Here is a 144,179-nt window from a genome sequence, read left to right on the forward strand (position 1 = left end):
TGGCCCGTTTGTCATGATAATGTTCACACGTGTCTTTCTTTGGTGTTCACTTTTCACAGTTTTTCGCGCGGATTTACGCATTTGCACATTATAACACAGTTTATTGACACTATTATTCTCATCTAAAATGGCAAGAAAATGTTTAGTCACAATCGTAAGGTGCTGTTACTTCATATTGTTCAAAATGCACTGTTTCTTGTCGCGATTTGAAAGTTTATGCTGTCTCGATCCAACATTGGAAAATTTTTTCTCACGTTAAATAAGATAATATTACCTATTGTTCTTTATGATTCGTCCGAAAATTGCACTTGTCCTTTCACGGTAAGCCAAGGGTGTAACACTCCGGTTTAATCTACTTACTTAACCCGCTCGATCGCGATCTGATAGCAGCCCAAATAGATAATAATTAATGTGACTGTGTACCTAATGGGGCTGGCAATCGGATTGGACTGCTACGGAGATGTTACATTCCATTTTGTCCTTCTCAAATGCTGTAATAAAGAAATGTCTGGTGCCAAGAAGAACGACAACACAGCTTCATTAATCAATGAACTATATTCATCACAAAAACACAAAGTAAGGAGACAGCCACTGCCTTCATCGTACAGAATTAATAACGGCTAATCTCAGCACAGGCCCTTTCGTTATTCATTATCGTCACACGCAATTTCAATCATTGTAATTCACCACTACAATCCAACACTGCAATCCAACACTGCAATCCAAATGATGCCGGCGCGGTAGATGCGTAATTACAATATCGGCACAAAAATGTCACTGAATCACACTAGTAATTATACTTTTTCACTTTCCCGTACATTTTTAACACAAAGGGGTTAAACCACTGCGATGGCCACTCCCTTTGTCGGTACGGGCTTGCATTCCAGCAACAGAACTCCATCCGGCTCCGCCCGCAGCGCGTACCACACTACTGTCTCAACACTCGCTCTCGCTCTCGCAACCCGACACACACTATCGATTGTTTGTCCTGTCGACCTGTGCTGTCGCAAAACTTATAGTAAGGGCCTATGGACCCCTTACAAGCTCAGCACAGACTAAGTCTTTTCCTAACAATTCCCAAGTGGGGAAGGGGAGGGGTTGGTGAGGTTAGAGTCGAAGTGATGGAAGGGAAGGGAAGGGGGTGGAGGGGTTGTGACGTTGCCACATCTACCCCCATGAAGAGGAGGTGGGGGGACCATCCAGGGAAAGCCGCCATTTTGAATAAAATTGTCACCAATGCAGACTGGTGTCACTTTATCTTTCTACCGCTACTCATGTGATATAAAACAATCTCCTTTGCAGACTCACAGTACTTTCTCAGTATCCTGTCAATGAACAAAAATCGGCCACATGCTATACCCGTGAATTAATCCACATGACTGTTGTGCTGATATCCTTGTAAATTGTTACCATCAGTTGTACAGGCTGATAGTACATTTTTACATATTTTGAAATGCATAGTTTTTGTTATTGATTATTTATAGCAATATGGTAATATTTGCACAACTATTAAATCTTGTCCAGATCTGAAAATCTGTGCAGTTCTTGTGTCATATAGAACTTCATTCTGGATACCTGTATCTGCAACATTTGAGGTTATGAATATTGTGATACCATGTCATTAATGTACAACATACACAGCAACGGGTACAAGACACTTCGGTGGGGGACACCAGAAGTTACCTGAAATTCTGTCGATGACTCATCATTCAGCAGTGTCAGTCCCAAATTTCGTTTTGTATCCCACATGATAGTACTTTAGTTAACAACAGTATGTATGAAGCCTAGAAAACGTTAAGATAAACTACTATACCTAGCAGTCTTGTTCTGTTGCTTTTTGGGTGTCATGTGAGACAATCGTGAGATGTACCTTGCTGGCTTGCCTTTTTTGATAACTGTGCTGGTTGGTTCGGGTGAGGTCACAGTCTTGGACATTTTCATTCAATGAATATATTAAACCATGAGAAATATATATTTGCTGATCTAGTGATGTATCAGCTGTACATTATGCATACAAAGTCTAGGTCATTTACACTAAAACAACTCTCATATATGTATTAAATACAGATTTAAACCTGTGGCTGATGATGCCCCAATGTAAGTACATAATACAAGGTGTCCATAAAGTCCATTTACAACTTCAAAATTTTATTTCAACGGCAGTTGTTGAAGTATTTTAACAAAATTCCTTTTATTGTAATCACTGTTTACTAAAGTTTCTATATATAGTAACATTTTGTGTTTCAGATACTCTGTTGATGGAAGGAACTGAACCTCTACAAAATGGCAACTCCTCAAGAGGAGGCACAATGTGTGCCCTGGTTTATTGAGACAAAATCGAATGTTCAGACTCAACGAAACTTCAGAACGAAGTATGGAAGAGATGCACCATCGTGCCCTTTCATCCGTGCATAGCACAAAAAATTTATGGAGACAGGATAAAGTTGGATAAAGTGAGGAGCGGGTGAACAAGAAAATCCGAGGAAAACAACAATTGCGTTTTAAACGTCTTCACTCGTTCACTTACCAAGTCCATTCGCACTGCTGCCAGACAGCTGCAACTACGACGTTCAGCTGTGCATAAGGTCCTCCACAAGAACTTACGGTTGTATACTTACAAAGTGCAACTGTTACAGACACTTGAGACAAATGACTAGCCGAAACGGACAGAGTTCTCACTCAACATGCTGGAGGATGAAGCGTTCCACAAGCGAGTTTGTTTCAGTGAGGAGACAACTTTTCATGTTTCTGGGATAGTAAACAGACACAATGTGAGAATGTGGGGTTCTGAACGCCCCCATGTGACTAGGGAGCTTCACCGCGATAGTCCAAAAGTGAACGTGAGGTGTGGAATCATGTACAACCGAATAATTTGTGCATTTTTCTTCAACGAGTCAACAGTTACTGCAAATGTTTACCTCGACCTTCTGACCGAACATGAAAAGCCACAGATGATTGACTTACAACGAACTACCATTTTCCAGCAAGATGGTGCACCATCACATTGAGGACTGCATATTCGTCGGTTCCTCAATGAAACATTTCCAGGCAGATTGATTGGCAGGGATGGGCCAATTCCTTGGCCACCGCGTTCGCCAGATATCACTCCCTTGGACTTCTTTTGATGGGGGTACGTAAAAGATATCGTGTATCAAACACAGATGCTGGACATTGCTGACTTGAAGCAAAGGATTCGTAATGCCACTGCCCACATTGATCGCGCTGTGCTACAGTGAACATGGCAAGAAATCGAGTATTGTCTTGATGTGTTTCGTGCAACTAAAGGTGCCCATACAGAGGTCTATTAAACACTGTCGAAAAAACCTTTATAAACACTGATTACAATAAAAGAAATGTTGTTAAAATATTTCATCAACTGCCGTTGTAATAAAATTTTGAAGTTGTAAAGGGACTTTTTTGACACCCTGTACTATTGCTGCATCGACGTATTGGAGTATGGAAGGCTCACTGCCTGTTCCTATTGTTACTTGCATAGACGCACTAGAGCTTAATACATACAAAAATCCTGAAAAAATATTCCACTATAAGGTTAAAAAGGAAGTCAGAGAATTCGTATAATTACATCAATAAGGATATCAACAATTCAATCAATTAACGTAAATTTACTTGATTTATGGAGCAAAATATAGAACTTTGGTCCTGTACTTATGTTATTTTAATTACTACGCCAGGTGCGCCATTCTGCTTGACATGTGTTTCATTTCATGTGTAGCATTGTGTAATATGTATGACTGTGTTCTATTCATAGTTGACAATCGGTTTCCTAACTAAGTCCAACTCTTTTTCTTTTGATAGTTGTAGTTTGATGACAAAGAAGATGCAACGCTATCAAGGTGATACTGGTATTATCCTTACTTTTCGCATTTACTATTTTTCATTTATGACTCCGTTACTGCATCTGGTTACTGGTTCAGTCTTTCTTACTGCAAAAAAATGGACCTTTGATACTTATGTAACTGAAAAATCACTTTTTTGTTGAGAATCTGTCACAAACAAGGTTGTATTACATTGCCATCACATAACAACTTAAAGGATAGGCCGCATGTACTGCCCCGTAGACAGCTGCTAATGATAATATTTTATCGCTCATTTTAGCGAACTGCAAACTTCTTTTCAGCTTGCCATTTTAAAAATAATATTAATACTACTGGGTTCCATACCTTCGAAGTGGAGTAGCGTTCCAGTGTCGTGTACTACGCTCAGTTTTCTGATCGGATTGCCCAGACAAATTGTCAGTTCCGTTTTACATTTCCCATGTGCCGTATTTTCTGTGGACTGCAGCCTGGGGCGGCTGTTGTGCCTGTCCGACAACGGTTCCTGTGCGGCGTGTACAGACACCCTGATTACGTGACATGGAGCTGACAGAAATGTACTGAAAGTGGACAGAAAAAAAATGTGGAAAGAAGGAAGGTCGTCTGTAACATCCTTTAACGTGGGACTCAATATCTGTGTAGCTTGACACATGGTAATAAATCCTAACAGCAGCATTAAAGTTGTGTGGAGACTGAATTAATTAGGATAAGCACAACCGCATGATACAGGTCCTGTACAGGCCTTTCTGGATACAGAAAATGTTCGAATGCTGCCCTGGCCAGCATATTCTCCAGATCTCTCACCAACTGAAAACGTCTGGTCAATGGTGGCCGAGCAACTGGCTTGTCACAATGCACCAGTCACTACTCTTGATGAACTGTGGTATTGTGTTGAAGCTGCATGGGCAGCTGTACCTGTAGACGCCATCCAAGCTCTGTTTGACTCAATGCCCAGGCGTATCAAGGCCGTTATTACGGCCAGAGGTGGTTGTTCTGGGTACTGATTTCTCAGGCTATATGCACCCAAATTGCGAGAAACTGTAATAACATGTCACTTCTAGTATAATATGTTTGTCCAACGAATACCCATTTATCATCTGCATTTGTTCTTAGTGTAGCAATTTTAATGGCCAGTAGTGTACAAATAAACTGATAATACCATTTTAGATGATAAGCACATAACACTGTGATAATATTAAACCCAATGTCACATTCTAATTGAATACATTACATACTGGACCGCCTGTATTGCGGACCCATGAGTAAATTTAGTCTGAAATCAGTACTTACGTGGTGTGAATATTGAGAATAATATCACACTGTAATTGCAGGCACAAGTTATTGCACTATCTTCATGCCAGAGAAAGAAGTAAATTCAGTCTTACATATATACTGAAGATACATCATAACTATAGAACTTATGTGGCAGTAATGTGTGTAAAGTGAAATTACAGTAGTTTCACATAGCAGCAGTCACGTTCCTATGAAGTACTTTTCACTAGTTAAATATTGCCAAAAACTTATGTTTATTAGTAATAGTACAGTTTTCGATTTTTGTTAGTATTTTTATGAAATAAAGTGTGCCTTTTGTTATTTACAATAGTTTATAGATAAGTAATTTATCACTCTTGTGTGGTGCTACTAGTGCTGTTATATGTACTAAGTTGACACAGGTACAACGAATAACTGCAGAATTAACGTTTCTTGTATTCTGTAAATCAAAAATAACCAAACATTGTGCAGCGATGTTCTTTTAATTTTACTGCAGACTTATTTGTTCTGCTGCTAGCTTCATCTTAGAATGTCTATCAGCTGCTGATGGTTCTTCTCCCTGGCGAGGTCGAGTGCCGTCTTGCCTTCATTATTTCTGGCTCTCCGGTCGGCCCCTGCCTGCAGCAGTGCAGTCGCTGCCTGCGCGTGGCCATTGAACGCCGCATCGTGCAGTGGAGTCCACCCACCCTCACTCCAAGCGTTGGGGTCGGCAGAGGACGCCGTCAGCAGCCGCACCACTGCTGCGTGGCCGTTCCAGGCAGCCCTGTGCAGAGGCGTGTTCCCACGGGACGTCCTGGCACTCATTTCTGCGCCAGCCTCTACCAAACACCTCGCAGCCTCGACGTGTCCCTCTGCTGCTGCATAATGCAGGGCGGTTCTCCTGGTGCCTTCCTCTTCTCTCGCCCCCACATCGGCCCCTGCTGCGAGCAGCGTCCGCACATCATCCACGGTCCCCTGCTTAGCTGCCTTGATTAGTCTCCTGTCCTTCTCTTTTGCAGAAAGGCTCCTGCACAAAAAAACGAGGTTATCACTCATCTGTCCAAACACACTGAAGAAAACATACAACTACAGGGTAAAAACTCTGGGAGGTTGTAGGGGACATCAAAGTAAATATTTTTACCTAATGCCATTTTTTCCTACGAGGATTATTTAAAATGGTGGGGGCCATATTACGCTCTTCAGTTGTTAGAAGCCGTATTACTATCTTCAGTTGTAGGTAACTGTTGTCCACCAGTGTAGTAGTGCATTGTCTCTGTTTACTAATGGAGCTATACACCTGGAGCGAGTACACTGATATGGTTGGTGCGTACCACAATGACGAGCTGCACGGCAGGTTAATCAACAACCATATCCTAATTGCCATATCCTGCATCATACGACCTGTGCTGCTGTGTACCAACGTCTGCGTGAGACCAGGTCATTTAGCAGATTACCTGGATGGGCAAGCAGTGAAGGAAACAAAAGAAAAGTTCGGAGTAGGTATTAAAATCCATGGAGAAGAAATAAAAACTTCGAGGTTCACCGATGACATTGTAGTTCTGTCAGAGACAGCAAAGGACTTGGAAGGGCAGTTGAACGGAGTGGATAGGGTTTTGAAAGGAGGATATAAGATGAACATCAACAAAAGCAAAACGAGGATAATGGAATGTAGTCGAATTAAGTTGGGTGATGCTGAGAGAATTAGATCAGGAAATGAGACAAAGTAGTAAAGGAGTTTGCTATTTGGGGAGAAAAATAACTGATGATGGTCGAAGTACAGAGGATATAAAATGTAGACTGGCAATGGCAAGGAAAGCGTTTCTGAAGAAGAGAAATTTGTTAACATCGAATATAGATTTAAGTGTCAGGAAGACATTTCTGAAAGTATTTGTATGGAGTGTGGCCATGTATGGAAGTGAAACATGGACGATAAATAGTTTGGACAAGAAGAGAATAGAAGCTTTCGAAATGTGATGCTACAGGAGGATGCTGAAGATTAGGTGAGTAGATCACATAACTAATGAGGAGGTATTGAATAGCATTGGGGAGAAGTGAAGTTTGTGGCACAACTTGACTAGAAGAAGGGATCGGTTGGTAGGACATGTTCTGAGGCATCAAGGGATCACCAATTTAGTATTGGAGGGCAGCGTGGACGGTAAAAATCGTAGAGGGAGACCAAGAGATGAATACACTAAGCAGATTCAAAAGGATGTAGGTTGCAGTAGGTACTGGGAGATGAAGAAGCTGGCACATGATAGAGTAGCATGGAGAGCTGCATCACACCAGTCTCAGGACTGAAGACCACAACAACAACAACAACAACAACCTGGACAGGGTCGCCTTCGCACGGTAGGAACGCTGCAATTTGAGGAAGCTGTCTTGCAGCACATGCAGCAGGATCCTTCAATCAACACTCGTGCAATTGCACGTAACATGGGGACAAATCAGACGAATGTAAGAACAGTCCTTCGAGAGCAATTGTTACATCCATTTCATTTACAGCGTGTCCACAAGCTGGAACCAGTTGACTATCCACCCAGAGCACAGTTTTCGCAGTGGTACCTGGAACAGTGTGAAATGCATCCTAAATTTCCATCCTCTGTGTTGTTTACCGATGAAGCAACGTTCGGGCGTGATGGAGTCTTCAACATGCACAATTCGCATGTTTGGAATGAGGATAACCCACATACCACAGTTACTAGCGCTCATCAAGTGCGGTTCATCGTTAATGTGTGGGTCGGTGTTCTTGGGGACTGTTTAATTGGGTCGTAACTGATACCTAGGCCATTAAATGAGAGGCACTATTACAATTTTCTAGCCAGAGTATTGCCAGAATTGCTGGAAGACGTCCCGCTCCCTACAGGACAACGCATGTGGTTCCAACCATGACGGAGCGCCAGCACGTTTCAGTCGTCGTGTGCGTCGGTTCCTGGACCGACGGTTCCCAGCAACGTGGATTGGCTGAGGTGGTCCTGTACCACGGCCTGCTCGATCCCCAGATATGTCCCCTCTGGACTTTGTTTTGTGGGGAGAGATGCGCAACTTTTTTTACGCAACCCCTGTTGCATCAGAAGACGATCTGGTTGCCCGGATAGTAGCAGCAGCAGGAAAAATTCAGAATACTATAGGGTTTTTGCCCATGTCAGACAGAACATGATCCGACGGTGTAGCCTTTGTTTACGTGTCAATGGAGGCATTTTTGAAAATCTACTGTAGTTGAAATTGGGTTGTGTTAATGTGTTGTCTCTTGGTCCCAAAAAAATGGAAAAGTGTTTGTTGGTTTAATTAATTTGCCGCCAGAGAAATCTTCCTCTACCGGTTTAAATACTCCTCATATGAAAAATGACATTAGGGAAAAATATTTGTTTTGATGTCCCCTACAACCTCCCAGAGTTTGTTGGTTTAAATACTTTACACCCAGTGACAACCAACCAATCTATTGTAAATTTTCTTCCTTCTATGGCACAAAATGTTGGATGTTCTCTGTATATTAAGGGACATATGCACAGCTGTACCATCCTCACAAAAGTTTTCACCCAGTATCCTTTAAAGATTCCTATACTCTATCTCTGAATGAACTCAGTTAACCCAAGATACCACATAAAATATGCTTCATGCAACCAGTACCAGTTCTCTGTGTGGAGTAAACCCTTCTCAACAGCAAAACTCACGGGTTAAGTGAGTAATATAATGTTTTATTCACTCTTCCAGTCGCAGGTTCGAATCCTGCCTCGGGCATGGGTGTGTGTGGTGTCCTTAGGTTAGTTAGCTTTAAGTAGTTCTAAGTTCTAGGGGACTTATGACCTAAGATGTTGAGTCCCATAGTGCTCAGAGCCATTTGAACCATTTGATAAAACACAGTCATTGTATTAATCTGCCAAGTGATTTATTACTGTTGGTAAATACAATATCCATCAATCGATTAAGTACTCATCTTTGTCTGTGGCTATTATGCATACATAGAGTTGATAAATTCGCTGTCTGTAGTCGAAGTCCCATAGTTTATTTATTCAAAATAGATCTCAGTTTAGTAGCAAGTATGTGAAACGCTTCTTGATGTTTCCTGTCGAATGGCAACACAGAAAACGTTAATTCTCAACTACTCGTCGTCAGCCAATGGCCTGAATATCACTTTGACCCCACAATGCTTTCCTAAGGCCGGTGCTGGTGAAGGCATGCGCCTTTGAGTGCCTCTAATCTGTATACCGATTCATACATATCCACAGTCTTAAATGGAGTACTAGCAATGGTGCTACTTAGTTTTAAGCCACATGGTTTCTCGTCTAGCGCAGTCTGTTCCCTGATTGTGAGTAGCAAGATGTAAAATCTGTTTTCTTTGGGATCTTTAACTACTGATTATTTCCTTACTTAAGGATAAGGTAAAGTTTCAACTTCATACCTTATTTACTTTATGTTTCTGCATCTGGCACTCATTATTGCGTCTCGTGACTACATTAGTTTCCCTACATACGTATCGATTCAGTTACTGCACCTCCTGAAGTTATCTTGTTGTTAAGATTTTCTGACATAAGTCCTTGAAGAGTGCCACTTCTATGAGCGTGAGCAATTTAACTCATTTCCACTGAATTGCTCGCCTATTTTCATTCTCTTTTAGGTCTTGGTGTTCTGATCTGTATACTGACGTCCATTGAAATGCAGAGGTGCTGCGACTAATGGGTTGTTGCCTCTTAGAATATAGCTGAGTCACTCTGTTTATGATGAGCTTTTATGTAGACTTATATTTTTCTGTTTATACTTATATGCACACAATTTGCTTTTAGACATAATAATCCTGAGAAATATTTAACCCATAGTAATGAAATTTTGGTAATAGGTGAAAGGCTTATTTCAGTAGTGGTACAAGTGCATTTTTTTTCATTCTGAGAGACAGAGTCTTAAAGTTAAAAGAGCGCTGAAATATCTGCAGTTGAGATACCAGAAATATCAAGTATATGTCTCAACTGCAGATTTTTCAGCGCTCTTATAACTTTAGGACTCTGTATCTCAGAATGAACAAAAATGGACTTGTACCACTATTGAAATAAGCCCTTCACATGTGTCACGGTAGTATATTTAGTGTGAAGTGATTGTCATCGTAAGATCACAGGTTAATGTTAGTGCCAGGTAAGCCATTGCAAATGGGAAAAGCAGGTACATTAATAACCTGTGCAGCAGCCAGAACGTTCAATGGAAGCATGCAAACGTGCTTGCATTGTGTTGTAGAGGTGCCGGATCTTGGTTTGTGGGATGGAGTTCCTGGTTGGCCAATACAGGAACGGTTAATGCTGGCTGTGGATGACGCTGGAGCTGTTCTCCGATAATGTCCCCGTGATCAAGGGGTACGGTCTTTGTCCTTGGGGTGAGAAGCTGCCCCTAAAGGTGGAAGAATCAGTAATGGTCAACGGCATGACGAAGAAGGCAATGGAAACCACAGCATTAAAGACACATAACGTGTATCCACAGGACATGCGGCCTTTAACTGAAAAAGTGTCATCATGATCTCTCCAGTGGCAAAAGATTCCGGAATAGTCCCTCCTCGGATCTTCGGGAGGTGACTGCCAAGGGAGGAGGTGACTATAAGACAAAGATTGAATAACCAGCGAAAGGATAACGTTCTACGAGTTGAGACGTGGGATGTCAGAAGATTGAACATGGTAGCGAAGCTCGAAAATTTGAAAAGGGAAATGAAAAGGCTCAGTCTAGATATAGTAGGGGTCAGTGAAGTGAAATGGAAAGAATACAAGGATTTCTAGTCAGATGAATGTAGGATAATATGAACAGCAGCAGAGAATGGTGTAACGAGAGTAGGATTCGTTATGAGTAAGAAGATAGGGCAGAGAGAGTGTTACTGTGAACAGTTCAGTGGTAGGGCTGTTCTTATCAGAATCGACAGCAAACCAACATCGACAATGACAGTTCACGTATACATGGCGACGTCGCAACCTGAAGATGAAGAGATAGAGAAAGTATGTGAGGATACTGAAAGGGAAATACAGTACATAAAGGGAGATGAAAATCTAATAGCCATAGGGGACTGGAAGGCAACTGTAGGGAAGGTACAGAACAAATGGTTACAGGAGAATATGGGCTTGGGACAAGAAGTGAAAGGGGAACAAGTGAGAGAGGATAAAGACTAATTGAGTTCTGTGACAAATTTCAGCTAGTAATTATGAATACTCTGTTCAAGAATCACAAGCGGAGGTACACCTGGAAAGCCCAGGTGTATCGGAAAGATTTCAGTTAAATTACATCATGGTCAGACAGAGATCAGGAAATCAGATACTGGATCGTAAGGCGTTTCCAGGAGCTGATATAAACTCAGATCACAATGTAGTAGTGATGATGAGTAGGCTGAAGTTTAGGAAATACGCAAATGAGTGGGAAACAGAAGTACTAATAAATGACGAGATACGCTTTAAATTCTCTAAGGCTATAGATACAGCAACAAGGAATAACTCAGTAGGCAGTACAGTTTAAGAGGAATGGACATTCCTAAAAATGGCAATAACAGGAATTGCAAAGAAAAACATAGGTACAAAAAAGATAACTATGAAGAAACCATGTGTAACAGAAGAAATGCTTCAGTAGATCGATGAAACAAGGAAGTACAAAAATGTTCATGGAAATTCAGGAATACAGAAATAAAGGTCACTGAGGAATGAAATAAATAGGAAGTCCAGCAAAGTTAAGACGAAATGTCTGCATCAAAAATGTGAAGAAATCTAAAAAGAAAAGATTGTCGGAAAGACTGACTCAGAAAACAGGAAAGTCAAAACAACCTTCGGTGAAAATAAAAGCAAGGATGGTAACATTAAGAGTGCAACGGGAATTCCACTGTTAATGCATAGGAGAGCGTGTAGGTGGAAACAGTACATTGAAGGCCTCTTTGAGGGGAGATTTGTCTGATGTGATAGTAGAAGAAACAGAAGTGATAGGGGATCAGAATTTAAAAGAGGTTTGGAGGACTTACGATCAAATAAGGCAGAAGGAATAGACAATCCATGAGAATTTCTAAAATCATTGGTAGAAGTGGTAACAAAACGGCCGATCAAATAAGGCAGAAGGAATAGACAATCCATGAGAATTTCTAAAATTATTGGTGGAAGTGGTAACAAAACGGCCGTGTGTAGGATGCATGAGTCTGGCGACATACCATCTGACTTCCGGAAAAGCATCATCCACACAGTTCAGAAGACTGCTAGAGCTGAAGCAAGACTAAAGAAAAATCGAGATCCGTTCATAGGATTTGTCGGCCTGGAAAAAGCATTCGACAATGCAAAATGGTACAAGATGTTCGGAATTCTGAGAAAAAGAGGCGTAAGCTGTGGGGAGAGACAGGTAATATACAATACATACAACAGCCAAGAGGGAATAATAAGAGTGGACAACCAAGAACGAAGTGCTCGGATTAAAAAGGGTGTAAGACAGGGATGTAGTGTTTCGCCTCTACTGTTCAATCTGCACATCGAAGAAGCAGTGATAGAAATAAAAGAAAGGTTCAGGAGTGGAATAAAAATACCAGGTGAAATGTTGTCAGTGATACGATTCGCTGATGACATTGCTACCCCAAGTGGAAGTGAAGAAGAATTACAAAATGTGCTGAATGGAATAAGCAACCTAATGAGTACAGAATATGGATTGAGAATAAATCGAAGAAAGACAAAAGTAATGAGAAGTAGCAGAAATGAGAACAGTGAGAAACTTAATGTCAGAATTGATGATTACAAAGTGGATGAAGTTAAGGAATTCTGCTACCTAGGCAGCAAAATAACTCTGACGGACGAATCAAGGAGGACATCAAAAGCAGACTAGCACTGGCAAAAAGCGCATTCCTGGCCAAGACAAATTTGCTAGTTTCAAACAAAGGTCTTGATTTGAGGAGGCATTGTGTGGTGGTGAAACATGGACTGTAGGAAAGCTGGATAGAAGAGAATCGAAGCATTTGAGATATGGTGGTAAAGAAGAATGTTGAAAATTATGTGGGCTGATAAGGAAAGGAATGAGGAGATTCGGCGCAGAATCGGAGAGGAAAGGAATATGTGGAAAACACTGACATAGAGAAGGGACAGGATGATAGATCATCTGTTAAGACATCAGGGAATTACTTCGAAGGTACTAAAGGAAGGTGTAGCGAGGAAGAACTGTAGAGAAAGACAAAGACTGGAATACATCCAGCAAATAATTGAGGACGTATGTTGCGAGTGCTACTCTGAGATGAAGAGGTTGGCACAGCAGAGGAACTCATGGCAGGCCACATCAAATCAGACGGCTGATGACTCAAAAAAAAGTCCGATATGTTCTGGACTGGACACCGATCTGGTGATCGAGCAGGCCAAGGCCTATGTCGGCGCTCTGTAGAGCATGTTGGGTTGTGTGCGCGAGCGTTATCCTGTTGGAAAGCACCCGCTGGAATACTGTTCGTGAACGGCTGCACAACAGGTAGGATCACCAGATTGACGTACAAATTTGCAGTCAGGTTCGTGGGATAACCATGAGAGTGCTCCTGTTGTCATACGAAATCGCACCCCAGACCATAACTCCAGGTACAGGTCCAGTGTGTCTAGCACGCAGACAGGTTGGCTGCAGGCCCTCAGCTGTTTTAACCAACATACGGCCATAGCTGGTACCGAGACAGAGCTTTCGTCAGGAAGCACAAGAAATGGCTCTGAGCACTACGGGACTTAACATCTATGGTCATCAGTCCCCTAGAACTTAGAACTACTTAAACCTAACTAACCTAAGGACATCACACAACACCCAGTCATCACGAGGCAGAGAAAATCCCTGACCCCGCCGGGAATCGAACCCGGGAACCCGGGCGCGGGAAGCGAGAACGCTACCGCACGACCACGAGCTGCTGACTCAGGAAGCACAGGAAACCTCCAGCCCGCCCTCCAGAAGGCTCTCACTTGACACCACTGAAGTTGGTGGTTTTGACTTTACAGGTCAGTGGAATGCACAGGGCGTCTCACTTGGACCTGTCCTTGAAGTAGCTGATTTGTGACAGTTGGTTGTGCCACTGTAGTGGTGCTCAGATTGCTGCTGCCGCTGCGCCAGAGCCCTAAGTCGAACCCGATGGTCTTCGCTACCTGTGGTGCCATGTTGCTTGCGACCGTACATTCTGGAGACCACCGCTGCCAGCAGTCACGTACAGTGGCTACATTCCTGCCACGTCTTTCTACAGTGCGGCAGAAGGAACATCCAGCTTTTCATAGCTCTATTACATGATCTTGTTCAAATTAAGTGAGGTGTTGATACTGGCATTCTTGTCGCCTTATTGGCATTCTTCATTAACATTAACCCACTACGTCTAATCTCAAAGTTAACCAAGGCTCACGACCGTTACAGCGTTTATTTAAAGCAAACCTGATTTTCATCCTTATAGTGGCGCTTGTTCCGCGACTCTTACGCGACTGACACGAAATCTGAATAGAGATCATCTTTCAGACGTAGAAAGACTCCTACCAACTTTCGCTTATGTTGGGCAACTCCTTTTTGGTGTTGCGGTAGTTTTCCGCCACATTTTTTAAATTTTAATTTCTTATACACCACATAACGGTGATGCAAACATCAGATGTTCTTGCGTTGCAGTCCTTTGTTTAACCAATTACTCATTGACGTTGTGTAACAAATGGTCATTTCCTCTTGTATCGAACCTAATAGTAGAAATGTAAAACAGTCAGGTTTGAGTGGTCAAGACACAACTGAAATTATCCAGTTTAGTTAATTTAATTTTCCACAATTTCAATGAGAATACCGTTTTTGTAACTGCTTTTATTCACTTTTTGTGAAAACACTACAGTGCCTTTTCTTGGTTGGATGCAATTTGTTCATATTCGCTTCTGTAATCAGTTTTTGTTTCATGTATGTGGTGTTGGTGCACCTGTGCATAATCTTTGGCATTTGTTCTTTTATCATGCAGGAACGCAGAAAATTCAGCGCAACTCACTTTTCTAGACCTAACCAGATGCTATTTTTACTTTTTTTATATGTTCAATGGAAACACATTATTTGACGTATGCCAAAAGCTCATTTCATTTCATTTGATGTAATCGCTTTTATGCTGTAGTCATGATCATTTTAAATGACCAGAATTACTGGTTCTGTTACAGCGTGCATTGTTACTCGACGATCGATTGGTGAATGCGTTGTATGCCTCTATGAACGTAGCATTTGTTCTCTTCTGTTGTCAATAATTGTAGTTAGTTCAACGAGGCTCGCTTGCTATATCTTCAGCAATACACAATAAGCACCAGGGTAGTTGTTTTAGGCCTTTCACATTTTCGGTCACAATGCCTTTCTGTGACTATGTCATTCATTACTTACGATCGTTCCACGAGTTTTTATTACGTTCCCAGATTATTTTCACAGTTACTTCATAACTGTATTTTATAGCTAGTTACTTACTGTCACATGTGCGAACTCAACTGACGATGCAGTTTGGTGTAAGCACTCACCCGTTCCTTGTTATAGTTCATAGTTGTACAGTAAACATTTGTTAATATCTGTTTTTCATTGTTGAATTATTTGTGGAGCGGTTTTTATTCTTTGTCTGTTCTGTACTTTTACATAACGGTAGCAAGCTTAACACAGAGTTTCATTGTAAATACACCACTGAAACTACGCAGTTTAGTTATTTCAGTATTCTACATATTCAGTGACAAGTTCTTGTAATTGGTTTTATATCGTTGCTCACGGTCACTTTCTGTGAGCACGTTTATTGTTTTTTGCTATATTGTGTGTGTGAAAGTAGTTTCTGTTTTATCTGTCTACGCCATCTTGTGTAATATTTGGCATCTGTTCCGTTATTGGATAGACATGTATCAAATTCAACATAGCTCGCATGTAGTCTGTTACGACCGTACAAGAACTAACCAGCTCAGTACTTTTCAGTCTTTTTGTATGTTCAATGGCAAGACGTTTTTTGTTGTAACTGCTTTCTATTGTATAGAATTGATCACTTTGTACGAGCATAACTATGGGCTCAGTTGTATTATATACAATTACTTCAATATCGTGATTCTTGAGGTTTTCCGGCGTACCGAATTCGTGATTTGCAGCCGGATCATGTTGACTTCTTGCCACAATACTTCGGCTGGCAAACGACCAGAGCCGCACTACGAAAATTACGACAAAATCCTCGCACGATGGCCTTACCAGCCGATGAGGGAAACGCCACCGTGCTGTTGCCACGGATGTGGCGGGGGGGGGGGGGGGGGTTGTAGACCGAAGATAACTTGCTGAGTGAACCATTGTATCGAAAGACTGACACCAAAAGATTAAGGTCTCATAGTTCCGTGCCACCCAGGTTATATGGGCTTCCGAAAATTCATAAAAAAGAGGTTCTGTTACGGCCGACCGTCAGTAATATCGACGCCCGTACGTATGATGTGGCGATACATCTTGCCTGTACTGAGACCTTTTGTGGGGAAGTGCGCGCATCATGTTCGCAACTCTGCTGACGTCATCAATAGACAGAAGTCACTTCAACTCAGTGAAACTGACTTACTAGTGAGCTTCGATGACATCTGACTTTTCAGTAAGGTTGCTCTTATAGACTCTCCAGGAAGAAGTTCACGGACGACATAACAGCACTTTTGCATCATGTCCTTTCGTCGACTTACTTTTTATTTAACAACGAATATTTTGAGCAGAAAGACGGTATTGCCATGGACAGTCCTCTCTCCGCTCTGGTAGCAAACTTTTTTATGGAAGACATTCAGGAAAGGGCACTTGTTCGACAGAACTTAAACCGGGAGTCCCCAGGCGATATGTAGCTGGCACTTTTGTAGAATGGCCCCATCCAGTTTACGATGGAGTAGAGAAGGATCGTTACTTACCGTTTTTTGACGTCTTGGTTACTAGGAGAGTGGATGGGTCATTAGGACATTCTGTCTACCATAAGCCCACACATACGGACCTTTACCTGCAAGCGTCGAGTTGCCATCACCCTTCACGAACTACCGGCGTCCTTAGAACGTTGGTGCACCGGGCCCATGTTGTTTCTGATGGAGACAGCCTTAGAAAGGAGCTAGAACACCTATAGTCGGTGTTCAGAGACAATGGTTATTCTCTACATCACATCAGTACAACGCTAAGAAGAAAGAAACGTGACCACCCACAACATGAAGAAGGCAAGCAGCTGTTCAAGTCCAGGGCGTTCCTTCCATACGTCGGCAACCTTTCGTCTAAAGTAGGCAGGATCCAAAGGAAATATCGTGTAAAATTAATTTTCCGGCCACTGGCGAAGATAGGTGTCCTTCTCGGTTCGGTCAAGGATGATCTGGGTCTGCGGAAGGCCGGGTTTTTTGCAAAATTTCTTGCCAGTATGGCAAAGCGTACATAGGTCAGACGATTTGTACAATACATGAACATGAGCCTGTCGCAGCCCAGTAAGTCGGCCATAGCTGAGCATTGTATTTTTTTCCTTTATTGAATTTTGAATTTCGATTCGATTTATTGAATTTCTATTAATACGCCGCTCTACAACCGATAAAAGAGTAAAAAAAACATAATAGGAAGATAACAAACAATATAATACAGGGGATAAAACAATAACTTCCAGTAAGTACACAGGCACAAGTTAGAAAAACAGGGCGACAGTACCGTTCAATGGTCCCAACAACTTCTTCAGAATCACCTTGACCTTTTTGCCACATGGTGTAACCAGTGGCAGCTCAAAATCAATCCTTCCATGACCCAGGCAACCAACATAGGTCGTACCACTCGCTCCTTCCGGCTCCTTGATTTTTCTCCCGTCATGTCCACCTCTCCTCCACCCTCACCTACCTTGGACTCACCATTGACTGTCACCTCGACTGGATCCCTCATCTCCGCTCTCCAATCCAAAGCAAACAACCGCCTCCACCTCCTTAGACTCCTCTCTGGCCAGACATGGGGGTTGAACCCCTCTACCATCCTCCACACCTACAAATCCTTAATCCGTCCCACCCTATGTTATGCCACTTCCACCTGGATATCCACCCCCCCCCCCAAGTCTATAGGTCCCTCTAGATCCTCGAGCACCACTCTACCTCACCTTCCATATACACCTCCCAGCCCATATCTGAGTCCTCTACACCTCCTGCCGACTTGATCCCCCCTCCCCATCCCCTGGTTGCTCAACTCTTCTCCAACCCCAGCCCAATGCCACGCCTTCACCATTGTGTCCCCCCTCCCTCCACCTCTACACCATCTCCTTTCCTGGATGATGCTCTCTCTCTCTCTCTCTCTCTCTCTCTCTCTCTCTCTCTCTCTATTTATCCCTCTTATCAACTCTGATACTCACCTTCCCCTCTGTCCTTTCCCCAGGCTCCCTGTCCCTCCCTCCATCCTGTTTCTTCCCTGCCTACCTTCTCTTTGACTCCATTCTCTCTCCCAAGTCCTTTTTTTCCCTCCACTGCGTTTCCCACTCCTTCTTTCATCTGCCCTGCCCCCCCCCTTTTCTGTGTCCTCTCCCTCCATTGGCATCTGTCCAGGCCCCCCACTCGCCCCTATGCCATCGTACTCTATAGTGCAGTTTTCCATGAGCGTCCCCTTGAGGATTCAACGAGTGTTGCAAACAGCCATCATACTGTCGCTAAGTGTGTTTTTAACTGTTGTTAACAGCAACCAGACTGTCCCGTGTTGTTTAATTGTGCCTATCTATTTATGTTTTAATCAGCATCGCCGGCCGGAGTGGCCAAGCGGTTCTAGGCGCTTCAATCTGGAACCGTGCGACCACTACAGTCGCAGGTTCGAATCCTGCGTCGGGCATGGATGTGTGTGAAGTCCTTAGGTTAGTTAGGTTTAAGTGGTTCTAAGTTCTAGGGGCTGATGACCACAGCAGTTAAGTCCTATAGCGCTCAGAGCCATTTGAACCATTAATCAACATCACTGACCCTTTGTTTTTATATTTTCTTCGCACCTCTTCTGCCATGTTTCAGTTTTAACAGTCGCCATTTTATTGTCTGCTTTTATTTTTATGATATCTCCTAATTCTGCTTTCTAACTTTTCTGTAGGCTGCAGAGGGGCGTATTGTGCTGCTGCCAGCCCCCCCTCCCCGCCACCCCTCTGGAAGAGAATCGAAATCCAATAAAGAAGAAAAGCAGCCTCCCAGGTCATTCAGGTTGGAGCCCTGACAGTGTTTACTTGTGAGTACATGCGTGTTGTTCATTACAGTCAGGAGTGTTGCTCAGCATTGTCTAGTTGTAGTGTGAGTCGTCATCGATTTGTCGTTCACCGAGTAAGGCAGCTTCATTATTTTGAATTCATTATTTTCTATTCATCCCGTTGTACCGGGTATAGACAGGCGACAGGCATTCATGCCGATAGCCTGCCACCAGCAACCTGACTACATCAGTCGGACCGGGGCTAAACATGAATAGGGCCAAGGACAGGAATCCATGGTTAGGCAACTCTTCCATTTCCCCTTCGCATGGCAATGTGACACCAGCCACTCAACAGCCATCGTGGCAAGCTGCCGGCTGTGCTGATACTGACACCCCCCAACGGGCTAAGGACCGAGCGCATCTGCTTCCCACCACAAGTCACTGATAACCACTAAGAGTGATACTGATTCACATGAACCCTGTACACAGTATCGTGTCAGAGACCGATCGTCCTCTTCGTCGTCTATTCCCGTGGCCGCCTGGTGATAGACCTCTCACCTGTGGATAGTCAAGCCATGTCGGCCCCCAGCATTATTACAACCAACCGACATGCAGACGCCTTGCCGGGTGATGCTTCATCTCCACCATCTCGTCACCCCTACGGTGCTATCTGGGGATTCTGACCCTGGTGGTCCCCTCCACAGTTGACAATCTAAATGGTCTTCCACTCACGCCCATCACTGCGGCCATGATTCAGATTCCAATGCCTCCGCACCTGCAGCAGCGACACCTGTTGCTGCCATGGAGCAGGACATGGGTCCCCATCCAGACCCCACTTCTCAGAATCCGCCTCCACCACCAAGAAAGAAGGAGAAGATAGATCATATCATTGTTTACAATCCCACAAACTACATGAAACTGAACACTGAACTGTGACTTATTGCAGCCCAACTGCGTGCGGTATACCAGAAAGACCACGTCAAGTACCTGCTTGACACCGTGGATGATTATCTCCAAGTCCTCAAATTTGTGAAGTCCAGGGCTTTGGACTACTACACTCAGGCTTCTGGTGACAAAGGAACAAAAATCGTCATCAAAGACCTTCCTTGCGGAGTTACAGAGGCAGATGTCAGGGTGGATTATTTCGTCTCAATTTCCTGGACCCTTTAGTCCACCAATACAACAAGAGGGACCCTGAGACCCGGAAATTTATCCCTACGCCCACCTATGTTTATTCGGAGGAAGGGCTTCGAAAGCATTTTCCAAATCAGGTATCTCCTGTCCACCAAGGTGCGTATTGAATTATATGAAGGCTGCAAAGGCCCATCTGCCGTAGCTGTCAACATTTAGTCCACACCAGCAACTACTGTTCACTGCCTTTTCCTTAGTGTGCTGGCTTGTCTCCATCAGAGGACTGCAGCCTCCCGGTCTCAGAAAAACCCGCGTGTCCCCGCTGTTTGGGCACTTCTCAGGATCTCCACCACCTGGCTCCCTGGAAGGTTTGTGCTATATACCAGAAGGCTGTGAAGTCTTTCCGCTCTCCACAAAGGAAACAAAGGACGAATCGACCACCCCCACCATCATGCACCACACCTATTTCCCCATCTCCAGCGTGAATTCTGCCACTGGCTCGCCAACTGGAAAACACAATGGGAGGACAAGATGTCTGCATTCCTCCTCCATCATAAATCCAAATGGGCTTTTGTCCGAGTCCTGCAGAGCTCCACAGTAAAGAACAACCATCCCATCCGCAGTGTTGATGGCTTAACTTATGATGCCCTCCATGTGGTAGAAACTCTGGCTGATGAATTTGAGGCCCAAACCCAGTCGCTCGTCCAACCTCATGCCTGATAACCTACAAGATGAACACGAAATGCTAGCGGCCATTGCCGCCTTAAGACAAAGACCACCTCAATCTGTCCCTCAGCTTACGTCCACAGGGAAAATCCAGCGGATCCTCTGGTGGAAGCAGGGACAGTTGGCTCCAGGTTTAGATGGTATTTTAAAGGAACACTTCCACCGGCTCCCTCACAAGCCACTGGTCTTATTTACCAGTATGAAGAACCGCTGTCTCACAACTGGCGTCTTTCCCCCACAGTGGAAGTGGGCCAAAATCTTTGCCATCCCCAAGCCCACAAATGATCCCGCAGTCCCTTACTAACAATAGGCCCATTAGCCTTCAGAATTCCATGGCCAAGGTTCTCAAATCTTTGGTCCTCCATCACATTTCCAAGTCTCTGGTGGCAGATGGGACAATCCATTCACAACAAATGGTTCAAATGGCTCTGAGCACTATGGGACTTAACATCTATGGTCATCAGTCCCCTAGAACTTAGAACTACTTAAACCTAACTAACCTAAGGACATCACAAACATCCATGCCTGAGGCAAGATTCGACCATAGCGGTCACGCAGTTCCAGACTGAAGCGCCTACAACCGCACGGCCACACTGGCCGGCTCCCATCCACAACAATTTGGATTCGCTTCCCACCTGTCGGCCGAACTCTAAGTCCTTTGGATCACAGAAGATGTCAGCAAGGGCTTCAACTCCACCATGTCGACGTCAGATATTTTTCTGTGCCTGAAAAACGCATATAAGATCTGACAGGACAATCTTGTGTACAAAATGCTGACATAGACGACCATCCCCGATATCTATGTGAAGATAGTGGATAATTTCCTCCATGATAAGACTTTCTTGTTTACTCAGTAAGGTCGATGCCCCATCTTACATCACATGTCGATGAGTACCCCTCAGGGCTCTGAGTTGTCTCCCACCCTTTTTAGCATTTGTTCTAAAGATATGCCAGTCCTCCCATACTGCCACCTGGCACAATACGCCAATGATACAGCTCTCTATACCACCGGCGCAACACAGACCAGCTTATTGCTCGCCTCCAGAGGGAGGTGGACCTGGTGTCGTTCCAACAAGACTGCACTCAATGCCGCCAGAACTACAGCCATCTACACCACTAAACAGCACCCCATCCTCTGCCACAACATCACTGTTGCATGCGTCCAGGTCGTATGGTTCCATGATACTAAATACCTAGGTGTCTGGATGGATAAGAAACTGTTCTCCCATCGCCATGCTGAATATGTAACGCAAAAGGAACTCAAGCTGATAAAAGCGTTGTACCAATGTTCACCAGCAGGAAACTGAACCTCGACACAAAGCTCTGCCTGTACCAGATGGTCGTCCACCCTTCCCTCACCTATGGCTCCACTGCATCGGCTATGATTAGTGCCTCCTGGATGCAGACCCTCCAGCACCTGCAGAATAAGGTGCTTTGGTGGAGTCTGCATGCTCTTACCCTCACAAGGGTGGTTACCCTCCATGAGGAAATGGGCACGGCCACTCTCAAGATGTCCATGCAAGAGAAGGCAAGGCGTCTCTATACCAAAGTAGAAGCCATATGTGACACAGTTGCTGGCTTACAAAACTTTGGCACAACGCCTCCCCGGCACTGGCACAGACACCTTGTTCCTCTCACCATCCTTGAGGACTCCGATTCCAACCATGGTTAACATTAGTCTTCTTACAGCCACTCATGCAGCGTTAGTATTGACTTGACCACTCGATGGGTGTCGATCATCATAAACCGCCGATGTTGATACCTAATGTGGTTCGTCGTTATGTTACCTCTCAACTGCACCTGAACTACCACCGTCAAAGGGTGATATGGGACTTCAAGTCCCACCGCCACACCTTCAACATGCACTCCAGTGATGTCTTTAGAATGGCATCACAGTCGAGTGGAACAGTTTACCATCCATCAACATAGAAAGACCGTGGGCAACCAGTGAAACTGTATTCCAAACTCGCAGAAAAAAAGCAGCCTCCAGTATCAGACACTCACCTGAAAATGGCTGTACGGTTGCCAGCCGAACTATTGTGTCAAGAAGTCATCATGATCTGGCTGCAATTCCGAAACTTCACAGAATATTTCAATATCAGTTGTGTAATAAGTCGTATGGCGTTTGAAAATAATAATGATGCTGATCTGTGCAAACACTGGTGCATGTTCTCCTCCATAGTGAATAACTGTAGTTAATTTAACAGCATATGATAACCTTCAATTTGGTCTTTTTTATTCCCATTATTAATGGCTTAAGATCATTCCGTGAAAGCAAAATTACCGTTCGTGACATATTTTACAGAAATATTTGGGAACTCTATTTTATAATTATTCACTTATTGTCATAGCTGTCAATTGACGATGCAATTTGGTGTAAGCATCGTTACCTGTCCTCTTGTTATTGTGAATAACTGCATTGTTAACTTTTGTTCGGATCTATTTTTCAGTTGCTTCGATTAACTGTGCTCTCTTCAGTGTCAGTCTCCTATGTAAGGTTATGTCATTGTAACGACTATGATCGGACAATCGACTACCGCACTCGAAAAAGGCTAATCATTACTTTTACATGTATACCTCTGTTGTGGATCGGGCCTGTCTACACAGCTTGTAGTGTCTGTTCGCCATACTTGAGCCAGGCGGTCGGCAAAACATTTTGTGACGAGTTTTTGGATTTGATCTTTGACATTTGTGCCGACCACTTGTGTCGTGACTGCAGCACAACTCGGTGAGGATTTAGTTATCTATTCCTTAAGATTCTGTAGCTTTAGCGCAATTTTCTGGTCTGTTCAACTGCTGAAGACCTGAAGATGTTCACTGAACGAAATTAGCGGTAAAACGATAAATACAGCTGAGGTGGTTGTGATTAAGCATCATCATTAGTGTCAGCTTTGGTGCTCAACATCCTCAAGATTATTTTGTTCAGCGGCATTGGTTCAATGGCTCTGAGCACTATGGTACTTAACATCTGAAGTCATCAGTCCCCTAGAACTACTTAAACCTAACTAACCTAAGGACATCACACACATGCATGCCCGAGGCAGGATTCGAACCTGCGACCGTAGTGGTCGCGCGGTTCCAGACTTTAGCGCCTAGAACCGCTCGGCCACTATTCAGCGGCATTATGCCAGACCCTAATTAATAGCGACTTGTACACATACCATTTGACAGCACGGATACATGTAAGGGAACTCAATGGCAAACATCAGACAGTAGTTGCGGATATATACACGCACACACACATACACACAAATGGCGAACATCGGTGAATGGCTGCTAACGCGCTTACCTGGTTTCTGCTGGTAGCTCTGAGAGCAGCCGACTGACTTGGACCACGTCTTCTGGCTGGGAGCGGACTGCGTCAGCCCAGCCCTGCGTCGCCATCACTGGAACCAGGTGGGCCTTCATGAAGTTAACGGCGGCCTTTGTGAGGCTGGCCCCGGAGTGCCTGACTGCGAGAACGGCTGTGGTCGCCGCATTCTCGACTGACAGCTGCGCGGCCACCTGGCGCTCGCAGTGAGCCTTCAGCAGCAGCAAGCCGTACTTCTCTGCGGCTGCCAGCAGCTGGGCGGCCATGCCGGGCAGCTGGGGGGCCTGCAGGGTGTAGAGGTAGGCGACCAGCTGGCGCAGCACCGGGCCCTCCACGTCTGGTATCGTGACCAGGCCGCTGCTGGCCTCCAGCGTCTCGTGCCGGAACATCGCGGCGAACACGGGACTCCTATCGGCCAGCACGGCCCTGTGCACCACGAGACGTGTGTCGCCCGCCGCCAGAATCACCACGGCTCCGTCCCCCGCGTCTAGGAGGGCGCCCAGGTTCACAGCTGTGGTCTCCTTAAATTCCTGAGTGGACTCCATTCCTGATGATTCTGAAACACCGCGTCATTGAGCAGTCCTTTGTCTTTAGACAGTATCCCCTACAATTGTACGATTTACTGGCAGATCTGTATCGAGGACAGCTCTAAATGTTATCAGTTGTACGTCAATAGCAGCAATGTAGTTTCCTTGCTGTGTCAGAAGGATGCCATAGGTGAACAGCTGCAAATAATTAATAATACCATATAAAGCAGTCCCTATTTGTTTCAGCACATATCATTCTCAGGACAAACTCAAAAAGCGAAGGAGACTTCGTTTCCTTAATATCTTTCTACAGTTATTTCCTTGAGATGTCAGTGAAATGGGCATCTGGCATACTATTAACAAGGCCAGAATGCTCTATGATAGTACCTTATTCTGTGAGCCATGTTCCTGACTTCTCCAGTTGCTTAAGCAAACAAGGATGTTTTGAGAATGGAATCTGCAATACTCTGCTCTTACAAAGGTGGTTTGAAAAGTTCTCGGAACGGAATAGAAAAAAAGTACTTACATCACTGAAACGTTTATTTTTTTTTATTTTTTGATGTAGTCTCCTTGTAGATTAATGCACTTGGTCCAACGGTGTTCCAGTTCCTTGATCCCAACTCGAAAATGACTTTCCTCCAGGCCTACAAAGTAGTTGTTAACTCCGGCTACCAGTTCTTCATTTGAAGTGAGTCTTCGTCCACCAAGAAAAATTGTAAGTTTTGGGAACAGGTGGAAGTCTGACTGTGCCATGCCAGGTGAATAAGGTGGGTGTGGCAACAATTCATACCTCAGTTTGTGTAATTTTGCTATGCTGGTGGCACATGTCTGCTGGCGCGCGTCAAGAGTCGCGGCACCCATCTTACAGATCGTTTTTTCATTTCTAATTCTTCAGTTAAGCATGCGTTAGAAATTTCATGCACTTTCAATAGGTGTCCTCCATGACCATTTTGTGCACTTTTGCATGGAGTAGTGACACATCTTGGCCGACCACTTTCCGAACCATCATCTAGGCACTCCGGACCAAATTTAAATTCATTTGTTCACTTGGCAACAGTTAAATATGAAGAAGCAGAGTCCCCCAGTGTATTCTATAAATCGGCATCAACGTCCTTTGCTTTCATACCTTTCTTTACGAAGTACTTAATCACTGCTCGAATTTTGATTTTTTCCATCTTCGAAAATCACTAAGCGGGAACAACAACAGAGCCACGTCACCGCCACAGCTCTCTTCCAAGAGCACTGACGTGGCACGCGTTCACAGGCAACAGTCCAATGAGTATCATGTGAACAACTCGTTGCGCTACCACTGACCTCTAGTGGTGATTCCGAGAACTTTTCAAACCACCCTCTTAAAAGTTAGTCTTTCATGTTGTCATGAAGGTGTTAGTTAACACAGAGAATCAACCATAACCTACCAAAGACTGTGGTGCCTTTCCATCAAGCAAAATCTCCATGGAACAGGGGTAACCAGACTGCAACTCATTCTCAACATTCGTCACATAGTCCAACAGGACAATACGCAACCATACATAGGGCGATACATAAGAGCCAATCATAGAGAATATGCCCTTTTTTCGACTTATATATGTGATACGGTCTTCTAACTGATGTCACGCTACAACAGGTTTGGAAGTGGTACTGATAGGCGAGTACATAATTCGTATTAATATAAGTTCTCAATTAGAAGCTCTGGTTCTCTTTCTCATACTCACTATCTAGAATATCTACATTAGACGGTCAGGGTTAAATCACCTTCAGTTTATTACAGTTCTCTTCTATCAACCAACCTCAGTCATTGAGGGATTCATTTTAGAAGAGGAATCTCATCTACCTCTGCAACACCCAAGAAACCAAGCCCAGGAGTAAACAATTTTCCTCCAAACTTCTTAAAGTTGGAGGAATGGAAATCAAAGTCAAGTTATACACTGTGCTGTGTAACTCATCTTTATCGGAAAGTTACCAACAGATTTTGAGGTGAATCTCTTAAAGAACTGGTAGGCTCCATCGTTTCAAAGAGTTGACCCAATTTCTCAAAAAATCAGTTTGGTTTTGGAAGAAGTCAAATAATCTGAGAAGGAATATTGGCCTTAAAGTAATTATAGAGAAATGTAAGCAAAGGAACTTAACAACATACGTGAATGGTGACGAAGTTTGACAAACCAGTGTTCGAGTACATGTATGTAATGAGCTTCTGTATAACTTTGACTAATTTAGGAAGCAATATCACAGGAAGTGGAAGAGTCAAGGAAGAGATACGAAGAATAACTCCCCAATAAAAAGAAGATATTAACATCTCAAGTGGTTGATTTGGAGGAGGGGGTGAAGTAGCGAGGTCATCGGTCCCATCTGATTAGGAAAGGATGGGGAAGGAAGTTGGTCGTGCCCTTTCAAAGGAACCATCCCGGCATTTGCCTGAAGCGATTTAGGGAAAACACAGAAAATCAGGATGGCCAGACGCTGGTTTGGACCGTCGTCCTCCCGAATGTGAGTCCAGTGTGCTAACATCTGCGTCACCACGCTCGGTGAAGCTTAATGTAACGACCAATAAATCGGGAAAAGCGTTCCAAAAGCATATGTTTGGAGTGTGACGGTGTATGGCTGTAAGAACTTGACTCTGGAGACAGAGGAAAGAAAAATAACTGAATTTATTGGGGTGTTGTGTTACAGGTGTATACTGTTGGATGAAACATGGCAATCTTTTAAAGAGTGAGGACAAGAGGAGTTTATAGAATTCCGTTGTAAACTATTTTGAGGGGTATCTAATGAGATGTGAGGAGTTCCTAAACGCAGGAACAGACAATAAATCTCACTTGTAGCATTCCGAGCGTATACGGGCGGTGTATTGAGTCAGCGCTGGCAGCAGGTGAGTGCGGGATGTTGTCAGTGTAAGGTCGACGCAGTTTCGCGAGACAGGTTCGTTTGTTGAAACAGCGACTCAGTAGTACTGCACAGATTAGTGCAGCAAGGGTAAGCCAGATATCCACACTGACAGCGGCCATGGCATTTTAGACTACAATAAGTTGGTGTCGTATAAGCACATCAGACGCGTTGCTGCTGGCTATAAGCATGGGACATTTTTGTAACAAATTTGTTCCCAATGTTGCAGCCCCACCGGGTTTACTGGGCTGTGTCAAACGAGATCACGATACGGGGCTGCTAATGGAAGTCACCGGTTCGAGGCCATGGCAGGGCAACAGTTGTAAGCACTAGGTCCCCCCCTCCCCCCAATAGTGCCAATGCACATGTGGCCATGCCAGACCAACACCAGCAGCACGGCTCATAGCCACTGCTCCCTGTATTGTGGGTGCCATATCTCAGAATTTGCATCAGCATCTTCAACCGACAAGGAGTCGGAATCACGAGCTACTGTTATCAACGAGGTGCAGTTGGCGAAGAACTGATTGGTTTGTGTTTTGGAGAGTGTAATAGACATGGACATGAGGCGTGACTGTCATCGTAATGTAAAGGCTACCTTGTTTAGGCCAGAGGAGCCGACTGACTTATCTGAGTTTGGGGGTAACTGTAGAGAGCAGTATTTGGTGTCTGTACGGTGCACGCAACTTGACTTACCTGCGCATACTGCGCAATGCTTGTAGTCTGTGCCTCTACTCCGTTGTACATGTCGTTAATGGTGTCATATTGCAAGGCGCTGTAGAGAGTCTAGGTGGCTCATGATACAACGTAAAGATTGAGTCTGTGATCAATTTATTGGAGTTGCGACTTCTTGTTGTACTAGTGTACGAGATTAGAGTACTAATATTGTTACGAAAGGTTGCACAGCTAACAGCTGATAACAGGCAGCTACATGGGCCGATGACAGCCAGGGACGAACAGTTAGCATTGCTTCAGGTACCACAGTATGAGGTGGATCCAACTATGCAGGGTTTCCCCTACTGTGGAAAACCATCTGAGGATATGCTGTTGTTCGTAGAGGAACTTCAAACCTCGGCGGAGATGGGTGGTTGGACTGCAACTAGAGTGAGAAGCAAAAAGGTACGTGAGGTGTACAGAAGCATTAAATAATGCAGCAAGCCTCGAGCAGTTGGTGAAAGGACTTCTGCAAAGCCACAAAAGAACAGAACAGTGCACGGTATTTTCTGGACCAGTTGAGTGCTATCGTGAAGAGTCATGGAGAAACTGCGGAGGATTTTGCTGATAGGACACGTATGACTAGAGGCAGAGTAATGAAGCACGCACAGTTTTGTTGCAAGAAGATGGGCAGATGATAGTCGAAATTGATACATCAAGAGGTTTATGAGATATACATGTTGTATTTTCTGCAAACACTGTTCCAGGGGCCGGCCGGAGTGGCCGAGCGCTAGAGTCTGGAACCGCATGACCGCTACGGTCGCAGGTTCGAATCCTGCCTCGGGCATGGGTGTGTGTGATGTCCTTAGGTTAGTTAGGTTTAAGTAGTTCTAAGTTCTAGGGGACTGATGACCACAGAAGTTCAGTCCCATAGTGCTCAGAGCCATTTGAACCATTTTGAACTGTTACAGGTGTAGACAGAAGTGGAATTTACAGAGGCAGTTCCCCCAACCACAGGAAAGCAGAGGATATGGAAGGTATCAGTAGTCGAATTTTGGTAATGGACGTAGTGGTTGATGAGGAGGTGGTAAGAGGCCGTTAAATGCAAGGGGGAACGCAAAGTCCAGCTAAATGCATTCCTGTTCAAATTAAATGCAACAAATACGTATGCAGAGAGGGAGTGTGGAGTAATGGGTGTTGTGAAAAATGGGAAGTACTTTTGTTTAACACTGGGCAGCAGATGTGATGGTGGTGGTGGTTAGTGTTTAACGTCCCGTCGACAACGAGGTCATTAGAGACGCAACGCAAGCTCGGGGCTACTCGATTTAAAAAGTATGTAGAGACAGTGCTACACCTAAGAAAGGGCTACAGCCTGATCCTGGGGTTTGACTTTTTTGGACCGAAATTGTGCTAAAATTGATCTTAGGCAATGTGTAGTAGAATGACATTTACATCTACATCAGTACTCCGCTATCCACTGTGCAATGCGTGGCGGAGGGTACCTTGTCCTTTCCTGTTGCACTCGCAAATAGGGGGAGGGAAAAACGACATATATGCCTCCGTTCAAATGGTTCAAATGGCTCTGAGCACTATGGGACTTAACATCTATGGTCATCAGTCCCCTAGAACTTAGAACTACTTAAACCTAACTAACCTAAGGACAGCACACAACACCCAGCCATCACGAGGCAGAGAAAATGCCTGACCCCGCCGGGAATCGAACCCGGGAACCCGGGCGTGGGAAGTGAGAACGCTACCGCATATATAGAATCCGCCTGTTGCTCTTCATCCATAGTTCGCCGTATGTCATGTGAGATAAGTGCAAGCTGTGCTTCGCATGAGCGATGCTTTCTAAAACCGTGCTGATTCGTGGACATACGCTTCTCGATCTTAAGAAAATTATTATATTCGAACTGAGAATATGTTCAAGAGATCTGCGGCAAACCGGTGTTTGGGATATTGGTTGTAACTCTGCAGGTTCGTTCTTTTGCCCTTCTTGTATACAGGAGTCTCCTGCGCGTTTCCCCAGTGGCTTGGACCCTTGTACCAGGTGAGAGATTTGCAATAAATGCAAGTTAGGTAAGGCGCCAATGCCGTAGAGTACTCTTCGGAAAACGGGATTGGGATTCCATTCGGTCCTGATGACTTATTTGTTTTCATCTCTCTCTGTTGTTTGTCTACGCCAGGAATGCTTATTACTATGTCGCCTGTTCGATGTTCAAAGGACAGCACGTCTGTACAATTATCCTGCGTGAACGATTTCTTGAACGTAAAATTTAAAACTTCGGCTTTCGTTTTGTTATATTCAAGCACCACATCAGACTGGTCGACAGTTAAATGGAAATGAGCGTTTGGCATCATTGGTCGGAAGGCCCCTTACGGGGCAGGTCCGGCCACCTTGGTGCCAGGTCTTATTACATTCGACGTCACATTGGGCGACCTGCGCGCCGGATGGCGATGAAATAATGATGAAGACAACACAACACCTAGTACCTGAGCGGAGAAAATCCCCGAACCAGCCGGGAATCGACCCGGGCCCGTAGGACGGCTATCCGTCACGCTGACCACGCAGCTTTCGGGGCGTACGGTCGACAGGTGATTGAATGAAAGCTTTAAACTCTCTTAGTGATTTCACGTAGGCCCAGAACTTTCTCGGCTTGTCTGCCAGATCTTTTGCTGAGGCATGACAGTGGTAGTAGCTGTATGGTTCACGCATAGATCACAGACGCATGAGTCTCCACTAACCTTTGCTTGTTGTCATTTGCGGATTCTCTTCCGAACCAAGAGCACAACAGCCTCTGCATCCTGGGAATTTTCCTAATCTCGTTATTAAACCATGGTGGGTCTTTTCCATCCTTAATCGATATAATAGCACTCCGTCTTCAGGCCACGAGTCGCCTACCGGGACCATCCGACCGCCGTGTCATCCTCAGTGGAGGATGCGGATAGGAGGGGCGAGGGGTCAGCACACCGCTCTCCCGGTCATTATGATGGTATTCTTGACCGAAGCCGCTACTATTCGGTCGAGTAGCTCCTCAATTGGCATCACGAGGCTGAGTGCACCCCGAAAAATGGCAACAGCGCATGGCGGCCTGGATGGTCACCCATCCAAGTGCCGACCACGCCCGACAGCGCTTAACTGCAGTGATCTCACGGGAACCGGAGTATCCACTGCGGCAATCTACATAATAAGCATCACATAATTTTCCAGACCGCGATTTACAAACTGCTTAAACTTTGGATGTAACTCCTATATGCCTATTGTACTAGAACTAAGTGAAGTCGTTTCACTGTCTAGGCGAGATGCTAATAATTGCTTATCTTCTCTTTGTAGAGTACACTCTCCTATCATTTTAACTGATTTATTAATTTGCGTATGCTTAATTGCTGTAATGACATCATCCCGGTTTCTATACTGATGCTGTCGATAAGGTGTAGCCTGTTTGTAGTTACATCGTCGAAGACATTTCCATTGCATGTGGGCTACTAACCACAGTTCGCCTCATGCGGGAAGGCGGCCCTATTATCAGCCGTTCTGTTCATCCCCCACCATTAATCGAAAAAGTTCAAAGAAGGGCAGTTAGTTATGTACTGTCGCGATATAGGGGAGAGACTGCCAGGGATATCATACGCTAATTGGGATGGCAATCACCAAAACACGGGTGTTTTTAGTTGTGGCAGGATCTTCTCTTGAATTTTTAGTGCCCTACTTTCTCCACAGAGTGTGAAAATACTTTGTTGACGCCTACCTGCAAAGGGAGTAATGATCATCATAATAAAATAAGAGAAATTAGAGCTCGCACGGAAATATTAAAGGTTTCATGTTTCAAGGGCGCTGTTCGAGAGTGGAACGGTACAGTAATAGCTTGAAGGTGATTCGATGAACCCTCCACCAGGCACTTGATTGTAAATTACATAGTAATCAAATAATTCCTTGCAAGCAGTCGAGATGTTTTATAACCTTTTCAAATGTGAATACGAAAGTGAGACTTATATTTTTGAAGACTCAAAAACGAACGGCAGAAAAATCGCCTGCAACACAAATAGATGGTTTTGACAATGATATTTTAAAGCACTCCGTGTTTGAAATGTATATAAGAAGGGAATACTCGCCATCACAAAAACTCGTTACAATTATGCCTGAGCAAACTGGCTTCACAGGTAACGCTTCGCCAATGCAAAGAATTTTAAAAGACATTTGTTTCAAATCTGTTAAGAAGAGAGTTTTTAACTGAAAGAAGTGACACAGAAACAACACGAACCACGTCCCTCATAAAGACGCACCGTACAAGAGGAGGAGGTAGTTCCACAGTGTATTACCTTGATGAAATATGAGTGCATCATTCCATGAACGCGTGCAAGGTTTTCGGATACTTCTTCTGCAAACTTGTATTTAGGTGTAAGAAAAACAGTAGTAACTACCAGTCGCAAATGAACGCTGTCACTTTCAGGAAGTGGTTCACTGAACGATTGTTGCCGTACCTTGCTTCGAAGTCGATCATTGTAATTACCTTGTCAGTTGTCATTCAGTTGTTACACAAAGAAGATCAACTACGAGCACCAGAAAAGGGGATATTGTGCTCTGGCTGAAAAATAAAAATATCCTGGACAATATAAGCCAGACTCGTGTGCTGAACTCGTGCAGCCCGTTAATTTATAAGAGTACAAACTGACTTTCATGCGTGTGAATGCGGCCACACAGTGCGTTTACTCACATATCACTACCAGTATAATCCGATAGAATTAATTTGTCGACAGGTTTCAAGCTATGTGCGAAGAAAAAAACAAAACATTCAAGATAACAGACACTGAAACGCTTCGCACGAAGCAATAGACAGTACGCCCCTTCAGTGTGGGCACAATGTGTGTGGCACGATGAAAAGTTTCAGAAATAAGACTGACAGGGAGGTCAATATGGATAAACCCCTTGCAATTTTCATTCTAAATTTACAGTCTCATTATGCAGACATGGGCAGATGGTACTACGATGTAGACATTGAAAAGGGAAAGTTATCTGTCAAGGTATCTGCAGTTTTCGACGTTATCGGCCAGCATTACGTCGGCTTATTTACAGAAGATAGTTAATTGTTTGCTTCTTCAGTGGATTATAAATGCGTTCTTCCACTATAATATCGAACATACTGACAGCTTTTGCGATAGTCTTTTGCACTAAACTTTGCTACCAGTAATTCTTTTATACGCATAGTGATTTACATTGAACTACATTGAAACACACCCACCTACGCGCATTATACACAGCTAAAAGAACTGTATGCAGTAGAAGCAGTTATCAAACAAATATAATTGTTTCGGTTTGAGTTTGAAGTTTATTTTGCAGTGTATTACATTTTACTTATGTTACTGTCCAAATCGCAATAAATAGTAATTATTGGAACCATTTTCGGTGATCTTATCGTTGGACACTCGTCGTTTTAAGTAAAGTTGTACTTGACGTCTTCACAGAGCTGCGTCAGCTGTTCTCGCCTTCTGACCTTTTTCAAGCAATGTCAGTCAGTTGGTTTATGCTTCATATGTCATTCTTTCTCCGTGTGTTGTGGGTATGGTTACTAGCATTTGCAGTCCACTCTGCACTATCTTTTGTGGTATATATTACAGTTTTATATATGTACAAGGATGTAAAAATTAAGATGCCTAGACTTTTGAAGCAGTTTCAGTATGTTTCATAAGTCTTTCTTCTCAATATGATCCTGCCTGTTTTTCTTTAATGTGAACACCTTCTTTATGTCTTGAATGTTTGAGTTTCCTGACACTATAACTCTACACTGCATGTATAGTTCAGAGAGCCGATGTTACTCGGTACACAGACGCTGTTTGTCTGTATACTGTGATAACTGCCTCACTATGATTATGACAGAGCTGAGTTCCTTACAGATAGTATTATACATTGTTTCCATTTCGGCTCGTTACGCATAGTAATGCCTAAGAATATAGTGGATTCTACTTCTTCCAGTCTCGTTTCATCCACTTCTAAACCCATATACACAACCTTCCCTTTATTTCTGAACACTGCACACATAATCTTTTTTAGGTTTATAACAAGTCCATTTTCCAGGCGCAACTGAGCTCTGGTGTTCGCAGACATGTATGTTCTTCTCTCAAGCTGTACCACATTTTGGTCATTGTTCAGTATTGTCACACTATCTGCGTGTAATACTTTCTTCTAATTCTCTTCAACACCAATGGCCGATTACGAATCCCTGCAGCGCTCCATAATTGATGGCTTTAGTTTCTGACTAATATGCATCCCCTATTGATACATGATATGTTGCGCAGCTTCAGGAAAAGAACTATATACTCTATCCAGCTAGTTGTTTTATTAAGATAAGTGTAGTACACGAGCAAATGAGGTATTGCAGGAGAAATGTACTCATAAGTGCAGATAATTTTTGCACAAACTAATTGATGTTAAGGAAGGGGATGCTGATAGCGAGTTTTGACATTCCAGATAAGGATGAATGGTACACAAGATGTTGTAAACCACAATCAGCTGCAGGGCACCATTAAGTCTAGGGCTCTAATTCGAATTTGAGGATTTATTTTCTTCATGGGGCCTGTTGCCAGTGATGTCTGTGACACGAATCAGAATAGGGAATAAAGCACCGATATATCAGTAACTATATCACATAGCTAGATATTGGCAGCTGATTATAGAATATTTTACTAACCTGTAGTTAGCTGAGAGGATAAGAGAATAGTGATCTATGGAGTGCAGGAGTCGTGATCATACAAAAAAAGTCTACAAATGGCCCTAGACAATACAGGTTCTGCTGTGATTACAGTCACTTGAACATCGAGACCACTGAGACTATCGATAATTTAGGACTGTGCAGTCCTCAAGCGTCAACTGCGTACCGACCACAGCAGCGCCGCGAAACAGCATCAAGAAGGCGCTGACCAGCGCAGCGAAGAAAAGAGCGGGCAGCGCCACACCTCCAGAAAGACAGAGTTCAGCGTCCCTCACCAACGCTGACTTAACCAGCTGCCCATTGCTGGTCGGACCCAGTTCGGTAGCAGTCTTCGAGAGTATCAGTACTGAGTAATACGAAGATGATACTTACCCTGAATTCTGCGAGTAGTAGTAGAGAATAAAAGTAAATGCATGTAGGAAGCACAGGTAGCCACTTAATAACGTTTTTAGAAATGAAGAGTTCTGTTAATTTAAAAGTGTTATGTACAGATCATTTTGCATTCCTGCCACTGGCCATCGCAACTTCTCTCCATCCTTTTTTTATGTCAGTGCTGACTTCCACAGTAGACAAGACAACAAGGACAATGCTGGTACTTTTCGACCATGGATTCAAGGAGTGGTTACCACAAATTTGAGGTTGTTCCTAAATACCAGCCGAAGATAGAATATTCGGTAAAATGAGCGTGCTATTAGTTCAGGAGAATGCTTTGGATTGAAAACTGTACCTGCAACGTTTCAGAGGTTATTGATGATTTACTGAGAGATTAAAAACTGGCCCTGTACCTAGTTTACTTAAAAGATATCATCACATACTCAAAAAGGCATGGAGTAGGCAGTACAGGTAGCCACTGTAGGAAGTGTTTAAGAGACTGAGGGTTGCACGTCTGATGTTGAGCACAGAGAAGTGCCATTTTGCATTAGAGGAGGTAGGGTATTCAGACCAAGTAATTAGTAAAGATGGAGTACAGACAGACCCGAGGCTGGTGCAAGCTTTGGAAGGCTTCCCAGTGCATAAGTCGAATGGGAACTGGAATCCTTTCTAGGGGATCTCAAGTTACTACAGAAAATTCGTGAAAGGGGTGCTGACACCAAGCAGTTGCTAAGCAGTGGTATGAAATTCATATCGATATAAGAGTGCTTAGGTGTGTTTGAAGAGTAAGAGTGGACTCCGACATCCAGCGCAGTTCTAGTATTTCCAGACTTTCAGAACGAATTCATTCGTTCGTATGATGCTTCCAATCGTGCTTCGGGATGTGTTTAATACAGGAGATTAAGAGTGAGAAGCGGCCTGTCGCCTATGTCTCGAGACAGCTGAATGCAGCAGAGAACGGTTATTCAATGACAAAGAAAGAAAGAGATGCTGAGTTTCGTTTATCGTGTCACGTATTTTAGATGTTATCCCTACAGGAAAAAAATACTGACCACGATGTTTTGAACCGGTTATCGGGCCTGATGGGACCCATCCAGAAGCCTGGCAAGACAGGTCCAGAGACAGCAAATCGGACTACGAAGTGGTACACAAGCATGCGATGAAGTGCAGGAGTGCAAATGCATTATGCAGGCCGGCAGCAGTGTTGAAAGCTCTAGGTAATGGTCTTGCAGTATAGCAGAGAGCTCACAGTGGCTGTAAACAGGATGCAGTCAAAGTCTGCCACATGTGATGAACTGTTGTGCAAGGGAAGGAGGCCAGGACTGCAGGTGGCAGTACGAATGAATTTTAAGGTGTTATCTGGTCATGCTGGTCATGAAGAGAGCAGAGCAACAAACCAAAGAATGGCCAGGAGATACTGGTGGAGAACAAGAAAAACGGATACAGATAAATACACGAGGAACTGCGTGCAACGTGCACAGCGAGCTCACTTGAATCGTAATTGTGTAGCCTGCAGAGGCTAACAGAAGCGTCAAAATCATTTGAAATGCTTTGAGATGACATATTAGGACGGTTCAATCAAATGCCAACAGAACACCAATTCGTATTTGCTGCGTACATAGTTCCGCGTAGTCAGTGCGTACACAACTTTCCCACTAGAGCGCGCCCCACTAAGCAGAACAGCGCAGGCGCAGCGCTCGTCCGTCTCCGCATTACGAGATGGCGCTGCCATAGAGACGGACCTAATTCTGCTTCCGCCGATCCGCGTATTAATATGTAACGCAGCCAATGAGATTGCTGCTAATGTAGAACCTTTTCTTCTAGCGGATCACACTCGCGCAGTGATACCTGAACGCTCGAGGTATTATAACGAGTGTACAGGCCTCCGATTAGTCAGTTTGCGTTAGTCTGCATTTGTCTGTACCAGTCTATAGTCAAGTTTCAATCTGCTCCTAATAAGATTATCATATTCCTCTACATAGCCATGAAGAGAAACGTATAGACACTTTGTCAAGTATGAGAGATATGTGAGAATAAGTTTAACGTACCAAGACCAAAGGATCTTCAGATTGTCAATTGTAAATAGCATCCAGAATCAAGTTACGTAATGTCTATGCTTTGTATTATTTTAATAAATGTGTGTGAAAATTAATTAAGTTCTGTTTAAAGTTGGTCACCGTCAATCTGCTACTCTAAGCGTACAAATGGCATTTCTATCGTCTGACCTAACAGCAGAAGATAAACACGCCACAATAAGACCACGAGACATATTGCTGCCACTCGACTACTTCGTTAGAGCGACAAGTCAAATAATCTGATGGTGTGTGTATCGAAGGTCTTACAGTACGCACACCACAGTATTAACGATAGGAGTATGCTTTACTCAGTATGTGGTGATCGTTGCTGTGCTGAACCAGCAGTCAGAGACAGTTGCACAAGCAATCTTTAACAGCTGGATGTTGAAGTTTGGCGTGCCAGGTACGATAAGTATGGACCAGACTACGAATTTCATATCAGACTTACTGAAGGAATTGTGTCGGTTATTGTACGTGAAGAAGTTAAGAACTAGTCCTCTTCATGGACAGGCCAATGGTAGGATGGAATGGACACATAGAACGATTGGGAAAACTTTACGTTGCTATGTGAATGCTCATCATAGTGACTGGGATGCATATGTAAGGTATGTCGTGTCAGCGTATAATTCAAAATTACACACTAATACTGGGTTTCCTCATATGAGGTTTTGTATGGTCGGAAAATGCCATCACCGTTTGATTTAATAAAGACAAAGAAAGGTAAAGTTGGAGAGGCGGCACGCAGGTATGCGGAAAAATTTCCGGAAGTCGAGAACAGAATACCAAAACAAAGGCAAGGGGAATCAATGCTTCGCTGATTACTCCTGCTTGTCTGTCGCGTCTGTACCTGTACTTACCCTACGGCAAGTTTACCGCAGTATAAAGTGACATTAGTGAGTCCTTAAACCCCGAAAGGCGAATACGAATAACCTCATCACTTGGTGTCGAGCACCCTATCAGATGGTGGTGGCTACTTTGTCAGTTACGTGAAGCTTCAGTTGTCAACAAGAACGGCAGTTGTCTGAGGCAGCCTGGAGTGGATTCCAGGAGTTTCAAGAACGGAAACGGAAAAGAATGCGAAGAGAAGGAATCATAGGAAAAGACAAGATGATGTGGTAGAGTCTGTGCACGAAGTAACGTATTCGTTAAGATCAAGACAATGAGGCTTGTTTATGAATGATTTCTTTGGTGTTTACATTTGTGTGGGTATAGGACTGTAGCGAATACATTTTTTTAGTGTAAAGATTCTTCTGTTATCTTTTGTTGTTTGTGAATCGGCTTGCTAGTGACAGAGGCCTTCCAAGCAGGGGCGGGGGAGTGTGATCTTTGTTCCTGTCACGATGAAAGTAATAACAGTATTACATTTCGTCGCCCGGATTGGGGCGGGGCCTCTGCAGAACCAGTACCAGGAAAGATGAAAGCTGTTCTCGAGGCAACAGGATGTGATAGTTGCCAGCCGTCAGTGGGCGCTGTAGTTTCCAACACATGGGAAATGCGGAATGAAGTGAGGACGTTGAAAGAAGCGTTCAACGGACTTCGCGAAAGTGGTCAGAACATGGAAGTACTCAAGGAAGTTTCAGGGGAAGGTCATAAACGAGGGACAAATGAGACAAGTAGTGGAGGCTGTGCTACATACACGGAGAAAGAGAGACTTAAAAACTGTGGAAAGAGTGAAAATACACAGATAGCGAATTTGGAGAGTGAAGTGTTGAAGAACACACAGTTGATATGAAAAGTGACGATTAGAATAATGGATTATGCTTAGGCATCGGAGAACGTGATGACCCGGAATTTGGGATTGCTGCAAGCATAAGTGTTGGGAATTGTAGTGACAATGCTGAATTAGCGGATAGCGTGTGGGACGCACGAGAGATGGTGTGACGCTTGCAAGCAGTCATACATCTTGCCTTGCATGGATAACTGAGCTTAATCTTTTGCCACATGAACAGCACTTGTCGGGGTTAGAGAAAGCAAGTAGCGAACTATCGCTGAGTTAAGTCTAACTTGGTAACCCAGTAGAAAAAACTTACCCTCTTACCGCCACATAGCAGTGGAAGTGAAAGAAGACCGAGCACCATTATACAGGGTGTCCAACATAACTCTACCATCTCATATATTTTAGAAGTGAAACAAAACGGAGAAAATGCAATTGGCCAGGAATGCACTTGTGACAGGGGCAGGTACGAGGGGCGTTTGAAAAGTCCGTGCGAATTCCGAGAGATGGCACCACCGTCGTGTATCGAGGTCACGTTTAGTTAGTAGCATCTTTGGAAAGAACGCACACCAAGTTTCAGCCATGTTGGTCTATTTTTTTTTTTTTTTTGCGTTTGGCAGTCGTGTGACTCAAGAAAGTCGGATGATTGTCAAAAAAATGGACGAAAAAGAATTTCCTGTAGTGATTTAACATTACTTTATGAAAGGCAAAACGCCTCAGGAGACTAAAGAGAAGTTTGATAAACATTACGGTGACTATGCATCTTCGATCATAACAGTTTATAAGTGGTTTCAACATTTTCAGAGCGGCCATATGGGCACAAATGATGCTGAACGTTCTGGACGCCCTGTGGAGGTTACGACTCCAGAAATCATTGATAAAATCCATGATATGGTGATGGATGACAGAAGAGTTAAGTTGCGTGAGATTGCTAGTACTGTGGGCATCTCGAATGGACGGGTACATAATATTTTGCGTAAAGATTTGGACATGAAAAAGCTATCCGCAAGATGGGTTGCACGATTGCTCACGCTTGACCAAAAACGGAATCGTGTGAAGTGTTTCAAGGATGGTTTGCAGCGGTTCAGGAAGAATCTGTAGGACTTTAAGAGTCGTTTCGTCACTGTGGATGAAACATGGATACATTACTATACCCCTGAGACTAAACAACAATATAAAAAATGGGTTACCAAGGGTGAATCTGCAGCAAAAAAGGTGGAGACCATTCCTTTGGCCAGAAAGGCTATGCCGACTGTCTTTTGGGATTAGCAAGGTATAATCCTCATCGACTATTTGGAAAAGGGTAAAACTATTACAGGTTCATATTCTTCATCGTTATTGGACCGTTTGAAAACCGAGCTGCAAGTAAAACGCCGGCGATTGGACCACAAAAAGTCATTTTTCTTCACGACAATGCACCAGCACACACATCAGCAGTTTCAGTCGCAAAATTAATGGAAATAGGATTCCAATTCGTTTCACATCCCCCCCCCCCTCCCTGTTCTCGAGACTTGGTTCCCTCAGACTACTATTTGTTCCCCAATTTGAAGAAATAGCTGGCGGGACAAAGATTTTATCCAAATGAGGATTGCAGCAACTAATAGCTATTTTGCAGACTTTGGACAATTCCTATTATTCGGAAGGCATCAACAAATTAGAACAGCGTTGGACGAAGTGTATAAGTCTAAAAGGAGACTATGTCAAAAAATAAAAAAAAGTTTAACCCAAACAGGTAAGTACTTTTTATTTTTGCTCGGACTTTTCAAACCATCCTCGTATTGTCAATTCAAAAATGTAAACAAACATGATTTTCAACGTAATTTCACGTTTCTTTTTTTTTTTTAATGGCACATGTATGATTTTCTACGGAAATGAAAAATGGAGGTGCAATCAGTGAGGGCTGGCTTTTTTTCACTGTTATGAACCATATACCTACACAGACTTTTAAGAATGGCAATGGTGCCACGGTCTCTGCTGCAAAGTGCAGAGCAAGGGGTTGCCCAGTGCAGGCTTCAGGACATTGCTGACAACCCGCATTACGCCATTACAGCATTACGGTAGAAACTGTGTTAACACGCCAGTTACTTAAGGTCAATGTATTCCAGAAAGTATTATGGCAGTGAAACCAAGTCTGCCTTCAGTAATGATACCTCTAGTTTTCATTTCAGTAGAAAAACATACACCTGCCATTTAAAACAAACGTAAGCTTGCGTTAAAAGTGATGTTTGTTTACTTGAAGGGACTGTGCATTCCTGCCCATTCTATGATTCCTCCCCCCCCCCCTCCTCGACAGGTGTATCCATGGCCAGTCGTATTTTTCATATTTCGTTTCATTTCGGAAAAGTAAAGCTCAGCAGATTCTAATTCGATTCACAGTAACATGAAAATATGTACAGTTTAAGTGTTATGCCATTCACACGTACTCAGTAAAGTCGGAAGATCTTGGAAAATTCACGTAGGTGAAGGTCCACGAGACGTTATTAATTTCGGAACATGGTAGCTGGGATGCAATAACGACGAAGGAACTATTGCAACACTGTCAAGGAGGGAAAGCTCAAGGAGACCAGACTGATTGAACTCAAGGAAAGTGGGTTATTAATCAAGGGGATTACGTGCAACACAACGGGGCCGACCCATCTACTGGCCAGGATTTGGGAATCACACAAGGAAACGTCTCAGAATTTCTGTGGTTTTGGCCAGATGTAGCCCTGGAATTATTGCCAGCACCGAATATCACACTCCCAAATGAAACTTTAGAACTTGACCTAAACCATTCCCTGGATCGGATCATTGCTATGCAGGAAGGGCGCATTTCGGCTGAGCAATTAATGCACCACCGAGGAAAATTCAGAGAAAGACAGTGACACGTGGTGGCAATTTTCAGTGCCGCAGTACCAAGCGCCAGAGCGGTTTTAACTGTGCTGCGCATTGCTTTTATTCTTATGAGAGGGAGGGCTGACTCAGTATAAACGATCCAGATTCAGTTGACTGTATCTCGAGTGCATAAGAAAGAGAGTGAAACTGTAACCTTGTGAAGTGAATGTAGAAAAGTGTAAATTAGTTTGAGGGGGAAGGACGCAGCTGGACAAGCCACCGAAGGTTAAATTGCCAGAAGCGCAAAACAAGTGTAGTAAATAGTCTCGTAAGTAACGTAGCAATAGGCAGCATAGTAAGGAAGATTGGCTGTCGTATCTAACATGTGTGGGCAACCTGCCAGTTTCTTTTAATATCAGTTTCTCCGTATTTTGCACGAACATGTAGTGTAATATAGAACTGATTTTGAGGGCGACTCAAGGAACCCGGACTCGTTCACGGAGGGGAGCTAACGTAGCACACCGACAAAATACATGTACACACAGATGAGCCAAAACGCTATGACCACCTGCTTAATAGCTTGTTTGTTCGTCTTTGGAACGAAATACATTACTGATTCTACATATCAGGGATCCTACTGTTTATTGGTAGAACTGCGGAGGTATGTGCCATTAGATGTCTACGCACAGGTCACGTAATTCGCGTAAATAACGGGCCGTTGATTTGCGTACGGGTGATGACGCCCGACAGTGACACAGATGGGTTCTATAAGATTTACATCACGCAAATCTGGTCGCCGAGACATCAACGTGAGTTCACTATAACGCTCCGCAGACCTCTGTAGCGCCGTTCTGGCTCCGAGACACGGACTGCTGACTTTGCCATCGGGGAAGACATCAAGCATGAAGGGATGCAGGTGGTTCGCAGCTGTCAGCTTGTTTTCGATTACTACCACAGTTCCACGTATGGGCATGTCCATGTCCCCCATAACATAATACTGCTCCCACCAGTCTGTGTGCATAGCACGTTGCACGTTTCGAGTTGCCGTTCACCTCCTTGACGGCGTTAGTGGAGACGACCAGCGACCTGGGGTAGCAAAAATGTGGTTCACCCTGTAACCACCCCCTTCCTAACCGGCCTACTGAGATATAATTAACCGTGATCGTGTAAGCCTAATGAAATTTTACAGACAGTAAGACTATGGTTACCGAAGGAAAATAATACAGATTAGTTGGAGGAAGGCGTACAACAGACCCTTCTGAAGGAAAAATCTATTGTAAATCTAATCTAAATTATTGATGATAGTTTTGAAATGGATGGAAATTTAGTGCAATCACTCACGAACCACACAGGGGGCGTGGCGGGGGGGGGGGGGGGGGGAGGGAGGGAGGAGGAGGGGGGAATGGTACCACGTAATATTTAATATAAAGCAAATACTGATTAGGAACAAAAAAAGGATAAATAAACGATCGCCAGCCTGTTACGGCAATGAATATCAAAAATCCTACGAAAGATTATGGTAAAGAAAATTAAGCAAATAATCACTGCCGTGGAAACAGAAGGTTGCCACCCTTTTCCACAACACAACAGGTCACGAAAAAATAAATGAATCAGAAAGCACTGCGTTTGCAGTTAGTTATTCTGAAATTCTAAATTTTGAAGGTGAAGTTAAATCAAGTTACTGGTTAAATAAATGATTGACTGAAACTGAAACTTTGTTTGTTCAGTAACCCAGCGTAGCGTAATGCAAAATTTACCAAAAGGCAAGCAATTTACTTTTGATTATTGAGAGAGTGAACTGAATTTACTTTAAGCAAATGAGGAACTGATTTTACTTTTAATACAACAACAATAAAATACATACTAAGCCAGCAGAAGTCAACCGCTAAATACAGAATAAATGAAATTACGCACTCTTAATTTATGCTGTATCTTTAGTTATTAATTTTGCCAGTGAAATTTTACGTTATTTTAAGTGAGTGAAGTTAGTACTCAAAATTATAAATTAGTTAAGTCTCTGTTATGGAATACAAGAATGAACAATTACTGATGCAGCAGAATTTAGATTGAAACTGGTCATTAACAAGCAAACAAAACTAGCAGTAAGCAGTAAATCAATTTTCATATTTTTGCGACACTAGGTGACTGCTTGGAGATGAAAGGGACCCTGCTTGGTAATAATGTCTGAGGACAATGACAACACAGGTGTCCTAAAAGTTTTAACTATTGCAGGTAATTATTAACGGAAGTTAGTCGAAAACTGTGAATGAAATGCCATTGTGTACTGCCTCTATAATATTAGTTATACTTTGTCACTTAACAATTATACGATATTGTAGCTGCTGGGACGACGAAGAATGTAGCTGCTGCTGGTTGAGAACTACGGGTCGTCTCCAGAGCCACGGATAATTATGAGACAGGCAACAGATAGAATTGAAGCTTTCCTCCGCCAGTTCACTCCTATTGTGCTCTCAGGACTCGGGGATTAACAAAGTAGGTGCACCTACACTTTCGCGATCATAGCTGCACACCGCGTTAGCGGAAGAACCCAACAAATTCTTCCACACTCTTTCGTGTCAAAAGCTACCCTGCTTCCTCTCTGTTCGCAACGTGATGGAGACTCTCCATATACAAAGATAAACAACGACACAGCTAGTGCTCCTTCGTTGTTGCTATCGATACATTTAAATAAAGTTACCCTGGCTATTACCGAACAATTTACAATATTTACAATTACAATCAGTTTCATACAGTCAGAAATAAATACATTGTTACATCCATTACATATTAAATATAGTTTCTGTAATAAGGCTTACAGATTCAGAATTACAAGTACAGTACGAGTTATCGACGGATACTAGACGGCGAAAAATTTTGGAATGATGCAGAAGGTACTTTACCTGCATTTTCGATGTTACAAGCCGAGAGGCCTATACGGTCGAATCCCGAAGGTCCCGTGCCCACTCGAATCGTAACTACCGATGTCGCTGGGTCAGTACGTGAACACATAGGGGTAATATACTGCGGAGCTCCATGTTCGACAATGTACGATGAAGTGTGCGCTCCGAAACACTTGTGCATACACAAACATTGTGCTTTTTCGGCAGAGATGTCACAGATCATGATCTATCCTATTTTAAAGAGCGCATAAGCCTCCGAGCCCCACGTTCTGTGAAGAGTCCCGGACGACCAACCATTCAGCGCGAAGTGGTAGTTTCTGTCCTACCCCTTTCCATACACGCTCACGGTAGTGACACGTGAACATTCGACCAGCTTCGCCGTTTTCGAGATACTCGTTGACAGGCTCTGCTTAATAATAATCTGCCCTTTGTCAGAGTCGCTTATCTGAATTGATTTCCCCATCTGCAGCCTGCATCATCGTTAGGGTGATCCTCTGTCCGTGCCTGCTCCGCTTGCATACTTTTGTTACCGCGACACGTGGAGACTGAATTAATTAGGATAATGCATAAGCGTATATTGCAGGTCCTGTACGGGCCTTTCTGGATACAGAAAATGTTCGACTGCTACCCTGGCCAGCACATTCTCTAGATCTCTCACCAATTGAAAACGTCTGGTCAATGGTGGCCGAGCAAGTGGCTCGTCACTATACGCCAGTCACTACTCTTCATGAGCTGTGGTATCGTGTTGAAGCTGCATGGGCAGCTGTACCTATATACGCCATCCAAGCTCTGTTAGACTCAATGCCCAGGCGTATCAAGGCCGTTATTAGGGCCAGATGTGGTTGTTCTGGGTACTGATTTCTCAGGATCTATGCACCCAAATTGCATGAAAATGTAATAACATGTCAGTTCTAGTATAATATATTTGTCCAATGAATACCCGTTTATCACCTGCATTTCTTCTTGGTGTAGCAGTTTTAATGGCCAGTAGTGTAAATTACACGTCTGTAAGACACTTTCAGAACTGCGAAAAGTATTGTGGACCCTCACCCTCCACAAAACATCAGAAGTCTCTCATATGTACTGCAAGATTACAATTAATCAGAAAAGTGGCTGACCCACTTCAGCCTTGCATGAATTTTCAGCACCAGGCTGCTGCTGTGAGGTATACGATTCAAATATGTCAGCGGAAAGATGTCCACGTTTAATCACTCCAGCTTTTGAGGTAGTTAATTTACCTCAGGGTCGGAATGGGTAAGCAAACCATCTTCTTTCTATTTTAATTTTTACATGACTCGCTCTTAAACTTGAACTGATGTAACTTACAAATGATAAGAATTTCATGAGTTTTTTTGTCACAGTACCTTGTGATCTGATATGCAAGATCAGGAGCAATATTCCTGTAACACAGAAATGAGTTCTTTGACTGTGTGTCACAAAATGTATATAATTGCAGTGGAGGAAACAGCGGCTCCCTGTCACCACAGGGGCACTGTGTTTAACGCGGTGCTGCACACATTTCTGGATGTTTCTATCACTTATATATTCTACACAAACTAACGTACTTTCGATATGTGAGTAAGAGCTGTTATACTAGTTTATAGCTCTGGAGTCTATTACACACTGTTTCCCTCATGGAGCCAAAGTTACAGTTTTAAGATGTTTGATTACATTCCATTTACAGTTTTCTTCGCAGACTTCTGCAATTAATTACCCGCAGAGGGTAGTAATCACAATGTTTTGGCTCTTCGAGGTTTTCGTGTGAGACCGAGTGGTGTATTACGGCACCGCTGACACGAAACGAGCATGAGATGTTGTCACTGTTGTAATTCGACAAGGCTGATGCAGTGTCGCAAGCTTGTCGAAGCAGCGAACTGGGGAGAACTGCTCTGACTAGTGCAGCAAGGGGCAAGCCGTATTTTCTCAGTGATAGTGGCATGGCAGTGGTGTGTTAGGATACAGACAGGTAGTCCAGTGTACGTACAACGGGCGGGCTGCTGATGACTACTTGCAGTGGACATTTTTTATTCTCAGTCTTGCAGCTTATCAGGATTACTTGGCTGTGTCGAACGAGATCACCGTATGAACCTGCCTGTGGGAGGCCACGGTTCGAGGCCACGGCATGGTGACAGCAACCTACGCCTTAAATTCCCCCGCCCCCACACACAGTGCCACAGCACAGCTGCGCGGCCATCCCAGCTCGACACCAGAAGCACGTAATGCCCAGGGGACAGCGGGTCGTTGCCCGCGCAGACCAGCCGTCTACCGCCGCTACAGGACGGGCGTGTTACCGTGACAATCATCCAGACGCCGCGTGGACCCACTGCAGATACAGCACCGTCCAGTATACACCGCCTGCCGGCGATCGGTGGAGCAATGGCGACAGCAGCGCAGGACACGCTGGCAGCCGGTTGCCCACCGAGCCGGTAGCAGCGCAGCTGCGTCACTAGAGAATCGGTTACGTTTGGAGATCCCTTTGTCTGGAGCCTCCAGACTCTTACCCCGCCTCCACCATCCGCTCGCACCATCCTGTCTTGTAGCTGCTCGTCGTTGCACTGGTCACGCTTCGCAGTGGGAATAGGTCTGTAGGAAGACCACGACTGGAGTATATGGATCACACAATGAAACACTTCAGCTTCAATTGCCACACGGGAACGAAGAAGAAAGAGACAAAGCGGTAGGTGGATCAAAACAAAATGTCCAGACACTCTGTGACCAAAATGTTACTGAAACAGAGGATGACAGACTAAAGAACGAAATACTAAATGTCTTTTTCCAAAGCTGTTTCACAGAGGAAGACTGCACTTCTCTAGATTGTCGCGCAGATGACAAAATGGTAGATATCGAAATAGACGACAGAGGGATAGAGAAACAATTAAAATGACTCAAAAGAGGAAAGGCCGCTGGACCAGTTCGATTTTACACAGAGTACGCGAAGGTACTTGCCCCCCTTCTTGCAGTGGTGTACCGTAGGTCTCTAGAAGAGTGTAGCGTTCCAAAGGATTGGAAAAGGGCACAGGTCATCCCCGTTTTCAAGAAGGGACGTCAAACAGATGTGGAGAACTATAGACCTATATCTCTAACGTCGATCAGTTGTAGAATTTTGGAACACGTATCATGTTCGAGTATAATGACATTTCTGAAGACTAGAAATCTACTCTGTAGGAATCAGCATGGGTTTCGAAAAAGACGGTCGTGTAAAACCCAGCTCGCGCTATTCGTTCACGAGACTCAGAGGGCCATAGACACGGGTTCACAGGTAGATGACGTGTTTCTTGACTTCCGCAAGACGTTCGATACAGTTCCCCACAGTCGTTTAATGAACAAAGTAAGAGCATATGGACTATCAGACCAATTGTGTGATTGGATTGAAGAGTTGCTAGATAACAGAATGCAGCGTGTCATTCTCAATGGAGAGAAGTCTTCCGAAGTAAGAGTGATTTCAGGTGTGCCGCAGGGGAGTATTGTTGGACCGTTGTTATTCACAATATACATAAATGACCTTGTGGATCACATCGGAAGTTCACTGAGGCTCTTTGCGGATGATGCTGTGGTATATCGAGAGGTTGTAACAATGGAAAATTGTACTGGAATGCAGGAGGATCTGCAGCGAATTGACGCATGGTGCAGGGAATGGCAATTGAATCTCAATGTAGACAAGTGTAAAGTGCTGCGAATACATAGAAAGAAAGATTCCTTATCATTTAGCTACAATATAGCAGGTCAGCACCTGGAAACAGTTAATTCCATAAATTATCTGGGAGTACGCATCAGGAGTGATTTAAAATGGAATGATCATAAAAAGTTGATTGTCGGTAAAGCAGATGCCAGACTGAAATTCATTGGAAGAATCCTAAGGAAACGGAATCCGAAAACAAAGGAAGAAGGTTACAGTACGCTTGTCCGCCCACTGCTTGAATACTGCTCAGCAGTGTGGGATCCGTACCCGATAGGGTTGATAGAAGAAATAGAGAAGATCCAACGGAGAACAGCGCGCTTCGATACGGGATCATTTAATAATCGCGAAAGCAGGAGAGACCCTCAGTAGCTCGGTAAGGGCTTTTGTTGAAATTTCGAGAACTTACCTTCACCGAGGAGTCAAGCAGTATATTGCTCCCTCCTACGTATATCTCGCGAAGAGACCATGAGGATAAAATCAGAGAGATTAGAGGCCACACAGAAGCATACCGACAATCCTTCTTTCCACGAACAATACGAGACTGGAATAGAAGGGAGAACCGATAGAGGTACTCACCCTCCGCCACACACCGTCAGGTGGCTTGCGGAGTATGGATGTTGATGTAGATGTAGACGAGAAGACACCTCTGCTCCCAACTCATCCTCAGATTGAGCACTAATGAGGAAGATGAAACTGTGTGCGATCTACGGTAGGCAACGTAAAACATATTGCTATATTGTACCAGTTTCAGTTCCTTGTACCTGCTTTAGTGTATCCTATCTCAGTCTCTTGAACTGTCACAGCCGTGTGGCGTTATCATTAATGGTCTGTGTGTTTGTAGCAACAGAGCCCTTCTTTGTCGTCAGGCACACTTCCGTCCAGGTAAATGCTTCCTCTTTTCCTGTACCTTGACTAGCTATTATAACTCCTCAAAAAGTGTGATTTTAAACTATGACAGTCTTCACGATGTTTATGAGTACTGTTTCTCATCAAAAACCAGACTCCTTGCATGACCCACTGCTGACTGGTCTATATAGTCTGCAACGACAGATGTCAACTGAACAGTCTTGCGAAGAAAATGGCATTCGTCATCTAACAAGTGCTCCGTTTCAGCCTCAGTCCAACGGAAAAGCAGAACGCTACGTACGGGAACAGTCGCTGCAACTCTTTCTCGCCTCCTGTCTCGAGGCGACGAGGCGGAACTTCTGCACGACCGCCGCCATGGGACGCTGATACACTTGCTACACCCACAGCAACATCAGGCGCCGCCAGTGGTGAGGAAGTATCGTTTTGCGACTCGCGATCTCGTTTTTCTTTTTTTCTTTTTTTTCAGGTTTTATGGAAACTGTGGGCGCTGGGAAAGAGGCGTGACCCAGGAACGCAATGGCTCTTTTATGTACTTGATTGCAGGTCCTTATGGTTTGCAGCACCGGCTCCAGAGCCAAATTCGTGTGTGTCATTTGCCCCGTTATTCTGCTGCTTTTCTTCCCGCAGATTCACGGCCTGACGGGACGGCGCGACCTTCGCAGCCGGCCAGTGGTGCCACCAGGGCACCCCAGGAGGAGCAGATGGGCGATGCGCCCTCGACCCCGCCGTCCCCGCTCGCCGACTCGATGGACCTGGACCCGCCATCGCCCCAGCACACGCCCTCAGGCCTGGACCTGTGCCGTGGCAGCAGTTTTCTGGAGGATGCTACCTCGCAAGCCAGATGGTGGGGTACTGTCGGGAGTCCGCCGTTCTCCACAGATACGGGGGCGGGATGGATCGGCATAAGCTGTCAGCAGCACGCCAGTCGGCAAAGACGCGGCGTGAAGACTGGCATTAGGCGCTGGATCAAGCACGCCTGTCACGAGAGAGGCCAGAGACAGACTTGCAAGCAACACGCCGCCAACGCCCTCTAGACAGCAAGTAATTAAGCCGCCGCCGCTGACCGGAGGGTCTCACTAGCTCCGTCACTGACGCACTAACTCACTCGGGTTACGACAGAGCATAGCGATCAGACCGAGACTAGCACTGTGACTAAAGTCTGTAATGGCAACATACCGATATTGTCAGCAAGAGGACTATTGCGGATGAACTTGCACCACAACACATGGACTCTATTAAAATTAAGTAACAGCTCTCTGTTCACGTAAATAAACAACTGTGTTAACCCACGTGAGCAGTTGTGTTGCAGAAAGAGGATACCAGCCACCAAACAACTCTCTCCCTTCAATCCTACGGTAGAAGACGTCATAGTGGCGACGAAGACAGTTCATTAACACTCATGTACTCGCCCGCTCCGAGCTCTTGCGACCATCTACCAGGAACTTCGAGACAAAAGCAAACCACTGTAGAATCCCAAAAGCATGCCACGGTTCTAGAAAATTTTCCTAACGATGTTTAGTGTCTTATGACAAGACCTGCTGAAAATATATGAAACCAATTTCCTTTTAATACTGGTGTCTATATTTAAAGCAAGGTTTACATACTAACAATGAAGTCCTATTTTTATTTTTTTTTTCCTTACAAAATAAATGCACGGATATCTCAAATTCGTGAGTGGAATAAAATTCATAAATATTTCATTATAAAATTGATTTTTATTTATCTGTGAAACAAAGAGGCGAAAGAGGAGAATTACACTACTGGCCATTAAAATTCCTACAGCACGAAGTTGACGTGCTAGAGACGCGAAATTTAACCGACAGGAAGAAGATGCTGTGATATGCAAATGATTAGCTTTTCAGAGCATTCACACAAGGTTGGCGCCGGTGGCGACACCTACAACGTGCTTACATGAGGAAAGTTTCCAACCGATTTCTCATACACAAACAGCAGTTGACCGGCGTTGCCTGGCGAAACATTGTTGTGATGCCTCGTGTAAGCAGGAGAAATGTGCACCATCACGTTTCCGACGTTGATAAAGGTCGGATTGTAGCCTATCGCGTTTGCGGTTTATCGTATCGTGACATTGCTGCTCGCGTTGGTCGAGATCTAATGACTGTTAGCAGAATATGGAATCGGTAGGTTCCGGAGGGTAATACGAAACGCCGTGCTCGATCCCAACGGCCTCGTATCACTAGCAGTCGAGATGACAGGCATCTTATCCGCATGGCTGTAACGAATCGTGCAGCCACGTCTCGATCCTTTAGTCAACAGATGGGGGCGTTTGAAAGACAACAACCGTCTGCACGAACAGTTCGACGACGTTTGCAGCAGCAGGGAATATCAGTTCGGAGACCATGGCTACGGTTACCCTTGACGCTGCATCACAGACAGGAGCGCCTGCGATGGTGTACTCGACGACGAACCTGGGTGCACGAATGGCAAAACGTCATTTTTTCGGATGAATCCAGGTTCTGTTTACAGCATCATGATGGTAAAATCCGTGTTTGGCCACATCGCGGTGAGCGCACATTGGAAGCGTGTATTCGACATCGCTATACTGGCGTATCACCCGTCGTGAAGGTATGGGGTGCCATTGGCTACACCTTTCGGTCACCTCTTGTTCGCATTGACGGCACTTTGAAGAGAGGGCGTTACATTTCAGATGTGTTACGACCCGTGGCTCTACCCTTCATTCGATCCCTGCGAAACACTGCATTTCAGCAGGATAATGCACGAGCGCTTGTTGCAGGTCCTGTACGGGCCTTTCTGGATACAGAAAATGATCGACTGCTGCCCTGGCCAGCACATTCTCTCACTAATTGAAAACGTCTGGTCAATGGTGGCCGAGCAACTGGCTCGTCACAATTCGCCAGTCACTACTCTTGATTAACTGTGGTATTGTGTTGAAGCTGCATGGGCAGCTGTACCTGTACACGCCATCCAAGCTCTGTTACACTCAATTCCCAGGTGTATCAAGGCCGTTATTACGGCCGGAGGTGGTTGTTCTGGGTACTGATTTCTCAGGATCTATGCACCCAAATTGCTTGAAAATGTAATCACATGTGAGTTGTAGTATATTTGTCCAATGAATACCCATTTATCATCTGCATTTCTTCTTGGTATAGCAATTTTAATGGCCAGTAGCGTAAATTACACTTCTGTAAGACACTTTCAGAACTGCGAAAAGTATTGACGACCCTCACCCTCCACAAAACATCAGAAGTCTCTCACATATACTGCAAGATTACAATTAATAATAAAAGTGGCTGACCCACTTCAACCTTGCCCATGAATTTTCAGCACCAGGCTGCTGCTGTGAGGTATACGTTTCAAATATGTCGGCAGAAAGATGTCCACGTTTAATCACTCCAAATTTTGAGGTAGTTAATTTACCTCACTGTCGGAATAGGTAAGCAAACCACTTTCTTTCTATTTAATTTTTACATGACTAGCTCTTAAACTTGAACTGATGTAACTTACAAATGGTTGGAATTTTATGAGCCTTTTTGTCACAGTACCTTGTGATCTGATATGCAAGATCAGGAGCAATATTCCTGTAACACAGAAATGAGTTCTTTGACTGTGTGTCACAAAATGTAGATAATTGCAGTGGAGGGAACAGCGGCTCCCTGTCACCACAGTGTTTAACGCGGTGCTGCACACATTTCTGGATGTTTCTATCACTTATATATTCCACACAAACTAACGTACTTTCGATATGTGACTAAGAGCTGTAATACTAGTTTATAGCTCTGGAGTCTATTACACACCGTTTCCCTCATGGAGCCGAAGTTACAGTTTTGAGATGTTTGATTACATTCCATTTATAGTTTTCTTCGCAGACTTCTGCAATTAATGTTCACATCTAGGATGACTGTTACACTACTGAAACACTGAGGTTTGTTTGAGAAGAAACAAATACACTGAGGACTGTTATCATTTAGTTTTTCCGTTTTCAGTGTTCGGTAATGTGAGCTGTTCTGCAGTCCTGTCCTGTTTGGATAATGTGTGTAAGACGCAGTAAACAACAGGACACCCAGTTTTTGGTCTCTACATAACTGAGAGCGAGTTATCGATAATTTTCTTTTCTGATCGACAAGAGTACAAAGGAATGTGTTCGTCAAATGAAGAAAATTTTTTGATGAAGTAGTGTACCAATTAGGTCACAAATTGATGGGCTCCGAATCTGAATGACTTTGTTTCTGATGTCTACCCTACACTTACGGCAGTTGTTACATTCACGTCTTCTACCATAAATAAAAACATTTTTCTGTGTATACCAATACAATACCAACGTAATCCTATGGCTGCAAGACAAGAAAGCATAGGTCCGCCGAAAAAACATCTACACCATGCATACCAGCTTGTCACAGGTACAAGTATGGTGGCAGCCATTGCCTATATTTCGGCCTTGGTCTGTGTTCCTCCGCTAATTGTAGGACTACCACATACAGACTAAACCGAGTCCAAAGCTGGAAGAGGAATTATCGACTGACAGTGCAATGGGTCACCTGCTCAGTATATCAAGAACCCGTACGAGTAATCAGGGCAGTCAGGTAGTGCAGAGCCGTTACTCACCCTACAGTGAGGGAGGGGTGTCTCCAGTCGAGTGATGCTCGTTGCCGCAACCAACAGGCAGAGTGTCCCTTCAGCTGCTGGAGTCGCAGTGTGCTCAGCGTCACTGCCCCCCCCCCCCCCTACCTTATATATCTGTGGGTGGCCGATGCGGCCACGTCTCGCCACTGTGTCTTGCACATGCTCCTCGCGTGACCATCTTATCTCGAGTGCCTGTCATCGTTTGTGACAGTCTTAAATCAAGATTGCACCAAGCGACCGGGTTTATGCAGTCCGCGTATCAACTTGCACATGGACATTCGATTTCTCGGAATCCAAAATATAGGAAAGCATTGCGAATCTTACTAAAACTGGTACTGTGTGAATATTTTGCCCTGATCTCAGTTTTGATAACAGAAAACAGTCCGTTTTGGCACGGTCTGTAGAATGGTGTGATTGTGTTTCACATCTTTTTTGGTCAGTTTTGTTTCACCTGAGTGATTACTCTGACCTCAAACCGACTCAGCAGGACAGATATCCCATCAATAATTTATAAATCTTTTTAAATGAAATTAAATATTTTTTGTCTGCTGGCCAAAACAATTGCAACGCCAGGAGAGATAGCAAATAAAAAAATTAGTTATAAGTACAATACAGTAGTGAGAGTATATGATAAAATTTTAACATTATTTGGGCGTACAGAGGATGCCAAAATTAGTATACAGGATTGTCATGTCTGACATTAGCAGTGGCTGTAACCTGACTGGGTATTAGAAAGAACTGCACTAGGATGATAGACACAGACATGCGTGCCACCATGCTGCTCAAACTGTATGCGACAGTCCGTCACCCGTGGTGGCTGCTGAGTTGTGGCATGCCGGCCTCTGAATGACCAGTGAACACCTGCTTTCGAAGTGTGAGGAGAGGGATGTGGAGAACATACTGCCCTGGACAATAGTCGAACACGATCTCTACTGAGGTACATATGGGCAACATGCAGCCTCGTGTTGATCTTTTGATTGATAATTTTACGTTGACGTCGAAAGTTCGGCACAGCCATCAGCCTTAACAATCAGAAATGTAACGGCTACTGTCCATATTATTGTCCATGCATAATACATGTTGTTGTGTACCTAAGGGTATACAACAGCATCATAGCAATTATTGCACCTATATGATGACAAATTCAGTCTGTCCGTTCTCCTCACAACGCCCACACACAGACACGTCTGTCGTGGTGTCAGATGCAGAACGGGGACTAGTCCGGAAAGACAGCACAATGTAACTGCTATGTAAACTCCTGTTTTTGGGCATTCCTCTCTGCTGTTACATCAAGGGTATCTGCTATAATGGTCACCGTGTTGACAGCTGTAGCTATCCTTCAGCTGCAGGCATCACGAAATCATTCAAAAAATTCATCGCTCTTGCAGACCCTATCGCCCTGACAATTATAGTATCCTGACATTGTTACACTATCCGAGTGGATACTTGCCTCACCGCCAAGAAGCCCACTTCATGACTCAACGTACTTGAAATGGTTGTACATTACGAAATGGCCAAGGAAACAGTGTGATTGTCCCCCAAGGCACCAATCGCTGAGGCTACTGATATTTTGCATGGCGCTGAATATCTCCATCCTGAACTCGTCGATTTCATATGTCAATCATGGTCTCCTGAAGGACAGCTTCGTAGCTTTGGAGGGAGACAGCAAAGGTGGTCACAGCCATTTTAGGGCAGTCGCTGCAGGCACTGACGAGAACTGGTCAAGCCTGATGTTACGACGACATGGTTGCCACAGTTGCTTCCTGATCCTTATGACAGCCACACTGTCTCCCTGCATCTCTCACTGCGTGGTACAGGCCCTGACCTATTATCCTGTCCTGACGGTGCTATAAGATAGATACGGTACATGCAGTAGAGTCAGAGCACAGCATACTGTAAACACTACTTCCTTAAATACAACTCAACAGGATTTTGCTAGAATAGCGTCATCTTTCTAACACTCGCAACCTAAGTTCACTAACCATTTGCGGTACACTTTGGTTCGAGCGGTACAAATCTGTTATGGCCCTATGGTCACGTACCTGAACTCGATGGCCGCCATCAGGCCCAGTTAACGTCGAACCCAAATACTGGAGCAGTACTCCACAGCAGCTCGCACTGCGGTCCCTTGTATGGTGCTCTGAACAGATGCACTGCACTTTTCCGGAAGCCTTGCTCCTCCACTTTTAATTTCTCGCATTCCTTGATTTCATAGGGATTCATAGTCTCTATATCAAAAAACTAAAAACCCGCCTCGATTCGAAAAAAGCACCTAGTGTTAACTATTAACCCAGGTTTCGGCGTAGATAACTACACCTTCTTCAGAACAACAATAAAACCCACAGGTGCCTATGAAGACCTTTGTCAATGATTAAAAGAAAACTGCGTAGTTTATAGGCTAGTGTGAGGTGGAGAGTACACCATTAAGTTAAGTAGTGGTTTCGACTTTGTACATATGTACTGTTTGCGTTTCCTTTTCTTTTTCGTTTATAAATGCATAGCTATGGTGTTCTTTAATCATTGACAAACGTCTCCTTAGGCACTTGTGGGTTTTATTGTTGTTCTGAAGAAGGTGTAGTTATCTACGCCGAAACCTGGGTTAACAATTAACACTAGGTTCTTTTTTCGCAATCGAGGCGGGTTTTTAGTTTTTTAATATATTAACCAACGATTGCTAACGCGCTGCGATGTTGAAGGTTCTTAAATTCATAGTGTTACCCCCAAACATTTTTTACACTGTAAGTACCTCCAGAAATAGTATCATTGTTCATATAAACATCAATAGCTCCCGAAGTTTAGTAATCGGGTAACATGACGCAATTCTTATTTATTTATATAAATATAGATTTTTGCAAAAAACGAAACCAGAAAAGCCATCAACAATTCTGTGCACTCATCCTGAGGTACTCTTTCCTGTAGACAACGATATAGTCTGCAAATGTCTGCAAATGCTGCTAGTGCTCTGATAAAACATTTAGTTCGTTAAGAATATTGGAGTCCTATTGTACCGTGTGTGAGGCTCATGAGGAGACTAGTTTCCATTGCGTTTCCGCCGTCTGTATAACGTACTGAGCGGAAAATTCTCTGATCTAGGTACAAGTTTCAGGAGGTGGATCATATGACTTTCCCGTAATAACCACTCGATAATGAGATACAGTACCTAATGGATTTAGGCCTGTGCGAAGGTCTACTGGACATACATACGTGGCTGATATTTGCGGTACATCGAGTACGATAGAAATGGATGATATGTCATTCGAGTGCTATTCCGTGAGTCCGTGCAGTCTCAGAGACGCATTCAGTGTCGCCGACGAATTTGCATTCGAATTCGGAATTCCCCTGCAGAGCCTTCTCCCCTACACTTGCTGTTGCCCCCCTGTAGTCCGCTGCCCACCTCCCGTAGGCACTGACCTCTCAGCTGCTCGGTCTGTCAGACTGTGCAAAATGGAACCCACGGCCCTCTGATCGGTCCTCACTGCTCCCTATGGAGCAGAACGCAAAATCATTTCACATGTGTCTCCAATAATAGGGACTCCCATATCAGCTTATTGTTTACTTAGAGAGCTGGTTGCCAGGTGCGCTGTATGCAGAGAAATGCCAGCCTATTAGTCAGGTGACGTGGCATGACTTACACAGAATGTCTTTCTCTTTTTGTGTAAACAATGTAATTTTCTCACCAAGAGCTCGGTGTCCTAAGGATTTATAAATTCATTATTATGTAAGTTATAATAAGATATGCGAAATGCCATTACTTCCAGTGTCGCCTTTTAAAAATCGAGGTGCGAGAATGGTCACTGCAACACATTTGAATGTGAAAATCATCATTCAGTCACTTGTAGCGTCATCTGTACGACTGGTGTCGTTGTAGTCGTGGCGTTAAGATGAATTCAGTTTCATGTGTCTAAACAGCGTCCTATTAAACGTATAGAATGGCTCATACTTTTCTACAAATAATGCGCAGATTTTTAACAGTACATTCAATGTTTCAAAATTTTATAGAGCATTATCGGTGTGTTATGGAGCTGGATTTTCACCAAAAAATGTATTTCTTGCGATTAAATTTCTAACAATTATAGATTTGCTCTTTTAAATGTCCGATAAGCAAAAATCAGAATGTCAAATGCCTCAGACTGTAATGCTTCCCGCTGTTTATCAGTTTCGTTTCAGAATCAGATACCCAGATTATATCGGAGGGATATGAATTAGAGGTGTTCACCTCCATTATCCATAGTTGGGAACCAGCGACTCAAACCGCAGCTTCCGCTCTACCTGTTGGTCAGACAGCTGTGGGACGGTGGCTGCCCTCCACCTCAGCTGTTGTCTGGCTCCACACTGAGGGAGCCCACCACAGAGGCTGGACACAGCTGCTCCCACCTGTGACCAGTGCTGGCAGCCAGAGGCACTCGGGCGTCCAGAGGACCTGCTGAGGACAGCGTGCGGGGCGCAGGGACTGGAGACATCCCAGATGAAAGCTTTCAGACTAGGACCAGCGGTCGGAACACTCTTTACAGTCAGCCATTCATTTCAGTCTTCCATGTGCTCCTCAGTTACACTACGTGTCGGGCAGTGTACAGTTTATCAGGCACTCCTGACACTAAAAAGTATTCATACTGAAAGCCAAGGGATGTGTGGCTTACAATTACCTCAATGAAGTGCATGGCAATACTAAATATATGTACACTTTTCGAGAAAATAATTCCAGGACAGGAGTTACAATTCTTGCTTTAACAAAACATTCAAAATCCTTAGAGATTGTTGGATATGAAGAATTCTGAATACTCTAACATGCAATGTAAATATAATACTAGTAACTCTGATACAGTTTTCTATGTAAAGTCAGAAACGTTATATAAAGCACTCCGTCTTCGGCCACAAGTGACCCATCGGGACCATCCGACCGCCGTGTCATCCTCAGCCGAGGATCTGTATAGGAGGGGAGTTTGGCCAGCACACCGCTCTCCCAGTCGTTGTGATGGTTTTCTTTGACCAGAGTCGCTACTATTCGGTCGAGTAGCTCCTCAATCAGCATCACGAGAATGAGTGCACCCCGAAAAATGGCAACAGCGCACGGCGACCCGGATGGTCACCCATCCAAGTGCCGGCCAAACCCGACAGCGCTTAACTTCGATGATCTGACAGCAACCAGTGTGCCCACTGCGGCAAGGCCGTTGCCAGAAACGTTACATGCCGAACGTTAAATCAAAAGAAACAGGAAAGCTGATTTTCGAAATGGCTGCCCTTAGTGTTGTGAAGTGTCTCGGATTTCAGTGCTCAATACAATTTGTTATGCTATGCTATCGGTTTACAGGACGCCATTCATATTTATTTTCCATATACTTTGTAACTTTTAATTACACAAACAGTTCACGACGAAACTAGATTTTATTATTTAAATAAGTAGCTTTGGCAGCCATCGATTCGGGCGGTGGTTCCAGTGAAACTAACTGATTCACATCTCTATAGTCATCTGGTGGCTACTGTTAATAGAAGAAGTAATCAGACAGTGTTTGCGAAATACAGTTGCTTCTGATGGAGCGATATCCAGTAACAATCCTATTATTTCCACATGATCCCTTGTTATTCCTTATACACTTTCTTTCAGTTACATGTAAGAGACATATTATAAACATGAAATGTTATTTTCTCATTTCATGGCAAACAGTTCTTATTTTTGTCTGATTTTTATTTACTTTAAAATTTCGCCTCATTTACTAAACACATCAACCAGGCATCAAACAACCTTTCCAAGTAAACAGCTTATAATGTCTAAAAGGTGCAGCTATCTACTCCTACTCGTATGTTTGTGATACGAAGAAATTTCTAGGAAGTAACATTTCTTGAGATACTTGATAGGTGGCCTTACGAAGATAACGTATTTACCGTGGTCATTTCACAAAGCTCAAGTGGGGACACTGTCCAAGCAAAACCTTAGTTGATAAGGAACCTCAGTTACTTACAACTTGACAGTTTTCAGAACTTTCTCAGTTATTTTGACGGTAATGAACACTGTACCTTTATTCCTTGTCAATCATAAATTATACTCTGTTGTACTGACATTAAGAGGTGTTTATGTTAAAAAGTCAAATATAGCTGGAATAGCGAAGAGATACTAGCGAATTCAGTGGTATATGAAGTATGAATTTTCTCAATAATTTTTCTCAATACTCAACCTGAGGGAACTTATACGACGTAGGCTGGAAGGGAGTTTTGTGCTCTGCAGGCAGACGCTGCGATTATTATGAAATCCCGCCCAACGTTTCCTGTCTGCTGCCTTAGCATACTTAGCGCTTCCTTTCCACATCTACATCAATATTCCGCAAGCCACCTTATGGGGTGTAGCGAAGGGTACCTCTGACGGCTCTCGTTTTCCGCCTCCTCCATTCCATTTCCGAATGGTGGGTGGAAAGAACGACTGTCTACAAACTTCTGCATGAGCTTTGATTTCCCTGATTTCTGATTGTGATCATGTCGCGAGATGTATGTGGCAGGAAGGAATATACTGCCGAACTTTTCTTCAAACACACTCAAAATTTCAAGAATAAACCTCTCCCTGATACACAACACCTCTCTTGTAGCGTCTGAGATTGGAGTTTGTTGGGTGTCTCCATAACTCTGTAGCGTCGAGTAAAGGATTCCTTGATGAGATACGTCGCTCTTCGTCGAATCTACTCTCTTCAATTAATTCCTCTGTCGCACTGTCGTATGCTGGGGACAGTGCTCTGCTGTCACGCGGAGGCTGCAAAATTCGTCACCATATCTACAACCGTGCTTTGTGTATTTGTGCAAGCCAACAGAAACACCTCATCATGGATCTGTCAGCACTAAAGCTTCGTTCACACCCAAAGATTTGTAAGTCTAATTCTCACATATGTCCTAAGGTTAACTCAACAAACAGTCCATCATATTTTATCAGCAGGAAGCTATAAGACAGGTTCAACAACTTTTATATGTATGAAAAGAATTTTTCAATTAATAATAGCTATGATCTTACAGAAGATATCATAGATGCAGCAATACCAGAGGGTGGCAAATTTGCCTCAATGGACACCAATATACCAGTTCTTGAGACAATGCAGATAATTAAAAGCAATCTAAACAAAAGTCGTCAAAGGCTGAGATACATAAACTCAATGAACTGTTAGAACTAATCCTGTCATATAACTAATTCTCTTTTAACAACCAAATTTACAGGCAAGAAGATATCATTGCAATGGCCAGCAATTTGGCAGGAATAACTACTGACATTTGCATGGATCACATAGAAAATTAATTCTTCAGGTTATATGTTTATTTAAAGACAACACAATTTGTTACAAAAGGTATGTTGATGTTACCATTATCCTGTATGCTGATGTAGCTGAAGAGATTGAAAAACATGGAAATGCTCTCAGTAGCATGCACAAAAAATCTTTACTGTAGAAAATCAAATAGATTATGCAATCAATTTTTTTGATGTTACACTGTCAAATGTAAAAAACAGACCTGCCTTTCAAATTTACCAAAACTCCATCCCCAGAGGTTTTCCATAAGCAACTCCTCCTGTCACACAACACTTAAAAAATGGAATTTTTCAGATCTAGACTTAATCATATACATCATGTCCCACTCAGTCTGCTAGATGAACAACAATAAATCAACATTACCAACGGAATAGATACAACCCAGATACATTTCTTAAACTTGATAACAAAATTAGTCAAAAGCAATGAACCCCTACCTAATAAATCAGAATCGCAAGAACAACACATTTGCTCACATCCTGTTTATTGGAACCTTCTTCATAACAGTAGTATTCAAATATCCTTCAAAGGTGACAATTTGCTATAGCAGCACTCATTTTATGAGGTTCTCTGTGCTTCTCTATCCTGTGCAGTATTAGTTTCTGAAAAACTACATCAAATTACATTCTTATGAATCTGCTTACAGTATTCATCTTTTGGTCTCCCTCTTCAGTTTTTATCCCACGTGCTCCCCTCCAACACTAAATTGGTGATCCCTTGATTCCTCAGAATTTGTTCTTCAGCTGATCCCTTCCTCTATTCCAGTCACAAATTTCTTTTCTCTCCAGTTCTGTTCAGTACCTCCTCATTAGTTACATACTCTACTCATCTAATCTACAGCAGTATTCTGTAGTATCATATTTCAAAAGCTCCGTGTCTGAACTGTTAATCATCCATATTTCACTTTTATTCATGGCTACACTCCACACTAATACTTACAGAAAGACTTCCTAACACTTAAATCTATATTCAGTATCAGCCAATTTCTCTTCTTCAGAAACACGTTTCTTTCTATTGCCAGTCTACATTTTATATCCTATTTCGCCTATAATCAGTTATTTTTCTGTTCAAATAGCAAAACTCATCTACAACTTTAAGTATTTGCTTTCTTTATCTAAATCTCTTAGCATCAGCTGATTTAATTCTGCTGCATTCCATTATCCTTGTTTTGCTTTTGTTGATGTTGATCTTGTATCCTACTTTCAAGATGCTATCCATTCCATTCAATTGCAACTGCAACCATTCTGTATACAATAAGTAATTGTGTGGTTCCACAAACATGTAACAATTACAGTTTTGTAATTTGTAGTATCTGTTATGTATCTGCAGGTGTAACAACTCTCTCCTTTCGGCCCGCATCTCATGGTCGTGCGGTAGCGTTCTCGCTTCCCACGCCCGGGTTCCCAGGTTCCCGGGTTCGATTCCCGGCGGGTCAGGGAGTTTCTCTGCCTCGTGATGGCTGGGTGTTGTGTGATGTCCTTAGGTTAGTTAGGTTTAAGTAGTTCTAAGTTCTAGGGGACTGATGACCATAGATGTTAAGTCCCATAGTGCTCAGATCCATTTGAACTCTCTCCTTTTCCCCCAAGCTCTTTGACCGTAACCTGTTTTCCAAAGTAAACACGTTGGATGTAGTGAGTGTATGTGCTCCCTAAGTTAATAATGTCTAATGTATAACTACATTATCAAAGACATAATATGGAAGCACAAGCAATTAGCATGGTGGCTAATATAGGTTTAATGCGTAAAAACTGAAATATTTTTGGAAAAAAATGGTGATAAAAATAATGTGAAAATGATATGGGTACACCAGCTATATGTATTTATTACCATATTTTACAACAGATGTCATTTTTCTACATCCAAATGTTTCATTTGTGTCTAGTCATCAAGACATAATTTTTTTCTGATTTAAACAGTGATATCCAACACCAAGTATGGATACATGTACAGCAATGTAAACCTCCTGAGGATGGGCAGAAACCAGCAACTGGTTGTGTGTTAAATAAAATCGCCTTCTGTTGTGACTATTAGCAGTTATTATTCTATGTCCTAAATTCACTAGGTTTTTCATTAACTACAGCCTACTAAAAAAAATTACAGTTACATATTTTTATAAATATTTCTGTGTAGTCAAATTTGTTAACAGTGGGTCCTTTACAATAACAGTCTAACATTGTTCTTTTATTCTTCTCTGAGTCTTTCTTTTTTTCATATATATTTCAAGAGCAACAACTGTGTCATTTAGTTTATCTTGTGCTGCTTCCAACACTGTCATGTTCTCATACCAGGCACATCATTAATTTTTATGGTATAGTTAATTCTCTGATTTGCCTCAGATAAAAGTTTGTCATAGTCATGTAATTCTAATTTGATACGTATTTCCTCCTCTTCCAAATTTTTTTCTTTCATGAAAGTTGCTTTTGATTTTCTAGAATATATTTTTCTGTTTGTCTTCCTCTTCCACTTTTTCCTTCCTCTTTTCATATGCTTCTTTCCTCTTTGTTACAAACTCTTCTTGTAACTGTTTTTATTCGTCAAGTCTAGCTATTTAATGCTGATGAGCTGTACAATCTCTTTTCAAAAATACTTACATTATGGGGTCTTTGTGCATTTCATAATTGTATTGTTTCAATTAACCCTTGATAAACTCAATGGTACCTAAGCAATTCTGGGAAAGATGTATTCTGGTGTTTGTGAGAAAATTATTATTATTTGAAAATCCTGTTTCTGGATCTGCATTATGGTGTGACTGTAGTAATACATCTTTCGTCAATCTCTTCACATTTGAGAACATATCACTACCTACTGAATTTTTATGGAAAATATTTTTTTCCAGTAGTGGTTAATTCTCAACTTCTTCATGTTACCACCAATGTCATTTATAATATACAAATCACCTCATATTGTTTGACAATGAAGAATTTTCCGCTCATTAGAAATGATTTCAAGTTGCTGGAAGAGTTAGCACAAAGTGCCCAAGAAGAATATTTGTCAATGAAGTCATCTCATCACATAAGAAATGAAAATAAAAGTTCTTCACCCAGAAAAAAACAGAATATATTCCCCTGGCTATTTAAGAAAATGTAACTGAGGTAAAATTTTATCCAGTTTACACTGAATAATTCTATAAAATGTTGAGTTATCTTTGAATCTGTGTTTTCAAGACAAGAAGTATTTCTGAAGAACAGCCCTCTGACATAAAATTCTTTCAGTATTCAGAAAGAGTGTTAACCATCTACAGCGTGCATGTCTGAGAAATTTCAACTTTGAAAGCAGAAAACATCCTGAATTTTCTTGAATTCAGTCAGTACAAGTTTTTCTGGGTATGTGACCACATTCTCAACGTGTAAAATCCTCCAATCTTTGGGCCGCTGTTGTAAATGGTCTTCCTCAAGGTTTTTTTGCACTTAGCAGTTACCAAAAATATCCTAAGGCCATCTGCAACAGTGGACGAATCCTAGAAGCATTTTACACATTGGCATTGTGGTCACATAGCCAGAAAAATTATATTCACTGTGACAACGGCTGCAGAAGTCTACATTTAGTTTCTTGAATTTGCCTGTTCTTATTTGAGAAAGTTTAAAAAATTTTGTACATCAATCATTAAATCCACAGCTTCCTGCCCAGAAAATGCGGTCCATTTTCCACAAGTCCCGTGTACTTTATGTAACGTGCTGGTGCCAATGTCAATTATTTCTGGATAGTTTAACAGCTTCTTTTGTGCATGAATAATTCTATCAATTGCTTTATTTACATTGGATTCATCACTTCCCAACATGATTAAATCTCTGATGACCTCTTGATTATTAACATTAGTTTTGATGATATTCACGGATGTGTCTTTTGCTGTAGTATGAGACATCAGGTAAATGTTCAAATGACGAACTGTAACTTTATCACTGACCTTCATTTTATATTGAGCTGCTTTTTATGTTCTTCTATTTATTTAGTCTTCATTTACATAAGTATAAGGACCTGATTTCACCTAATAATAGTAAATGGAAATGTGACCCTATGGCATCCGGTATGAAACAGAACAATTTCGAAGCAGACAGAGACATTATGCCAGCAACTGTACTATCAGGGAACATCGCCATGAACAGTTCCTTCAAGTGCTGAACGGAATTGTAGCTAAAATTATTGTATGCCACTTGCATAGCACAAAGAAGTTACGTCTTTTTTGAGTTATTCCTAACAGACCCGCAGGTTACGTTTATTTACTGTTTCTCTTTCCATCAGGGAGAGATACTTGCAGTGTTGTATTCCTAACAAGAATAGTGGGTGCGTTCGCCTGGTTGTCTTCGACAAGCCTGTGGGTTTTGACCCATATTTTGATGAAATCTTTGCTGTTCTAGAGATGTAGCGGAGCCCCACAATTGAAATAAACGCTAAGGATGAGACATGCCAAACGGAAACCAAATCCCACAGTGTTGTCTAAAATACGTTCATTGTGCTGAAGTCTCTTTCTCAACTGGATGTGTCAAAACAAAAACACTGGCTTCAGGTTTTCGGGAATTTTCTCTCCACTGTTGTCTATATAGTTTCTGAAACCTTTTCTTAAATTTGGATACGAAAGAATAAAACTGTCAGACAATTTTCTTAGATTTTCTTCCTCTTCTGGCCATAGGCTCACAATGTCAATGGGCGACTTTTTATTGTCCAAAATATCGAACTCTTTCACGAAGGATGTGAATTCTTCGCTGTTATTCCAAGTTAGCCTTTGCCTCAAGATGTCGCTCAGACTCCGACAGAACAGTTTACTATTAATTCGGGTAGTCATTCTGCTTGATTCTCTTCTGGGAACCACTGAAACTCCTTCGAAGCACCCTTCAGAAATAGCTTTCCCTGCCTCCTTCATTGAAACACCTGGCATTTCCTTCAGTTGTTCAAAGGCTGTTACTGACTTCTTAACTGCTCTTTATGATGAAACAATATTAACACTGTCCTTTTTTGGTAACTGTGATTACTAATCTCTTCACAAACATCAGAAAACTGTGCTATATTGATCACTAATTCAGGGCTAGATAGTGTTTTCTGCAATCCCTTGAACTCTTCCCTTACAACTGACATTCTAGTGATATCATTCGACCTTCTGTTGAGATGCGCACTGAGAGCCTTGTAGGACTTCCATACTGTTTGTACTGCTCTAAAGCTTGAGGCCACCCAACACACTGAGAATACTTTAGATATCTTCTTAAGTTTTGCATCTAACTCTTGTGCAACAGCTGACAGTTCATGGAGATTCTTTGGAGATTGATGACACAATGCACACAGCTTGTAAAAAAAAATGATAATACGATTCACAACAGGAATCTCTTCGATTGCATCAGCAACCCCTAATTCAGTTCGGTGAAACAAACAATGCTTTTTGAATAATTTGTTGTACTCCTTTCTAAGTCGTTCCGAAACACTTGATTTTTACCTAGCATTACACTAGCACCATCTCTGCATGCTACAATCAAATTGTTATTCAAATAGCTTGAAGAAAAACCAGAGACATTTTAGAAGATTTCCTTCTATTATTTTGCATCCGGTCTTTTAAGTTCAATAATATCCAAGAAGAAGTTATCCACACAACCATCGCTGATTTCGGACCTTAAATACACTATTTAAACTGAGTGTGAACCAACAGATGTAGACTCATCAATAAGATCAATGAGTACAGAGAGTTTGGAATTCTTCATTATAATGGATGAACAGAGCTTATTCCTCACAGCGTCCGCAATGCAGTCTATGATGTTGCTACAACTGAGTTTACTATGCAGTGTTTTGCCCATGTGGAGGCAATTTTGAATTTGAAAATCCACAGTCTTGTGAAAGTCTGAATATGGTTTGTTATTTTTTGCTACAAAATATGCTGTGCAAAACATTTTCCTCGTACTTTCAATAATGTCTTCCTGCTGTTCAACTACAGGGTTTTCTGGAACATTGTCTTGTCATTCCTTTCGTTGTCTGCAGTTAAATGTGCTTCGAAATTCCTATGTTCATGAATTTTTTCTCATTAATGTTAACTGAGCTTGTTTACTTGCACAAACTGGACCCACCGAAATACTACTCCATTCTTTATAAATGTACACTCCCTGTGATTTACTCACTTCCATATTTGTCACTGAGCAACCCCGCTTGCCTTCCCTACACATTAACCTTTCATACTTAGTCTTAAATTCTCTCCATGTACTATCGTTCCAACAAACAGCATAACAAGGAATAACAAGGAATTACTTCACATGACTGGTTTTTATCCCCAACAACACTGGTTCTGGTGCTAATGTTCGTATACCAGTTTCACGTTTTTTCGTACCATACGGACCACCTTCTGTAGCTGAAACCCCGGAACTAAATTTACTGAATTAATCTACTATACTGAGTTTCACACTGAAACATCGCAACTTTCAATTACTGGCACAGTTCATACACTTTTCTCTTAAAAACATATTATGACAGGGTTTAAAACGGCGAAGTATTACGTAGAACTGAAGGAGTCAGCAGAGCTGTTCACTACAACAACTATAACTCCACTGAAAACAAAGCTCAACAACAATACTGGCGCCGGCCTTGTACTGGCTAACGATTAACGCTGATGACAATCGGACTGTAAACGCACAAACGAAAGGCACGACAATGACTCGAAATAATAAATAGGTCTACCGTAATAATATCATAGCATAGAGCGAAGTCAAGAGCAAACATTCGATATTGTGGATGGATTGCTGAAGATCGCAATATCAGCATAATGACGCGGGAGATGTTTTTATTTTACTTATATCTTATCTTACAGATTAAGTTTCAGATAGAGATCAGGTTTTGTTGTATTATTAACCTTCAGGCACTCGCAGAATTTGAAGCAACGCTCGAGCGGTGGCATTTACACCATCACGAATTGGTTTTCGTTTTCGAATGCATCGGTCTACCGGAGCTCGTGATCTTGCGGCAGCGGTCTCCATTCGCGCGCACGGGGTCCCGGGTTCGATTCCCGGGGGGGTCAGGTATTTTCCCTGCCTCGAGATGGAGATGACTGTGTGTTATGGTGTCGTCTTCATCATAATCATGTAATTGTCATCGTCGGAGGAAGACAATAGCAGACCACCTCCGCTAGGACCTTGCCTAGTCACCGGTGCGGGTCTTCCGCGTCGTCCCCTACGCTCCTCGGAGTATACCTCATCATCATCATTGAGTCAAATCAACCACATACCACATACCATAAGGTGAGCCGACAGATAATCAGGGATTACCTGAGAATAAAATACGTAGATAGTTACATGTTCAGAAGGTGGAGAAAATGCCGCCCACGCGAGCACCCCGAGGTGAAGAAGGCAACATCAGCGTGCCGAAGAAAGGAATTAAGTTTTCAGACATTATTATCATGTCAAACGATGTGAGCATCTAAATGTGGGTCAACATCGGATGTGCAACGCCACGCAGAACTGCACAGAGCTAGGATTGCCAGCTGTCGGGTTTTAGATTGGACTGTCCGGTTTTTAAATAAAAACTGTGGTGTCCGTTCGAACGTCCCGATCGGACGTCAAACGTCCGGTTTCGGGCTCCATTAAATTAGGCAAAATTTTTATTAACAAATTTCATTTTTAAATTTTTGTACGGAAGCCAGATATTGAAAATGGAGTCAGTTAAACTTTACAGTTTGATTATTCTTTGGTTTCAATATTTTGTATCAGATTGTGTCACAAGTTGGAAGCATCGTGGATTTGTCACAACGATTTCCAATTTATTTTAATGTAAGTTGGCGCGATCATTTGTTCGACAAGCTGTGTCAGAGTTCAAAGAGGCTTTGTATTTTTATTACACATTGGTCTCCTTGTCGTTAAATCATTTGAAGACTGCTCCAATAAGAGCGAACTAGGAAAAACAGGCCAATAACAGCTTGTATTTACTTACAGCTGCATGTCACTTCCACCTGGACAATAAAGCAAAATTGGCATACCAGTTTATGTGTGTGTGCTCTTCTTCACACATATATTATACAGCGGCAAACAACAACGAACAAAAGAAGTCGTGACAATGTTGCATTTTCATTTTATTATCGGTGCTTACAATAAAGACCTACTAATTTTAAAAGGAATACCGCTGTCGAACTAATGTTCGCACCAGTCATACCCACTGTTGCGCGCAACTGATTGATGCAGGTAAAGTATTTTATCATGAACCGCACACAGCATGTGTTTAGTTTAACATTGGAGTGTTTAAGAACGGCACTGTAGTGACTGAGTGATATGTGTACGTAAATAGCATCGTGTTATAGTGAGCTTCTCAGATGCAGCATGCTGAAAATCACCGCCGTGAGTGTCATTCCAATGACAAATGGCTACAAGAAACAGATTTTAAAGATGGTGAATATACCGTATATTTTAAAACACGGCGTGTGAGTTTTACAATGAAATACGACTCAGCGAAATCGACAAAGCATCATGCAGTTACAAGACACACATGACAAGGTGCGGGATGTGTTGCGAAACTCTGCTATTCAAACGTATTGCGTGACAGTGGGAACTTTTCAGGTAGAGGAAGAGTCAGCAACGGAACTAATATTAACATATAATGGAGTGAAACAACATCACAGTTTCCTTTCATAAGACTGTGGAAATCTTTTTGTTTCAAGATTCGAAACTGTCATCCAAAATTCACTGTGGACAGGCTAAAGCTGATGCTATTGGCGGTACATTCTCTGCAACAAATTTTGAAAAAATGAAATGCTAAAACTTCTCGATAGCATTTGCTGCTTCAAATAAAGGAAATACGAATTTATTTCCAGTTGCTATCCGGTATTTCGACCAAGAAACCGGAACAACTTGTGCTATTGTTGACTTTTCAGAAGACAGTGAAGAAACATCAACTTCTACAGCGAAGAAGCTTAAAGAGGGCATCATTAAGACTAGTCGTCCAGGATTGCAACTAGTTGCTTCTGGTGCGGACAATTGTTCCATCAATTACGGGAAAAACCAAACTGTTTTCATGGAGCTAAAAAAAAGTGTTTGTAGCACCACATCACTACATCTGACCGCAGGACATTGTCACATACATATACGCCACGATAGTGCGAAATATGGACTGAAACTACTGTCATACAATGTTGAATCGTTAGTGGTTAAGATATTTAATGAGTTTTCTTCAGGCGCGAAGATGGTGAGTGACCTGAAGAATTTTTTGCTTCTGCACTCAGAGTACTCCACAATGGTCCAGCATGTTCTTATACACTTTTTTGACTGTTTTTTCTTCTCTAGACAGATTGCTCCAGAACTGACCTGTTTTCAAAGCCAGGATGAAACAGCATTGCCAAACTTATTTGGACATTTGTAGCCTATGAAAACTACAGTGAAGTGGACGATGAAGTAACACTCCCAGCGATTTACATTCATTTATTAAATACAACAATAAAGCATCTGGAAAGTGATGGTATACAGATAACGAAAAATTCTGCATTCTTGAAGTTGCGTACAGAAATTATTAACTGTAAAAGGAAAAACTTCTTCAGATTCAGGAGCTGAAGAAATGTCTACAATATGAACAAGCAAAATTTATCAGTAAAGCTCAGCATTTCTATACTAATATTGTGGAATACCTACAAAAACGGTTTGACTTCAGCGAAGATTCAATTTTGAAGTTTAGCTCTCAGTTAAATCTTAAAGAGCCCCTTAAAATGGATAAAAGAATGAAATTTATAGATTTCAACATAAATAAAAACGGTGACGAACTATTTTTGAAACACATACACTGAATGTCGTCATGCCTTTCATTAAGGACTTAGCAGACTCAAACATTTCAAACAAATGGGTGACATTTTTTATGGGATGCAAAGCGCAAAATTTGCTGAAAGTTGTTCAACATGTGCTACCAGTGCCACCGTCCAATGCGTTTGTAGAGCGGATTTTCAGTGTGATGCTAAATATCTGGAGCAATAAAAGGAACGGAATGAAAGTGGAAATGATGAAAGCTGAACTCTCTGCGAATTTTAACTAGTGTATGAAATGTTCTGAATTTGCTACATTTGTCAAATGCGACAATGGGAAATAACTTGTTAAAACTGTGAAGTCAGAAAAGAAGTATATCTTCAAAATAGATCTAGGAAAGAAACTAGAAGCTCACAGAACTGGCTCTACTCACAGTATTATCGTGTTTAATAAATGCATGCTTCCTGTTATAGCAGCTATAATGTATGCATTGTGTAATGTGTTGTGAGTAATAATAAAATAATAGTAATATATTAATAGTCATACATTTTTTAATTGTCCGGTTTTGGCTCCAGTTAAAGTTGGCAAGCCTGTGCAGAGCAGGCCATAAATGCCAAGAACGGAGCAGAGTCTTTGTATGTGCACAGCAATGCTCCAGAATGTGCGCGCACGTTTGTGTCAATAATAATGGAAAATGAGTAATGCCGTCAAAACAAAGCACTCATTTCCTTTGATGTTCCGGCACTGCACTGAAGTTTTCATTGTTGTTGGTCATTGAGCGGCGTGGTTTGACGCCCACACCCGCGGCGCTGCGTCGAACCTTCTTCTGGGCTTTGCGCGAATGCCAGACCCCAAGCACCTGATGTTCATTGTTCTGTTTTATGGCGTTGTTTGTCTCTGGCCATTTATTAATGCTTACTTGACTTCACAGCTAATATGTCCTATGAGCTGTAACTCAGAATTGACGGTAATTTAGTTTAGAGAAACGGCGAAAGAGAATTACTGTAACAATAAAATATTCTCCGTTTAAAATAGTAAGGGGGCGTTGTGAATCAGAAATATTACACCAGTTTCGAAGTAAATGTTCATTGCAATCCTTAACATTCAACTAAGCGCCACTAAAAGAGGTCAAATTCTTTGGGTTTTTTATGCTTCATGTACAAGCTAAAAATAAACACACGCGATAATAAGTTTTGTTTCACACGCTAAAAACAATAACTTTTGTCTTTCATGCGCCAGTTTGTTTATTTTCATCTGAAAACTCATCAACATTTGTAAAAAGCTATAATTACTTCGCATTTCTAACACTACGAATGTATAGAATTTATGGACATGGAAGGCCATTAACGGATAATTATCGCATACTGGTTAAATGAATACGTCATTGTTCAGCCAGAGCCTAAACATGTCATCTTGAGCCCACCGAAACAAATGGAGCTGTAACTACCGTCTTGTGGTGACGTCATCCGCAAAAGTGCTAATCTGTTCAGGACACCGATTTACTTACTGCATTCAACATTCGCAACATTTCGTTTGTTGCAAATGAACTGATGCTGCTATGTAGCAATACTACTGAGCGCTACACTACCCATAACGTCTTGAAATTGCGGGAAATTCAAAATGAGACTTAAAAATGAAATTATTATTCTTTAAAGCTAAGAATAAAAAGTATCGAAAAAGTAGGAAAAGTACGATATGTAAAGAAAAAGTAGGAACCTCCCTACTTCAGAAGTAGGTCAAACGCAGGAGGAATATGATGCCTCAAATTCTCGACCTGTCAAACAGGCGTAGCTGGTTCGGTAAGTGTCGTCTTACACATGGCTACATCGAATACACACTAGGAATTTTTAGAGTTGCCATCAGGTAGGATGGAGTACTCTGTGTGCAGAAACCAAAAAAGTTCTTAGGCTCACTCACGTTCTTCGCGCTTGAAGGAAACTTGACCATTAACGATTCAGCAGTACAAATGCCGCTTGTATCAGCCATGTCGTGCCTATCGTTGAGAGTAGAGTGAAGGCTTTCACGACCGGGTGACATGGCTGTGATATACTTTCCGGGATGTGAGGTCGTGGTCCAAGAACTGAATGTTTGCATTGTGATTGTGCAAAACCGTTGTACAGGTGTTAATAATACTTTTGCTTTCTATTTGTAAACTTCCTAGGTATAGTATCAAATTAACTTCACTGTACAGTAATTATAATGGAGATAGCTACTGGTGCAAGTATTAAATTAATATCTTGTAACTTACTCTGAAGTATGTGACAGTAATGAAGTGTGGAGATTGATTTCAGTGTACTCATTTTGAGTAAATATAGGAGCAGAAAAGTTCTTGGACCACGACCTCACATCCCGGAAAGTATATCACAGCCATATCGTTGAGAGGTTCTGCTGTTCAAATCGCTCTGAGCACTATGGGACTTAACATCTGAGGTCATCAGTCCCCTAGAACTTAGAACTACTTAAACCTAACTAACCTAAGGACATCACACACATCCATGCCCGAGGCAGGATTCGAACCTGCGACCGTAGGAGTCGCGCGGTTCCGGACTGAAGCGCCTAGAACCGCTCAGTCACCGCGGCCGGCTGGTTCTGCTGTCATCAAACAAAATTGGTGATACCTTGTAGTAGTGTGAACAACGTAAGCAGTGACAGAGAGTCTTGTTATTCCACAAGGCATAGAGCTGTGATTCAGTGGACGGGATTAATTGACAAGAGCGTGACGTCTATGCAGAACGAGTCGCTCGATTGCACATTCCATCCGAAAAAAAAATATTCAAAGGGTTGTTCGAACGGTTTTCGGACACGGGATCACTGGAACAAGATCGAGGGGTCGCGGTAGTCACTGCGCATTTGGCACGACCTGTGTGGAGGAGTGAGTGCTGCAAACAGGGAGGCGACAAAAAAAATTGTTCCAATGTTTGTGAAATCTTATGGGACTTAACTGCTAAGGTCATCAGTCCCTAAGCTTACACACTACTTAAGCTAAATTATCCTAAGGACGAACACACACACCCATGCCCGAGGGAGGACTCTAAGCTCAGCCGGGACCAGCCACACAGTCCATGACTGCAGCGCCTTAAACCGCTCGGCTAATCCCACGTGGCAGGGAGTCTTGACACATGTGTGCGAAGAATTGGAGCTGCTGACGGCGCAAACCACTGGGTCCTGTGCGAGACGATATTTAATCCGTATCTCTCGCGTGCAAGCTCTCAGGCCGCATGACCACCAAGCTACACTCCTGGAAATAGAAATAAGAACACCGTGAATTCATTGTCCCAGGAAGGGGAAACTTTATTGACACATTCCTGGGGTCAGATACATCACATGATCACACTGACAGAACCACAGGCACATAGACACAGGCAACAGAGCACGCACAATGTCGGCACTAGTACAGTGTATATCCACCTTTCGCAGCAATGCAGGCTGCTATTCTCCCATGGAGACGATCGTAGAGATGCTGGATGTAGTCCTGTGGAACGGCTTGCCATGCCATTTCCACCTGGCGTCTCAGTTGGACCAGCGTTCGTGCTGGACGTGCAGACCGCGTGAGACGACGCTTCATCCAGTCCCAAACATGCTCAATGGGGGACAGATCCGGAGATCTTGCTGGCCAGGGTAGTTGACTTACACCTTCTAGAGCACGTTGGGTGGCACGGGATACATGCGGACGTGCATTGTCCTGTTGGAACAGCAAGTTCCCTTGCCGGTCTAGGAATGGTAGAACGATGGGTTCGATGACGGTTTGGATGTACCGTGCACTATTCAGTGTCCCCTCGACGATCACCAGTGGTGTACGGCCAGTGTAGGAGATCGCTCCCCACACCATGATGCCGGGTGTTGGCCCTGTGTACCTCGGTCGTATGCAGTCCTGATTGTGGCGCTCACCTGCACGGCGCCAAACACGCATACGACCATCATTGGCACCAAGGCAGAAGCGACTCTCATCGCTGAAGACGACACGTCTCCATTCGTCCCTCCATTCACGCCTGTCGCGACACCACTGGAGGCGGGCTGCACGATGTTGGGGCGTGAGCGGAAGACGGCCTAACGGTGTGCGGGACCGTAGCCCAGCTTCATGGAGACGGTTGCGAATGGTCCTCGCCGATACCCCAGGAGCAACAGTGTCCCTAATTTGCTGGGAAGTGGCGGTGCGGTCCCCTACGGCACTGCGTAGGATCCTACGGTCTTGGCGTGCATCCGTGCGTCGCTGCGGTCCGGTCCCAGGTCGACGGGCACGTGCATCTTCCGCCGACCACTGGCGACAACATCGATGTACTGTGGAGACCTCACGCCCCACGTGTTGAGCAATTCGGCGGTACGTCCACCCGGCCTCCCGCATGCCCACTATACGCCCTCGCTCAAAGTCCGTCAACTGCACATACGGTTCACGTCCACGCTGTCGCGGCATGCTACCAGTGTTAAAGACTGCGATGGAGCTCCGTATGCCACGGCAAACTGGCTGACACTGACGGCGGCGGTGCACAAATGCTGCACAGCTAGCGCCATTCGACGGCCAACACCGCGGTTCCTGGTGTGTCCGCTGTGCCGTGCGTGTGATCATTGCTTGTACAGCCCTCTCGCAGTGTCCGGAGCAAGTATGGTGGGTCTGACACACCGGTGTCAATGTGTTCTTTTTTCCATTTCCAGGAGTGTATATTACAGTTATGCCAATGCATTCTGAGGCGGACCGCTGAAGATCCGCAGTTAAAAGCTCCAATTTGTTTACGAATGAGGGACGATTCACACACAGTGGAGTAAAGTATTATCATAAAAACCACGTGTGGGGAAAAGGCATCAAGTTCTCTTTAATATCAACGGGTTTTCAGGACTTGTATGTGACAATCTCATAGGATCAGATACATTACGCGGAAAATGCTGATATAACAAGTCTCTGGTCGACATATTAGCTACATTTTTGGGTAGTTTTGGGTGTATCAAAAAGAATGACCCAATTCTTTTAAAAAATCATAACTATATGTTGTTTGAGATAAGTGCGTGAGCAACGTTCTGTTGGAAAGAGCAAACTCTCGAGTTTTACACGGTTTCCGCTAGGTAGTAACAGTGTGCGCACGCTTCAATTCTAGTAGAAATGGTGTCGGGGCAATAGCGTTTTGTGTTCTATGTTTTGCGCATTGCAGGTCAGTAATAACTGTTCAGCATGACTTTAGTACTACGTATGATGCGGCTTCTGCACAGAGCATTAGACGATGGCATGAATAATTCCGAGAAACAAATTGTTTGTGTAAAGGCAAATCGCTGGACAGTCCCCGAGTGTCTGACACAGACGTCGACCGTCCGCCATAGTTTGACAAGGAGTCCGCAGAAATCCGTTCGCCGTGCAGCTCGACAGCTCAACATGCCCCCGGTGTCCGTCTGGTGTGTGTTGCGTCGACGTTTACATGAAACCATACAAAGTTCAGCCACTGCAAGCCCTCCGTGAAGATGAGAAACAACAACGTGTGGACTCCCTAAATTTCGGTCTTGGAAAGTTGGAGGATGACAGTTTTCTTCCACACTTAGTGTTTAGTGACGAGGCAACATTCCATTTAAATGGAAAAGTGAACCGTCACAATGTGGGGAATGGAACAATCACATGAAGTTGTACAACATGAGGACTCTCCAAAATCTACTGTGTTTTGTGCAGTTTCTCGTTAAAAGGTATTTGGTCCATTTTTCTTTGCCAAGAACAATGTTACAGGAAGCACGTTTGTCGATATGCTTGAGAACTTTCTTTTGCCACTGTCGGAGACTGATTCGAACGACTTCATTTATCAACAGAATGGGGCACCGCCACACTGACATCTGGACGTGTGCGAATTTTTAAATCAGAGGATTACTGAGCGATGGATCGGTCGCACTGAACCAAATGATTCAGCCGTACATTACTGGCCTCCAAGGTCACTGGACCTGACTGTATGTGATTATTTCTCGTGCGCGTTTGTAAAAGACTGTTTATGCCACTCCGTTACCAACAATAATGAATGAACTGAGACATTGCGTAACAGCAGCTGTGGAAGCTGCAACTAAAGACATGCGCGCTGCAATATGGGAACAATTTGAATATCGCATTGACATATACTGTGTATCTCAAGGGGAGCGTATTGAACACCTATGAAAAGATACGAAAAAAACTTTTTCAGTTTCCCGTTCATCAAAAAACAAAATTAATTGCATATGTTTATTAGTTTCAGATATATAAACGTGCCAAATCGGATCATTCTTTTTGATACACCCTGTATTACTCTCAAAGCAAAACAACGGCTGAGGTTTATGCACGACAGGGACCCGCCTCATTTTCTAAACCTCTCACAGCAGCGCTTAAAATACAAGTTTAACGAGTGATGATTTTGTTGGAAATATCCAAAAACGTGACTACCACCTAATTTCGATCCCTGAGATTTGTGGCTACGCTTAAATACGTTGGTGGTTCACATATCCATTGACAGTTAGTACTTGTTCCAGGAGTGTGGGTCCCCAGTAGGTGAAAAAATCCGAGGGCAACCACGTGTGTTCGAAAGATTTTGTGACTCTTTGTTAGGGAAGGCTGGAGGACGTGCAAGGATGTGTGGTGTGCTCATTGAGCAGCACCCATACCACCACCAGACGGATGGCTGTCACTGGACAGAATAACCCATGGCTGACTATGTTTTTAGGCATCTTACTTTTTTCCTACAATTGAGGAGTGCTACATCCTTCAGCAATGTGGCAGACTTATTCTGTAAAAATTCCTTATACTTGCCAAGTCAAGGGTCGGTCTCTGGCGGGGACAGCTCTGTACCACTGTCATCCCGTTCCCATCTCGCGTACCGATCTATGGAGGGATGTATGTCTGTACACTTCCCTCATGTTATACTCATTTCATGTGCAAGCCACTCTTTGGAGGCAGCAGAGTAGTTCCACAGCCTACAGTGTATACTGGTTCCATAAACTTAACCATAGGATTACGAGAGGACAGCGTCCCTTTTCAGCTAAAGATATCCGATAGGTTCGCCCAGCATCTTGGAGCCTTATTGCTGGGAGAGGGGGAGGCGTTCGACACGTTTGATGCGGGATGCCGCGACTTTCTCTCCGGTGCAAGACTCGTCACCTCAGAGCAGCTCTTACATACCACGTCCTCAACTGTTCGTGTCTGTGTCACGCGGCTGCCATTATCCTCTACGGCACGCTCTGTAGTCTCACTTAAATTAGATCACACCTGAACTTTAATGTCTCGAGTTGCATTGTGGCCACGACAGGTAGTCCAGTCTCCTCTCTCTTTCTACCGAGAGGGAATTTCTTAAGCTTCTGCAAGTCGTACAAAAACCACGTTAAAGTCTGAAATTCACGTATGTTTTAAATTTCTAAAGTTTCTCGATGCATGTAGAAAATCTGCTCTTAAGTGTATTTTTTTCGTTTTTCTTTTTCTTAACAGAGTTGTGGCTCTGCTTAATCGAGTGAAATTTTTCCATGCGAAATTCCCTATTTTGAAAACGGCTTCAAACTGATCACGTCATATTTTGAAAATTAATGAACTCGCAGAAACACTTCGTTTTCGTTGGTTACTAAGTGTGTCTGTTGTGCGTAAGCTTCGGAAAAGGCTATTCTTAATGAAATTTTCCCAATATTTTTCTCCAAACAAGTATAATGTTTAGATCCCCTACAAATATTCCAAACGCACATATGATGCATAGGTCTGCAGTGTCTCCTTAACGTAGCCCTTAAGATACGTTCCTGAGAATTCCCTGCCGCCGCGGCCCACCGAAATCCGCCAGTGGCAAAGCGGTTGGTAGCCGACAGTTAAACCACAACGAACCTGTAAAATCATAACTAGTTTAATTCGTTCTACATGACCATGGGAGTTACCCACTAATGTTTCAACTCGTGGTCTTCCGTCCTTTTGCTTTCTTCTAGTCTGTGTGTTCCACATATTCATTTCCCTGTCGATTCATCGGAGAACCGATTCATCACATCTGTGTAACATTATATCTGAAGCGGCTCGATTGTCTTCTCTTCTGGTTTCCCCGTGGGCCACGATTCTCTTGCATAGAAAACTGTCTACCAGATGTGATCCTTACCTCTTGTTGCCAATATCATTTTTGCTACACCTCATTACTATCGTTTTTGATTTACCCTCCTCCCACATTCACTGTTCATTCTATTCCTCACGTTCTGCAATTCGAAATCAGTGTCATAAAAGGTTGCAAAATTTGTCGTGCAGTTATTGATTATTTTTGAGCATAGTTTGTAGCCAGTGTATAAAACACTGATGGCACGATAGCTTTTACTGTCAATATGTTTCCCTTCCTGGAAAAGAGAAATTAGTTCTGCTGTACACCAGGAGTCTGGGATCATCGCAAATAGACTTATCACTTGTAAAAAGCTTTTACCTAGTGATAACCCTCCATATTTATTTATTTCTGCATTTATTCCTTCTATTCCAGATGCTTTTCTGTTCTTCATGCCTCTTAAAGCCTCTTTTAGCTCCTTCATTGTAACTGTATCCACCGTTCCACTGCACATACTGTCTCCAGTGATCACCTTCGGCCTTCTGTGTACACTTGTTCATTGGTTATAATGTTCAGTGATGCAGTATCTTTTTTCTCCTTGTTCAGGCTTTGTTGGATAAATTTACTACGTTTCACACAGTTGCTGTTTCACTCAACTAGAATTCGCTGAGGTAATATGCTGGACTCTCGTCTGGGAGGACAGTGGCTAAAATCTTCAAATTTGGGTTTCTCTTGATTTCGGTTATGGCTGACACTCGCCTGTTGTCTGTGAGAGAGTCTTGCGCTCATCAAAATTGTAATCCCTAAGTATTTAGGTAGGAGACTACATATTGGCAGAAGTTGTTGTGTCGGTAGCTGGGCCGACACCGTGAAGTTGAGATGGCTGAAAAGGCAAGCTAGACTAACGCAGACGGGCATGAAGTACTGGAACAGGATACGTAATTAATGTTAGGAAGAAAAGTACGGAGCAGGTTTAATACTTAACTTTACTCATTGATTGAGGTACATCGATCTTGACGATACACAGGAGGCTTTAAGTACAATCACTGTATGGCTAATGGCGCCTTGCTAGTTCGTAGCCATTAACTTAGCTGATGGCTATTCTGTCTCTCGGCTAATGAGAGAGAAAGGCTTCGTACATCTGGTCGGTAGCTAGGTTCTCGTACAACTGGGGCGAGTGCTCTCTCGTATCACGAGACCTGCCTTGGTGGTGGCGCTAGGTCTGCGATTACACAGTGGCGACACGCGGGTCCGACATGTACTAAATGGACCGCGGCCGATTTAAGCTACCACCTAGAAAGTGTGGTGTCTGGCGGTGACACCACATTCCTCCCCCGCAAATCGGCGAACGGTCGTGTGATAAGGCTTCCGCCCGCCGTGGGGAGGACCACATGTTGACGTATGCGATGAGGTGGGGAGCCTAACAACAGGCGAGGCTGTGCCATCCGCACCCGGCCATTCGGTCCGAGGGGAGCTAGGAAACGCCTGAAAAACTAGTCCAGGGTGCACGTCAACATGCGGGGTATGCGCCCGTAAAGAGACAGGAGGGACCGAAGGATCAACCTCCATTGCGTCGGGGTAGCCGACGCGCGATGACGTCATGTGGTCCGGAGCGGGCGGGAGTTCCATGGCGGAGGACAGCTGGTCACGGGAAGCGATCGGCGGCGCGTGACCCTGGGAGGCGCTTGGCGGCTGCAACGAAGCGTCGAATGCGGGCGGCGCCGGCGGGAGAACAAGCGGCGGCGGCGGCGGCTGCTGCTGCTGCGGCGGCGGCGGCGCGTCGCCATGGGGCAAAATGGAAGGCATCGTCGGTAACACCTGGGGATGAGGCGAGCCAGTAGATGGGTCCCCTGGGCGCTGACCGGACGGCACCGTCGCTGAAAGCAGACGGGGAGCGGCAGAACCCGAGCGACGACAGAGGCGCAGCTGATTGAGATGCCGACGCACCTCACCAGAGGCCCCCAAAACCAAATACATCGCGCGGCCGAGGCAGCGAAGAATGCGCCCTGCGAGCCAACGCCGTGAACCTCGATAGTTGCGATAAAATACAACGTCGCCTGGAGCAAAAGCAGGAGTCTGCCGCTGCAAAGGAACCTGATGCGGCGGATGCAGCAAAGACATCAAGGTGCGATGAGGACGACCGTGGAGCAACTCAGCCGGCGAGCGACCATCTCGGGGCTGAGAGCGATACGAAGACAAAAAGAGCAACAATGCGTCCTCCCGAGAATGCGACTCTTTCAATTTCAACATCTGTGACTTGAAAGTCCGGACCAATCGTTCAGCGGCACCGTTGGACTGAGGCGAAAACGGCGCGGATGTCAGATGTTGAATACCATTGGCCTGGCAGAATGACTGAAATTCTGCGGACATGAATTGTGGGCCATTGTCGGAAACAATAGTCTGCGGAAGACCTTCAATGCAAAAGATAGCAGACAACGCTTGGATGGTGGCGGAGGACGTCGTGGAAGACATCCGGACAACAAAAGGAAAATTACTGAAGGCGTCGACCAGAACCAACCATCGAGCATTCCAGAATGGACCAGCAAAATCAATGTGCAAGCGTTGCCAAGGGGAAGTGGCTTTTGGCCACGCAAAGACTTTCCGCGGCGGTGCGGACTGTTGTTCGGCACACGCCGGGCACGAAGAACACATATTCGTAATCGCAGCATCGATTCCGAACCAAGTACAGTGCTGACGAGCAAGTTGTTTCGTTCGCACTATACCCCAATGTCCTTGGTGAAGAAGCCGTAAAACAGAGGACTGTAACGAACGTGGGACCACGACTCTGGACTGATCATTATCAGAACGCAACAACAAAACACCACGTCGAACAAAAAGTCTCTCCTAGTGAGCAAAAAATCGGCGAACCAACGGATCCTCGATCCGAGACTTTGACAAAGGCCATTGCGTAGCAACAAAACGTAAAACAGTAGCAAGGACAGGGTCAGCAGCTGTGGCTGTAGCGACACGACGAAAATCAATCGGAAACGATTCGACCACTTCATCGGTTTCCGAATCAATGAACATGCAAGCAAGTTCGGAAGAATCGAATGCTTTATCCTCAGCAACAGGCAAACGGGACAACGCATCGGCGTTTCCGTGCTTAGCAGTGGACCGATACAAGATATCGTAGCGGTACTGCGAGAGGAAAATAGACCAGCGAATGAATTTCTGCGCTGTACGTGGAGGTACAGGCTTGGTCGGATGAAAAAGCGATGTCAAAGGTTTGTGGTCTGTGATGATGGTAAAGTGACGACCATACAAGAAATCATGGAACTTAGTAACACCAAACACGAGAGCCAAAGCTTCTTTCTCTATCTGTGAATAATTTCTTTGCGCAGACGAGAGCAATTTGGACGCAAAGGCAATAGGGCGATCATGGGAGCCAACTTTGTGCGCAAGCACAGCACCGATCCCGAAATCCGATGCATCTACCATCAACAAAAGGGGTTTCTGGGGATCGAATGGCGTAAGGCAAGTATTAGAAAGCAACGCCGATTTCAACTGGCGAAAGGCGCGTTCGCATTCCGTCGTCCAGACGAACGGAACACCTTTACGGCGTAAGCGATGAAGCGGAGCTGAAATGGAAGAGGCATTGCGCACATATTTGTTGTAATAATTAATTTTACCCAACACACTCTGTAGCTGTTTCACATTTTGAGGGGAAGGCAATTCTTGTATGGCACGGAGGTGCTCTGGACTCGGATGTATGCCTTGGGCATTAATGACAAGTCCCAGGTATGGTAAGTCACGAGCAAAAAACACACATTTGTCCTTCCTCAAGCGAAGACCATTTTGTCGCAAGACCTGAAATAATGTTCGTAAGTTCGCAAGATGATCTTCTTCTGTCTGTCCGGAGATCACTATATCGTCCAGATAGTTTGCTGCAGTAGGGACCGACGCACAAATAGTTTGTAAATATTGCTGAAACAAGGCAGGGGCGGATGCACACCCGAAAGGCAGTCTTTTGAAGCGGTACAATCCAAGATGCGTGTTAACCACCAATACGCGCTGGGATTCGTCGTCCACCGGTATTTGCAAGTACGCATCGGCTAGGTCCAACTTTGAAAAATATTTTCCCGGGCACAGTTTAGCAAAAAGATCTTCCGGGCGGGGCAAAGGAAAAGTAGCAGTCACTAGCTGTGGATTCACTGTGGCCTTGAAGTCCACGCAAAGTCTCAATTTTCCGGAAGGTTTTGGCAAAATTACTAAGGGTGAGGCCCAGAGAGAAGCTTGCACACGTTCAATTACACCCTGTGATTCGAGATCGTGTAACGTTCTTGCGACCTCATCACGCAATGCGTGGGGAACATTGCGCGCCCTGAAAAATTTCGGTTGCGCGTTTACCTTCAGTTCTAAATGTGCTTCATAGTTTTTAGCGCAACCTAAGCCCGGTGCAAAAATGTCTGCAAATTCGTCACACAGCCGAGAAACACTGTCTGTAGGCACAGTCTGATTCACTGATAGGACCTGATTTACAATAGACATGTTAAACAACTGAAATAAATCTAGACCAAACAAGTTCACTGCAGAAGAAGAACGAAGAACGTAAAATGACACAAGTTTTGTTTGTCCCTTGTATGTTGCAAGAAGGCTGCACTGTCCTAACACAGGAATTGTCTGTCCGGAATATGTAGTTAGCTTAACAGTTGCGGAACGCAACGGAGGTTTGCCCAGTTGTTTGTACGTCTCGTGATTGAGCAATGAAACTGCAGCTCCGGTATCGAGCTGGAATGGTATCACTTTGCCTTCAAAGTCTAAGTCCACAAAAAGTTTATTGTTCTGCTGACGACAAGAGCGACTGTTTTGTGCAATTGGAACAGACACTGGTACAGAATCACTTGCTAATTGACGTGATTTCCGGCGACGTCGACGCACAGTTTTTGTGGGACGAACACAGTTACTGTTAGAGAAAGTGTCACTGGACGAAGCGGAATTAACGACATGAATGTCCATAGGCGAAGGTCCACGAGCCTGAGTGTCCTTGGTTCGATTACGGCGCGAAGCAAAGGGCCTGGAATGATTGTGATTGTCCGATCTGAGCTTTTTCTGGCAAACACTTTGAACATGTCCTTTCTTATCGCAGAAAAAGCAAATAGCTTGGCGTGACGGGCAATGTTCACGCGAATGTCTAGTAGCACACCGCGGGCATGATTTTACTGCATTTGTGTGCTGGCGCGGCACACCTGGCTTAGCACGCGGCGGCAGCTGTGCGGACGTGCGCGAGGCCGGTTACCGGGCCGCGCAGCGCGTCCAGCGGGCCGGTTAATGTGACACACGGCTGGCGAAGTTTCAAAAGATTCCTGAGCACAGTCAAGTGTGTCCTGTCTATCCAATATGTCTATCACTTGTTGAAGGGAGGGATTAACTAGTTTCAAAATTTGCTCCCGTATGCGAACATCAGAAACGTTCTGTGCAATTGCATCACGCACCATTGTATCTGAATAAGAAAGACCACAGTCACATTCAAAGGCACAGTCCCTAGTAAGTCCTTGCAATGTTGCTACCCACTCCCTATTAGTTTGACCGGCCGTACGTTTTGTACGAAAGAACGTATACCGTTTTGCAACCACATTAACTGTTTCTTTGAAATAGGCATCTAATGCAGACAAAATTTCCTCGTAGGACAGAGTTGCTACGTCGCGTCGGGGAAACAATTTCACTATCACACGGTATGTGGACACACCGACACAAGAAAGCAAAAACGGCTGCCGCTCTTTACCTTGAATTCTGTAGGCTGCTAGATGAAAGTTGAACTGGCGAGACCACTCGTGCCAGGTCTCATCGGCTGCCACGTATGGTCGAAAGGGAGGTGCAACAGCGTTTAGTGGCAGCGGTAGCGAAGAAGCGGCGGCGGCCGCATCGGTGTGCAGCGCACGTTGACCCTGGACGAGCTGTCCAAGGGCATCCAATAACGCCTGCGTCTGCTGATTCTGCAAGCGATAAAATTCGGACAGTACATCTGGAGAATGTGGCGAAGCCATGACACAAATGTAAGCAATCAGAAAGAACTCTTTTCCCTCGTCGCCAATGTTGTGTCGGTAGCTGGGCCGACACCGTGAAGTTGAGATGGCTGAAAAGGCAAGCTAGACTAACGCAGACGGGCGTGAAGTACTGGAACAGGATACGTAATTAATGTTAGGAAGAAAAGTACGGAGCAGGTTTAATACTTAACTTTACTCATTGATTGAGGTACATCGATCTTGACGATACACAGGAGGCTTTAAGTACAATCACTGTATGGCTAATGGCGCCTTGCTAGTTCGTAGCCATTAACTTAGCTGATGGCTATTCTGTCTCTCGGCTAATGAGAGAGAAAGGCTTCGTACATCTGGTCGGTAGCTAGGTTCTCGTACAACTGGGGCGAGTGCTCTCTCGTATCACGAGACCTGCCTTGGTGGTGGCGCTAGGTCTGTGATTACACAGTGGCGACACGCGGGTCCGACATGTACTAAATGGACCGCGGCCGATTTAAGCTACCACCTAGCAAGTGTGGTGTCTGGCGGTGACACCACAGAAGTAAAGCTGTGACAGGATGTATGGACAAAAACACCGTTTGTTCCCTTCCATTTTGCGAGCTTATGCTCCGAGCTTAAGGACCTCAACGTTGGCTGTACATTTGAACCCAAAATTTCCTTTATCACGCCTGTTTGTTGTTCCCAGATGAAATATTAACTACCATTTTAAGATAGGATTATAAGTTACCAACGATTACCGAGTGATGGGAGACGGGCAGCAAGTGGAAAGAAAATATTTTTATTTATCATTTTGTGAAAACCTGTTTGATATTTATAGAATGAAATTTTCACTCTACAGCGGAGTGTGCCCTGATATTCTCATCGACTAACAGTTTCTGAGGCCCTGGGTGGAGAGGTACGTCACCCGGCAACACGGAGGATACGGTTCCCTGTTGCCGAGCCCAGGAGATGGAGAAATGAGCTGTTATTCCGGCACTTGTTGTTTTGTGTTCTTCCTGATCTGATCCGATTATCATTGCACAAGGCTTTTGTCAAAATATCTAAGATTGCAATCGGGGCTGACAGTTTCTTATGTATTAATATATCTAATCTATGAAAAGGCAGCTAGGAGTTTATTCATACTATCAATATAGTTGACAATCTTGTGTGCAGAAATAAGTTTCTTATAGCAGTTGATTCTATTACAAAAATGTGTTAGCCTTCATTCCAGTCACTCATGTCATATACAGTTTCTTAGCTCCACTGAGCAAACGTGCGAGATTCATTTATTCTTACTTTTGTGTTGTGGTGTTTTTTGTTTTTATGAGTCACGTCTAGAGCAGCAGAGCTCGATTGGCGCAGGGAGTTGAACATTTCATTACGCAGTAGTCAGTTGGATATTCTCAGAGGATTTTGATGCTAGGCCTCTAATAATGCTGGTTCCTCGAAATAAGCTTTAAATTTTTACGGCATTCTCTAGAGCTAAAGATTAAGGCACAGTGTAGTGAGCTTTCCTTACAGTGTGGGGGTCACATGCCACGTGTGCTGTTCCCGATGTACATCAGAGACGCTGGCCCCTCCTCCCTCTACGAACTCCTCTGAACTACGCGGTTTCTCCAGCCGAGCAAGGCGACCTTCACTCCTCAAGAGAGCACGCATGACCTGTAATTTTTCGACTGGTTTCATAAGAGCGGAATTCCGATGAAGTCCACTCGATCATTTTGAATGTTTACTGGCGTGAACCAGTAACCTACAAAACCCCATTGTCCCTCTTCTTGAGCAGAAATGCCTTCTTACCTAACTTTATGTTCCTTTTTACAGCCGTGTCTAGTGATTCTGTAACGGCCTTATGATTTCCTCTTATACACTGAAGAGCCAGTGAAACTGGTACACCCAACTAATATCGTGTAGGGCTCCCTCGAGCACGCAGGAGTGCCGCAACACGACGTGGCATGGACTCGACTTATGTCGCAAGTAATGCTGGAGGGAAACTTCCTGGCAGATTAAAACTGTCTGCCCGACCGAGACTCGAACTCGGGACCTTTGCCTATCGCGGGCAAGTGCTCTACCATCTGAGCTACCGAAGCACGACTCACGCCCGGTCCTCACAGCTTTACTTCTGCCAGTATCTCGTCTCCTACCTTCCAGACTTTACAGAAGCTCTCCTGCGAACCTTGCAGAACTAGCACTCCTGAAAGAAAGGATACTGCGGAGACATGGCTTAGTCACAGCCTGGGTGATGTTTCCAAAATGAGATTTTCACTCTGCAGCGGACTGTGCGCTGATATGAAACTTCCTGGCAGATTAAAACTGTGTGCCCGACCGAGACTCGAAAGGCAAAGGTCCCGAGTTCGAGTCTCGGTCGGGCACACAGTTTTAATCTGCCAGGAAGTTTCATATCAGCGCATAGTCCGCTGCAGAGTGAAAATCTCATTCTGAATGCTGGAGGGAACTGACACCGTGAATGCTACAAGAGTACGAGGCGGTGGTGATCTCTTCTGAACAACACGTTCCAAGGCATCCAAGATATGCTCAATAATGTTCATGTCTGGTTAGTCTGGTGTCCAGTGGAAGTGTTTAAACTCAGAAGAGTGTTCCTGGAGCCACTCTGTAGCAATTCTGGACGTGTGGGGTGTCGCATTATCCTTCTCGAAATGCCCAAGTTCGTCGGAATGCACAATGACGTTAATGGATGCAGGTGATCACACAGGATGCTTACGTACGTCTCACGTGTCAGAGCCGTATCTAGACGTATCAGGGGTTCGATATCACTCCAACTGCACACGTCCTACACCATTACAGAGGCTCCACCAGCTTGAACAGGCCTCTGCTGACATGCCAGGTCCATAGATTCAAGGGGTTGTCTCCATACCCGTACACGTCCATCCGCTCGATACAATTTGAAACGAGACTCGTCCGACCAGACAACATGTTTCCAGTCATCAACAGTCTATTTCGGTGTTGATGGGTCCAGACGAGGCGTAAAGGTTTGTGTCGTGCAGTCATCTAGGGTACACGAGGGGGTCTTCGGCTCCGAAAGCCCATATCGATGATGTTTCGTTGAACGGTTCGCACGCTGACACTTGTTGATGGCCCAGCATTGAAATCTGCAGTAATTTGCGGAAGGGTTGCACTTCTGTCACGTTGAACGATTCTCTTCAGTCGTCGTTGGTCCCGTTCTTGCAGCATCTTTTTCCGGCCGCAGCGATGTCAGAGATTTGATATTTTACCGGATACCTGATGTTCAGGGTACACTCGTGAACTAGTCATACGGAAAAATCCCTACTTCATCGCTACCTCGGAGATGCTATGCCCCATCGCACGTTCGTACTCACTTAAATCTTGCAGCAACAGTAACCGATCTAATAACTGCGCCAGACACTTGTCGTCTTATACTTAGGCGTTTCGACCGCAGCGCCGTTTGTGCCTATTTACATATCTCTGTATTTGAATAAGCATGCCTACACCAGTTTCCTCGCCGCTTCAGAGTATATTAACTAACAAGGGGTGGTCTGCCACGCGGAACACCGTTTATGATCAAATTTTGGAAGGCCATTCTATACTTAATATAAAGACAGGTGTTTCGACGTTTTGCAAGACAGTCCTCAGTTTCTGAAAAAAAAATTCGAGTTTAATGTTGATGACGAAAAATTGTATTTTCAATGCCAGACATAGAAAGATCGACTAAAAAAAATTTCTTTATTAATTCGATACGCGTCCAAAATTGATAATGTTCGAGTTATTAACGTTTTTGTGTTTTCATGCTGTAGCTTGGGTACCCGTCTACAACGTTTTTAGCAGAGCGAGGTCGGTGGTCGAGAGGTCAAGACATAGGGCTACCAAAGCGCTGGTGTGTGTAATCTATTCTTGGTCGAGTAATTTCTTTCATTCGGAAATTTTTTCGGTGTATCTGATAATATTCTCATAATTAGAATACTTTCCTTTGCCTTTTTTGAAATAATATATCGGGAGGTGTAATTATTATTTACTATTAATTAACCATTTTCATCGTGATACATAGTACCGTAACGCACCTAAAGTATGTTATTGCGTAATCCTAAGTGTTCACATAATCGGGCGGGTGAAACTTGTCATAGAAAGAGGCAAAACATATATTTGTCGCACACACAAACGAAATCTCGCACCTATTGACATGCTTTCCGGTATGTTGTTCGTGGAAAGCATATCTGTTTCACGTTGTTAAAAATAGAGCTGTCAGATATCAATTCCAATGGACGCCAAGCGTATGAAAGCAAATCTTAAAAGGCAGATGTAAACAACTGGTTAAGGACCAACACAAAAAATTTTGATAGCATTCGCCCTATGTTGTAATTATCAGCTCTGCCATGATGTCGCATAATTTTGAAATCATGGGATGTTATTCTTTAAATGTCGACAGTAAATATCACACGGTTGAAAAATGTAGGTACATGTCGGTGTTATCACTTCTACTGTGCAATTCGGTTGACCATCATCATCTACGAAAGTTCTATCTAGCGCGTCACGTATCACGGTGAAAATTACTGTCAGTACATTTATACATTTACTTGATTATTGATCACCCCCCCCCCCCCCTTCCGCGGTTTTATTTCAAAATAAGAAAGGACAGGTATGCCCATTATCATAATATTGTCACATATACCGAAAAATTCAGAATGACAAAAAAGTCATGACCAATAATCGAACACAGACCAGCTGTTAGGTAATCTAGTGTTTGTCCGCTCGACCGCCGACTTCGCTCTCCTAGACACACTGAATGACGAGTACCCAACCTACAGCATCAAAACACAAAAACGCTACTACCTCAATTGCTATTAACGTTGTATTTGATATTACATTAATAAAAACATTTGGTTTTAGACGATCTTTCGGTGACAGCATTGAAAACACGATTTTACTTCGTCAACTTTGACCTACTTTTTTTTCAAAAACTAGAGTGTGTCTAGCAAAATCCAAAACACGTGTCTCATTCCTTCAGTATAGGACGTCTTTGCAAAACCTGATCAAATTCTGTGACCCCCTTATCAGATCCACCCCTTGTGACTCAAAAAGTTCGTAGCAAATAGGAAATCAAAGACGTCATTTTCGCGAGATGGTTCTCTGGCTCCTCAATGTAATTGTAGGATAAGGCTTTTAGAACAAGTTCACGCTGTTCCCTACCACATGCGATAATCACTTATCCCAGGCTACAGCTGACCACTGAAATTTGCCACCAATACTGTAACAAGGCGAGGAAATTTACGCTAAACGTTCCCCAAATTTCCTCTTAAATATTCCGCTACTACTACTCCTGAAATAGGGAGTGTATAAAAGCGCCAGACTATCATAATGGCCCCACCTTAATATTACTCCACCTTAATATTATCTCCATTCAAATTATTTCCCATTCGGGATCTGTAGTAATCTTCGTAAACATTATCGTATTATTTCCAATTATAAACACAACCACCATGCCATATAATTCCCGCCACGTCTGCTCTTAACATTTTCGTCCAATACGGCGATTACGCCTTTCCCTTCGTCTGCTTATATGCCAGTATTTCATCCTGTTAATGCGAATACACATACACAAGGCCGATTCAAGAACTTTGTTGCACATGTCAGCCTAGTACAGGGCAGCAAACATTTTTTTTTTTTTAAATCGGCGGACTGAGCAGGATCTACTTGAACTGGGGTACTACCCGGCTACGCGACTACATCGCGTTTCGGCAGATAAAGAAGAACGACGGTGAGATGGAATGAACAGACACCTTCCAAACCGGCGTGTGTAAGTAACGGACTGTTCGCCGCTTACGACACGAGTCCTCGAAGGCTATCGACAGCCAATGTCAATAGTGAGTCATGACATTGACTGTAACTTATGGAAGTAAATAACTAATTCTGGATCTTCTTTCACTGCACCTACCGGCGACAACAGGTCACCACCATCCTTCCGAGGAAAACTGGCAAGCAATGAACTCTGAGAGTGCCTCCTGATAACAGAACCATCACTACATCCGCCGTCCCAACTTTCGCCTCATGCAATATTTTCCACAAGCGACTTATCATTTGTCGCAACGCCTTGGAAGAGTTAAGCAGAAGTACACTCTGAGACAAAAGGAAAAACATAGGAAAAAAAATCACGAAGGTATTATCAGAATGAGACAGAAATCGGTAGATGTGATATACAAACGAATGGTTACTATTTACGATAAACTGGATGATTTATTCAAGAGAAAGAGCTTAACAAATTGAGCAACTTAACAACGCGTTGACACACTTCTGGCCCTTATGCAAACATTTATTCAGGTCGTCAATGATTGAATGCATTCAGGGACATTGTGCCAATTTATGTCCAATTAGATAGTGAAATTCTCGATTTAGTTGGAGGGCCCTGCCCATAAAACTCCAGACGTTCTGAACTGGGGAGAGATTCGGTGATCTTGCAGGCCAAGGTGGGGTATGGCAAGTAGTAGTAATTCTCGCCGTGTGCGGGTGGGAGTTATCTTCGTGAAATGTAAGCCCTGGATGACTTGCCACGAAGGGCAATAAAAAGGGATGTAGAATATCGTTGACCTGCTACTCTGCTGTCACAATGCTGAGAAAAGAAACGGCACGCCGGACCATCTCACTGGGTTTTTGGGCCATATGGCTGGCGGCACTCAGGTTAGTATCTCACTGCTGTCGGGGGCGTCGCCAGGCACTGACTGGAATAAACTGTCTACAGTGATGAGTCCAGCTTCCAACTGGGACTTATGATCAGCGAAGACGTGTCTGGACACGCCCTAGACAGTGTTGAAACACCAAACAGTCTTCGGCCAAACAGCTTGATAAGAATGATGGTCTGCCTTGCCAGCTTATTTTATAGCAGGATCCGCTTGGTTGTCACCCCAGCAGTCGTACATCACAGTGGTATGTAGACGATATTCTATGCCCCGTTTTGTTGCCTTTCACGACAAGCCGTCCTGGGCTTACATCCCAGCAGAGGTAAGGCCCATCTGCACACGGCTAGAGTTTCTACTGCTTTGTCTTGATGCTTACCAATCCCTACTTGGCCAGCAAGGTCGCCGAACCTCTCCCCAAATGAGAACGTTTCAAGCGCTATGGGCAGGGCCCTCAAACTGTCTCGGGATGTTGATGATGTAACACCATCCAACGACTCTTTCAAACATTCCCAATCCGAATACCTGATTGCAAAAGGGCCAGAGGTGGAACAATGCGTTATAGACGAGCTCAATTATTGAATCTCTCTCTCCTGAATAAAACATCCAACATTTCTGGCATTGCATCATTTGATCGTCCGTACAAGTACATCACATCTTACACATTTCCGTCGCATTCGGATAATTCCTTCGTAGAGTGTCAGTATTTTTTAGTGTATTTGAAAAAAAAAAAAAAACATACAAAACTCAGTACAAATACACTGACGGGAAAAAGGTTGCAACACCAAAGAATAATTAATGTACAGTAATGAGACTTCTGGAATACATCTGTCTAGGTCACATCTGTAAGTGATTGTCATTGCGAGATCATAGGATAATGCAAGCGCGATATAAGCCATTGCGAGATAACCCAGAATGTTGAATGCAAGCATGTAAACATGCATGCATTGTGCTGTACAGTCACCGGATGGCACTTTGTGGGATGGAGTTAGATGCCTGTTGCGCTTGATCAGTCAGTACATGGACGGTTAATGCTGATTGTGAATAATGCAGTTGTCGTCCAATGATGTCCCATAAGTGCTGGATTGGAGACAGGCCTGGTGATCGAGTAGGTCAAGGCAGCACGTCGACACCCTGTGGACCATGTTGGGTTACAGCAGCGTTATGCGGGCGAGCGTTATGCTGTTGGAAAACACACTTGGAATACTGTTCGTGAATGGCACACACCAGGTCGAATCACCAGACTAACATGTCAATTTGCAGTGTGTGGGATAACCACGAGAGTGCTCCTGGTATCATACGAAATTGGACCCCAGACATTAACTCCAAGTGTAAGTCAAGAGTGCCTAGCACGCAGACAGACTGGTTCAAAATGGTTAAAATGGCTCTGAGCACTATGGGAACTACTCTGGTCATCAGTCCCCTAGAACTTAGAACTACTTAAATCTAACTAACCTAAGGACAGGACACACATCCATGCCCGAGGCAGGATTCGAACCTGCGACCTGAGCGGTCGCGCGGCTCCAGACTGTAGCGCCTAGAACCGCTCGTCTACTTAGGCCGGCGCAGACAGACTGGTTGCAGGCCCTGAACTGACCTCTTCCATGTGGTTTTGACTTTTGACAGGCTCGAAGCTTCCCTTGAAGTAACTGATTTGTAACAGTTCATTGTGTCGCTGTGAAGCCAACTGCTGCTCAGACTGCTTCCTCTGTTGCAATGCGATTCGCCAGAGCCATACACCGAACGCTACGGTTTTCCCTGTTCTCGTAGCCCTATTACACGAATTCCTTCAAACCTAGTGAGGTGCTGATACTGGCGTTTTTTCACGTTAAAAGCATTCTCGGCTAACATCAACTCAACATATCCAATCTCAAAGGTAACGTCCGCTCGCGACCGTTACCGCGTGCATTTAAGGCAAACATGAGTTCAATCCTTTTACAGGCGCTCCTCTTTCATACCCTCTTTCAGATGTAGCATCACGCCTACCAGCTTTCGTTTATATCGCACAATTTCTTCTTGGTGTTATGATTTTTTGCCGTCGGTATATAATAGAGTCTGATAGAAAAGTTCAACCGGAAAAAAAATGCTTCTTTTTATCACAGAATTTGAAGTTACACTACTGGCCATTAAAATTGCTACACCACGAAGATGACGTATTACAGACGTAAAATTTAACCGACAGGAAGAAGATGCTGTGATATGCAAATGATTAGCTTTTCAGAGCATTCACACAAGGTTGGCGCCGGTGGCGACACCTACAACGTGCTGACATGAGGAAAGTTTTCAACCGGTTTCTCATATACAAACAGCAGTTGACCGGCGTTGCCTGGTGAAACGTTGTTGTGATACCTCGTGTAAGGAGGATAAATGCGTTCCATCACGTTTCCGACTTTGATAAAGGTCGGATTGTATAGCCTATTGCCATTGCTGTTTATCGTATCGCGACATTGCTGCTCGCCTTGGTTGAGATCCAATGACTATTAGCAGAATATGGAATCGGTGGGTTCAGGAGGGTAATACGGAACGCCGTGCTGCATCCCAAAGGCCTCGTATCACTAGCAGTCGAGATGACAGGCATCTTATCAGCATGGCTGTAACGGATCGTGCTGCCACGTCTCGATCCCTGAGTCAACAGAAGGGGACGTTTGCAAGACAACAACCATCTGCACGAACAGTTCGACGACGTTTGCAGCAGCATGGACTATCGGCTCCGAGACCACGGATGCGGTTACCCTTGATGCTGCATCATAGACAGGAGCGCCTGCGATGGTGTACTCTACGACGAACCTGGGTGCACGAATGGCAAAATGTCATTTCTTCGGACGAATCCAGGTTCTGTTTACAGCATCATGATGGTCGCGTCCGTGTTTGGCGACATCGCGGTGAACGCACATTGGAAGCGTGTATTCGTCATCGCCATACTGGCTTATCACCCGGCGTGATTGTATGGGGTGCCATTGGTTACAAGTCTCGGTCACCTCTTGATCGCATTGACGGCACTTTAAACAGTGGACGCTACATTTCAGATGTGTTACGACCCGTGGCTCTACCCTTCATTCGATCCCTGCGTACCCTACATTTCAGCAGGATAATGCACGACCGCATGTTGCAGGTCCTGTACGGGCCTTTCTGGATACAGAAAGTGTTCGACTGCTGCCCTGGCCAGCACATTCTCCAGATCTCTCACCAACTGAAAACGTGTGCTCAATGGTGGCTCGTCACAATACGCCAGTCACTACTCTTGATGAACTGTGGTATCGTGTTGAAGCTGCATGGGCAGCTGTACTTGTACACGCCATCCAAGTTCTGTTTGACTCAATGCCCTGGCGTATCAAGGCCGTTATTACGGCCAGAGGTGATCGTGCTGGGTACTGATTTCTCAGGATCTATGCACCCAAATTGCGTTAAAATGTAATGAAAGCAGAGCTCACCATCTGCAGCATCGTCGACAGGACTGACTGCGGACCTTTGGTACAGAGCCGAGTGGAGGGTCTGAATCAGAGGCTGAGACGGTTCTGCGACCGTGTGGGCTGCAGATTCCTCGACTTGCGCGATAGGGTGGTGGGGTTTCGGGTTCCGCTGGATAGGTCAGGAGTCCACTACACGCAACATGCGGCTACACGGGTAGCAGGGGTTGTGTGGCGTGGGCTGGGCGGTTTTTTAGGTTAGATGGCCTTGGGCAAGTACAGAAAGGGCAACAGCCTCAACGGGTGCGGGGCAAAGTCAGGACATGCGGGGACCAAGCAGCAATCGGTATTGTAATTGTCAACTGTCGAAGCTGCGTTGGTAAAGTACCGGAACTTCAAGCGCTGATAGAAAGCACCGAAGCTGAAATCGTTATAGGTACAGAAAGCTGGCTTAAGCCAGAGATGAATTCTGCCGAAATTTTTACAAAGGTACAGACGGTGTTTAGAAAGGATAGATTGCATGCAGCCGGTGGTGGAGTGTTCGTCGCTGTTAGTAGTAGTTTATCCTGTAGTGAAGTAGAAGTGGATAGTTCCTGTGAATTCTTATGGGTGGAGGTTACACTAAACAACCGAACTAGGTTAATAATTGGCTCCTTTTACCGACCTCCCGACTCAGCAACATTAGTGGCAGAACAACTGAGAGAAAATTTGGAATACATTTCACATAAATTTTCTCAGCATGTTATAGTCTTAGGTGGAGATTTCAATTTACCAGATATAGACTGGGACACTCAGATGTTTAGGACGGGTGGTAGGGACAGAGCATCGAGTGACATTATACTGAGTGCACTATCCGAAAATTACCTCGAGCAATTAAACAGAGAACCGACTCGTGGAGATAACATCTTGGACCTACTGATAACAAACAGACCCGAACTTTTCGACTCTGTATGTACAGAACAGGGAATCAGTGATCATAAGGCCGTTGCAGCATCCCTGAATATGGAAGTTAATAGGAATATAAAAAAAGGGAGGAAGGTTTATCTGTTTAGCAAGAGTAATAGAAGGCAGATTTCAGACTACCTAACAGATCAAAACGAAAATTTCTGTTCCGACACTGACAATGTTGAGTGTTTATGGAAAAAGTTCAAGGCAATCGTAAAATGCGTTTTAGACAGGTACTTGCCGAGTAAAACTGTGAGGGACGGGAAAAACCCACCGTGGTACAACAACAAAGTTAGGAAACTACTGCGAAAGCAAAGAGAGCTCCACTCCAAGTTTAAACGCAGCCAAAACCTCTCAGACAAACAGAAGCTAAACGATGTCAAAGTTAGCGTAAGGAGGGCTATGCGTGAAGCGTTCATTGAATTCGAAAGTGAAATTCTATGTACTGACTTGACAGAAAATCCTAGGAAGTTCTGGTCTTACGTTAAATCAGTAAGTGGCTCGAAACAGCATATCCAGACACTACGGGATGATGATGGCATTGAAACAGAGGATGACACGCGTAAAGCTGAAATACTAAACACCTTTTTCCAAAGCTGTTTCACAGAGGAAGACCGCACTGCAGTTCCTTCTCTAAATCCTCGCACAAACGAAAAAATGGCTGACATCGAAATAAGTGTCCAAGGAATAGAAAAGCAACTGGAATCACTCAATAGAGGAAAGTCCACTGGACCTGACGGGATACCAATTCGATTCTACACAGAGTACGCGAAAGAACTTGCCCCCCTTCTAACAGCCGTGTACCGCAAGTCTCTAGAGGAACGGAGGGTTCCAAATGATTGGGAAAGAGCACAGATAGTCCCAGTCTTCAAGAAGGGTCGTCGAGCAGATGCGCAAAACTATAGACCTATATCTCTTACGTCGATCTCTTGTAGAATTTTAGAACATGTTTTTTGCTCGCGTATCATGTCATTTCTGGAAACCCAGAATCTACTATGTAGGAATCAACATGGATTCCGGAAACAGCGATCGTGTGAGACCCAACTCGCTTTATTTGTTCATGAGACCCAGAAAATATTAGATACAGGCTCCCTGGTAGATGCTATTTTTCTTGACTTCCGGAAGGCGTTCGATACAGTTCCGCACTGTCGCCTGATAAACAAAGTAAGAGCCTACTTAATATCAGACCAGCTGTGTGGCTGGATTGAAGAGTTTTTAGCAAACAGAACACAGCATGTTGTTATCAATGGAGAGACGTCTACAGACGTTAAAGTAACCTCTGGCGTGCCACAGGGGAGTGTTATGGGACCATTGCTTTTCACAATATATATAAATGACTTAGTAGATAGTGTCGGAAGTTCCATGCGGCTTTTCGCGGATGATGCTGTAGTATACAGAGAAGTTGCAGCATTAGAAAATTGTAGCGAAATGCAGGAAGATCTGCAGCGGATAGGCACTTGGTGCAGGGAGTGGCAACTGACCCTTAACATAGACAAATGTAATGTATTGCGAATACATAGAAAGAAGGATCCTTTATTGTATGATTATATGATAGCGGAACAAACACTGGTAGCAGTTACTTCTGTAAAATATCTGGGAGTATGCGTGCGGAACAATTTGAAGTGGAATGATCATATAAAATTAATTGTTGGTAAGGCGGGTACCAGGTTGAGATTCATTGGGAGAGTGCTTAGAAAATGTAGTCCATCAACAAAGGAGGTGGCTTACAAAACACTCGTTCGACCTATACTTGAGTATTGCTCATCAGTGTGGGATCCGTACCAGATCGGTCTGACGGAGGAGATAGAGAAGATCCAAAGAAGAGCGGCGCGTTTCGTCACAGGGTTATTTGGTAACCGTGATAGCGTTACGGAGATGTTTAATAAACTCAAGTGGCAGACTCTGCAAGAGAGGCGCTCTGCATCGCGGTGTAGCTTGCTCGCCAGGTTTCGAGAGGGTGCGTTTCTGGATGAGGTATCGAATATATTGCTTCCCCCTACTTATACCTCCCGAGGAGATCACGAATGTAAAATTAGAGAGATTAGAGCGCGCACGGAGGCTTTCAGACAGTCGTTCTTCCCGCGAACCATACGCGACTGGAACAGAAAAGGGAGGTAATGACAGTGGCACGTAAAGTGCCCTCCGCCACACACCGTTGGGTGGCTTGCGGAGTATCAATGTAGATGTAGTAGATGTAGATGTCACTTCTAGAACAATACATTTGTCCAATGAATACCCGTTTATCATCTGCATTTCTTCTTGGTGTAGCTATTATAATGGTCAGTAGTGTATTTTAGGCATATCTAATAATAAAACGCTTAAGGCAAAAAAACTTCATGAATAGAACAAGAAGCAAATCTGTCTGCTGCTGGACAACTGAATCGTCAGCAAGACTACAGTAGAAATAGGCAATGGGAAACTGATGGATACGGGTAGCGACAGTGGCATAAGGAGCAGAAGGGGGAATGCATCACAACTGTTCAGAAAGCCAAAACACAGTCTTAAGACATTCCTTCACTAAAGAAGTTAAGTGAATATTTCGGAATTCGAAACAAGAACAGCTGCCAAAATGTGTAACTTAGAAGCAGATATCCCCGGAGTAGAGAAGCAGCCTAAATCACTTAATAAAAGCAAGTCTTCTGGTCCAGACTGTATACCAATTAAATTCCTTTCAGAGTATGCTGATGCAATAGCTCCGTACATAACAGTCACATACAAGCGCTCGCTCGACGAAAGGTCCCTATCCAAAGACTGGAAAGTTGCAGAGGTCGTAGCAAATTCAAGAAAGGCAATAGGAGTAATCTACTAAATTACAGACCCATATCATTAACGTCGATACGCAGAACGGTTTTGGAACATATACTTGTGTTCAAACGTTATGAATTACTTCGAAGAGAACGATCTATTGACACATAGACAACACGGATTTAGAAAACATCGTTCCTGTGAAACGCAACTAGCTCTTTACTCACACGAAGTGTTGACTGTTAACGACGAAGCATTTCAAATTGATTGTGTCAGAAGGCTTCTAACACCGTACCTCACAAGCGGCTTGTAATCAAATTGCGTGCTTCTGGAATCTGGACTCAGTTATGCGACTGGATTCGTGACTTACTGTCAGAGTGGTGACAATTCGTAGTAATTCACAAAAAGTCATCGAGTAAAACAGAAGTGATTTCTGACGTACCCCAAGGTACCCATGTTGTTCCTTATCTTTATAAACGATTTAGGAGACAATCTAAGCACCCGTCTCAGATTGTTTGCAGATGACGCTGTCGTTTATCCCTAGTAAAATCATCAGAAGATCAAAACCAACTGCAAGACGATTTAGATAAGATAAGTGCAATTGACCCTAAACAATGAAAAGTTCGAGGTCATCCAAATGAGTGCTAAAAGGAATCCGTTAAACATCGGTTATACGCTAAATCAGTCACATCTAAAGGCCGTAAATTCAACTAAATACCTAGTAATTACAATTACGAACAACTTAAAATAGAAAGAACACACCGAAAATGTTGTGGGGAAGGCGTTTTATTGGCAGAACGCTTAGAAAATGTAACAAATCTAATAAAGAGACTGCCTACAATACGCTTGTCCGTCCTCTTTTGTAATACTGCTGCGCGGTATGGGATCCTTATCAGATAGGATTAACGGAGTATATCGATAAAGTTCAAAGAAGGTTAGCACGTTTTGTATTATCGCGAAATAGGGGAGAGAGTGTCACGGACATGATACAGCATTTGGTGTGTAAATTCATGATCAACTAATCTTCAAATTCCAAGAAAACTATCAGCATGCCTTTGACACTTGACTGACGAGTTTTTTTGTCTTTGAGAACATTTCCCGATCCAATGTGAAGACTGATGCTTGGTCTCAATATCACAGCCGTAGACCCCCGTCTCATTACCAGTTATGACTCTCTTAAGGAATATCTCGTTTTAATTTGCGCGGTCCAAATACTCTGACAGATTGCGTGGGGAAGGTCTTTCTGGTTTTGACTCACGGGTCGTGGGAACAACTCGGCGGCAACACGATGCCTTGCAAGATGGTGTGTCAGGATCTCATGGGGTAATCCACCTGAAATGTTGCATTCTTCTGCAATCTCTCGGACAGTCAGTCTTCGATTGGCACGCACAATATCGTTGACGTCCTTGACATGAGCGTCGTCGGTAAACGTGGAAGGGCGTCCTAAACGAGGGATTTGGCGTGTCTCTGTAAAGGTTTTCTTGAGCTTCACGCAAAATTTAATCCAGACACGTTGCTCTTCTAACTCTGCCACATCGAAATTCGCAAACTGTGCGACACAACGTTCTACTCAATACAGTACTGAACAATAGCTAACAGACATACAACAATGAAACTTCTGGCAGTTACACATTAAACATGTGCGGCTGCCTCACCAAAGAACGTATATGCTGTTGCCTCAAAGATAAGACACTTCTGCTAGAGAGAGAGCGACAGAGGAAGTGCCACTGATAAGAGCTTGTGCGCAGAGCGCTGCGAAATCAAGTTACTTCCTGTCCTCGCCCATAAGAATAACATAGCCAGAAGTTTCGAATTTCGCCCGGCAGGGCTCTAGTAAAATTATATATAGGGTTATTTAAATCACTCATCCCCCCCATGAACCATGGCCCTTGCCGTTGGTGGGGAGGCTTGCGTGCCTCAGCGATACAGATGGCCGTAGCGTAAGTGCAACCACAACAGAGGGGTATCTGTTGAGAGGCCAGACAAACGTGTGGTTCCTGAAGAGGGGCAGCAGCCTTTTCAGTTGTTGCAGGGGCAACAGTCTGGATGATTGACTGATCTGGCCTTGTAACATAAACCAAAACGGCTTTGCTGTGCTGGTACTGCGAACGGCTGAAAGCAAGGGGAAACTACAGCCGTAATTTTTTCCGAGGACATGCAGCTTTACTGTATGATTAAATGATGATGGCGTCCTCTTGGGTAAAATATTCCGGAGGTAAAATAGTCCCCCATTCCGATCTCCGGGTGGGGACTACTCAAGAGGACGTCGTTATCAGGAGAAAGAAAACTGGCGTTCTACGGATCGGAGCGTGGAATGTCAGATCCCTTAATCGGGCAGGTAGGTTAGAAAATTTAAAAAGGGAAATGGATAGGTTAAAGTTAGATATAGTGGGAATTAGTGAAGTTCGGTGGCAAGAGGAACAAGACTTTTGGTCAGGTGATTACAGGGTTATAAATACAAAATCAAATAGGGGTAATGCAGGAGTAGGTTTAATAATGAATAAAAAAAATAGGAGTGCGGGATAGCTACTACAAACAGCATACTGAACGCATTATTGTGGCCAAGATAGACACAAAGCCCATGCCTACTACAGTAGTACAAGCTTATATGCCAACTAGCTCTGCAGATGATGAGGAAATTGATGAAATGTCTGACGAGAGAAATGAAATTATTCAGGTAGTGAAGGGAGACGAAAATTTAATAGTCATGGGTGACTGGAATTCGTCAGTAGGAAAAGGGAGAGAAGGAAACATAGTAGGTGAATATGGATTGGGGGGAAGAAATGAAAGAGGAAGCCGCCTTGTAGAATTTTGCACAGAGCATAACTTAATCATAGCTAACACTATGTGAAAAATGGCTAAGCAGGGATGGCTAGAGGACAAATGTAAGAATGTAGAGGCTTGTCTCACTAGGGGTAAGATAGATACTGCCTACAGGAAAATTAAAGAGACCTTTGGAGAGAAGAGAACCACTTGTATGAATATCAAGAGCTCAGATGGCAACCCAGTTCTAAGCAAAGAAGGGAAGGCAGAAAGGTGGAAGGAGTATATAGAGGGTTTATACAAGGACGATGTACTTGAGGACAATATTATGGAAATGGAAGAGGATGTAGATGAAGATGAAATCGGAGATAAGATACTGCGTGAAGAGTTTGACAGAGCACTGAAAGACCTGAGTCGAAACAAGGCCCCGGGAGTAGACAACATTCCATTAGAATTACTGATGGCCTTGGGAGAGCCAGTCATGACAAAACTCTACCATCTGGTGAGCAAGATGTGTGAGACAGGCGAAGTACCCACAGACTTCAAGAAGAATATAATAATTCCAATCCCAAAGAAAGCAGGTGTTGACAGATGTGAAAATTACCGAACTATCAGTTTAATAAGTCACAGCTGCAAAATACTAACGCGAATTCTTTACAGACGAATGGAAAAACTGGTAGAAGCGGACCTCAGGGAACATGAGTTTGGATTCCGTAGAAATGTTGGAACACGTGAGGCAATACTAACCTTACGAATTATCTTAGAAGAAAGATTAAGAAAAGGCAAACCTAAGTTTCTAGCATTTGTAGACTTAGAGAAAGCTTTTGACAACGTTAACTGGAATACTCTCTTTCAAATTCTGAAAATGGCAGGGGTAAAATACAGGGAGCGAAAGGCTATTTACAATTTGTACAGAAACCAGAAGGCAGTTATAAGAGTCGAGGGGCATGAAAGGGAAGCAGTGGTTGGGAAAGGAGTGAGACAGGGTTGTAGCCTCTCCCTGATGTTATTCAATCGGTATATTGAGCAAGCAGTAAAGGAAACAAAAGAAAAATTCGGAGTAGGTATTAAAATTCATGGAGAAGAATTAAAAAGTTTGAGGTTCGCCGATGACATTGTAATTCTGTCAGAGACAGCAAAGGACTTGGAAGAGCAGTTGAACGGAATGGACAGTGTGTTGAAAGGAGGATATAAGATGAACATCAACAAAAGCAAAACGAGGATAATGGAATGTAGTCGAATTATATCGGGTGATGCTGAGGGGATTAGATTAGGAAATGACACACTTAAAGTAGTAAAGGAGTTTTGCTATTTAGGGAGTAAAATAACTGATGATGGTCGAAGTAGAGAGGATATAAAATGTAGACTGGCAATGGCAAGGAAATCGTTTCTGAAGAGGAGAAATTTGTTAACATCGAGTATAGATTTAAGTGTCAGGAAGTCGTTTCTCAAAGTATTTGTATGGAGTGTAGCCATGAATGGAAGTGAAACGTGGACGATAACCAGTTTGGACAAGAAGAGAATAGAAGCTTTCGAAATGTGGTGCTACAGAAGAATGCTGAAGATAAGGTGGGTAGATCACGTAACTAATGAGGAGGTATTAAATAGGATTGGAGAGAAGAGAAGTTTGTGGCACAACTTGACTAGAAGAAGGGATCGGTTGGTAGGACATGTTTTGAGGCATCAAGGGATCATAAATTTAGCATTGGAGGGCAGTATGGAGGGTAAAAATCGTAGAGGGAGACCAAGAGATCAATGCACTAAGCAGACTGAGAAGGATGTAGTTTGCAGTAGGTACTGGGAGATGAAGAAGCTTCCACAGGATAGAGTAGCATGGAGAGCTGCATCAATCCAGTCTCAGGACTGAAGACCACAACAACAACAACAACACACTCATCGAAGTCTCCAAAAACATAAAATGAGATATTAGCACAGTTAGATAGATAAGAAAGAGAGGATCAAATATATACCTATAACAATATAGTTTAGATAAGAAATAACATAGTTATAAGCAAAATATGTAACTAAAGGCCCTATTTGATTTTGGAGCGGCGGGGCTCGTAAAATCTAGCAGCCCCGCGCCGCAGGGCGCCCCCTCTTTAACCACAGTTAGGTTATATGGAACATAAGTTAGTATACTAACAACTATATGTATACATATCGAAGATATATATCATAGATAATGTCAAGTGCTGCTGCAATGTATATAAAGAAGCAGAGGGGGTGTTAAACATGTTCTTTAAAAAAGTAACACATTGATCTTGCCAAAAGCCGAGAAGCGATTCTTCTTGGTGTTGTAGCCTCCTCAGGGGCACTCTGGGATGCACTCTGGCTCTCTCTCTGGCCTAACCGCATTTCGCTCCAACACATCACTGGCGCGAAATTACGAACATTCTGGAATTTTTTGAACAGACCACGAATTGTGATGGAGGAAGATGCATAAATAAATATTTAGATATCTACAACTCAGAACGGTGCACGGTGTGTGGAGGAGAGCACCTCCGTCGAGTCAGCCTCGCTGCCGCACACTCTCCTCCCTCCCCCCCCCCCCACCCCCCCACCACCCACCAGTGCCCGCATTGCTTGAGCAGTACGAGGAGGTCCCGGCCTGTGGCGACGTGCAGCAGTTAGTTATCTCTTAACAGCGGACATCTGCATCCTGCCGCAAAACCGCTGTCCCATGTGCGGCATCTTTCAACGAGACGCTAGCAACGTTTGATCTCGCTGGCAAATCAGACGCTAGTGCCCACGGTGGGGATTCCATTTTCTCTCTTGCACAGTTCTGGGCCGAGCAATCCACCCACGCAATACAACACATAAATACGTCTCATAAATTTAAAGCGTCTGGAAGTTTTACAACCACACAAGGTATAATGCAAGGTTAACGATTCAATGAGAGGTATGGATATCCATATGGAAGGTATTGAAGCCTCGCATCAGACACTGTAATGACAAACATTTATGTAATGACAGTTTATGCTGAAGCCATTTCATTTAAAAATTGGTAGGTAAGTAACAAATAGCCTTGTGAAAACTCTACATTCGCATCGCAGGTACTTACAGATGAGAAATCCATACATATTATAAACGTTGATGTATGTATGAACTGTTGTTCATGCAGGACGGAACTCAACCCCAGCAAAGTGGTGACAATTATTGAACTATATGAGATAAAAACGTAAATTAGTTAAAAACTAGGGCGTGCACACACCTTATTCAACTTGTAAATGTCACTACAGATATTCGGATTTAGTTTATAACATGTTCGATATGTGTACCATCATTGGCGATGATGTGGCGCTGACGAATAGCGAAATTCTGCATGACCCGCTGAAGTGTCAGAACATTGATGCTGTCGATGACCTCCTGAATGACTGTTTTCAGCTCATTAATGGTTTTGGGGTTATTGCTGTACGCCTTGTCCTTAATATAACACCACAAAAAGGAGTCACATGTGTTCAGATCTGGAGAATATGGCGGCCAATCGAGGCCCATGCCAATGACCTCTGGGTACCCCACAGCCAAAATACGGTACCTAAAGTGCTCCTCCAGGACATCAAACACTCTCCTGCTTTGTTGGGGTTGAGTTCCGTCTTGCATGAACAACAGTTTGTCGGAATCAGGGTCACTTTGGATAATGGGGATGAAATCATCTTCCAAAACCTTCACGTACCATTTGGTAGTCATTGTGCCGTCAAGGAATATCGCACCGATTATTTCGTGACTGGACATTACACACCACACAGTTAGCTGTTGAGGGTGAAGAGACTTCTCGATCGCGACATGCGGATTCAGTCCCTCAAATGGTTACTTTTGCTCATTGACAAACTCATCCAAATGAATGTGGACTTAGTCGTTAAACCAAACCGTACAGCTCACACTAATTTCCATCATGCCCCGCGGCCAACCGCGAAGTTTGAATGTCCTGACGCAAGCCGTTCAGAAGTTATGAGGATTTTCTTTCGTATAGTTCAATAATTGTCACCTTATATATGCCACATCTCTTTCTTACCCAATGGATAAATTTCTGCCAAACCTGATGGCCTACACATATCACAAACTGTCTGAAAAGAACCACTGTGGGGTAAGAACCACCTCTCTCCCATCCGCGCGGGGTAGCCGAACGGTCTGGAGCGCATTGTCACGGTCCACGCAGCTCCTGCCGTCGGAGGTTCGAGTTCTCCCTCGGGCATGGGTGTGTGTGTCGTCCTTAGCGTAAGTTAGTTTAAGTTAGATTAAGTAGTCTGTAAGCTTAGGGAATGATGACCTGAGCAGTTTGGTCCCATAAGATCTTACCACAAATTTCCAAAACCTCTCTCAAAGGGGTGGGGTTGGGTGAAGGAGTATCTTAGCTCGCGAAGAGCAAGTAGCCAGAATATATTCATCCACCGAGAATGGGAGCACTTAGTGATTTTCAGCAGTCTTTACACTCAATTGCAAACCATTACGAGACCTTTCCTCGCTGACAACCCGTACAAAATGATGGAAGGAAAAAGGTTCATCGCTTAATACATTTTCGCTATTAATGGTGTAAAATGGCAACACCAGAAATGACGTTGTAATTTCTTACTTCTTCATTGCTAAGTATTTCCAATATGTTTCGCATACAGGATCCACGTATACCGCTGGATCTACCTACAGAATTGTATCACTGTACGTTGTAGTTTAGGAGATATGACGTCAATAAACATTGACCTGCGTGAAAACGAAACTTCAGGGCGAAATTCGCTAGTGTACAGATGAAATATGTGTGCAAACGCGAGTGAAATATATTAAATATATATATGACATGTATGTACACTCCTGGAAATTGTCATAAGAACACCGTGAATTCATTGTCCCAGGAAGGGGAAACTTTATTGACACATTCCTGGGGTCAGATACATCACATGATCACACTGACAGAACCACAGGCACATAGACACAGGCAACAGAGCATGCACAATGTCGGCACTAGTACAGTGTATATCCACCTTTCGCAGCAATGCAGGCTGCTATTCTCCCATGGAGACGATCGTAGAGATGCTGGATGTAATCCTGTGGAACGGCTTGCCATGCCATTTCCACCTGGCGCCTCAGTTGGACCAGCGTTCGTGCTGGACGTGCAGACCGCGTGAGACGACGCTTCATCCAGTCCCAAACATGCTCAATGGGAGACAGATCCGGAGATCTTGCTGGCCAGGGTAGTTGACTTACACCTTCTAGAGCACGTTGGGTGGCACGGGATACATGCGGACGTGCATTGTCCTGTTGGAACAGCAAGTTCCCTTGCCGGTCTAGGAATGGTAGAACGATGGGTTCGATGACGGTTTGGATGTACCGTGCACTATTCAGTGTCCCCTCGACGATCACCAGTGGTGTACGGCCAGTGTAGGAGATCGCTCCCCACACCATGATGCCGGGTGTTGGCCCTGTGTGCCTCGGTCGTATGCAGTCCTGATTGTGGCGCTCACCTGCGCGGCGCCAAACACGCATACGACCATCATTGGCACCAAGGCAGAAGCAACTCTCATCGCTGAAGACGACACGTCTCCATTCGTCCCTCCATTCACGCCTGTCGCGATACCACTGGAGGCGGGCTGCACGATGTTGGGGGGTGAGCGGAAGACGGCCTAACGGTGTGCGGGACCGTAGCCCAGCTTCATGGAGACGGTTGCGAATGGTCCTCTCCGATACCCCAGGAGCAACAGTGTCCCTAATTTGCTGGGAAGTGGCGGTGCGGTCCCCTACGGCACTGCGTAGGATCCTACGGTCTTGGCGTGCATCCGTTCGTCGCTGCGGTCCGGTCCCAGGTCGACGGGCACGTGCACCTTCCGCCGACCACTGGCGACAACATCGATGTACTGTGGAGACCTCACGCCCCACGTGTTGAGCAATTCGGCGGTACGTCCACCCGGCCTCCCGCATGCCCACTATACGCCCTCGCTCAAAGTCCGTCAACTGCACATACGGTTCACGTCCACGCTGTCGCGGCATGCTACCAGTGTTAAAGACTGCGATGGAGCTCCGTATGCCACGGCAAACTGGCTGACACTGACGGCGGCGGTGCACAAATGCTGCGCAGCTAGCGCCATTCGACGGCCAACACCGCGGTTCCTGGTGTGTCCGCTGTGCCGTGCGTGTGATCATTGCTTGTACAGCCCTCTCGTAGTGTCCGGAGCAAGTATGGTGGGTCTGACACACCAGTGTCAATGTGTTCTTTTTTCCATTTCCAGGAGTGTAGTCTACGTGATCCTGCTTTGAGCTTTAAAAATGATTTAGATATGTCCCAGACACTCCTTAACCAACATTCCACAATCTAAGATTTATTAATAGTAAAGCAGCCAGCGACTGCTTTCTTAAAAGGTAAGTCTACGGATTACGTTCCGTGGACTATTTAAACACCAAGTATCATAATAGCTGTGAATGGAAAGATAATTGCATCAGTGACAAGTAGCGAAGCGATGAAACTATTACTACCAACCAGTTTTCTCAAAAGCGCAAGAGAAATTATTACTGCCTTTGACAACGTCATGGTCGTACGCGCTGTGATAAGAAGGAGGCCAGTGGCGAATGACTCGGGAAACAAGGCTTCTTTAGTCCGGGCTTGTCACGTTTATGTTGCACGCCCTTCATACTTGGAATAGGTAGAATGTAAGTTGTCCGTTTCGCAACAAAACTCTGACAAATTTCTTGCCTGCCGTCTTCTATCTGCACGGTCATATTATTCGGCTGATTTGCGGGAAAGAATTCATCAGTGCAATTCGCATTCTCGTAACAAAGGGAGGTAGCAGTTCTGGAGGATCGAAAAAGTTGTCTGCGCCTCTCCTGCGGTGAAAATCGCCACCTCACTCGCGACAGGACGAACTTCATGGCTGCATGGCTCACACGGCATCAGAAACATCGCCTCCCTTAATTTTCGCGAGTGTGGTTTCTATGACGAGTAAACAGCCACGGCGTAAGTAGGCCAGGTCGGAGGGGGTGGCCCACACGAAGCAGAAAGCGAGCGCCTACCTATGCAGTTACTCACAACACCAGACGCTGGAGACAGGTTGACATCACTCGCTAGCAGTCTGGCTCTGAGGCGTGTTAATAAATTCACGTCTTACGAATCTGAAATGTGAAAAACAGCCGCGCCGGCTCAGCGCTCCTACCTGTTGTGTATATTTATTTACACCCGCTGCTGGTTCGAGATGAGACACGCCACTAGCTGCTTGCCACGCCTCGGGAACGATGTTCCGCAAAGTCTTGCCGTCACGTTACTGCCCCCCCGCCCTCTCCAAGTGCTGGAAGAGAAGGCTACTCCGCCTTCACCAGTAAAGACCCGACTGACTAATCGTTTCTTGCAACACGCTGGAGCATACTCTTCACTGTGACGTTGTTGGCGGACCACGAGCTCAGCTGCTCTCGAAGAATGAGATCGCTTCACTGGGCATGGGGCTCGCACAGTTTTCGCGTGTAACCCCAACATGTTTCAGCGCCTCTATTCCATCACCATTAGGATTTATTTAAAACTTTAAATTGTAAAGATAAGTAGTCTACGAAAACTAGGCCCAAGGACAGTTTTTATTTCTGTCAGTACTTTAATTTTACATTATACAGTTATGCAGGAGCATCTGCGCATTATCGTGTGCTGTCAGATCGTCATCTGCAACCAAAACATGTTAATACGAGCTTCGTTGGTGGGCTAACATGTAATAAATTGAAAACGCATTAGGGATAATTTACAAACTTATACGGGAATCACTGGAAGACAGGCATCGTAGTTGTCGAGTAACCCTCTCGTCTAACTTCAGAGGCCTGGTGCTGAAGAGAGACACTGATAGCAAGACAAGCTGGTGGGAAACAATTAGAAGTATTTCATCTGAAGTGGTCATTTAGGACATTGAAACGTTCCGGTAGAGTGCTTATTGTGCTGCTATCGCAGCTATCCTAAGTGCTCCCACTTGTCCGACACCTGCCGCCCTGTGATACGGCAAGTACCAAATGGCTCTGAGCACTATGCGACTTAACTTCTGAGGTCATCAGTCGCCTAGAACTTAGAACTACTTAAACCTAACTAACCTAAGGACATCACACACATCCAAGCCCGAGGCAGGACTCGAACCTGCAACCGTAGCGATCGCTCGGTTCCAGACTGTAGCGCCTAGAACCGCACGGCCACTCCGGCCGGCATACGGCAAGTACCGTAGTTTGCAGCCACGCCAACGCAGTGCAGCGTGGGTCCAGTGTTTTGGTTTGCTGCTTCTGGACTGGCAAGTCCCTGGTTCGATTCTCGCTTCGCTCGGTGACTGCTTGTTTGTGTTGCCCTCAACGCCCAAGTCGCCGAAGTGATGCCAAATAGCAGCCACCCCAACAACCCCAGATGGGGGCTCGTGGCCGAACGTTTCATTTCAGTCTGGCTGACCGGTCATTGTGAGGCGCCAGTTCTTGCAGTAACCATTATTTTTTTCTGTTGATTACATTTAACGGTCTCTGATAAATGAAAGTTACCTGTGCTGCGATTGGTGGATGGAGAACAGATCGAGTAATCGTCATATCTGTTATGATACCAAAGTGTTTGTGCCAAGGCCGGCCGGTGAGGCCGAGCGGTTCTAGGCGCTACAGTCTAGACCGCTACGGTCGCAGGTTCGAATCCTGCCTCGGGCATGGATGTGTCTGATGTCCTTTGTCCTCGTTTAAGTAGTTCTAAGTTCTAGGGGACTGATGACCTCAGCAGTTAAGTGCCATAGTGCTCAAAGCCATTTTTTTTCTTTTTTTTTTTTGTGCAAAATGTAGAGGGATCTGCATTCAAATTTATCTGAAACTAAAAACTAACGATTTTCTATAGAATTTCTTGAAATATAATGGTGGAAAATACAATGACGTTATTTAAAAACGTTACCTCCGCCACCTTCAGTTACTTTAGGTAAAATAGCACATTTAATTTCAGCAGCTAGAGTAAGTTTAACAACGTGCACAATCACAAAAAAAAAGCTAGCTGAGCCGACGTGAAAGTAGATTCGTTTACTCCTGCGCTAAATATTTCTTTTGATAAAAGCTATAAAGACGATGGCAAAATTTAGAATGAAATACTAAAGTGCATATTACATTTTTTTCAATGCTTGCATAATGTTCTCTGCACATATTAAGTCACCATCTGACTGTAGCGTCGTACACTAAATCGTCGCCGGCCGGAGTGGCCGAGCGGTTCTAGGCACTACAGTCTGGAACCGCGCGACCGCTACGGTCGCAGGTTCGAATCCTGCCTCGGGCATGGATGTGTCTGATGTCCTTAGGTTAGTTAGGTTTAATTAGTTCTAAGTTCTAGGGGACTGATGACCTCAGATGTTAAGTCCCATAGTGCTCAGAGTAATTTGAACCATTTTGAACTAAATCGTCATTGAAGAGAACCGATGTAAAATGTTGTGATTTCTGTCCCTGTGGGTACCTTTTTGTGTTTCTTTGAAACAGTCACTGATATGCAGCGTCGTATAACAATGTGCCAGCAGTAGGGCAAGGGCAGCAACACAACATTCTTGTCAAATTTATTCAAGATGGCGGAAACAAGATGGCGGCGATAGATGTGACAACATCGCAATGATGTCATGGCGGAAGTTCAAATTTTGATTGGAAAGTAGCTCAATTGGGCTACCTCCACCAACCTAACCCTTCCTTCCCCCCCCCCCCTCCCCAAGAAAATGACTGGGAAGATAGCTCACTTGGGCTACCTCCACTAACCTCAAAAAATGACGCGAAAATTTTAGACGGAAAAAATGGTGGGAAGGAGGTTACTTGGGCTACCTCATCCAACCAATACCTCTTCATTGGAATTGGTGGGAAACGGTCAATCTCTGTCCAGCTACTGGAGACGAAGGAGTGTATTCATTTTCTGCAGGAAGCTGGAATAATTTATTTAGGGATGGATTTCATATAGTTTATTTATTATGCTGATACAAAACACTCACCCAGCCACACGCGGATCACAGTACGTAGCCTACAGACCTAGATGAAGGATAGGAAGGAGTGTACTTTATCTATTTGCAGTTGGGGAGCTGCAACAATTCATTTAGAGATGAATTTCACATAGTTTATTTATTGCGCTGATACAAAGCACTCGTCCTGATGTGCTTGTGGTTACAATACATAGCCTACAGACCTGCAAACTACTTTTAAATTACCGAAATAATGCTGTACAATGATGTACAGACACGCAAACAACTCGCAAATTGTCAAAGTAATGCATGTAAAACGCTCTGCAAACACACTCACTAGTTGTAAACTGTCGAAATAATCCATTGCACAGCCTACAAACATGTTCACAAAATAATGCAGTACACTGATGTACAGACACGTTAACTACGTGTAAAATTGTCAACGTAATGCATGTATATCGCTCTGCAAACACACTCATTGCGTTTAAACGATGGAAATAATGCAATGCAGAAAATCTCATTGCCATAAAAAAGCTTTTGAGCTATCTTTAAAAAATTCAACCACGATGTATCAGCGATCTGTTTCCATCAGAGGTCCAAGGTAGAATAATGACCGTCTGTGTCGGGCGTGCACGCCGGTCCAGCCTGCCCACGTGCAACAGGCATCTGGGCGCACACGCCTGGTAATGTGTTTACACGGCCACCATGGCTGGTGCACCGATGTCCCGCCTTTGTACCTGCAGGTCCAGCGCCAGCCTAATTGCTTACCAACATGATTTCCTAGTGATGCACACTCTCAGGTGCAGCTAAAAGGTTGTCAGTGCTCTACTGACGTCTCATGCCTGTGTACATGACAGCCGAGTCTCCCTCTGGATACGCTACAGAAAGATTTTACAATGCTTTCAGAAACTGTTCACGAAAAAATCCCAGAATAACACAGCATGCGTTCTTCCTAGTGATCCTGACGAGACAGCCCAACCATTAAATATCAGCCCTTCCCGGAAATCATAAAGTACTGCAGAAATACACTCCTGGAAATTGAAATAAGAACATCGTGAATTCATTGTCCCAGGAAGGGGAAACTTTATTGACACATTCCTGGGGTCAGATACATCACATGATCACACTGACAGAACCACAGGCACATAGACACAGGCAACAGAGCATGCACAATGTCGGCACTAGTACAGTGTATATCCAACTTTCGCAGCAATGCAGGCTGCTATTCTCCCATGGAGACGATCGTAGAGATGCTGGATGTAGTCCTGTGGAACGGCTTGCCATGCCATTTCCACCTGGCGCCTCAGTTGGACCAGCGTTCGTGCTGGACGTGCAGACCGCGTGAGACGACGCTTCATCCAGTCCAAAACATGCTCAATGGGGGACAGATCCGGAGATCTTGCTGGCCAGGGTAGTTGACTTACACCTTCTAGAGCACATTGGGTGGCACGGGATACATGCGGACGTGCATTGTCCTGTTGGAACAGCAAGTTCCCTTGCCGGTCTAGGAATGGTAGAACGATGGGTTCAATGACGGTTTGGATGTACCGTGCACTATTCAGTGTCCCCTCGACGATCACCAGTGGTGTACGGCCAGTGTAGGAGATCGCTCCCCACACCATGATGCCGGGTGTTGGCCCTGTATGCCTCGGTCGTATGCAGTCCTGATTGTGGCGCTCACCTGCACGGCGCCAAACACGCATACGACCATCATTGGCACCAAGGCAGAAGCGACTCTCATCGCTGAAGACGACACGTCTCCATTCGTCCCTCCATTCACGCCTGTCGCGACACCACTGGAGGCGGGCTGCACGTTGTTGGGGCGTGAGCGGAAGACGGCCTAACGGTGTGCAGGACCGTAGCCCAGCTTCATGGAGACGGTTGCGAATGGTCCTCGCCGATACCCCAGGAGCAACAGTGTCCCTAATTTGCTGGGAAGTGGCGGTGCGGTCCCCTACGGCACTGCGTAGGATCCTACGATCTTGGCGTGCATCCGTGCGTCGCTGCGGTCCGGTCCCAGGTCGACGGGCACGTGCACCTTCCGCCGACCACTGGCGACAACATCGATGTACTGTGGAGACCTCACGCCCCACGTGTTGAGCAATTCGGCGGTACGTCCACCCGGCCTCCCGCATGCCCACTATACGCCCTCGCTCAAAGTCCGTCAACTGCACATACGGTTCACGTCCACGCTGTCGCGGCATGCTACCAGTGTTAAAGACTGCGATGGAGCTCCGTATGCCACGGCAAACTGGCTGACACTGACGGCGGCGGTGCACAAATGCTGCGCAGCTAGCGCCATTCGACGGCCAACACCGCGGTTCCTGGTGTGTCCGCTGTGCCGTGCGTGTGATCATTGCTTGTACAGCGCTCTCGCAGTGTCCGGAGCAAGTATGGTGGGTCTGCCACACCGGTGTCAATGTGTTCTTTTTTCCATTTCCAGGAGTGTAGTTAATGATCACTTTTGTTGTAGGAGCTTTTGTGATGTCGCAGCTTGTGTGCTGGAAATTCTTGTCCTAACAGGTCAGCCTGTTCAGAACATGGGTCAGCACACATTAACATCTGTGGCGACATGCCTTCAAGGTAGAAAAGCATGGCACAGCTAAAAGATTGTCAATGTTGTGCAGACATCTCACGTTGATATAACTGACAGCCAAATATCGCTCTGGACACACACATACTACAGAAATCTTTTGCACTACTTTCAGAAACTGTTTACGAAAATATCTCAGAATAACACCAAATGCATTCTTTCTGATGGTCCTAAGAGGCACCCCATTCATCACATGTTACCTATCCCGAAAATCGTAATGGCCTACTTTCGACAACCATCTCAGAAACGGTAAACGTTCGCTCTTGTTCTCACTGCTAAAAGTCATCATGTCTGTGCATGCTTGCAAAAACACCGTTATTCATAAAAGCATTCTTGTTATTTAGAAAGAGAGCACTGTCTAAGCACAGACGGGAAAAATCAGAAAAATTACACAAACAGAATCCGAAGCACTGTCCTTCAGAAGGAAAAAATGGCTGGAATTTTCAGTGTCCTACAGCTGGTGGTCTGGAGATGTCCTAATGCCACAATGGTGGATAAGGGACAGCGTCCCGCCAGGGACAGATGGTCTGCTTCACCTTGTCTTTGAGCACTTGAACAAAGAAGACATCACATTACTCTCAGAACTTTCCATAGATACCTTGCCCCCAATTGTTCCAACCAGTCTCTAGAAGTTCCTATGCCCCAGCACAAAGGACGTCTTGTGAATGAACGTAGCATTCTGATTGGCTCTTACTGAATTGACCCACCAAAGTGCTGCTGCTGCCAGTGTGGGAGCACTGTCCGCCATTTTTTTCTGCAGATAAGACTTCCAGAGGCAAAACTATTTTGTACAGATCGCCATATTACATTGAGAGTTAAACATTGCAAAATTGGTCTATAGATCGTGAAATATTGCAAGACACTTCCTCAGTTACACTACTCCGCTATTGTCGTGCAAAGCGTGAATTTTTCGGTGTGAAACCCGCTAAATTACTGCTGCTGGTGTGGGAGCACTGCCCATCATTTTCTGCAGACGAGCAAAACTATTTTGTACAGATCGCCATATTGCACTGTCAGCTGAACCCTGAAAAAGTGGTCTACAGATCATGAAATTCAGAAAGACACTTCCTCAATTATACCCTTCTGCTACTGTCGAGAAAAGCTTGAATATTTCTGCGTGAAGCCGATCTCCAACCCGGGTATATCACCATATACCGTATCGATGTATTAAACACACAGCTGATATCCTACACCATACAAAATCACCACTTCTGCATCTGCAATATAGCTATCGTCCACGAGACACTCGTATATATACCACGAAGACACACAGCATGCCAGAGTGCCCCAGAGAGCATCGGAGAGTGACCCAGAGAGCATCCCAGAGTGCCCCAGAGAGCTAAAACACTAAGAAGAATCGGTTCTCGGCTTTTGGCAAGATCAATGTGTAGAGGTTTATATAAACTTATTTACTATTTCTTTATTTATCTCTCACCTTTCATTTTTTTACTATTTCTTTATTTATCTCTCACCTTTCATTTTTAATTTTTTTTATTTTATTGGTCATTATAAAGTTGCGAAGCATCCTTATCTATCTCGTGAGACTTTTTTTTTTTTAAGTCTACCTCTAATTTGACGTTAATTTCTTATCTTTTAGATCTCTAAATTAATTATTTATTAATTAAAATATGTCTGTGGGTTGCAGGGATTCCGACCCCTGGGGAGGTGGGTGGGTGTATGTATACTCCTTGCAGAGCTAGTTATTTCCCACAAGGTTGGGTGGTCATCCACGGTGGCAGTCACGAGTCATCTGGCACCGTACACTCGGTGGCCCAGTGCTTGACTAGAGTGTCCTCAGTGCTTCGTGGTAACTCTCCAAACTGTTGTACAAAGGCTGGGCTGGTTCCCCTCAGCACAAAGACGTTACTGTTTCTGTCCCCGATGTGCTTGCTTGCTTGATTTCTACACCCATATTAAGACTAGAATTACAAGAAGACTTGTATTTTCGCATGGTCTGCCACAATATCACACCATTTACGCGATACTTCTCTATATCAAGCACAAATCAGTAGTCCACCGCACACAGACACAGATATAAAGAAAACAGAGCAAACTTGCTGCAGGTGTAGAATAAGTGGTTGGAGGTGACTGGCCGCATTTGAGTACAGTACTATACTGTACGGCCTGACCAGAGAAATAGTGTATTTCCGCTAGGTGTTCGCAAGTGTACTACATTTTCATGCAATTTTAGAATATGGAACGAGAAGTGATGTCATGACCGCATCAGCAGAAGTGATATAAAATCGATAAAATTACGAAAAGTGTTGGAAAATATATATAAAATCGAGGAAAAATACGCCGAAATGTGGGAAAATTGAGGGAGTACTTGCTTCTTCTGGTTGGTGCAGAACAATTCTTGTTCATAGGGATGAGTATACTACAGCAAGAGCAATACGAGAAAACATTGACATGGAAGCACCAGTAACCAGGGAAACAGTCTTTATTTTTCATTCAGGCAACATTCTACGGTATGACTGTTGAGGTAATAGTGATACACGCTAGTTGACTGCTGTGTTTGATGCTTTCCTGGAAAAAAGAGAGACATGTACCTCTAAACTTACTTGCATCTCCGATAAAGGATGACAGAGAGTGGATGGAGTGATCAGTTGTGATGGAGTTGTAATGAGGTACAATTTAATGGTAGACTGATGATACTTTCTAGAGAGAGTGGGCCATGTTGCTGCAGGCCATTTGACCATTTTTTTGCGTTGTTCTGTTGGGATGAATCAGTTGTTTGACATAACCAGAATTCGACTTGTATTGAACTGCATGTTCTGTGTGTGACTTAAAGCATTGTCTACTTGCGATTGTTAACACCAAACCTCTCAGTCCCCAGAGGACTTCCATCTCATGTGTGATGAAACATGACCATCCTGTTTCTACACATGCCTCCAGATGAAAGAAGATTTATTCGACATAGTCTATTCCCCTGCCGCATCTTGGCTATAAAATCAAGTCTTCAGTTTCATAACTAGGGTGATTCTAAATTAGTGACAGGTGATTGTTAGGTACTGCAATTGCCGTGTATACATCTCCTTCACAGATGTCTTGTTTACGGAGATAGTGGTGGCTTGACGTGTCGAACATCGCTGCTATGCGTTTGTCTCTTTCTCTGTAAGAGCCATTCTCCGATTCTAACGATCTTTTCATATACACTGATGCGAGCATTGTTTAATTTTTGAACCGTGATTGGATGTGAATAGTGGGCGCTGTACACCTCTGGAAAACTACGAGGGTTATTCCAAAAGTAAGGTCCGATTCGCCGTAACTATTGAAATTTGGCGCCAATGACAAAACACGCATGCGCGCCGACTCCCGGCAAGCCTTGCGCGTCAAACGCCGCCATTCGCTTTGTTACTGTTGCTGAGTGTAGTTCACAGTGTCACTTTACAATGTTTAAGACAATTGATCAGCCCGCCGATTGTGAAGTAAGGGCAGTGATACGGTTTTTGTCTGCAAGAAACAATTCAGCGGCGGAAATCCATCGGCAGATTACTGAAGTGTACGGTCCTAACATAATGAGCGACAGTAAAGTGCGCAAGTGGGTGCGAGCTTTTAATGAAGGACGGGATAATGTGCACGATGAACCACGGTGTGGCCGACCATCAGTGATTTCAGACGATTTGGTCAATGCGGTTGACAAAAAAATTCGTGGAGATCGCCGATTCACTATTACAGACGTAGACATGCATTTTCCGAATGTGAGTAGAACAACTTTGTACAGAATTGTGTCTGAACATTTGAAGTTTCACAAATTGTGTGCACGTTGGGTTCCCAGGCTGCTTACTGAGCCCCAACGAATGAAAAGAATGGCTTTTGCTCTTGATTTTTTGGAGCGATATCATAAGGAAGGTGACAGTCTTTTAGACAATGTTGTCACAGGGGATGAGACATGGGTTTCTCACATCACTCCAGAGTCTAAACGTCAGTCAATGCAATGGCGTCACACGTCATCGCCAGTCAAGGTCAAGGCAAAGCAGACAATCTCAACACGTAAGGTTATGCCGACTGTGTTCTGGGATAGACGTGGAGTATTGTTAGTCGACTTTATGGAGAGAGGAACAACGATTAATAAAGCCGCCTACTGCGCTACCCTGACTAAACTTCGACGTGCAATCCAGAATAAGCGACGTGGTCTTTTGTCGTCTGGAATCTTGTTGTTGCATGACAATGCCAGACCCCACACTGCAAATGAAACGCAAGCTCTGATCAAGAAATTTGGATGGGAACAGATGGACCATCCTCCTTACAGTCCGGACCTGGCGCCAAGTGATTTCCACCTGTTCCGTTACTTAAAGGAGTTTCTCGGCGGCAAGCGCTTCGACACAGATGATGAAGTGAAAGAAGCAGTTAAGGACTGGTTATCGTCACAGGCGGCCGATTTCTATAACATGGGCATTCAAAAGCTTGTTGAACGATGTGACAAATGTTTAAATAAGTATGGAAGTTATGTAGAAAAATAGATAAAGATGTAAGGAATGTAAATAAAACAATTGTTTTGAAAAAACATTTTAGTTTTGATTTTTTTTTATAACCGGACCTTACTTTTGGAATAACCCTCGTATGTTGTGCATGTATCATAAAGAATCGATGCTTTAAGGAAGTAGTTTTTTATTTTACAGTTTATCACCGTGGTTTATCGTAGAGAAACCAGCAAGGAGAATGTATGTCATGTGCTGGAAACATATTTCTTACGTTCGGATAGTAGCAGCATTGCATTCCACACGACTAATAGGTCAGAAACCGCAACGAACTAACATTATAGCGTGTTGTAAGTGCAGAACCGTGTAGCCTCAGGAGTGCATGTGTTTATGTTTTCTCTTACTAATACCTTCTTGGTGCTGACCCCAGAAAATAGGACAATACTTTACAACTGATAGCGCAGTTGATATACGTAAAATTTTTCAAACTGCATCTATCTGGAGCTTCATGATGCATAAAACCACCCGTTTCTTCTTCTTCTTAATCGCCTTTTACATCATCACAGCAGTTTCATATCTACTATAAACCGATAAGGGATGCTAACCACCTCGACGCTCGCACATCTGGAGAAATCTTGTGCTCTTGGATGGGTGCAGGACAACATTTACAGACTCGGTTTGCACTGTTTCTTCACAAAACGTGGAATCTAGTGGTCTACTTCTAATCAGCTGCAGATTAAATTGGTGCCAGTGCCGCTTGGAGCGTTGGTCAAAGGCAATGCGAGGAGATCTCCTGGTCTCTAACTTTATCCTAAGAATGCGAGAATGCCTTTGACTTCCATCCACATAGAGAAAGATCGTAAACTACGCACTATTATCTAAGTGCTAGAGATACGTAGATCGCTATCTGGTATACTTTGGTGTATATGTTCGAGAATTAACAATGAATGAACGTACTGCAGAGCCACCTATGTACATTTGCAGTGGAACTAGCAAAGTAGTGGAGGGGCTGTTTACCAATGATACAGAAATTGGGGACCATGCTGCAGCGTTATTGGTCAGCGTTGACATTACGCTAAAATTGCTCAAATGGATCGCATTATCAACTGTGATACTTATTATTACAGTACATCGATGGCATCTTTTCCATCCCATCTGTCCACTGGTACACTGTTGATTACCATATAATGATTGAATGACATCGCTTGTTTGAGATGGAGAAAGAGTCTTGGTAGAGGGGCAACATCTTCTGGGGATAGGCAGCACCGAAACAATGATTGCATACATGACTGCAATATGAGGAACCAGTCAATCGAAATGGAACACAGCGCCATCATCTATCCTGTAACTGTGAATGACGAGTTTAAATGTAGAGGTCATCTATCACCTTGTTTGGAAACGCTCCACAGTGCCTCAAAACTCTTTCAACTTCCTTATGTCATGAGTTATTGAACGCAGTTTTCCGAAATTCCTTCACCAGGGAAGACGAATGGAATATTCCAGAATTTGAAACACGAACAGCTGCTAGCATGAGTTTCTTAAAAGTAGATACCTTAGGGGTTGCTAAGCAACTCAAATCGCTTGATACGGGCAAGTCTTCAGGTCCAGATTGTATACCGATTAGGTTCCTTTCAGATTACGCTGATACAATAGCTCCCTACTTAGCAATCATATACAACCGCTCGCTCACCGATAGATCTGTACCTACAGATTGGAAAATTGCGCAGGTCGCACCAGTGTTTAAGAAGGGTATTAGGAGTAATCCATCGAACTACAGACCTATATCATTGAAGTCGGTTTGCAGTAGGGTTTTGGAGCATATACTGTATTCAAACATTATGAATCACCTCGAAGGGAACGATCTATTGATAAGTAATCAGCATGGTTTCAGAAAACATCGTTCTTGTGCATCGCAGCTAGCTCTTTATTCGCACGAAGTAATGGCCGCCATCGACAGGGGATCTCAAGTTGATTCCGTATTTCTAGATTTCCGGAAAGCTTTTGACACCGTTCCTCACAAGCGACTTCTAATCAAGCTGCGGGCCTATGGGGTATCGTCTCAGTTGTGCGACTGGATTCGTGATTTCCTGTCAGGAAGGTCGCAGTTCGTAGTAATAGACGGCAAATCATCGAGTGAAACTGAAGTGATATCAGGTGTTCCCCAGGGAAGCGTCCTGGGACCTCTGCTGTTCCTGATCTATATAAATGACCTGGGTGACAATCTGAGCAGTTCTCATAGGTTGTTCGCAGTATCAGTTGCAAGGCGATTTAGAAAAGATTGCTGTATGTTGTGGCAGGTGGCAGTTGACGCTAAATAACGAAAAGTGTGAGGTGATCCACATGAGTTCCAAAAGAAATCCGTTGGAATTCGATTACTTGATAAATAGTACAATTCTCAAGGCTGTCAATTCAATTAAGTACCTGGGTGTTAAAATTACGAACAACTTCAGTTGGAAAGATCACATAGATAATATTGTGGGGAAGGCGAGCCAAAGGTTGCGTTTCATTGACAGGACACTTAGAAGATGCAACAAGTCCACTAAAGAGACAGCTTACACTACACTCGTTCGTCCTCTGTTAGAAAATTGCTGCGCGGTGTGGGATCCTTACCAGGTGGGATTGACGGAGGACATCGAAAGGGTGCAAAAAAGGGCAGGTCGTTTTGTATTATCACATAATAGGGGAGAGAGTGTGGCAAATATGATACGCGAGATGGGATGTAAGTAATTAAAGCAAAGACATTTTTCGTCGCGGCGAGATCTATTTACGAAATTTCAGTCACCAACTTTCTCTTCCGAATGCGAAAATATTTTTTTAAGCCCAACCTACATAGGTAAGAATGATCATAACAATAAAATAAGAGAAATCAGAGCTCGAACAGAAAGGTTTAGGTGTTCGTTTTTCCCGCGCGCTGTTCGGGACTGGAATGGTAGAGAGATAGTATGATTGTGGTTCGATGAACCCTCTGCCAAGCACTTAAATGTGAATTGTAAAGTACTCATGTAGATGTAGACTGCCTTTTATCTCAGTCACTTGTATGTGTGTGTTGTGGGAGTAGCAGCAAGAACATGATTTGCACCGTGCGATGCCTAGTTTTCTGTGGGAACCAATGGATCGAAATGTGTTAATGTCAGTTTAGAACCTGGCACAGACCTCGAAGTCGTAGTGGAAAAAACAAAATGTATGGCAGTGTACAAAGCTGTGTCACACGCTGCTTACAGCAGATAAAAACAATGTTGCAAACAACGACATAGGGGCACAGCGGGTCTCTCTTGCTACTGATAGTCAGTGGGATGTGGCCCTCCTCCTACAGTACAGGTGATGATACTTTGCACTAACCTGTGCAGGCGACTGAGTGGATAAATACCTGTATATTTAATGGGGTTGGCACATATGCTCAACGCCGGCACATAGACAGTAATTGTTTTCGATAGATGCATCTCGAGTTCTCTCTCGGATTAAGTTAGCGGAAATTTTTTATAGTGTGTAGTCTTTGATTCTCTGTTGAATGGTACATAGTAGAATGTTTGGGTGGCAGACATGAATGGAGTCTGAAAGATGCAGGTCTCCTTTGGACTGCAGTACCTGTGTGTAGTTTGGAGATGCGACGCAATGCAATAGCAAAATCTTCATTCTTCTCCCAGTTCCCGTACTGTCCTTTTATACTGCGACCTTGTGTTGCAGGTGAAAGCTTCTGTTTGGCGCTGGCCTTACACATCATATACTGTTGGCGGAGCTATGACAACACGTTCCCGTTTCCACCAAATGGTCAAAACACGGTGCTGTTGTACTAACACAGCTTAACCTGTTTCTGCACAAGTTGCAGAAGGTGGTATATATAGCACGTCAGCACAGTCTTCGGGATAAAGAAATTCCCCCCATTTTGAAATTCAAACGATTCTTTTTTTAATTCCTGACAAAATTCGGAATTCCCGCCAAAATTCAAAGTTTCCGTCAATAGTGAAGGTAAGGAGGGGAGAGCGTGTGGGAGGCGACGAGGACCTTTGTACCAGGTGAGGAAAACACATGACTTAATCCAGGGGTGGGGGTGGTGTGGTGGTGGTGGTGGTGGGGGGGGGGTGGAGTAATTAATTGACCAATTTAATTAATTTGCATTTGTGCGCTGCATTGTCAATATGCTTCTTCATTAAGTATGAGAATGAACTTTCTCCTCTTCTAGCAGCAGTGTATGGTAGGTCATCTGAGGAGCCAAGCGTTCCTAGTGACTGGAATACACCCTTTCAAAAGTTCTGGTGGTATCATGGATAAAAAAGGAATGATGCATAAAAAGGGAATAAAACGTTACCTACAGCTTGTACAGAAACCACGCTGCAGTTATAAGTGTAGATGGACGTCGGACAGTGACATGGTAACCTATAGCCTACTTAATTCAATTTACACATTGAATATACTTTGAAGAAACCAAAGATTAATTGCGAAAGGAAATAAAATCTCGGGGAGAAGAACTGAGAACTTTGGGGTTTGCCAATTATATTGTAATAATGTCAGAGACAGAAGATGGCGGAAGACCTATTGAACATAATGGGTAAACACACTTGAAAAGAGGCTATAAAATGAACACCAACCCAGGTGAAACAACAGTTATGGTAAGCAGCCGAATAAAATTAAGTGATGCTTAGAGAATCAAGTTAGCAGAGGAGTCGCTAAAAGTGGTTGACATAATTTTGTTATTTTGATGCAAAATAACTGATGAAGGCCGAAGCAGTTAGGACATAAAATGAGGACTGGAAACTACACGAAAATCATTTACGTAAAAGTGAACTTTGTTACCATGTCATATCAGTTTCAGTACGATGGTTGAAATTAAAATAGTGGCAACTATTATTCACAACCGATACAGAAGAGTTCCATGTTTGCTCCTGTTACTGTCCTTCAAAGTAATCACCAGCGTTGTGTAGAACCCGTTGGCAGCGATGTGGAAGGCATAGTATATCGTTAGCAGAGCCTGTTCTGTTGATGGTGCGAATGGAGCGGTCTACTGCCTGTCGAATCTCTGGAACAGTTCTGAAGCGAATGCCACGAAGTGGTTCCTTCCTCTTCAGAATCAAATCAAAGTCACAAGGACTTAAGTTCGAGGAGTATGGTGGATGGTACAGTACTTCCAAGTTCCATCGACCGTCGTGCAAACACTCGTGTTAAATGGTGGGTGGGTTACGCAGAAAGCGTCGTCGCTTCTTTCGCAAAGCTGGTCGCAGGTGATGCTCCAAAAACGAATAGTATTACTGCGCATTGACGGTCTACCGTGGAGGAACGTAATGCGTTAGGATAACACCATCACAGTCGTACACTAGAATCTCCATAACTTTAGACCGCTCTATTCGCACGATCAACAGAACAGGCTCTGCTAACGGTATACTACGCCTTCCACATCGCTGGCAACGGGTTCTACATAACGCTGGTGACTACTTTGAAGGACAGTAACAGGTCCAAACATGTAGCTCTTATGTATCGGTTGTGAATAAATAGTTGCCACTATTTAAGTTACAACCCTCGTATTAGAAACTTTTTTTCTGAAAGTATTTGTTACTAGTGTGAAACGTGGACGATAAACATATCAGGCGAGAAGGTCATAATGCGTTTTGAATTGTTGTGCCACAGAAAAACATTGAAAATTAGATGGGTAGACTGAATGACAAGTACAGAGTTACTGAATAAAACCACAGAAAAAAGCAACTTACGGTAGATCTAGACTAAAAGAGGGGATCAGGTGCTAGGATATACTGTGACTGAAGTTCACATCGAGGTCATTGGAGATGGAGGACCTCTTCGGAATCTTCCAAGAATGTGAAGCAAACCGACCGTGCCTTTCAAAGAAACTGTCCTGGTATTCGCTTGGAGTGATATAGGGAAGTCACGGAGTACCTAAATCGGAATGGCCGGACGTGGATTTGAGCCACTGTTCTCGCAATGAGAGCCCGTTGTGCTAACAACTACGGCGCATCCCTTGGTACATATCCTGAGGTGTCATGGAATCCTCAGCGTGGTAGTGGTGGGAAGTGTGCGTGTGAAAGTGGGGGACGGCGAAAATCAGTTCATCAATACGTAAGCTCGATTACCGTAACCAAGCAGAAATGAATGTAGGTTGCAAAGATGTTGACGCTTCCATTGCACAGGCTTGCGTGGAGAGCCGCAGGAAACGGTACTCGGTCCGAAGACCACAAAAACGACTCCCACCTGCTGAAGTACGCTTCCGTATCTGCACAACACGTTCGTGTCGGGGTGGTCAGTTTTCAGTTTTAGGCGCTTTTCGTCGTCGCTATATACCATTACCCTAGAACTATAACTTATGTTTCCAAGAGCATACCCAGTTGATCTAGATGGTGAGAGGTTGGCGTAAGAGGCAGTTGCTATTAATTTTGTGAATAGGGGATGTATGGAGTAAACGAACCAAAATTCTTACAAAGTGAAGCTCAAAAATTATGGAAAACAGTTTATTGAAACCACAATTTCGTAATATGTACTTGCTATAATAAATAGATACGTGATAAAGACCTGATTACTATGCGATGCCGACCTGCTGTCGTGCCATCCTCTGCCATATGCCGACAATAGTTACTTCCTCATGGCGACAACAATCTCAGTACTGACGCATTCGATTTATTTGTGGAGATGCAGCATGCACCACCAATAGACATCAGCTTCAAAAATACAGCTCGCAAGGAGATTATAAAATTCATCAGATCACCAAACAACAGTGACGATGTTGGCTGTGATGGCGTTTCTAGTATAATATTTTAATCTTGTGCTGACTTGATTCGATTATCCTTAATTTCTCTATGTAACCACTCAGTGATTGGGGGCGCATTTCTTGACAGACTTAAGTCAGTTGCAGGAGATAAGCTAAACACCTTTAGTTACTAAACTACACGGCTCCTTCCACTCTTTTTTTTAAGTCTACGATAAAGTGGCTGCGTTGTAATACTGACTCATGTAAATGAGAAGAATTTGATAACGGTTTCGCAGTTTGGCTCTCGCAAAGACTTCTCTACGGAGGAAGCAATACAAGGCCTTACAAATTAAATGACTGCAGAGGTAAGCAACGCAAATTGTCCTGTTGGTATAATTTATAAGGTTCCCAAAGTCTTTGAATGTGTGCCTCACAAAATTCTACAGCCTAAACTAATGAGTTGCCGCATTAATGGCATCGCTTTTCCATTGCTGGACTGTGACCTTCATAACAGAAATGATAACGCGTCGCAGTCATAAAACTGACCTAATAATTGGGGAATATGGTAGTGATATCCCACGAAGAGAACTATGCAGGTATACCCTTGTTGTTGACTTACATAAATGGCCTCCCAGTGACTAAAGACTGCTTCAAAAGCTTCGCACGTCACACAAGCACACTAATGAAGGATCCAAATTCCACCTTACAAAACATGGTCAAATGATAGCTGGGCAGAGCTAAAAGCTGTTCACAGCTGGCAGTTTAAGTCTTAACATCACAATGATTCATATTAAGCGATTTGAAACGGGCAATAATGAATTGTTGTCAATAGAGGTAGGCGTTACTGATCGTAAAGTAAATGAAAAGTAGTGTGTCAAATGTGTTGAAATGGAGCCAACACGTAGAGAAATTAATCAAGAACGTTACTTTTGTAAACCCTCGTCCCCAGTTTTGTGAAGGCCTCGTCGCTACTGCTGCGGAGGCCGAGCTGCCACTGCCGTTACGGTAGGCCGAGTTTGTGAAATTGTGGAACGGCTTCTGGCGCGGTACACCGCTAAGACAATTTCTCCCTGCCAGTATTACAGAGCTGTGCCCCAGGGTCAGGAACCAGGGTAGGAGAACGAAGGTTCTACAACACTTCAATAAATCAGTAGCGAAGTCACACAAATGATTAGAAGGTCTACTTATGTTTGAGACTAGTCGAATAATGAAATCTGCAACACTGCTTCTAATATAACACAAAAAGGCCCTCAGTGGCTAAGTGCGAATAATCGTAGGTAAACTTCACAGTACATGGCAAATGTAATTTACAACAACTGTCTGTTCACTTCTAAGAGTTCACTAAACGACGTTCCCTGTCTGAGTCAGCCCTGGACATTGATCTATAAGCAAGTGCGGCGAGAGCTGCTCTTTTATCCTCCGAGTAGGCTTCTGTCCGTTTTCGTCAGGTCATTGGCGGATTGTACTCGGCCGGCAATTGACGAAGTCGAAGTCGATATCTTCATCTTCAGCGCCGGCCGTGGCGCTGTTGGAACTGGCGCAAGTGGCGAGTCTGTGTGGCAGTGGCGCCAGCTAGCGTCTTTGCGCCTGTGCTGCTCTTGCCCTGGCTGTGTCTCGTTCGAACGACACAGCACTTAGTTCGGCGTGTACTGCCGTTAGAAGACTCTCTCACTGTATCTTACGTAAAGTCTGGAGCCTTAACTTATTCCGCGTATTTTCACTCCCGGTCTATGACCGAGTTTTCTCCACCACAATCTAACACTGATTGTATTCAATGACAAACAGCATATGTAATGATTGTTTTATATAATTTGTACATCATTAGTTCATTTCATTTTAATGCAAACGAATTATACGTGAAAGATTGTGCTTTGGTTGCATATCAGAAATATAATGTGTGCAAAATTTGCTAAGACGGCAGAGAGTTAGTTGAAAGTCGGATGTGGACATGTAAAGACGGACATATAGGATGTGTTGTTTTCTTAGTAGATGTCGGAGTGTGTGCTGTGGAGAAACGCATTGTAGTACAGAGGCAGTCTGAGCACACAGAGACCGGTGAAACGAAGAAGTAGCCAGCAACATTGCTGCAGTAAAGCCGGCCAGTGTGGCCGAGAGGTTCTAGGCGCTTCAGCCTGGAACTGCGTGACCGCTACTGTCGCAGGTTCGAATCCTGCCTCGGGCATGGATGTGTGTGATGTCCTTAGGTTAGTTAGGTTTAAGTAGTTCTAAGTTCTAGGGGACTGATGACCTCAGATGTTAAGTCCCATAGTGCTCAGAGCCATTTGAACCTTTTTTTTTTTTTCTGCAGTAAAACACCAAAATTTAAGAGACGACTACGATTTATTTAGAAATTATCAACGGAGAAGAGAAGACACTAGAGAAAGAAGAGGCAACACACAAGATTCAAGAGCTTAAAATTCAGCATTTTACTGGCACCGAAGACAGAAGATTATCAGGACGAAGAATGAAGACTAGGAAAGTGCGAGAAGAAACCAACAGTCATCACAAAACGCGAGCATACACTGGACTAACAGAGAACGTGTACGAAATACATACAGACGTCATTTCGTCTGAGGGACAAAATGAGATATTGAACTACAGCAATGGTACGGACTCTGATATAAAGCTTGACTGTTTACCGATATTGCTGGCCGGGGTAGCTGAGCGGTTCTAGGCGCTACAGTTCGAATCCTGCCTCGGGCATGGATGTGTGTTATGTCCTTAGGTTGGTTAGGTTTAAGTAGTACTAAGTTCTAGGGGACTGATGACCTCAGAAGTTAAGTCCCATAGTGCTCAGAGCCATTTTTTGTTTACCGATACCATGATTGAGAGAATGGACAGTGATGAGAGAGCCAAAGCACAAGCTATTCAAAAGTGATAGTTCAAAGAAAAGACGCCACTTGAGTCTCCATTGTACACGAAAAACATATACATCCATTTGCACCACTTAACATCATACTGTATATTAATGAAACTGAACTTGATAGACATGATAACACACAGGGGTAATGGCATCGTGTACATAAGGTCTAAAACGGCAGTTCATTAGTAGAGCCATCATTTGCACTCAAGTAACTCATCTGAAATGTTTCCGTCGTTATTACCGCTACTTGACAGGAACTAACAGACTCTGAACGCGGAATTGTAGTTGGAGCTAGATGCACGGATGGGACATTCCATTTCGGAAATCGTTAGGGAATTCAGTATTCCGAGAGCCACAGTGCCATGAACTTGCCGAAAATACCAAATTTCAAGTATTAACGCAGACGCCGACGGCCTTAAATTAACGACCGAGTGCAGTGATATTTGCGCAAAGTGCTAACAGACGAGCAACGCTGCGTGGAACAACCACGGACGTCAACGTGAGACGTACAACGAACGTACACATTAGGACAGTGCGTCGAAATTTGGCGATAATGGGCTGTAGCAGAGGCGACCGACGCGAGCGCCTTTGCTAACAGCGCGACATCGCCTGCAGCGCGTCTCCTGGGCTTGTGCCCATAGCGGTTGGGCCCTAGACGACTGGAAAACTGTGGCCTGTTCAGATGGGTCCCGATTTCACTTGGTAGCAGCTGATGGTAGGGCTGAAATGTGGAGCAGACCAGCCAAGCCATAGACCTAAGTTGTCAACAAAGCACTGTGCAAGCTGGTGGTGGCTCCATAATGGTGTGGGCTGTGTTTACACGGAATGTACTGGAGCCTCTGGTCCAACTGAACCGATCATTGACTGGAAATAGTTATGTTCGGTTACTTGGAGACCATTTCCAGCCAAACAAGGATGGAATATTTATAGATGACAAATCACTGGGGCACAGATGTTCGTGATTGGTTTGAAGAACATTGTGGACAATTCAAGTGAATGATTTGGCCACCTAGATCGCCCTACAAGATCCCCATCGAACATTTATGGGACACAATCCAGAGGTCAGTTCGTATAAAAAATTCTGCGCCTACAACACTTTCGAAATTGTGAACCGTAACAGAGGCAGCGTTTCCAGAATGAGATTTTCACTCTGCAGCGGAGTGTGCGCTGATATGAAACTTCCTGGCAGATTAAAACTGTGTGCCCGACCGAGACTCGAACTCGGGACCTTTGCCTTTCGCGGGCAAGTGCTCTACCAACTGAGCTACCGAAGCACGACTCACGCCCGGTACCCACAGCTTTACTTCTGCCAGTACCTCGTCTCCTACGAGGTACTGGCAGAAGTAAAGCTGTGGGTACCGGGCGTGAGTCGTGCTTCGGTAGCTCAGTTGGTAGAGCACTTGCCCGCGAAAGGCAAAGGTCCCGAGTTCGAGTCTCGGTCGGGCACACAGTTTTAATCTGCCAGGAAGTTTCATATCAGCGCACACTCCGCTGCAGAGTGAAAATCTCATTCTGGAAACATCCCCCAGGCTGTGGCTAAGCCATGTCTCCGCAATATCCTTTCTTTCAGGAGTGCTAGTTCTGCATGGTTCGCAGGAGAGCTTCTGTAATGTTTGGAAGGTAGGAGACGAGGTACTGGCAGAAGTAAAGCTGTGGGTACCGGGCGTGAGTCGTGCTTCGGTAGCTCAGTTGGTAGAGCACTTGCCCGCGAAAGGCAAAGGTCCCGAGTTCGAGTCTCGGTCGGGCACACAGTTTTAATCTGCCAGGAAGTTTCAGAGGCAGCGTTGTTCAATATTTTTGCAGGAGGATGTGCAACGACTTGCTGAGTCATTGTACAGGGTGGTCCATCTGAAGTTTCGGATGAGATTATCTCGAAAACTATACATCGGGTAAAAATAGTGGGCAAGACAAGTTCGTAACCTCAAAGGGGGACATCAAATGATACTGCACGTCACCCCCAGGCCCCGCCCCCTTCGGTGGGACGGGGGGGGGGGGGTGGGGGGGGGTAACTTTTAAATCTTAAATGGAAACACCCATTTTTATTGTAGATTCAGATTCTCCATAAAAAAGTAATCAAGTTTTGTCTAAAAAAACTTTTTAAACCATTAACAGATGCCGCTGAAATCGAGAAAAATTAAAACTGCGGAAGAACTCCGATTTATTTAGAATGGTCCGAGGAGGACGCATCAAATCGATACAATTCTTTCATTACGCTAAATTAAGCTTTTTTTACAAAATGTATCCTACCCGCCACAGTTTTTGATGGAGTGAGGCCACTATTCTCCTGCAGAGATTGTTGATATTATGTTAATTTTAGGTGAATGTCATAACAATTACGCTGCAGCTGCGCAATTGTACGCGGATCGTTTCCACACAGACGACATGCAAGCGAAAACATTACTCGAAATTGCACTCAACGAGCTCGAAATGGAAACATGCACCGTCCACCTCGTCATCGCGAATCCAATGAAAATGACGCTCGTGCCCTTACCGTTCTCTTGCCTGTGTTCAACTGGATCTCGAAATGGGTAGTCGTGCGATTCAGAGACAAACTAGAATACCGAAATAAACTGTTTTGAGGATTTTGAAGGCGCATGAATATCATGCATCTCATATCACACTGATATAGGCATTAACGCCGAAAGATATGCAAATACGCGTGCATTTCTGCCAATGGGCCTTGGAAATGGTAAGAAGCGACAATGATTTTTTAAGATACGTTATGTTCACCGATGAAGCCACATTCAATAACAATAGCGAATTAAATAGTCATGACTGTCATTATTGGTCCCCTGTCAATCCACACTGTCACAGGCCCGTTGGTACTTCTTTTACTGAAATGTGACAGGGGAATCGTATTTACAGCAATGAAGCGTTGTCTCAAAATATGGTAGAAAACTCAGAGAGATACTGGTCGTATGTAAAGTACACCAGTGGCAAAAAACAGTCAATACTGTCACTGCGCGATAGCGATGGAAATGTTACCGATGATGGTGCCACTAAAGCGGAGTCACTAAATACAGTTTTCCGTAATTCCTTCACGAAAGAAGACGAAGTAAATCTTCCAGAATTTGAAACCAGAACAGCTGTTAGCTTGAGTGACATAAAAGTAGATATCTTAGGTGTTGCGAAACAACTCAAATCACTTAAGAAAGGCAACTTTTCTGTCCAGATGGTATACCAATCAGGTTCATTTTAGAGTATGCGGACATAATAGCGCCTTTCTTAGCAATCATATACAACCGGTCACTTGACGAAGGGTCTGTTCCTAAAGACTGGAAAGTAGCACAGGTCACACCAATATTCAAGAAAGGAAATAGGAGTAACCCATTGAATTACAGACCCATATCACTGACCTCAATTTGCAGTGGGATTTTGGAGCGTATACTGTACTCGAAAATTATAAATCACCATGAAGAAAATGACTTATTGATACTTAACCAACACAGCTATGACTTTATTCCCATGAAGTAATGAGTGCTGTCGACAAGGGATCTCAGATCGATTCCATATTCCTAGATTTCCAGAAGGCTGTTGATACCGTTCCTCACAAGCGACTATTAATCAAATTACGTGCATATGGAGTATCGTCTCAGTTGTGTGACTGGATTCGTGATTTCCTCTCAAAGAGGTCACAGTTCGTAGTGATAGACGGTAAATCATCAAGTAGAACGGAAGTGATATTTGGCGTTCCGCAAGGTAGTGTCATAGGCCCTCTGCTGTTCCTGATTTACATAAATGATCTAGGTGATAATCTGAGCAGCCCTCTTAGATTGTTTGCAGATGACGTTGTAATTTACCGTCTAGTAAAATCATCAGACGATCAATTCCAACTACAAAATGATCCAAAGAGAATTTCTGTAAGTGCGAAAAGTGGCAATTGGCACTAAACAAAGAAAAGTGCGAGGTCATCCACATGGATACTAAAAGAAATCCGAAAAATTTTGGGTATACGATAAATCTCGAACATCTAAGGGCTGTCAGTTGGACTAAATACCTAGGAATTACAATTACGAGCAACTTGGAAAGACCACATAGATAATATTGAGGGGAAGGCGAAACAAAGACTGAGCTTTGTTGGCAGGTCACTTAGAGGATGCGACAAACCCACTAAAGAGACAGCCTACATTACACTTGTCCGTCCTCTGCTGGAATATTGCTGCGCGGTGTGGTATCCTTACCAGGTGGGATTGACGGAGGACATCGAAAAAGTGCAAAGAAGGGCAGCTCGTTTCGTGTTATCGCGCAATAGGGGTGAGAGTGTCACTGATATGATACGCGAGTTGGGGTGCAGTCACTGAAACAAAGGCGGTTTTCTTTGCGGCGAGATCTATTTAGGAAATTCCAATCACCAACTTTCTCTTCCGAATGCGAAAATATTTTGTTGACACTCAACTACGTAGGGAGAAATGATCATCATAATAAAATAAGAGAAATCAGAGTTGGAACGGAAAGATTTAGGTATTCCTTTTTTCCACGCGTCATTAGAGAGTGGAATAGTAGAGAGTAGTACGAAAATGGTTCGATGAACCCTCTGCCAGACACTTAAGTGTGAATTTCAGAGTAACCATGTAGATGTACATGTAGGTGAACGCATTCGAAGAGCGTGTGCAACCATTCCACGGGTTGTGCTGCTCAAAAGTGTGGACAACTTTTACAGACGATTGATTTATGCATTGAAGCAAATGGGGGTAATTTTTAACAATTACTTCGTGGTTAATTTCATTAATTAAGCACCCCAAATTGTGAGAGGCAAGGGGAATCACACTAATGAAGCAACCAACAGGGGCAAGGGGACTCACACTAATGAAGCGAAGCAGCCCAAGGGAGCATCGTTGTACTACGTCCATGTCGTTGTTCCTGGGTAACGCTAACAGTAGGATACAGTACAGTTTGTACAAAATAGCTTAGTTTGGCGTAACGAAAGAATTGGTGCACATTTTTTATCGATTTGATGGGTCTTTCTCGGATAATTCTAAACAAATCAGAGTTCTTCTCCAATTTTACTTTTTTCCCGATATCAGCGCCATCTGTCAATGTTTTACAAAATGTTTCAGACAAAGCTTGATTACTTTTTTATGGAGAATCCGAATCTACAATTAAAAATTGGTGTTTCCATTTAAGATTTAAAAGTTGCTCCCCACCCCACCCAAGGGGGCTGGGGCTGGAGGTCACGTGTAGTATCATTCGATGTCCCCCTTTGAGGTTACGAACTTGTCTTACCCACTATTTTTACCCGAAGTATAGTTTTCGAGATAATCTCATCCGAAACTTCAGATGGACCACCCTGTACTACGCTGGGAAAAAGGAGGTCGGATAGGATGTTTGGAGGCATCCCCATGATATTTGTCAGTTCAGTGTACACTGCCGTAGCAGTACTTTTTCCACACATTCTTCACTTTTACATACGGCTTGCTCAATAGATACAATGGCTCATAACAGTTTATACCCATAAGATAATGGCCTCTGGTTATACTGATGCACAATCATTCAGATGAAATACGGAAATAACTAATCTATTTAAGTGGTTGTATAGATATTATTGTGGTCTTGTATTTGTACATGTTTTTGGTGTACATTTGTGCTTGTGGAACTGGATCATCTGTCATGGGCAGGATCAGACGACATACTAGCCACGTACTGGATTGGTGAAACCATTTGTTTAGCACTTAATTATTTCGGCAAAACAGCAGCACGGGTTGGTGGCAGGATTCCGTGAGTTTCTTATTGACAGTTACTGCAAGTACTCAGTGGAATTCAAGCATACAAAAGCAGTACTCCAAGGGTACGAGTATTTAGGCAGTCAGCTAATAATCAGCGTATATATTAATATATTACTTCTTTCACAGAACTGTTTCTCGGCCGGTGCACCTGAAGCAAATAGAGTGTTGACTCTGCAGAAGCGAGCAGTGAGAATTTTGCATCAACTAGATAACCTTGCAGAATCCAGTTCCCAACACATTTACTCCTGAATGTTCTTTGCTACTGACTATAAAAATCTGTTTTGGCCGAACTGCTATTTGCACAACACAACAAAAGACACAAAAATAATGTTCATTCAGACTTACCTGCATCTCCAGGACTCAGAATGTAATTGCATTCTCTATTGGGAAGATGTTCAAGAAACTTCCGTCAAATATGAAACAGAAAACTGGGAATCTGTTTGAGTACAAAAGAAAAGATATGTTCAGGAATTGAAATGCTGTGTCGACTACATGCGTAATAGCAGGGCTCATTGCATAAGTGTATGACACATAGTAACGTGCTGTAAATAGCAGTCAGTAAAAATTTTCTTTGAGATAAAACATTGTAGTGGAGTGAATATTAACCTACACACAGTAGATAAACAACAGCTGTTTGGTGTGTTTGAATAGGCTGCAACTCTTTTCAAACTACAAGTCTTCTTTCTGACTTACTCGATTAAATTTAGATGGCGTAAGCGTGAAAGCATCAAGCAGTGTAGTGATAGTCGATGGTTATTATAGTACACCTATTGAGTTTCTGTGATTTGCCTGTCTTTTGTTAATGTGTACCTTGACTCGTCCCACATCCGTGAATGTCCCCCTCCTTGACAGAATCTACGGAACACGACTGCTGAATAAATGTGTACAACTGGTCTGAGGGTCATCAGGGATGGCTGTGAACGTGCGAAAGGTCCAGAAACATTGGAAGGCCGACAATTAGGTACGAATGACATAAAATTATCTTGACTGAGAGCAGAATGTACGTATTATTTTTCTGCCAGGCGTATCATATTCTTCTACACCCAAGTACTTCCTAAATTCTCATTTTTATTAGTTTTTGGCGTGCTTGGAAACACGAGAAAAATGGTCGCAAATTGAAGAAACAATACTACTGGTAGCTTTCAGGAAATGTTCAGTTGCAGACTATCGGAGAATGATGAAATAGTTTCGAGATTTCATGACAAATGGCTATTGGCTGTATTTGCTACCAGTCAGTACATCCATTATATGTTGTGGCTTCTTTCAGACACATAGAGAACTGCCTATTAGGGTGTTTGGCACGTCTGGACGCAAGGTCAGTTTGAGCATTTCTTTTTCTGAGGGATGGCTGGGAGGGCATCAAGCTAAAGTTGCGCTGAGATGACACAGTAGTTTGTAGACCACACCATCCGTGTTCCTAACGCGTGGGGCAGCCGCGTGGTCTGAGGCGCCTTACCACGGTTAGCGCGGCTGCCCCCTCGGAGGTTCGAGTCCTCCCTCACGCATCGGTGAGGATCACCATTTGCGTAAGTTACTTTCAGTTAGACTAAGTAGTTTGTAAGCCTAGGGACCGATGACCTCAGCAGTTTGGTCCCATAGGAACTTACCACCACCACCACCACCACCACCACCACAACCACCACCACCGTCTTCCTCCGAAACACAATACATGACCAGTAAATAGTTGCAAGTTTCGTAACAGTAATGAGAACGAAAAGATTTTGTATGCTGATTATTGTGATATGATACTGTAAAAATATATGTTGTTTCTTCAGTTTCACGATACGAGCGTGGAGCGTGGCATTGGGGGAAGGTTCGGTCTTCCTACAATGGCCCAGCTACCATTGCTGGGACACATTGCCATTGACTCGAAAGCCGTCTTCCAAGAAAGACACACTGAAGCACCCGCCCCATCTTATGGTCACAATGAAAACAAACGAAATTTATAACTTTGAAATGAGGTGGATTGAAATATCTGTACAGTTTTTGTTCAGATTTGGGCACTGTCAGTTGTACGTCGTAATGTTTCAGACTTGCCCATGTAACAAAAGCATGTAATACTTGTTTAATATCTGGAATTTGGAAGGAAAAGGGCTCAGACTGTGCTGGGCCGCCAGATAGGATAGAGGTAAGTCTTTCTTTCCTATGCATTGCAGTACATTGTTTATTAAAACAATTTCAGTTGTGCACCTAGTTCACAACAATACCACCAGAAGGAACTATAGGCCCTCCACCCCTACCCACCCATAAGGTAATCCAAGACGGCGGTCTGGGGAAAAACAGGCGTGCGAAATTCGCTCAGTCCGTGCTGAGCTTCACAAGAGGACAGGCGTAATTGTTTACTGTGTACTATGCGTTCAGGGAATGGGATGTCAGTGCTGGAGAAGGAGGACTTTTTGAGTAAATTAGCTGTAATCATGCAGCTGAGGATTGCGTCCATAGCCACCTCCACAATGCTTGGAAAGGCAATGATATTTGGTGAATGTATGAAGAAGATGAATATGCATCACATGCAGCAGGATGGGGCTACATTACACATTGCACATGTTGATAAATGCGTGTGCTGTAACTGTAGATCATTTGATAATAGTCCAGTCAGCCTTCCGAAGTGCAAGAGGCGAGACGTTCAGCGACTATGGCCTGCGTGCCCCCTGCCCCAGACTCTCCCTGCCCCGCTGGATGATGCCACGCACTGGTCTCACAGCGCCAGCATGTCGTAGCCGAAGGGGTGGGCGTGCGATAGGTACTCCCTGTTGCATTATAAACACCCGCAGCCTCTCACCTTCCAACCGCCAGTGCACGGATACCCTTTGTCACTGAACATGATTCAGTGTGGGACAGTGCTTAAGCAATGTGCGGAATGTTGTTAAACCCATAACTTGAAGATGTCACGAGACCTAAACGCACTACTGCACACAGAGAGATAGAGCTTTGCAACTGATACATGAATATTTAAACAATTTGCGATGTAACTACATGTTTTAGTAAGAGGAATACCACCACCGCACTTGAACACAGACTCTTAAAACAGAACACGATACACTTATGGAACCATCCCTGAGACACCTTTAACGCTTTTGTGGGAAGTACCACATGCTTTCCTTGTCTATCACCACAAGCTCCTTCAGGAGTTACTATATCCAGTCGAATCTGTCTCTAAAAACACTTACAAAAAGATCGCTGCACAGTAGTTTGCCTGTTTTGCGACGTATACCGCCACACTTGAACACAGACTCTGAAAAGATCGCAGCACAATTCTGAAGCCTCCCTGAGACACTTAGCGCACTTTTATAAGAAATAAATCCCCAAAACAAAAACCGAAGCACATTCCGATTTTATCGCCAAAACGACGACGTTTCGAAGTTAAAATAAATACCTCTGTAACTCTAAACAAGATGCCCACATTTCGAGTTTTAGCTGCTTGCTTGAAGGCACTACCAGCGAGAGAAAGATTTCTGAGCCACACAGCTAACGTGGTGTTCATCACATTTCCTCATTTCAAGAAGCACGCTGGTATCCAAGCACAGATATGACAATCAGAACAATTAAAGTAACAGAATTGGAAACACTGTCCTAAAACGACTGCAATTTTCGGTGAATTTCCGATCTCCTACAGCTGCTGGTCTGGAGAAGCTCAAAAGCCTCAATGGCGGGTGGGAGGACAGCATTTGGCCTGCCCGGACCAGAGAAGGATGCTCTGCTTGGGCTTCTCTCTTAACGCTCGAACAAAGAAGACATCACGCGACTCTCTGACGTCACGAAACTTTACATAGATACCTTGCCCCTGTCTTGTTAGAACCAGTGTCTAGAGTTTCCCGTGCCCCACATGAAGAATGTCCTCTGACTCACTAACGTCACGGGATTTGCTGTGAATGGAGCATTCTCAATCGTTCTTAGTGAATTTACCCGCCAAACTGCTGTTGCTGCCAGTGTGGTAGCACTATCCGCCATTTTCTGCAGACAGACAAATTACCAGACTTTCGGTGGCAAAACTATTGTGTACAGGTAAGAAAAAAACATACAGCAGTCATATTGCACTGATAGTTAATCCCTGCAAAAGTGGTCCACGGATCATGAAATACGGAAACCATAGCCAAAGACAGTTCCTCAATTACAATGCTCTGCTACTGTCGAGGACAACTTAAATATTTCAGCGTGAAACCCCTTTCCCAACCGGGCTACCTCAACACAAACGGTTACCATATCGAAATAGTAAACACAATTGATATCCTGCGCCATCCAGAATCCACACTTCTTCATCCTGCATGTAGCTATCGACCACCAGGCACTCACTGATATACTGCGAAGACAGACGCGTTCCAAAAAACATAGACATTTCTCGCGATGTTGGCCAGCTATCCACAGCGGCCAACGGTTATGAGGCAACTGCCCAGAGCAGAAGCTTGCCTGATGCGCGATCAGAACGACCTCCACGGACAGCAGTCACTCTCCAAACTGGCATACAAAGCCTGGGCTTGTTTCCATCGCACAAAGGCGTTGCCGTTTCCAAGCTGACCCAATTGCTTGCTTGCTGCCATGCTTTCTACAATCATCCCCAGACTCTGGGATTACAAGAACATGTGTATTTTCACATGTTTCCCCAGAATATCGTAGCATTTACGCGGTTGTTCTCGGTATCAGCCACATAGCAGTATGCTACCAATCACTTGCACGGTATAATTCTGAAGATAAAGAGTGGAAATTATATCTCTAGAAACCCGAAAGTTTAGCGAGGTGCAGAGAGTTGGAACATGCTGCAAACCACTGAGTAACTAGAAACATATCATGTCTGTGAAGACCTTTATATAAAAATTAAAAGAAATAGAAGAAACTGGTAGTTTCACTCGTATTTTGTTAACGAATACCGATCTCAATGATATAAGACATTCCAAATCACTTTACAAAGTCAACTAAAGTATTTCTCCTGTCTAGAGAACCAGCAAAGATCTCTTCCACCTGTTTTTCACCATCAAGATGCACACAGCACACATTGCAATCGATGTTCTTTCAACCAAATGAAGACGGGGAAATGTGTAGAAGCAGTCAACCAGATGATAATTTAAAAGGAAGGGAGTAATTGTGGAGTGCAAATTTTTGAATCTTCTCAAATTTCCACTGACAATACTCCTCACACACAGTAACAGGCTGCGTAACGTATACTGTGTATTAGTTCGACATTTCTCCGCCTAGAGGGCGGCACGGTTAGGTCAGCTGCACATTTGCCTGGGGCAACAACTGAGTGCTAGTGACACAAGATAATATTGAGTGAAAGTCCGTGATGGAGGGACGTGTCTCATTTGTTTTTCTTGCGAGTGGTACCAGTGTGCCGTAGGAAGAGAATCATAATCGTCTTATAAGCGACCAGGTATTAAAAACACTATCACAATGACCATGTTACTGTCCCCCTGCATACAAAGTGGTCTTTTTTCTACTGGCATGCACAAGTATCGCTAACGAAGTCTATCTTCGAAATCGACCTTCTAGATATAGTATTGCTTCTGAATGAAGTAGTCTTCCACACAAATAGAGACATTGAATGTAGACTGTGACCACGGGTGTTTCTATTATCAGACCAAACCTCATGTGCACGTTGCAGTAGGTGTACACGTGGAATAAAATCATACTTGCCACCGAATTTAGACAGTGATTCGGCTAAGGAACGTGGTACTAAGCTGGTATTTGGAACTCCCTCATGTCGCCAGTAGATATATCTCACGTTGTTGTTGTTGTTGTTGTGGTCTTCAGTCCTGAGACTGGTTTGATGCAGCTCTCCATGCTACTCTATCCTGTGCAAGCTTCTTCATCTCCCAGTACCTACTGCAACCTACATCCTTCTGAATCTGCTTGGTGTATTCATCTCTTGGTCTCCCTCTACGATTTTTTCCCTCCACGCTGCCCTCCAATACCAAATTGGTGATCCCTTGATGCCTCAGAACATGTCCTACCAACCGATCCCTTCTTCTAGTCCTGCCACAAACTTCTCTTCTCCCCAGTCCTATTCAACACCTCCTCATTAGTTATGTGATCTACCCATCTTATCTTCAGCATTCTTCTGTAGCAGCACATTTCGAATGTTTCTATTCTCTTCTTGTCCAAACTATTTATCGTCCATGTTTCGCTTCCATACATGGCTACACTCCATACAAATACTTTCAGAAACGACTTCCTGACACTTAAATCTATACTCGATGTTAACAAATTTCTCTTCTTCAGAAACGCTTTCCTTGCCATTGCCAGTCTACATTTTATATCCTCTCTACTTCGACCATCATCAGTTATTTGGCTCCCCAAATAGCAAAACTCCTTTACTACTTTAAGTGTCTCGTTTGCTAATCTAATACCCTCAGCATCACCCGACTTAATTCGACTACATTCCATTATCCTCGTTTTGCTTTTGTTGATGTTCACCTTATATCCTCCTTTCAAGACACTATCCATTCCGTTCAACTGCTCTTCCAAGTCCTTTGCTGTCTCTGACAGAATTACAATGTAATCGGCGAACCTCAAAGTTTTTATTTCTTCTCCATGGATCTTAATGCCTACTCCAAATTTTTCTTTTGTTTCCTTCACTGCTTGCTCAATATACAGACTGAATAGCAACGGGGAGAGGGTGCAATCCTGTCTCACTCCCTTCCCAATCACTGCTTCCCTTTCATGCCCCTCGACTCTTATAACTGCCATTTGGTTCTATAGAAATTGTAAACAGCCTTTCGCTCCCTATATTTTACCCGTGCCACCTTCAGAATTTGAAAGAGAGTGTTCCAGTCAACATTGGCAAAAGCTTCCTCTAAGTCTACAAATGCTAGAAACGTAGATTTGCCTTTACTTAATCTAGCTTCTAAGATAAGTCGTAGGGTCAGTATTGCCTCACGTGTTCCAATATTTCTACGGAATCCAAACTGATCTTCCTCTAGGTCGGCTTCTACCAGTTTTTCCATTCGCCTGTAGAGAATTCGTGTTAGTATTTTGCAGCCATGACTTATTAAACTGATAGTTCGGTAATTTTCACATCTGTCAACACCTGCTTTCTTTGGGATTGGAATTATTATATTCTTCTTGACGTCTGAGGGTATTTCGCCTGTTTCATACTTCTTGCTCACCAGATGGTAGAGTTTTGTCAGGACTGGCTCTCCCGAGGCCATCAGTAGTTCTAATGGAATGTTGTCTACTCCTGGGGCCTTGTTTCGACTCAGGTCTTTCAGTGCTCTGTCAAACTCTTCACGCAGTATCATATCTCCGATTTCATCTTCATCTACATCGTCTTCCAATTCCATAATATTGTCCTCAAGTACATCGCCCTTGTATAGACCCTCTATATACTCCTTCCACCTTTCTGCTTTCCCTTCTTTGCTTAGAACTGGGTTCCATCAGAGCTCTTGATGTTCATACAAGTGGTTCTCTTATCTCCAAAGGTCTCTTTAATTTTCCTGTAGGCAGTATCTATCTTACCCCTAGTGAGATAAGCCTCTACATCCTTACATTTGTCCTCTAGCCATCCCTGCTTAGCCATTTTTCACTTCCTGTCGATCTCATTTTTGAGACGTTTGTATTCCTTTTTGCCTGCTTCATTTACTGCATTTTTATATTTTCTCCTTTCATCTCACGTTATCAAACAGTACTTGTGCCACATTCTATCCAGATGCCATGTCTGAGGTTATGCTACATGTCCACTGGCGCTTGTGGGGAGGAGGGGATATGGTTCATTGAGAATCATCACCTTCAGTAGATGATGTGCTATGCGATGAATCACTTAAAGCGAATACAACACTAGACTGAGTTCATAAAAAATGTACAAAATCCTATAACCAAAATACAAGCTTTTGGATCTATAGTGTGACACTCTCTGGCAGAAATGCTGTCTGCGATTTGGAAAAGTCTTTCCATTCAATCACATACCTGCATTGTATTCTATGGAGATATCTTTTAATGATTATAGTTACTAGTGAATCATATTCTTGGCACTCTCTCACATCTCGAAACGAGTCACCTTTCTCAACCTATCTGCTACAGTAAAACTCCAATGTGGTTTTAGACAGCCCTTCTGAATCTTGTATCTGTTCATCAGTCTCTCTCCGCCTTCCCAGCAGCTTTGTCCATGTGATCCAGTCCAAGCCGACACTGAGCAGAAGTCAGAGAGCACTTTACCTATCACCTTCTGCAACCCATGTAGAAATAGACTGAACTGAGTTAATGTAACAGTACCATTTTTTTTTCGGGGGGGGGGGGGGGGATATCCTGTCATATTTCCACCAGCGCCAGAACGGAGCTTTCTCCTGCAACACGAAATAGTAGAAAAGATAGTATGGGAACTGAAAAAAGAAGAAGAAGGCCAAGTATTTTGCTACTGCAGTGTGGTGCATCTGCAAACTGCATACTGGTACTGCAGACCGAAGGAGGTCTGCATTACTCAGGATGCATTCACATCTGTCACCCAAACATTCCCCTTATCATCCTTATTTTGTACCAACCAACAGAGAAAAAACTACGAACTATAAAAGCTCCACTAACTTCATCCAACAGAGAACTCAATAAGATTTTACATATCTCTGTCTTCCAATATTTCGAAAAGAAATCCCATTCATTGTAATTCTCGAATTATATATATATATATATATATATATATATATAAGGACGTACTGCACAGTTTTCTGTCTGTATTCACAATATCGTATATGGTACTCAGAAAATAGTGGGGTGGTTTGACGATGAAACAGAAATTCGGTAGCATGACACCCAGAAATTACAGAAAAAAAACTGGTAAATTGATTGCACTATCAGCTGTGCTGGTTACAATAATACATCAATGGTGTCTTTCTCATCCCATCTGTCCACTGGTTTGTTGTTAATTACCATATAATCATTGACTGACATCGCTTGTTTGAGATGGAGAAAGAGTCTTTGTGGAGGGGCAACACATTCTGGTGATGGGCAGCACCAAAACAGTGATTGTGTACATGACAGCAATATGACAAATCAGTTCAATGGAACACCAAGGCATGTGCTACCCATTCACTGTGGGTGAAGAGTCTAAAGCAGCGCCGCACAAGGCGCATGCACTGGTGCATCGCACAGTGCAGAGTGCAGGAGACGGCTGCGCTATGTTGACGACGGTGCAGACCCCCGCCCCCCACTCCTCGGCTTTACGCAACAGCGCTGCCTCTCACCTCCTTAGCTTGTGCCGCTCGCGCCGCCTGTCTCGACCTGTTTCAAAACTTTTACCCTGTTGTCTTCGTCATTGCCAAATACTAATGTACTCTAGGTGGGGAGCTTAGTTTGGTGTACCGGTACAAAAGAGATTCATATAATAACTGTAATGGTAACAATTTTACATTTGCTTTCAACACAAATGTATCTTCGTATGTGCTCTTTATTTTATTTGCAATTATGCTGCTAAGATCTGGATCAAGAGATTGGCTGACAGCAATTCTGAGAGAATTTTTTTAAATTACAATTAGAAATACTCGCATGCAATCTAGTTTTTGTACAAGACAAAACAGAAAAAAACCTTTCACATACACAAGTGGAACCAAACATAGAAATAATCTTCGCTGCTTCTCTGTGTAACTTGGGAAATTCTTCCTTCGGCAAATTCTGGTAGAATTGGAGCAAACCTTTTGTGTTGTAAAACACATCCTTTCGGTGAACATCGCTTTGCAAATCAATTAGTTCGAAATGTAAATTTGAAGGCGTACTTTCAGTATCCATCGAAAAAGGTTTCACAAAAACATCGAGAATTGGCTGCAGGTAGGTCATTTCCTGAAACAATAACAAAGCCAATATTAATAAATGAAAGTAATGTAAGCCGTTGTTTCGAAGCACTAAAATGCGATGGATTTTAATAAACATATAATGTGTACTATTGGTTTTAATGTAATGTTACACTTGCGTATGTAACGCAATCTCCTTTATTTAGCTGTATGTCATATACCGGCACATTACCTGGAATCGGTCGTTAAACGCATTTTCAAGGGATTGTAGCACCTCGACGTATTTTTCAAAGCGCGCTCCTTCCTGCACAGATGCTGTCAAACAAAAACGTAGTACCGTTTTGATTAGAGCGGTTATAAAAATCAGGCTGTTTTAACAAAGGTACAATTTATATCTCGCTTACCTAGTTCAGGAAAGTGTTGCGTGTTTTTCTCTGAAAGGTTGTTTTTGAGGAGCTTCAGTTTATACTGGAAAGCGTTTATTTTGCTGATCATATCGTTGATGAGATTGTTTTCTTTTTGGAGTTTCAGACTTAAATCGTTTAGGAGGACCATAATGTCTGCTAAAAATCCTAAATCAGCTGCCCATTCAGGGTCATGAAAAAGTGGCTCCGGACGTCCTTTGCTCTCCAAAAACTGAGCCACAGTGTGGCGCAGTCGAAAAATTCACGAAATCACTTTCCCTTTGCTCAGCTAGCGTACCTCAGCGTGGTAGGGAATATCTGCATATTCCTCTTCAAAGGAAATCAAAAATT

The 144,179-nt window shown here is 43.9% G+C and overlaps 1 protein-coding gene across 1 annotated transcript; it reads right to left on the minus strand.

Moving 5' to 3' along the window:
* Positions 1-4,971: 4,971 nt before the first annotated feature.
* LOC124711950 (protein VAPYRIN-like) lies at positions 4,972-108,742 on the minus strand. Its single transcript, XM_047242219.1, has 3 exons — positions 108,670-108,742; positions 24,322-24,898; positions 4,972-6,111 (listed from the first exon to the last, which is right to left on the minus strand). The coding sequence occupies exons 2-3, from the start codon at positions 24,885-24,887 to the stop codon at positions 5,625-5,627; spliced, it is 1,053 nt and encodes a 350-aa protein (XP_047098175.1). The 5' UTR covers positions 24,888-24,898; positions 108,670-108,742; the 3' UTR covers positions 4,972-5,624.
* Positions 108,743-144,179: the final 35,437 nt, after the last annotated feature.

The sequence above is a fragment of the Schistocerca piceifrons genome, chromosome 8 (assembly GCF_021461385.2).
Source record: "Schistocerca piceifrons isolate TAMUIC-IGC-003096 chromosome 8, iqSchPice1.1, whole genome shotgun sequence".
NCBI lineage: Eukaryota > Metazoa > Arthropoda > Insecta > Orthoptera > Acrididae > Schistocerca > Schistocerca piceifrons.

Coding starts and splice junctions, on each gene's coding strand:
- LOC124711950 (XM_047242219.1), bottom strand. CDS start 24,887: ATGGAGTCCACTCAGGAATTTAAGGAGACCACAGCTGTGAACCTGGGC. Junction 6,112..24,321: donor GAGCTACCAGCAGAAACCAG/GTAAGCGCGTTA, acceptor TTTTTTGTGCAG/GAGCCTTTCTGCAAAAGAGA.